At 42.3% G+C, this 144,179-nt stretch overlaps 3 protein-coding genes across 4 annotated transcripts; 2 read left to right on the top strand and 1 right to left on the bottom strand.

Moving 5' to 3' along the window:
- Positions 1-14,355: 14,355 nt before the first annotated feature.
- On the top strand, positions 14,356-15,426 carry neurod4 (neuronal differentiation 4). The gene has a single exon (XM_036534313.1). The coding sequence runs from the start codon at positions 14,356-14,358 to the stop codon at positions 15,424-15,426; it is 1,071 nt and encodes a 356-aa protein (XP_036390206.1).
- An 11,610-nt stretch (positions 15,427-27,036) lies between these two features.
- On the bottom strand, positions 27,037-28,913 carry birc5b (baculoviral IAP repeat containing 5b). Its single transcript, XM_036533565.1, has 4 exons — positions 28,788-28,913; positions 27,708-27,817; positions 27,290-27,407; positions 27,037-27,147 (listed from the first exon to the last, which is right to left on the bottom strand). Exons 1-4 carry the CDS (start codon positions 28,911-28,913, stop codon positions 27,037-27,039), a joined length of 465 nt encoding a protein of 154 aa, XP_036389458.1.
- A 21,502-nt stretch (positions 28,914-50,415) lies between these two features.
- On the top strand, positions 50,416-129,789 carry LOC118780991 (zinc finger protein 385A-like). 2 transcript variants are annotated; one of them, XM_036533812.1, is made up of 8 exons: positions 50,416-50,582; positions 81,861-82,006; positions 96,512-96,622; positions 105,574-105,745; positions 122,462-122,821; positions 127,889-128,073; positions 129,114-129,206; positions 129,500-129,789. In XM_036533812.1, the coding sequence occupies exons 1-8, from the start codon at positions 50,573-50,575 to the stop codon at positions 129,746-129,748; spliced, it is 1,326 nt and encodes a 441-aa protein (XP_036389705.1). In that variant the 5' UTR covers positions 50,416-50,572; the 3' UTR covers positions 129,749-129,789. The 2 variants fall into 2 exon arrangements, with proteins under 2 accessions (XP_036389705.1, XP_036389706.1); XM_036533813.1 differs by lacking the exons at positions 50,416-50,582; positions 81,861-82,006 and adding an exon at positions 88,380-88,502.
- The last annotated feature ends 14,390 nt before the right edge of the window (positions 129,790-144,179 follow it).

The raw sequence follows: 144,179 nt of genomic DNA, 5'->3' as shown, positions 1-144,179 counted from the left end.
CAGCCATGCACTCAGAACCCCCCGCCATGCACACACACACACACACACACACACACACACACACACACACACACACACACACACACAAAAATGCTGCAGGCTGTCTGTATGAGGGCGGCAGGTGGCACCTTGTGTTAATTGAAAATGTTACACTTTCAATTACATAGCAGCTTTATGATATAATGTGGGTTTGATTTACACACAGCAACTGGTTGACTGCTTGCCTTTCTATCTCTGCATGCGTTCAGCACTGCCCCCACTGTTTTTCCACATCCCTCTGGTCTTCTCTCACTCTTTGTCTTCCCTGTTTTTTCTTTTTGTATCTCCTTTCCTGCTCTCTCCTTCTGTCCTACTTCCTTCACCCTTGTTCATCCCCCCATTTCCCTGGATTCCTCTCAAAACTGCTAAGTCCTTTTAAGTGGAGGTACCAGTTAATTCAAAAAACATTCCCAGATGAGCCAAAGTAACCCTTTCCCTTTTTGGAATAAGTAGTGCATTCCATTAAGATGGCTGGGCGGTTTTTACTGAATACAGGGTATAATTGATAATAATGCTTTCAGTGTGTCCTCCCCAGTGCTGTCTTTCCAGTCGCTGTTTCTGCATAGCCTCAATCAATCCATTTCCACTTCCTGTCAACATGGCTGTCAAGTATACCATCATTTACATTTACATTTACATTTATTCATTTGGCAGATTTATCCAAGACAACTTACAAGTGAGGTACAATACAATTGCAAGCAAAAAACCGTATGGAGACAACAATATTAGAAGTACTGCATGACCAGGTTTCAATGGCTGGCCAGGCAAGGTACAAGCTAGCAGGTAAAGTTAACGAGTGTGTTAAACCATGAGACTACTTTTTTATAGTTTAGGAGGAGACTGTTTGAGACATGAGAAGGTTCCTTTAGGGGGTAGTTTCAGATGCTCAAGGGAGAGCAACAACATGCTCTACTCATCTGATTTACATGCTGTAAATGATCATTAATTCACTTCAATCAGTTATAGATTATCTGGCAAAATGTTTCACGAGAACCCATAAAAACTGTGATAAAACTTAATATGAAGTGTTTGTGTTTGTGTGTGTGTTGGTGGGGGTTTGGCTAGTGGAGTGAGAGACATCCTTTTATGTTTTCAGTAAGGCCACAGAAAAATAAATTAGGCCAGATGTCTGCCTCTGTTGAGATACCCTATGTTGTTAGTCCTCCTCCTCCATCTCATTTCTCTCTCTGGCTCCACAGTGCAGAGGCTCCTGCTGCCATAGGGTAGGGCTCAGTGCTGCTATGTTCAGCTCCACAGTACAGCACATAGGACAACCTGGGTCACCCCAACCCTGCAGGGACCCACCCTGCTGCCTCACGCTGATCAGGTGTACATTCTATTCTCCCTCTCTCAAAACACACACACACACACACACACACACACACATAGACACACACACACACACATTTCATCTGATGCATGCACCTGTGCACATACATTAGCATGTGAACACACTTGCACATCTGCACATAATTCAAAAAATACAGATATGCACACACATACACAAATAAACACACACAAACACAGACACATAATGCACACACATGCACACTCACATATTAACAAGCAAATACGTTTCAGACACTCAAACAAACTTTTGACAGCCCCCTACAAGTAAATAGTCTATATATCAATTGCTGGTGACTTGTCTGTGGACATCTCCACTGTCGCCAAAACAGCAGGGGTGATGGACATTTTTCCAAATGGAAGCATACTGGGATGGAATGGGCACATACTACTAGATTCAGTGAATGTTTGTGCTTAAGCTTCACTCACAATTGAATGCAAGTGTTTCTCTTTTCTCCACAAACATAGTTTTGTGGGTTCAGTGATCATCTGAATGAATGAGGAAAAACTGTATTTCTATTCAAAGAGAACATGCATTTACTCATGAGCCAAAGTCAAAGGGAATTGGGTAAAACTAAGAGTGTAGCATAATGTTAAGGAACAGGGCTTGTAACCGAAACATTACTGATTGGATTTCCCAACTGCTGCTATACCCTTGGGCAAGGTACATAACCTAGAATTGCTTCAGTAGATATCCTGTTGTATGAATGAATGTAGAAATTGTAACCCATCTAAGTTGCTTTGGATAAAAGTGACTGCTGAATGCCAAAAATGTAATGCATTTATAAACTAATTTTCCTTTTACCTTTTCATTTTATTTTGCAACAGTAGTAAAGATGTACTGAAGCACCTTTTTCTTTCTTTGTCACCAAAAAATAAATAAATAAATAAATAAATAATTTAAAAGAAAAACCAATTGGGCTATTTTTCAGACCATGTATTAGTTAAATAAATTTGCATAGGGATTTCTTGTTAATTGGTTAATAGACAGTGACTCATGTCATTGTCATTATGTTACTGTCAAATGTTAAATTTGATTGTAATTGATGGAGGGGCTAATTGAGGTAACTACTAAGGGATATGTTCCTTTAAAAAAAGTATGTCTGTTGTCTGAGTCAACTTCCTGAGGACAGTTGGGGGTGAAAAGTGCACAGACATGGCTTGTGTTTTTTTGGCTACAAAATGAAACTGAAAAAACATGTTGTAAGAAAGACAGGTGTGCATGCTTTTCTGTTTTGCCACCAGCCAATATGCTCCAGTGTACCAAAGTGTCTGTGAAGTCCTAAATGAAGAAAATACTTGGTGTCCTTCAGTGGTGTGAACGTTGATAACCACTGATAAAGAAATTAACAAAAAAAAAATGAAAAAAAAAGATCCCAGGCTCATATACTCACAAAGTATATGGGTCTTTATTTTCTTTGGGCTACTACTGGCAACTAACACACACATTGTGGTGTGATGAAATAGAGATGTTGTTTCAAAATAGAAAGATTAGGCTGAAACCCTATGATGTGAGACACATTGATTTATATAAGGGATAGAAAACTGTGCATGCTTACCTAAATGGACTAAAAAGGAACATATAATACAGGGCCTATGAAACTTAATAAAATTGTCAGTGAAGGTGGTTTCTAAATGGGGTTTCTAAATCTTGGAAAGTCCATCCACTTTTGCTGTACATTCTTATACATTCTTGTTGCTTACTGTTATCCTGTTGTATAACTGTTCTTGGCACTCAGAACATGGTGAACATGATGCCATGCTGTCTTTATTGTGATGATCTAATTCTTTCTGAGAGTGGGATTATGCTAAGAGAATGCACCACAGGGACTGATGTATAGATGACCTTCCACTGCAGACACTCAGGGCTGCCAGTATGATCACTGACAAAATACATCCCACAATATATAAAATCTCAAACTGTGCTACAAGGAACCCAGCCCTTGCAGAGGCATTAGCTGCTGTCCAGTGTATGGTCTGAATTTTAGCCTATAGTACTTGATAAGAAAAAGAGGAAAAAATTTTGATTGACAGACTCAAACATTTTGTAGCATTCGGTGTTAAGGGCTGATGGTGGTTTCAAGGCTTTTCCCATCAAACTTCAATGCACTTCAATGAAAACTTAAAATTTCAGAGCAAATGTCTGTGTGCTCTTTTCTGATGTGCTTTGTGATTAAATAGTGAGCTGTGCATTTGCACCAAAGTTGACCCAACCCCCCCACCCCCCACCGTCACTCCCATCCCCACTTAGACCCCCACCCCAAATACACGATTAGTTCATCCTTTTATAAATATTACGAGGGGGCTCAGCTTTCAGGGGGGACTGAGGGAGCATGTGTGCATGGGTTTAATTCCTATTGTATTCGGGCAGCCCCAGTGTGTGCTAGTTTGTGTGTATGTGTGTGTGTGTGTGTGTGTGTGTGTGTGTGTGTGTGTGTGTGTGTGTGTGTGTGTGTGCACGTTGGGAGAATGGAACAGAAAGACTAGGGCAAGGACCCATCTGTCAGAGTAATGTACATAACCCCCCTTCTCCTCCCTAACCCCATCCCAAGGGGGAATGACGGGATACATCTCACTTGTGGCAGTACTTTTTCAGGGGAGGGGGTCAGGTGGGGGGACAAGAGAGAAAACCCTCAACAACAAAAGCAAAAATCAAAAACTGAATCTAAGGCAGAAGAATGATGGGCACATCTCTCTTTGTCTTTGAATGTGTACATTTTTAAATGAATTATACATTTTTATACATTCACATGGGTGCTGATACCTATCCTAGTTTTCCAGTCTTTTGAAATAGTTATCTGAAATCCAGTTTTTGAATGACCAAAAACTGCACACAGATGCAAGTCATAGCCCCAATCATAAATGATAAAAAGGAAGACCTGTACCGTCTTATGGTGCTTTCACACCTACAGCCTTTGGTGCAGACATGAGTCTGCTTGAGCCGTTAGTTCAGTTCATTTTGTTGATGTGAAAGCTGTTCTGTTTTCCGAACTTGGGTGCGCACGCGGGACCGTACCCAAGTCCTCCAGAAAACAGGGGTCTGGGGTACGGTTCACTTGAACTCCAGTGCGGTTCGCATTTGGTGTGACAGCTATCCAATCTAAAACCAGGAAGTAAACACTATTTTGCCTCCCTTTTGCGTCATTGCCTAGAGACCTTGGTAAATAAAAGCTGCACGTTCCTTACGTGTTGATGACGTAAACAGACCAGGGTTTGCAACCAAAAAATGTAATGTGAAAGGAGACCAGTGGGGGCAGGGGGAGGGGGGAATAATTGCACTCGAGTTCAGATCAGCAAAACGGACCAAGTGTGAATACAGCCTTAGTTACTGTATTCAGACCCAAAATTTGGATTTTGAAACTTGATAATGATACTTCATTTGAATCATAAGGTTGTCAGTTCGTTTTCAAAGAAATTCCATGTCAATACTTTTAGACTAGTTCCTCCTTCCTCTCTTATTGACTGTCATGGCTTGGGGCTAAAACTCTGGGATAAACTGGCGTCCCACTCAGGAATGACATCATGGCCAGGAAATTAGACATGACGTACAGTGAAGAAGGAGGTAATGGGAGTTGTGTTCTGCTAGTAGAACATACATTTTGAAAGTGATAGTTATTGCTATTGGTCATTTTCCAAAACTGATTCTATAATTTGATGAGGGTTTAAAAGAAAGATCTGCAGTGTGTTGAACCACTGTTGCTGTCGTTACATTGTATAAGTACTTAGGTGCCTCACTCAACAGCGTCATTCAACAGCTCAGAAAATTCACTTCCAAATAACCTTACTCAAGGGTGTAAGAGCAAAGCAACTACTGGGATTCCAAACTGCAGCCTTGGGATTATAAAACCAATTACCTAACCACTGCACTGTGCCCACCACAGTGTTTCAGGTTTACCTCCATGATAAAATTCAGTTTATAGACTCAGTTCATTAATGAATCCTTAAGGAATGACATAGCACCATCCTTCATATTCTCTGAAACTTCATTGCCCCTTAATGTATCTCCTATACATCTGACTCGATGAGACATTCCTCTCTCAGGACTCTCCACATTAGCTACCTTTTCTGTCTTTGCAGCCCACTCAGGGCACGTTTAGAGCAGTTGAAACTTTGTGACTGGAAACATGTAATCCTGGAAATCACCCATAATGCACGTCTGTGTGCTCAGCAAAAGGCAATGCTAAAAAGCTATTACATTTGGGGACAACAGTAGAAAAATATGCAGACAGAATATTTTTACTACTGTCTGTAGAAGGTGTCTTTTTAAAGCACTGAATGCCATACAGTCAAATTAAAATGGTTTTTCGCTTGTGTTCTACTCTGCCTCACTTGTAAGTCACTTTCGATAAAAGCACCTGCCAAATGATCAAATGTAAAATTATAATTGGAAATTTCAACAATGTGTTTGGGCAAAAGGCAACACTGTCACCTCCTATCTCCAGTGCATGCGGTCCAATTATGACCTGAGTAGATTGCCCATTCTTATCTATGCATTTCATTTCGTTTCCTCCCACAATCCAGAAACATGCTTTCTTTATGAATGAACACAATCTCGGTTTTTTACCTCTTGAGCTTTCATCCATAAACAGCGCTATTATTGTCATCATCACATCATAAAAAATTCAGAGATTCAGTATGATCTCACAAATCAACCTAAAGGACAATGTGTGTGCATATGGGTCAAAGACGTGACAAGCCTTTTTTTGGGTCCGGATACATTAAATTCACAAAAAAGAGAAATAAATACATTTTAAACATATAAAGTTAAACTACATTGTCTACTTTATTATTTCACTTACATTTAGAAAAAAATCATTGCAAATGTATGTATAAAATAATCTCATGAATTCCAAAATTGTCATTCAGTGTAATGGTCCGAACCTTAACATCACTATCACATCTTTAAATAAATATATAAAATAACAAACAAAATTACTATTTCACTTTCTAGGCATATTTTTATAAGTGTTACTATTTGTATATTAAAAGGACTTTGCGTTATTGCTTTGTTTTGATTTTAAAATCATCAGGGGAACTTTGTCCCAAATATTCGGTTCATTAGAGGTCATTCAGCGTCATGAGATCAAGATGCCATTTTGAAATCATATCAAAAACTGATTGTCACATGACAATCTGTGATATCATTAAAAGGACCCCTGAAGACCCCTGAGGTGATAAAGCAAGGTGAGTTTATCTCTCTTAAATATTAGATATTTTCATCTTTTCATCCTTTGGTAACATGAAATAGAAATCCAGATGTCATTCAGTGAAATGCCAAAAAACACTTTTAAAGTTAGATTTTCATCTAAACAAACATATTTTGTAAATAACTGTAATAAACTTTGTAGTTCAAGGTCATTGTTTGATATAGTTGGCTTATTGTTTGCCTGTATAATATGTTTAAGTATAAAAATGTCATTCAGTGTAATCGCATTGTCATTCAGTGTCAGGGCCATGTAATTCAGTGTAAGGGCCATGTCATTCAGTGTAATCAGTTCAGCACTTTTATAATTACATAAAAATACTAAAACAATTATTATTAATAATACTATTAATAATAATAGTGATTATGATGTTATAATAATAATCATTATTATCATTATTATCGGGAGTCTAGCAGCGAAGCTGCCAAACAGGAAGTAATGTCATATCTCAGGAACGGTTTGACATTCCAAGTTAAAACTTGGTACATGGACTTGTGACCCCATCCTGAGGGCACTCAGCAAATATGGTGACCTTTGACCTCTGAAGGGGCGCTATAATTTCTGAAAATGGCTTATAGCTCAGTAATGCACTTGGGCACGTTGATTTCCGCCATATTGGATTTTATTGAAAGTGAAGCAAAATTTTGAGGGAGTGATACAACTTCTGATATCTTTGACCTCTGGGGGGGGGTTAGGGTTAGATGAGTGAGGTACCCCGCATTTGACGCTACATTTGCTGCTAGACCCCCACATTGCTGGTATATACAATATCCATCAGTATAACTAGTATTATACGAATGACAGTAATAATTTAATTAATGTTATTATTATTATTATTATTATTATTATTAGTAGTAGTAGTAGTAGTAGTAGTAGTAGTAGTAGGCCTAGTGGTTGTAGTATTGTTATCATTAAACTTTATTCACATTGGCTGTAACTAATCACATTTTACTTACACTTGTACATACTTAGTAAAATGTATCTTACTGAAAACTGACAAACCAATTTACCCCAAAAAGAAAAAAAAAAAGTTGTAGAATACTTTTATTTTTTTGAAACTTGAAAACCCAGTTTCGTCTTTGACCCATATGCATATGTGCACGTGTGTGTGTGAAAGAGTGTATGTGTATGTGCCCAATGACAAACTTTCAACCTGTGCAGGATGTCAGCCTGCCAATTTGATATTATGTCACTGAAACCCTCTAAAAGGACAGTGGAGTTACAGAAAATCGGTGAATGGTTTCTTTAGTAATTCAATGTAGTGAGAAAATTGCACACTACATTGCTCCATTTACCTATTTGGATTCCAACATTTCAACAGAGACTGTGCACCCTAAAAAATATGCCTTTTATGCCAAACATGCTGGTTTATTTGGACTTACTAAATCCAAACAAGCAAATGGATAAATGTAGTGTGCAATTTTCTAATTTTCTTGATCAGTCGAGTGCCACTAATGTGCTGCTTCTTAAGAATGGAAGTGAGTTCTATAGCTACTGCCTGTTTTGGACAGTATCAGATACATTAACTTATGAGCTGAACAACAGAGAGAATGAAGTGAATTGAGGAGAAGAGAACATGTGATCAATATTTCAGTCCACAGAAAGTCTGAATTAAAAAGCTCACTGCCCTTTTGTGATCTTTGTTTTAATTTATACAATTTACTTTGACTTTAGCTTGAATTGTGCTGGAAATTGTAAGATGGCTGCAGTCTCTGTGGTATTATCAGAAGTGAGTGGGAGGCTTGTCTGGGTTATTCCCACTGTAGGCTGCAGGTGTGGCTTACAATTTGCACAAACTCAAGGGACAGACAGCTGAGGGGGAAAGGAATCACCGGGGAACTTCCACCATGACACACACACGTTAGGAACTGTGTGTGTTTGGTGTGTGTATCTGGGTGTGTGAGGTTAAGAATGACTTTCCCTGCTGAAAGTAGCAGAACTGTTGTTTTTTTTTAAATCAGGTGAGCTGACACTATGCTGATAAAAAGAAATATTGAAAAAAACAATATTCAAAAACAATGAAATTGTTGAATTTTCTTTTTAACATGTTATAGATGTGCATCAGCATTGCCTTCACTAAATCAAGGAGAGGGGCATAGGTGTGAACGGAAAGAATAAGACTTCCTGCTTCATGAAACGCATTAATGAGTTTTAAATTTCTCTAAAATCTCAAAAGGAGCCTCAAAAGTGGTTAGCTCCGAAATTAAACAGGTAATGAAATTCTACCTTTAGAGATATTGCGATTTTTGTGGAGAGGTTAAAATAGCTGTGTGTAATAGGAATTGTCCTAAAATCGTTTGATGAATCTGGTGGTGTTTTAAAAATCTATCAGTTCAAACGACAATCACCGCGCGAGATGCCGCATAAGAGACGGGAGACCGATGCCCCCCATGCGACAGATGCACCGCTTCTCTTTTCCGCGGCCAGCCATCTGTTCCCCGACTGAGAGCGTAAAAGCTGGGTGGGAAAATATATGATTGGTCCAGTCAGCGATCGACGGTCTAAAGAGATAGTTTCTTTCCTCTACCGTACTAATGGAAGCAGTTATTCCAATATGACTCTAATATTGATGATACTCAAGTGTTAAGCAACAAATGGTTAATAATAGCGAACTATATTAGTAGTCGATGAGATATAAAAAGTGACAATATTTGGTATGACTCTTCGCAAGTATCTCCAACCTGAATATGTGGACAGATGTCAGAAAGTGAGTCAACACAGCTAAAATAAACTGTACAAGTAATAATTAGGACATGTGAACACACAGGATGATAATAGTAAACCGAAAATCTATAAAACTGCAAACTAATTAATAAAAATGAAACTAAATGTTATGTGTCTGAATGTTTGAAATGGTATGAACACAACCAGAGTTCATTTTAACTCTATGTTTGTTGCACTTCAACACACATAGGTCCCCTTAAGAAGCTTACAATTCTCCCTATATTTGACGAGTTAGCTTTAGTGAATATCTGGGCATCTTGTTGTGAAAGTGGATAAGAGAGTGTCTGGGCAAGCGCGCGCGCAGACAGATGCGAGTCTCGTGCAGACAATGGGATCAATCCATGTGCACGTGCGACCCACAAGCCTCGTCTGTCAATAGCACACGATTACTGGTATAATGGAGCCCCTGCTGCGACACGACCCCGCCACGCACAGATAAATCACATATGTTGCATTTGTTATGCCTCGGCATTTGGTCAAAATTCGAAAAGGGAAGAGTTTTGGTAAAAACACTCTGGCTAAATAAATTAGGGGTGAATAGGCGAACACAGCGTTTTGCAGATGGCTACTATAACTCTATACTACTATAAATTGAGCAAAATAATCCAGTCTTGACATTTTATGTGCATCAAGTGAACCCTGCTTATAAATAATATATAATATAAGTATAATATTATAATATAAGTATAATAATATAAGTAATACATAAATGGTAGCTATAGGCTACGGACATGGAATAATAGCATTCAATCAAATTTATCCTAAAAGTCCGAAGAGTGAAATGATTTTTGAAGTTAAAAAATCCTATTTCCACCAATTCAGGTGTTATTGTTTAATTCCTCTGAAAAACCACTTTTTTTTAGATTTTATTTACAACAAGTAAAAAAACGAAACTGTTAATTTGCCTTATTTTATATTCTTTCTTGTGTTTGCTTCATACGGTATCGTTTCTTTCACGGAAACAGCTCGAAGAAATAATGATTGTGTATTTGTAATGATTATGATACCGAGCAGCAGCTGGCTGAATAGCTTGGATTTAGCCTCTTTTTTTCAAGCGTACATTAGGAGCGTGGAGATGCGAGGGCCATTGGGCACTAACAAGTGGAGAAAATATATGAATGGACTGGTGAACCGCACGCACACACCTGCTCTTACTGCACAAAGCTGTCAAAATCACTTACACACTGCAAGGCGGACGCGCGTCTCTTCCTCAGATTAGGAGCTGTACATTCTGCAGAAGACGCGCCTCATTTACTCCTAATGAAACGGAACATGTAACGCTGAGAACTCATTTTCCCTCTTCAGTTTACATCAATTTCATTATATATCGGATATTGCTGACTAATACTTGGGGAGATATTACTACTCTTAGCATAGTGATGCACTTATTTGGAGGTCGCTCTGGGTAAGAGCGTCAGCTAAATGAAGGAATGTAATGTAATGAGATAGCCTATTACATGTGCATTCGGTTAAAGATCAAGGCTGCAGATCACATAATGCTTTCATTAAACATGCAGATGAAGTTTTTAAGATGCAATTATAGTTTTCATGACATTCCCAGGTATGTTGTATATCGTGTATCTCAAACAAAATGTAACAACTGCTATATTCATATTAAAATATTACACGACTAGAGAATTACAATGACAGGAAAACTGTGCTTTTGCGCACCAAAATGTCGCAAAAGCAGGCCGATGTAGGCCAATTTTTGGGCTGGTGACACTAATGTATTTGTGCTCGCACACGTCTTAGACGTTTAAACCCTAATAATGTCTCGTGAGTCTAGCAGTCTGGGCCAAGAAAAGAGAAAAGCATTGCCCTGTATCAATAATACGTGGATCATTTATGGCTGACTGTTTGCTGCGCCCCTCGCAGAGGAAATGGAGTCACTGTGCTGGAGTTGAGTGACTGGACTGCGTTTTCCCTCGGAATTTCTATAGATATGTAAAAAAAATGCAAAAGCTGTGCCGGTGTAATGATGATGCATTTGCCAGTTTTATTTAAAAAAAAGTTATATAACATGCATACGCGCTCGAACGCTCGCGCGCCTGCACGCACACGACGAGGGTGTGTGCAAGAGGGGGAACGAAAGGGGGCGGGGGAGTGAAAGATAAATGTGTCAGTTTGGTCAATGAGACTTTTGGACACGGGCCCGCCACGCGCTTTTAAATTCAGCTAAACATGAGGCAACAGGGATGGGGGGGGGTTAGCCGAGGGAGGGGCCAGTCCACTTGCTAGAAAGGCAAAAATCAGCGCTATAGACCGGCAATTGGCAAAGAAAGCTCCACGCGCTCGGGTGGATCTCTAAAGCTTTTAAAAAACGAGCGTGCCAGTGAGATAAAGCAAGAAACACCGAACCAAGGAGGGGAGGCAAATATAGCTTCACTTTGGTGCTCTTCAGTCTGGCAAAAACTTTGGACGTTTTGGAATTCTGTGTGATAGAAGGGAAGTCAGGAAGACTGTACTGCTCACAGAAGAGGTATGACATTTTAACTGTATTTACATTTCCCAAATTTGATTGCTGTCTTGATTGCTCGTTTCGTCATTCAGCTGCTACGGGTATAGGACCACATATCTATCCATAATGTCTCCCTCTTTATGGAATTAATGGTATTTCTCCTCCATTGATGATTATTAGGATAAACTCCGATCAGGAGTTTTGCATGTTTTAAACAGTCTAATCTAATGGTGAACTATCGCATTAGATCTGATGAAAACGTCATTGGAAGACTTAACAGACCATAAGCGTTTGACGGATGACGGATTGTTTTAATCATTCAGTCACAAATGACGCACTACATCACAACTATACATGCAGTCACATTGTGCATTAGACCACAGCAGGAACGGGATGTATATCTTAATATAGTACGTTAAATACAAACTTTCATCAAGAACATTCAAAAAGTGAATTAAGGTTTTAGAGTGAACCTAGAGTGTACCAATTCATGTGAGCTACAACGGCAGTACCTCATCTGAGATTTGAACTTTCAGCTTCCTGGTCAAAAACCCAGCTTTCTAATTATTATGCCCTACAGCCATCCCAGTAGCATTTGCTTTTTAGTCACGAACAGTTAACAGCTATACCTTGTAATATATCTTATCCATATACAGGTTTAGGTCAGGACAGAAAATTTCACATTGATTGTATCTCGAGATGTCGTAGACGAGAAGGGAAGATGTATTAACTCAACGAACAAACCTAAGGGATGCTCCGCTTCGCTCTGAAGAACCAAGTCAGACTGTTTTGCCGGGATATCTGTGTTGCCCGGTCGCCTGTTTGTTGACTCAAACTCTATATAGGCTAAACTCAAATTAAATCCCCGGTCGGGCGCTTTATCCGTGGGGAAAAGCCGGCTGTGTCCCAGATTGACAGTGTCTCCAATACGGCAACCTAACAGCGGGAAGCACAGAGCTTAGACGGTCCCGTTGGACAGACAGCCTCCCCGCTTTTGAGGTTGCTCATTAGCACTTGTTGGGGAGGAAGGGGATAGGGTCATGTACAGTTCCTAGCTACAGTTTATCAAGTATTTTTCTTCCCTCTCTTTTTGTTTTCGGTGAGTCGCGTACTGGCGAAACAGTAGCGCTAAAACTTTTTTAAGTAGACAAAAATAAAATTAATTAAGTGCAACGAGGACAGACTTGTCCTCCAAATAGAACTGCTGCTGTCACTTTTTGCAAATCCGTGGTTTGTCAGGGGTCAAAAGCATAGTTATAGGCGCTGTTCAAACCATGGTGCTGAACTAAGTGAGGAATTGTCTTAAACGCCTCTACTACTCATTATTTCCTTAATATCTCTCTTTCTCCCCCACCACCCCCCTCTCCCACCCCAATAAAAATACATTTCTATCATGAATAATATTAACAGAAAATCAACTCGGGGCATATTGAAACAGAGCTAACAGCAGATGAATTGCTTCCTGTAATTTTAACAAAGGTCAGATAGGTCTCACCAGGGTGGAGGCTAAGCACTCAAGTGGTTATGAACCCTTGTCAGTAATATATTTGACTGGGCAGTACGGCTGACCCAAATCCTCACACTGACAGCAATTACACACACCACTCAGATTCATTAAGGGACGAGGCCACTACATACAATATAAGAATACCCCCAAACTCCCCAACACACACCCCTACCCTGCCCCATTAAACACAAAATCAGGACCAGTGAGGCCCTTGAAATCCCTCTTACTGTACCCAATAGTTCCTCATGGAGTGCCCTCTAGTAAACAAAGCTGTTTAGCAGTAATAATCTCATGACGGGTGTGGTGATCATTGTTTCCTCCAGCACTGTTTTAAATCTCTTATCTTTAAGGATTAATGGGGATGGGACAGAGAATAAAGACGGTGTGTATTGGATTCTATTAGACAGAAGTCTGTGTGAGACTCGGGTGGATGTTCAACTTTGGTAGATGTGATGATATTCAAAAGGAAATTCAGCAGCAGTCATTCTGTGCACATGATCGGGATCAGCTCTAGAAGTGAAAATGAGATGCACAGTGTTTAACTGCGGTAGAATAGCCAGCCAACCAGTTATCCTAATGCACCGTTCCTTCTTGGTTCAACACAGGATTAATGGCAGCTCATACTGTTAGTGTATCAATTTACTATAGTGTATTACTATTAGTGTACCTCTCATTTTAATCCAAGCAGAACACTACCATAACTTGAACCACCACTACCATCTTCAGCAAGCGGCTAATCTGGTGTCCTCCAGAAACCTATATAAATAAACAAAATTAAATATAAACAAAAATGTTAATAGAATAAAATATAAAAATAACATAATATAATGTTTTCCAGAGGTCAACCAAAAACGGAGGATGAATATGTTAAATGGGATGTTCTTTATTTATCATACATGTATAATGTAATATGTTGCATCTGTAGCTTCTTGTGATTGAATCAGGAACAATTATGTATCAAATCACATGAGTGTCATGGAGATGCCATTGAAATTTGAAATTAAAATATGAAACTTGAATATTTGAATATTTGAAACATCTTCGTTGAACGCTTATTTTCTCTGTCTGCAGACACAATGATGACCAAGCCTTACGGGAAGACAGGAGATGTGACGGAGCTGGTGAGCTCTCTGGGCTGGATCGATGAGGACGCTAGCTCCCAGGACAGGGAAGGTGCAACTCAGATGGGCTGCTATGGGATCAGTGGCAGCGGGCAAAGGGGCGGGGAGCTGGGCAGTGAGGAAGTGGAAGAGGAGGAGGAGGAGGAGGAGGAAGAGGAGGACTGCGGGGAGGATGGAGAGAAGTTTCCCAAGAGGAGAGGACCCAAGAAGAAGAAGATGACCAAAGCCCGGCAGGAGAGGTTCCGTGCTCGGCGGGTAAAAGCCAATGCCCGTGAGCGCTCACGCATGCATGGCCTCAACGACGCCCTAGACAATCTGAGGCGTGTGATGCCCTGCTATTCCAAAACTCAGAAGCTATCCAAGATAGAGACGCTGCGACTGGCACGTAACTACATCTGGGCCTTGTCTGAGGTTCTGGAGAGTGGCCAGTCCCTGGAGAACCCAGGCTTTGTGGAAATGCTATGCAAGGGTCTCTCTCAGCCCACCAGTAACCTGGTTGCTGGGTGTCTGCAGCTGGGAGCTGCTCCTATGCTGCTTGACAAGCTGGACGAGAAGTGCTCCGGGCCAGGAGTTGTAGGGGTCGTGGGAGGAGGACAACAAAGACACCCCTTCAGCTACCCCTCCCCAGGCTTGCCCAGCCCTCCTTACGCCTCGTTAGAGGCCTCCCACCTCATGCACTTAAAGGGCTTTAAGGGGACGGCCTACGAGAACCCCTCTCCTAACGAGTGCAGTAGCGGCACTCCCCCCTATGACGGGCCCCTCACACCCCCCCTTAGCATCAGCGGCAACTTCACCCTCAAGCAGGAGCTCTCCCCCCACGAGACGGAGAGGAGTTACCCACCACACCCCACCCACTTTCTCTCCTTGCACCAATACCCGCCCTCCTCCATGGGGGGCCTGCAGGGCCCTCAGGGCCATGCCCTCTTCCAGGCGTCCCGTTATGAACTGCCCCTGGACATGGCCTTTGAAACTTTCACCCCTCCCCACATGGTGGCAGCACAGATGGGCACAATTTACAATGACTGACCTATGAACTTCTCACTCTTACCTCCTGACTCCCTCTCGCCTCAGTCTGTGTGAAATTATTTACATTATTTATTTTTATTTAGCTGATGCCCTCACCCAGAGTAACTTATGTAGCTCACTTCTTACATACTGTCCATTTATACAGCTGGAAGTTGACTGAGGGAATTCAAGATAGGCTCCCTGCTCAATGGTACATCAGCAGCATCCCAACATGGTAACTGAACCTGCAGGATTTTGGCACAACTTGTTATTCCTTTACTACAAACCAGCAGTATACTGAGAGAAGACTGTTGTAAGGACAAATATGTGTTGTTAACAAAAAAGCTCTGAAATGTCATAACTATATGACAAAAAAAGATTTTCTGGTATATTTTTTACCTGTGTGAAAACTTTTTTGTTTGCTGCAATTATTTGTCTCGATGGCATCTCAGTGCTGCGAAGCCACCTGCCCCAGCTCACCCAAACTAAGTGTTAAGGCTGACCCAACCAGAAGAGACCTCATGCTCAAGTGAAACATTTTATTTATTTATAATTGCTGTTGCTCTAATGATTATTGTCATTTTTTTATTATTGATAATTCTGGATGTTGTACTGAGCACAGACCTGCTCCCACAAATGGACTGAGAAAGATATCCACAGGTGTAGTAAATACTCTGCAAGCTCTGTGCTCTATGTCATCTGCATCCATCATGTTGGAAGGGTCTCAGGTCTGACTGAAGAGGGGAGGTGGATGTATCTGTGCTTGCAGATCAGCACACAGATTTCTGTGAAGGGCCCTTGTACTGATGGCTGCTTCCTATGATTCGAGAGACTAAGAGACCTACAGTCTAACAGAGCACCCATGGTGATCGATAACCAAGCAGCTACAGTGCCTCTCAAAACACCAGAGATTCATGAAAACAACAGGATGTCAAGTGCTGGGAGGTCTGTAAATACTTGAAGTCAGAGAAGCTCTAAATGAAAATCAGTATTTCTTCCCTTTTTTATTAGAGTAGTTTTTATTAAAAGAAATAGTTTGGTCAAGTTAAACTTATGCCTTTCCAGTCCAGACTCTGGTAAAACTAAAAACTTGTGAACTTCTCATAAGAAAGCCCTTGAACAACACCTTCCTCAATGCAAAGTGAAATAGATCTTTCTTGAAAAATGACTCCTGCTGAACATTAAACATGGCCATTAGCTCAAATGCATTTATTTATATCTGTATTTAATATTTATTTGGATTTCTGTTGTTTATGTCATTGTTACCTTATGCATTTTGTTGTTTTTTATTTCCAGTTGTCTGTATGTTATTTGAACATTGTCAACAATTGGCAGCTTTAACGCTGAAGTATTTATATTATTTATTTGAAACTCAGCTCATTGTCACTTTTTTGTGTCTGCCACCCTCGCTCTTCGTCATCTAGGTTGATTTGTTAAATTTTCTTATAAATATTTTCCCATTTCGCACTTAATAAAATAAATGTAGCAATATGATATATAATGCCATGGGTAACACATCCCATTAGAGGAAGTTTTTCTGCCATGCTTTGCTGTGTTGTATGAAGTACTGTACTAATGTTGTATAATACTGTAAACAGGACCTGATTCTTCCATGAATGGGGCTTAGGTGCTTGCGAAGAAGAAATCTTGCTTTTGACTCACTTGAGTGTTAGAACATATTCCCTCTGCTGGAATTTCCCGTTTAGTGACAGGCACTTACAGTCCAACTCTGATAGATGCCTGATTCTTGTACAGCCTTTTCCCCTGTTGTCTGAACAGGTTAAACCTTGGACAAGCATATAGGAGTTAAGCAGTGACTTTAATATTGAGGCCTGAATATTGATGATGCAAAGATGAGCACTGCACATATCAAACACAATATCTTGGTGTTCAGTTTCACCCCACTCACCTTTTACTGGCTGACACTACTAATAATTTAGTATCTGTACTGTTGTCTTTTGAATACAGCAGCTTAAAAATCTATTTTGTGTTTTATGAGAAACTAAAGGAAACTCATGGAAAGTCTTTTGGTTGGACATGCTAAACATGCCTAGGCTGCTCTGGAAGGACTTTGGTGTGGAAGGACTTTTGTCTGTTTGATACACCCAACTAAACTCTTTCTCTCAGGCTAATTTTCAAATATGTATTTATAATTATTTTTCCAAAACACTGTAAACACCCATTTAAATATCCTATTTAAATATCCAATCAAAAAGTCAAATTCTGAAGTCTTTCAGAGACTAGCCCGTAGTTGCCCTCAAACAGAAATATTTCTTTGGAGACTGTGTGAGGAGAAAAACTATTAAATTGAATAGAAACTGAAATCCATGATCTACAAAGGTTTATGAGGAAGAAAGGTTTATATGGCCTACATAATACCAAGAAGAATAGCACCAAGAAGTCAGTAAAATGGACTCACATAGAAACAGAATTGTTCCACATTAAGAAAGAATGCTAATTTTAAAGATTAGAAAGCAGATATCCAGATATTCAGTTTTATTGTGTCTATATGCATTCTAGCTCAGTTAATCATATCACCCAGTGCCATTTGTAGCCTATGATCAAAGCAATAAGCCAGTGATCTATGCAATTTCACTTTTTATACATAGATAATGACAGAAACCAATTCTATTTTTGTCAATAAATAACAGAAAAATCATTTAGGTCCTCACTCTGCTTCCCCCATCACCCTATTAAAATGTGAGATATGTCTATGAAAACTGACATTGATAGAAACCTAGTTATGAATTTCTGGCTTTTTTGTACAAAAGTTGTTACATTTCACTTTTTTAAGGAAAATACAGATTGAGATTAAAATATGTTGTTAACTGAAATAAAGTTTTTTGTAAAAAAAGATGTGTCTTTGTTTTACTTCATCATTTGAAAACACATTATACCAATATATTTTACTTTATTAAATATACTGTATTTATTTATATCATTTGGCACTCATCTTGCAAGGCTATTGAAGACAAGGTACATGCAGTGCTGTCATACCAGCTGCAAGAGGAGGGCTGTAGATACAGATAAGATAAATCATTAAGTTAAAAACTATACTATTGCTAAAATGTCTGAGCACATTATCAACAAGATGAAATTATATTATTAAGAAACAAAACCAAAGACAAATTCAGCCCTGGATGTAATGATAGGCCAAACCTTTTCTGAGTCAGTGTGTCCCTGTATGGAATGAGCAGGTGATACATCCTGGCATGGTGCTGTTGGGCCACAATGAGTCTTGGGAATGGCCAGCCTTAGAACAGGTGACTGTAACTTTGGGGACACTTTCTCTTTTCTATCTTCTTTCACTACCCTGCCTCTTTCCACCAGAGCAGAAAAAAGAGAAAAAAGTCTGTAAAAATGTGTAAAAAGATGAAATAAACATAAATGAAAACTATAAACAGATTACTGGACTGCAAGGAACACATCAAGGATAAGTGAAACTTGTTGAAGGAAGATCAACTGCTTATTTTTCTGTGTAAGAAAGCACACGTGCAGGAATATCAGATAATTTTATCTTCACCTAACATTTTTTTTACAATGTTAGAAATACCCCTTCATGAAAATCTGGAAAGTTACAACAGATTTTTCCACCCAGCAAATACTACTTGTTGTATCCCTGTCCTTGTTGCCCTGTGTAAAGAGTGTGTTTGTCTCAGGACCATTAAAGGAAGTCAGTGATTGACTTCTCCAGTGTTGATTTGTTTGATGGGAAGACTGATATCTGAGAGTATGAGGGGGTTTTGAGCTAGACAAAGAGTCGGGTGAAAAGGAGCGGATATGGAGTGGGAGAGAGAGTGTGTGTGCGTTTGTCATGTCAGTTCTTTTGGCAGTGAAAATTGCATGTGTGTGCGTGTGTGTGTGTCTGTGAGAGTGGGGGTTGGCAATTGCGGGGCTGTCGTCTTAATTCACCCCCCATTCTCACAACCTTAGGTTTGTCTTTTCCAGTCCTGGGAGTGAGAGAAAAAGGGGCGATTGTTTTTGTGGGTGCCGCTAGTCCATTGTAAGTGCAGCCTGTTCTTTCTCTCGACCTCCGACCTCCATTGTTGTGGGGCTCCTCGTTCAGGGAGGAGAGACAGCTGGAAGACCAGCAGGGGGCTGATGGACAGCTGGGGCCAAACTGGGGGAAAGAGAGTGGGAGAGAGGTGGGGGGGAGAGAGAGAGAGAGAGAGAGAGAGAGAGAGAGGAGCATAGTTCTTTCTTCTTCCTTTCAAGACCTCTTCCCACCACAGTCTCTTCTCAGCACTGGAATGATGCAACTTCACACAGATACACAAGCATAAACACAGAGACACGGAAGTGGACAGGTGGAGACAGGCAGCAGACTGCAAGTCCTTAAGTCCTGCTATTTTTGGTTGTTGTTTTTCTCATTTTGTTTACTAATAAGGGGGTGATGCTGTAGAGGGCTGCATTGCTGGGTTCAGTGTATATATATATATATATATATAATAGACCCACTATGGTAAAAGAACTAAAAGAATCTGTATTCTAAAGTAATGCTAATGCATTTGTGGAAGTAAAAAAATGTATGCCTAACATCCCAGAAAAAGTGAACATTAGATGTGGTTATAGAATATGTATGAAGATGCAATATGCAGCATCTTGAGACATAGCAGAAATTCCATATAGGTGGTCTTTTGTGTCTAGTTCATGGTTTCTGGAAAAATGTTGTGGAATTATTATGGTTCATAAAAAGGCATCTGTCTACTTTTTTCTGGGCAGAACTGCAACTGCCACAATGGTAATAGCAGTTTAAGACTCTTCCAGAACACTGCTCCTCCTACCACTGATGATGTAATGATGACATTACATCATCAATGGTAGAATAAGCTTCCAGAACTATCATACTGAAGTGCTTATGAAACAGAAGTCATAATTAAATATGCCACACCAATCCTTGCATTTACATTTACGTTTTGTCTTTTAGCAGATGCTTTTGTCCAGAACAGCTTCTGAAGTGCCTTTAACAAAAGAGCATGAACTGCACAAAACAAGGGACACACTAGTCATATTCTAACATGAGTCAGTGTGGACCACAGTAATGAGATGAAAAAAAATCAATCTATCTAGCCTTGATGTGGATAAATCACAGGGAGGCTAAATGCCATTTTTATGTGTTGATATGGTCTTAGGTCTGCTGCCCAGGGCAGTCAGGGTTGAGGCTGTCCGAAACTGATAGGTTGGGACCTGCTGCTGAGTCCCAGGAGAAAGGGACTGCCATTGGGGCATCCTGGTTTATGGATAACTGAGCTGATGCCTCACAGCTGAACACACCCACACCCCAACAGGAAGACCAACAGTTTTCTGTCACACAGGGGTGGGGTGGGGGGGGGGGGGGGGGGGGGGGTTAAGCTTCTCTGCTTGAATGCCAAAAACAGCTAGCACTGTTAGTCCTGTCAACACTGATGAGTGACCATGTTACCGCTACCGTTAAGTAGAAAGTGACAACAGACTGCGGGCAACATATCTATTTCTTCTTGTTCATTTGTGCATTTTTCAAATGTGAACTGGCCACATAAAAGTGTCAGGATCTCAGGACTCTTCATTCTTTCCTCACATGACCAAGACTGCATGAGAACAGAGCGTAGGGAGTAGTATTCTGATTAAAAAAGTGAGAGATGGGGGGGGGGGGGGGGGTGGAGGCTGGATGATGGCGCATTAAAGTGCTGTCTGAACCTCTCTCCTCTTTTTTTTCCTTTCAGTGGCACTAATCCAGTGACCAAACAGCTCTGACTGACACTAAATGAAAGGTTCTGAGCCATAGGGACGAGATTCAGGGATAAAGCATTGTGATTAAGATTGTATTAATGGGGCCATAGAACAGGCTGGAAGGCTTTAATCAGTGTCTGCACTGCAATAATCCCCTGCTTTTAAGCTGGGACTAACACTGTTATCCTCCTTCTCCTCTTCAACAAAACTCACACACAAGACCAAAGGAAGGAGTACCACATGGGGGTGTGGGGGTGGGGTGGGGTATGGAGGTGAAAGGTTATGAAGAGTAGCAAAGGGGTGGACAGGGAAGAGAAGAAGGACATTGGATAGGACAGGAGAGGAGAGACAAGGAGAGAGGGAGGCACACAGCAAAATGAGAGAAGGGAAAGAGAAATTAGCAGCACTGGAGGTTTCATAATTTCAAGGTTCATGGTGGACCAGCATTTACTGACAAACGTACAGGAGGGGAGGGAGGGCTGAAAACTATGATGCTATGATGACAAACAGGTGTTCAACAACAGGGTCCAAGACCTATTAAGCAACAGCTAATAAACAATGGCACAATAGCACATTGAGCTAACACTTTTAATCTTCCATTATTAACCCCATGCATCTACTATAACGTACAATGTTCACTAATGTACAATGAGCATCAAAAGGATAATTTCAACACACATGGAGTAATCAAGAACCATTTCATTTAATAATCTTTGTTCTTTAAGAATGTGTTAGATATTGATTGTTTCTGAGGAACAGTGAGGAGAGAAAGATTGTGGACTGAAATAGGGACAGAGAAAAATAAAAAAGAGGTAAGCAAAAAAGGAAAGGGAAAAGGGTCTGAGAATGACAGAGAAAAGTTAAAAAGCCACTAAGTTGTGAAAAGGAGTGCAGAGCGAGAGATGCTGTCATAGGGGTAGCAGGGTAAGGGTTATATATGGTCTGTCTGAATGCTGTATTAGCAAGAGGGAGTCAGAGTTAAAGAGCTTCTAATAGGATCTGGATGCTGTCATGTTTACTCTTACCCCCTCCTCACGCCCACCTCTTTGTGAAAGTCGTCCGGCTTTGAGATGCAACAATGGGTAGAGAGGAAGGACAGATGGGGCCCTTTTGGAAGGAGACACAAAAAGAAAGAGTGGTAGGATGGTCCATCCATCTGAGGGAGTATGCACACAAGAAAGAGGGGAGAGAGTGTGAGAGAGATGGAGAGAAACTGACAGACAGCAAAACAGAGAGAGAAAAGATCAAGAAAGCTTGGTTCTGTTATAGCAGTACTGTCAGACCTGATCTCTGACAGTAAAAATGAATGAGACCAGACCTCAGTTAAATGAGTATCACAGAGCATACCCCCAGAAAAGCATACCTGGATTCAAATCCTAAGGGAGTTTAAACCTGGTATTGAAGGATTTAGTAAGATTCAGCCAGCGCTTTCAGGCCATAAGAGGAGGCAAGATTTAACAACACAAACCATCCTCACAATATGGGGGAGTAAAGCCTATTTGTAGAAGGCCTCAAGAACCTTGCTCCTTTCATATGCGCATGGACTAACCTTGTTCCTGTTTTGCTTCTGGGAACCATCTAGACCACCTAGTCTGAGGAAAGGTGATGGGGTCAAAAGGTCATTTGGGGTCAAGGTCAGTAAATGAAAGAGTCCTTTTTGCTGTCCCACTACTGTATATCTGTGTGTGTGTGCATACATAATGTAAAATGTCTGCATTTTCATGATATCATCTCAGCTCTTGTACCTGCAGTGCTGCAAGGTATCCACATAAATTTGTTTCATTGTGAACTAGCCCCTTCCCTGAGATTCAGAAAAATAAAACATTCCACATGTGAAAACATGTTAACATTTTACTCACTGGTTGATGCCATTTAATTAATGAAACAAAGGGCCCAGAAAGATAACAACAAACAAAGCAAAAGACAAGGAAGATATATTACCCAACGAGAATGAGAGAGGGCTAGGGAACAGGAGGTTATAGGCTATAGGGGAGCAAGGGAGGGGCTTGGGAAGCTTAAAGACAGATGGGGGCGTATTCTATGTCCCTGGTTGTAAAATTTCAGTTAGTAACATCTGTGTGTCTGTTTGTCCATCTGTCATGCTCGGATGCTGCTGACATGCCAAACCTCTGTTATATTGCATCAGAGAGCTCTATCAATAAGGAAAAATCACTTGAAAAGCAAGTGGGAAAGCAACATGAACCACCTAGTGGATGCACTGATATTGTGCTGATTTGATGGAAATCTGAAATATGTTCTGAAATAGGGATATAATCTCTTCCCAGCTGTTAAAACAACTTATCTTTATTTTACCTTACAGACATCCATCAACGTGTTTACCAGGAGCTTGGAATTAATGTGCAGTTTGTTTTCAGTAAAGACAAAGCTGATGGAAAATATTTAGCTGGACATAGCACCATGTGAATGCATGGAGTCATACTCAGTGCAGTAGTTTCTAATAAGTGAACACCTGAAGTTTCAGGACAGGTGTGTCAAAGACAAAGTATGTGTAATAAGAAGAAATCCACTTCCTGTTGTCTTGCAGGTTTCTTTACTGCCATTGTTACAAAACATACACACCAGGATTTATTTACCAGAGGAACTAGTGACAGAGTGAAGCTTCATGAACTCCATAATGGGTATAGCTATCATGTGTGGTAAACGATTGTATAAGCCAAAGAATTTGCTCATGCAGATTTATGACTGATACAAATTATTAATGCTACATGGTAGATGGCATCATGCAGGTTAGAGTTCATGCAGCCTCTCTCTCCCACCACTAGACAGAAGAGGTACTTGCTGCCAGTGCTGAGTAACCCTATTGTCTCTCCCATTCTCTTCCTCTTCTTTTTCTTCTGGAGTCACTGATCACGGTGAAAATCACTGAACCAAGAGCTTAACCTCTGTGTGATGTGAGAGGTCTTGAGGAGTGATTTTGAAAAAGCTGAGGATTTCTCTGCTAGTAGTCCTTCCGAGGAAAAAAGCTAAACTGTTAGAAACATGAAGGGTTAAAAAGCACCATACAAGAGGATAACACAGGTGAAAGCATGGCCCCTGGAACTCTCTAGAAACTGGCTTAGCACTCCAGCCACCAACAGCACCCCCCCTATTATTACTGTGCATTTAGTAGTGTGTGAATCAATCAAGCACAATCAAATGACCCCTCCCATTATTTTATCTAAAGTATTTATTCTTCTTTTCACTTGAATCAATTTGTGACTTGATTTGTGTGGATCTACATTTTACATTCTTTCAGGACCAAACTGCAGGTTCATGTCCAAGTATAAGCAATGTTTCAGAGGTTAGAAACATTATCTACTTAATCTGAGGCACCTGTGAACTGCCAAGCCTAGTGAAAACAAAACTGATGTAATCTTATCAATGTATGGTTGTATTATCACCACAGATAAGTGGATTGATGCTGGTGTTTGAAAATCTGCATAAACAACTCAGAAAAATGGAAAATGAGCTTGTCATTGCCCTTGAGAAAAAAAGCTGTCTGTATGGAAACAATTCCATATGGGGAAATGCTGCATAATGAAATGTCCAGCACCTGGTGCTGGTGCACACACAAGGTGCTGGCGCACCTGGTGAACCCAGGACAGACTCCAAACAGCACACCAGGGAAATAACCATGATTACTGTCAAACAGAAATAATAATAAAAAAATCAAGTTTCCAACTATGGGCCAGCAAGGGTCTAAGGAAAGTTCAAGACATATAAAGAAGGTAGTTTTATGTCATTTGAAGAACTTATAGCAAAATATGATATTCCCAGAAATCTTTTTTTTTTTTAATATTTACAGCTAAGGAACTTCCTCACGGCTGCCCAGAAACAAAAACTAACAGAACAGAACAGAACATTGCAATGCTAAGGGTAGAATTTCAGCTCTATACAATATGCTAGAGTCTGGCTCAACCGAATCCTGTGTGTACAAACTGAACTCTTGGAAGGAAGACATTCAGGAGGACATATCTTTGGACGAATGGAGTAGTATCTGTTGTAATGCTCGGACACAAACTGTGAATACTTGGCTCAAACTTTTGCAATACAATTGGTTGATGTGAACATGTGTAACCCCTGCTAAGTTAAATATGTTTAATAGTACAAATTCAGATTTATGCTACAAGTGCAATCAGGCTAAAGGGACTCTTTCATTGCCTGTGGGACTGTGAAAAAATGAAAGATTTTTGGAAGGAGGTTACACAGATGATATCCCAAATTGTATCAGTAAATTTGCCTCTCCATCCCAAAGTGTTTATCCTAGGGTTGTACCCAATTAATCCTTATCTAAAGAACATAGTACAAACACTTATAGAGCTTGTTGCAAGCAAAACGCTTGATAGCCCTTTCCTGGAAAAGTGTGAACAGACCTAGTATTACCCAATGGCTAAGGGAAATGTCACTTTGCCTAACAATGGAAAAAAATAACATATGGTTAAGGGTAAACAAGACACTTTTGAAAAGGTTTGGGGTCCATTTTTGGATTTTGTTGAGCAGAGTGATGTGGGTGAAATATCGGCTAATGACAAGAACTCTGGCTAGTGTTCTACGCCTTGTGAGCACATGGGGTGGTGGGGAGTGATACTTGAATGGCTTAGGATGCTGCGTTTTATCTGAACTATGTCCCAAATTTGTGCTATCATACTGGATCAATCCATTGTAAAATGTAATTTTGTCTGTTCTACGCTTTTATAATACTCCTGTTTTGTCTTACATTTTTTTTTTTTTTACTTTTGATGTGGTTATTGTTGTTGGACTTATGCTTGCTCTGTTGCTGTCATTTCATGTCTTTCATGTAATATTTCTGCTTATGTCTTGTTAAAGAAAAACCAAAACATTAAAAAAAACCTGGTTTAAAACTGAAATGCTAGTGAATGAAATGAAAATGAAGTAACTGACAATCAACTTTGAGTCTTTTAGTATTTAATGCAACAACACAGTTAACTGCCTTCCAATGTATTTGAAGTGGTGAAGGGATGAAATAGAACTGATCAGTTCAGTGTCAAAGCCTTGCTCTAGAGCAGTGTTTCTCAATCCTACTCCTGGAGGCCCACTGTCCTGCATATCTTCTATCCTTGCTCTACCTACCTGACTGAACTCAGTGGCACTTTTGATTAGCTGAGCACACCTGATTTAATCAAGCTGCAAGGATAGATAGATATGCAGGACAGTGGTCCTCCAAGAGTAGGACTGAGAAACACTGCTCTAAAGCAGTGGGTCTCAACCCTTCTCCAGGAAGCACACTGTCCTACATCCTTCCTTTCTATCTATCCCTACAAACCATCCATTCCCAAAAATATACAGTTCTTCCTTTCTGGCACCATCACTCTGGACCCTTTAACCTCCCCCCCCCCCCCCCCTCCTCAACTGGACCCCATTCTCTCCTCCTGACAATCCATTTCTCTACTCCTCAGAGTGGTGCTCATGTGTGACAGATGTTTCTTGGGCAACAGTTGGTACTGGAAAAGGGAGGGGCTTAAGAGCCATCTGTCCAGGGTAAAAGGTCAGCTAGAGGGGGGGGGGGGGGGGGGGGGGGGGGGGGCGCGCTCACAAGTTCCCCCCCCCCCTCCCAAGTTCAGCTAAAAGACTACCGCACACATATTGATGCAATTGTTAAACACCACGGCAAGCTGATAGCCCTTTCTTAAAAGTACCCATCACTTTGTCAGTGTGGAAAAGTGCTGTGATCTTGGTGCTACAGTGCCACCCTGTGGTTACCATTGGGTACAACAAAGTAGGGAAAATGGATTTATTATGTACATTTATTACAAATGAGGAAAGACTTCTGAAGGGTACAAATGTCAAATAGTGTAGAAACACAGGGAAAGTAAAACCAGGGGAAAAGTCATCTCACTGGTCATGTTCGACCTTGAGCAATACACATTTACATACAATGGATTTGTGCAACTCCTAGGCGGGCTACTCCTGGCTGGGGTTGGGGTGTCTAGAAATAAACAGCATCTCCAGATTTTTGCGGGTAAGATCCACTTTGTCACGGAAGCAAGCAATCTTCAGATGTGCAGCCTTTCTCTGAAAGATCACAATTTTAAGTATTCACCCCAACAGGTGAAGAAAAAAAAAAAAGTCACATGGATAACAGAAAAGTTACAGATTAACTGATAAAAATGGAACAAACAGATGTTCCCCCATTTTACAGGGAAACCTCACTTACAAGGTATTTGCATAGCCTCTGCTGCTCCAGTTTGACATACTCTTTGACCGTCAGGTCACCAAAATCCGTCTTCAAGGACAGGAAGCCACAGTCTGGGCAGCGCTTTTCATGCTCACACCTGAAAAGAGAAACAGAAGTTCAAGGATGTAAATTACAGACAAAGTGCAAAGCATGGAGGTGGGACACAATAGTCCACTCATCTCCAAAATTTCCCCAGCAGCTGGCTTTGCAAACAAGTTTGACCACTGATGTGCTGTGTGCTGAATAAACTACTAAAACTGGAGTTGAGGAAGAACTGGCAGAGAAGTGTGGCTGATAAACCGGCAGCCTAGGTAACCCTTGGGTTGACTCAAATTAAACCTATGCAAATTGTTCTGGACAAGAGCTTCAGCTAAAAAGCAAAGTAAAATGGAAGTACCAAGGATTATCCATGGGTTCCCACCCCTCCAGCTCTTTCAGACAGAAGAAGCAGCAGGCCACATCTGGCTCATTGTCACTGGGGCAGTGGACAAATCCTGCTTTCGCCATCTGAAACAGGAGAGACCCTAGTATACAGTGTCTTTAGGATTGTGAAATAATGGCAGTAGTCTAGGTACCAAAATGAGCCACACCACCAGTGTTGCTGCTGCAGCGCTGCTACTGCCAGCCCTATCTTTCTACATTGAGTTTGCTGTTGATAATGGCCATCAATAACAGAATGTTTGATTCAATTTATATTTAGTTTAGCGTGTGCTAAATACATACATATATATACACACACACACAGAAATCCCTCTTCACTTGGCCAGGCCAAATCTAAAACCGTGTAAGCAGATGTTCTGGGTTCAGTCTCTTGAAACAGAAGTGCTGTACGTTTGTCTTGCCACTATATCTTAAAGTTCGACCCCCCCCCCCCCCCCCCCCCTTACAAATGGGGAAAGTAGGCGCCTCTTATTTAATTGAAGAATATTTTGTAAAACGGCATACTGATCACGAAGAAAATAGACTGCCTAGGACTACTTATCTATTCATTTTCTTTTTTTAATGTAATGTTAGATAGCCTTAAAAAAAAAAAAAACCTGTTTATTCGCATTTCCTAAACATTACCGTGGTTAATTCATTTTTCCGTTGGTGTTTAGTGCGAGTTATAGACAGAAGGGAAAGCCATCACGCTCTCTTTTGCTCCGAAGGAGAAACCGGCTAAGAATGTGGGTTAAGAGACAACTTGGAGCTCTTCACCATCTTGCTGCTGAACTGCGTCTTGATAAGGACAAACACCTTAAGTATTTCATAATGAGCGCTGAGCAAATGGATCATTTTCCCTTGACTATATAGTACACACGTAGCCTCCACTTTCCCCTTTAACACCATACAATACTACAGTAAATTTACAAACAGATTCAACACCCTACTTACACGCGAAACTGGAACTTTATCGAAACTATTGGCTCCACCTTTTCTCATGGGGAGGGCAAGGCCACTTTCATAGTGGTGTGACAGAGAGACAAAGCGCCCTCACCTCTTCAGGCGTGCAGTTGCAGTTTTCCCGAAAAGGCCAGTCGGTGAAGGTTTGGAGTCGATTTTCGTAACTGTACAGTTGGCTATAGGCACGGAGTCTATCCGAGAGTTGCTCTAGGGTAGCCATTTCGCTAGTGCCTAAGGTCGATATGTGGCCATTGCAATGGCGTGATTGATATAGTTTTTACCTACCCTGTTTAACAAGAAACCAGCCCACACAGATTGAAGTTAATTGATTGGCTCTGGTGTAGTCTGATGACTTGAAACCCAGGACCAAAATTTAACCTCAGATGATTGGCAGTTTCACTCCTGGAGCAGGTTTCCGTGGTGGCTCTCAATGAGCTGTTAATTTACATCTACAAAACCTAAGGGGCGCTCAGTGTGGCTGACGGGGCGTGATATTCACAGCAAAGGGTCTCCTCTGTCTGTGTATATGTCTGTACCGTTGCAAAACATTCATCAGCGTTTGCCACGCACGCCTGCAGCTGACGTTTTTGAGATAATCAATTCAACAAAAGCATCTGCGTAACAAGAATGTGTTTAACAGTTCCATATAGAGTACCGAGGTGGGTACGTCATCACTGGCTCTTCGCTGGTGTCAGAACTAAATTACCTATGGAAAATTACAATGGGCTTCGCATACTATCCATCTTTACTCAAGTTCGGATTCATTTCAGGAGCTGGGAATTTCCTGAATTAAGCTGTTCGGTGTGATGATATATTTGGGCTCATGAAATGTTTCGATATTTTCCGAAAATGTTAAGATTTAAGACTTGTAGTTCGTTTTGCAGTCCACTTTTCGAGCGACATATCCAATAGAGCAATGCGGGGGGGGGGCGTCCTGACAAATCATCTCATCCGGGCATTCTGGGATCTTCGATTTAAAAAACCGTTGCCTCTGAGCCCAGCTAGGTTTGCTAGTGGAAGACAGTAGTTACTTAGCTAACATACAACCGTAATCGTTATAAAATGGTTCAGTGCTTTGTCCCGGACTGCAGCCACCGTAGATATGTGAACGACTGCAAATTTTTCAGGTTTCCGAAATGCCCCACGGCATAGTTTTACATTATGGAAACCGTGAAGGTTATCTTTGTAAGCACACCATCAGAGACGTCTATCAAATGTAGCTAACTGAATGTACATTTTCACGAGTGCCCAAACTTACACGTGTAAGCAGAATTATCTTTTTGCTTAAACATCAAGGCGTTATTGACTCTGTAGATATGTCTCAAAGGCTTCGGACGTCATCATTCAAATCGTGGGCTAACAATCAGTCCACTTAACAAGCTCGATGGGTGATGATGTGGTAACCTGACTTTGCTAGCTAGCTGGCTGGTTATCCGTCATGTTCGCCCTGACCAGACCGGTGATATGGCCCTCAAAACAACTGAATTCCTCCAAATGCCCTGATTTGTAATGGTTTTCGCCCCGCTGAAAACTTCGGGTCTCATCCTTAAAGAAGAGGAGAATATGGCTAAGCGACACCATTGCTGCTAATGATGAGCTTGCTATTGCTGATAGCGATGACTGCTAAAGACAAGTTTGCAAGTTAGCTGCTATAGCGATAGCTGATAAGCCAGAGCCACGTAGAGAGACTCTGGGTGTTTCTCAAAGTCAAGGAAGGATCCTTAACGGCTGCATTTCAAGGATGCTACGTCATCGAATCCTGCCGAAGGACTGTTCCGATGTCGAGGATCCTTCGAATTCTACCAAGAACCGAGTCCTTCGTTCAGAGAATTTTCAAGGATGCATGTATCCTCAGCGTCCTCGATAATCCACATCCACAATCCTATGCGCACGTACATGAGCAGTGTAGCATAGTGGTTAAGGAGCAAGACTCTTAACCGAAAGGTTGCCGGTTCGATCCCCGCTGGGACACTGCTGCTGTACCCTTGGGCAAGGTACTTAACCCATAGTTGCCTCAGTAAATATCCAGCTGTATAAATGGATAACATTGTAAAGAACTGTAACCTATGTACGTCGCTTTGGATAAAAGCGTCTGCCAAATGAATAAATGTAAATGTAAAAATGCCACTAAACGAGAGTGAAGTGACATCAGTGCAGTAGCCTATGCATTTAAGTATCTTCAGTGTCCTTGTAAATTTGTTGTCACCGTAAATTTATCACCTTAAATGTGTTCCATGAAAGTAAAGCAAAACGTATTAATGCAAGTATAGATTTTTAATTGCTATTAATAATTAGTTAGATACCTCGCAAGGTAGACTACCTGAAGCTGCCAATGCATAGGCTAAGTTGTTAGCTGGCCTGCTGTTACCGCCTTCAAACATAACATTTGTGTTTGAGATGGAAATATCCAGTGGCATTTTTATGTGTTTAATTAATAATAGTGTAAAATATATGCGTTGCAAATTGTGCTACGTTTGTGCCGTAAAATTTTTCGTTTATGCTGCTATGGTTTTTTAGATATAACAAATTATATTGTATGTGCTGTGACGTCACCCAGCACCCCAAGCTTCTCCGAATTGCTTCAAAATGGTCTCGTTCGTTTGTGCTACGTTTGTGCCGGTTTGTGCCGTAAAAATTTTGTTACAGAATTTTTGCGATGAAGTACAGTGTTTATCCTAAGCATGACCGCACGAACGAAAATTATCATGGCACAAACCAGCACAAACGTAGCAGAAACTAACGTGACCATTTTGGAGCAATTCGGAGAAGCTTGGGGTGCTGGGTGACGTCACAGCACATACAATATAATTTGTTATATCTAAAAAACCATAGCAGCACAAACGAACATTTTTACGGCACAAACGTAGCACAAACGAACAGTAATACCATTTCGAACTTTTTAAATACTTGGGGTGCCAACTTCACGCAGGTAAACAGACTCAGTCACTCAGCACCAGTGCCGGTTGCAGAATGGCAGAATGTAAACGGAGCCTCGTGGTGAGTTATTTTGATATGGTAAATAGCAATGATTCGAAATGTAGCATATGTGACAAAACGGTCAGATATTGTGGCAATACCACAAATCTCATGAAACGTTTAAAAAAATTGCCACCCAAAAGAGCATGACCAGTTACAGGAGAAACGACGAGAGGTGGAGAAAATGCAGGCAGATACCCCCACTTCATTGAGGCAAAGTTCTTTAGCAGAGGCGTTTCAGAAAGGCAGGAATTGTCCAGGTAACCGGTGATAATAGAATTGTTAACCATATAAAATGTAAGCAGGATATTGATGTGCAGGATATTTATTGTATGAAACCCTAGTCATGGTATTATTGTAAATTAACTTAGGCCTACATATAAGCCCAAGTTTTGCAGTCAGTAGGCTTTAGGCTACTGTTAGATGTAGGCTATGTGAAGTTATAGGCCTATATAGGACACATTTTCAAAAAGAAAAACGAATATGTTTTAAAGCCACATCTTGCTGATATCTGAAGAGAAAAGGCCATCTACAATGAATATTACTCTTTTATAAGTCATCATTAGCACACTTTTATCAATTTTATCTAATGGTGGATATTAAGAGATTTTGGAATGGCTGTAGTTTCATTAAAAATGTGTCATTAAGTAGGCCTATTCTAACTGTCTGTGGCTACTTGGTGAAACTAGGCCTAGGCCTATTTAAGCTTTTATGAAAGGTTTAGTGGCACATAAAGATTAAACTACATGTAGTGTAGCTAAAGAATTTTTCTTTTTTTATAGATGACTCTCTGAGAGCCATACTTATTACAAGACGCCTTGGAGAGATGATATGCAAGGACCTCCAGCCTATTTCAGTTGTAGAAGACAGGGGTTTCATTGCATTTGTGAAGACTCTCGACCCATGCTATAAAATCCCAAGCCGCAAATGGCTAATGGAAGGGATCACAGACATGTACAAAAACTGTTAAAATGAAGTAAAGGCACCTTTACAGCGTGCGAACAGCGTGGTTCTGACCACAGATATGTGGACATCGAGGTCCACAGAGGCCTATTTGGCCGTAACGTCATTTTGTTGACAACTGGCAAATGGAAGAATTTCTTTTAGAAACCTGTTGTTTCCATGAACAACACACAGCTGTCAACATTAGTTTAGAGCTAAAAAGAATCACAGATAAATGGGGCATAACTCAGGTGCTAGCAGTTGTCACAGACAATGGTCTCAATGTTGTCTCTGCGGTACACAACGCTGGGTGGACACACTACCCCTGTTTCACCCATACCTTGAAATTGGTAGTCAAAGATGCCATTAAAGCTGTCCCTGCAATTGTTCAGCTCTTGGAAAAATGCAGTAGCATTGTATCATTTTTCCACCGCAGCACGAAAGCCACGCAGAAAATCACAGACATACATAAGCAGCTGAACGTGGCAGAGCATAAACTGGTTCAGTCAGTAGAAACAAGGTGGAATTCTGCATTCTATATGTTGGACAGACTGCAGCAGCAGAGGGAAGCAGTCATCACCGCACTTTGTGTACTTGGAAAGAATGCCCTCTGCTTAAGCACTGAAGAGCTGGACTTGATCCAGCCAACCATTGAGGCCCTGAGACCGTTCGAAGAGGCAACATGAGAAACTTCTGCAGCAAAATATGTGTCCATGTCGAATGTGATCCCTCTTGTTTCTCTACTTTTGAGAGCAGCTGCAGCCACGGAGTGTTAAGGAAACACACTTTCCAGAGAACTGTTACAGCAGTGCCAACAGCGATTCTGTGGCATTGAGACGTTTCACAGTCTTGCTGCTTGCACATTCCTAGACATCCGTTTTAAAAACCTTGCATTTCGCAGCCAAGACAACGTGGAAAATGTAAAAAGACAAATTCTGACAGAAATGCAAGAAATTCATGAGCCTATGTCACAAGCACCATGCACTGCCCAAGTTCTGCCCCAGTGTCTTCTGCACTTACACCAAGCTCTACCACATCCACAGCAAAAGGAGGGTTATGGTCACATTTTGACACTCAAGCTCTGTCAGCCCAACAGTACCGCTCAGCTGGCACTGATGCGCTCAGTGAGATGCGTCGCTACTTAGAGGAAAGGGTAATTCTCCGGGACCAAGACCCGTTACACTGGTGAAAAGAGCATGAACAAACTTTCCCATCCCTAAGTAGACTTGCCGCGAAATACTTGGGCATCGTTGCTTCCTCTGTCCCCGCAGAGAGAGTTTTTTCCAAGACGGGAGAACTGATAAGCCAACGGGGAAACCGACTGAACGAGAAAAATGTAAATATGCTGCTGTTTATAAACAAAAACCTAAAAATGTAGAAAAATGAATCAGAAGACCTGGATGTTTTTCAGATGTAAAAGAAGTCTTTGTTTTATTCTAAATTTTTTTTTGAACCTATGTGACGAATTTCACTGCTTGTGAAAATGGCAATCCTCTCGCCTGGTTCTCATTCATTCTTTCCCTCTTTTTTGTCTTTATCTTTTTCTGTCTCTTTTCTTTTCTCACTTTCTCTATGTCACTGTTGGTCTCTCTCACTCATTAAGGAATAGGTGAGGCCTTAAGAGAAAAAAATGCGAAGTTTGAATAGGGAGGGGAAGAATTAGAGCAAATCTGAATGGCTCTGTATGTATTGTTCCTGTGAGTCACTTGCCCGTCACCAGTTCTCTCTCTCTCTCTCTGTCTCTCTCTCTCTCTCTTGCTGCAAAGAAAGTCTTTGTTTTATTCAAAGTTTTTGTTTGACTGTTGAAGAATATACTGTTTTATCACTGTTTTTGTTAAATAAATGAAAAACAAAATAGAGAAGTTTGATTTTGTTTTATCATAGAACAAGTAATGTCTTAAAAGTAAGCTTTTGAATGCATTTTCTGATGCAATTTCATCATAGAAATTACAAGTATTTCTTGGATTTGTGTACACAACAAGACTTTAAAAAATATCGGTATCGAGATACTAGCGCTAGCATTACTTGGTATCAGATCGAAACAAAAATCACTGGTATCACCCATCCCTAACAAACAGCAATACCGCGTCCATTATTGTTTTTGAAAATGTGGCGTGGCACTGAAGGCGGGACCTCTTCAATGACGCATACCTGCACACTCACTAGACCAGTGTTTCTCAACCCTCTCCTGGAGGGCCCCCTGCCCTGCGTGTTTTAGATCTCTCCCTGCTCCAACACAGCTGATTCAAATGATCAACTCGTTATGAACTCCTGAAGCTGCTTAATAACAAACTGATCATTTGAATCAGCTGTGCTGGAGCAGGGAGAGATCTAAAACATGCAGGGCAGGGGGCCCTCCAGGAGAGGTTTGAGAAACAGTTGCCTCTAGGTTACTCGCACGACGGGCTAACTATTGATCTGGTACTAACTACTACTAAGATTCCAACTGTTTTGCCCCGACCTATGCATGAATTTTGATGTACAAATATTTTTATTGTACAATATTTGTGTTTGTGATTGCTCGAAGCCTCTAGCTCCGGACCAGACCGGATTATCAAAGTGGTGGCAGCGGTTAAACTGGCTAGCTAACATTTATTACGATATAAAATTGAGCGTGCCGAGTAATCTTTCTCACCCAGTTCGGGTACAGCCTTTGAACGTCATTATTAGCCTAGTTCAGACCGGGAAAAATGTAAATGAGAGTGAATGCATCATCAAACGCTGCAAAAGTTGCGTTCGTCTTGTGTCTTGTCATGTATACGAGCATCACACAACACAGGCAGCTGAAGTGTAAATAAAACGATTTTAGGGGACGAGTTTGGTTCTTATTTAGTGGTTCGTATCCATCACTTTCCTACTGCAAATTTCTGGCGATCCAAAATCGCAAATACATCGAGGTTTGTTGCAAATGGACTGAAAGCTGTGCGTCTTTGGTGGTCTGGGTTCCATTGCTTTGATTGTCACCCTAGTGCGAACCCCACCAGTGTTCCAATTGAAGTTCGCACTGATATAGGTGTGGAAATACTCCAGTCTCTTCAGTCCCCTAACTGAGACTATAATCCCATAAACGCCCTGAATACACTTTAAACATTAGTAAAGAAACACGAAACGCAGTACACGTTTCTTGTTGTGAATGTCTGGAGAACTATAGAAGTAATGTCTTATGTGATGTTCAGCGTTGAGGTGTCGGTACCCTCCAATCGGTGCTTCGCCTCACACGAAAAAGACTTATACCTCAGTGCTCTACGTGCTAGAAGAAGTGATGAACGTACTGCACTACATTGCTGCATGTATTCTATATCAAAATGTTGGTAATATATCATTTCATGTGAACACAACATCGCCACCACATGGCGTGATGCGGTACTGACTTAGGCACCGTATCATTTGTCACTGAAGTTGAGGTCTTACAAGTTGAATTTAAAGCTGATTTTTTTTTCAAAGCAATGCAGCTTTTTCTCTTCCCTGTGATGGTCTTTCCTTTGTGTGTGTTCAGCGTGAAAACAATGGGGGAGTGGAAAGTGATTTTATCAAGAAAGTTTCAGATATTAAACAATGTTAGTGTTCATTATTGTCATTTAGCAGACGCTATATCCAGAGCGACTTACATTTATTCATTTGGCAGACGTTTTTATCCAAAGCAAATTACAAGGGAAGCAGAGACTTGCATAGGTTAGGTTTTTGACATGTTATCCATTTATACAGGTGTATACTTACTGAAGCAATTGTGGGTTAAGTACCTTGCCCAAGGGTATAACGCCAGTGCCCCACCAGGGAATCAAACCAGTAATCTTTCGCTTATGAGCGCTGCTCCCTACCCACTTTGCTACACTACCACCCTAATGTAATATTAACTGGTAGATATTTCAATTAGGTATATCTGAAAATTGGGCAAAATACAAACAGCAGTATATGAAATCCTTAGGATATTTAGGTAATTTTATTTATAAATTTGTTAATATGTCAGATCACATTAACATCAGACAAACGTCTATAATAATTGTATTTAGTAATGTATTAACAGTATTTATTTTATTTTCTGTGTGCATGTGCTATGCCTATTTTAATTGGTTAATGAGCCAACAAACAGTAGGGCTGCATGCTAAGAAATTTTATAAAGCAGTGGTAAACCATCATGGAATGAGTAATTTCTTAAGTCAATGCCTAATTGCAACCTAGATAAAAATTGTAACCTATGTACGTCACTCTGGATAAGAACGTCTGCTGCATGACGGTAATGTACTGTAACTGGCCTTTAAGATGTGTGTGTGTCCATTTATATGTATATATAAAAGTGTGTGAGCGTGTGTACACAGTACATTAGTGTATACACACAGTCCCTGTAAGATGTTATAAACACGTTTGCTCCTTGGAGGGCCATAGAGTTGCTGTCCGACAGAGAGGATGACTTTAATGGTAACATTTGTTTATTAGAGAGACCAAAAGAGATAGTCTCCCTGTAACTTTATCCTAAGGCCTTGGGCTGGTGAAATGTGCTTACTGCTCCAAACTACTGACCCTCCTCCCCCTCTACCCCTCTCTGTTCAGCAAGGAGGAAATGTGTGTGTGTGTGTTTTCCAAAAACTGGAAGGGATAAAAAGGGGGTGGTGCTATCACTGATTGCAGAAAACAGCTGGAAATAGAAAGACAGTAATAACAAGTTTGCTTTTTCTAGAAAACTACAGCCCTCAATGGCAGATGAAGTCCAAGCTGTCATCTTGATCAGGTGAAAAGCCAGCATTCTGTGTGAACTGTTACAGCTCTGGTTACTGCCAGTGCAGTGGAAAGCAATCATACTGTAGCAGGTCAGCCAGCTTTGGCTCCAGCTGATGCTAGCCTGATCCCAGCTCACAAGTGGAAAAGGGGCATAATGAGCCACTCTGGTTTCAGCTCTACAGTGGAAAAATGATGTATTTGGCAGCTGTGAGGCACTGTGGTTAGTGAGTGATGTAAGATTTTGGTCTAGATCCCTAAACCAGCTCACTCAGTGCAACATAAGATAGCACAGATCCTCTCACTTAAGGTATGCTAATACCTGTATTCATTTGTCTAAGATGGCCTTATTGTAACCACAGTCCTGCTCATAGACTTCAACTATCACTTTGGCGGCAGCTAGCTGCTGCGACAATTGACACTTCTAAAGGAACCAGCGATGGGTGATTGAGAAGTGTTCTTGCTAGGGAAGACAATCTAATTACCAGACCTCCGGTATTTCACCACCGGTACTCTATTGTCTATCCTGATCAAAGACGAAATAATCTCATTACCAAACCCCCGGTATTTCACCACATGTATTCCCACCCTTATTGATAGTTATTTGATTATTGTCTATCAGTATAAAGAATGCTTTCACTAAGTGCTCGGGGTCAGATTGACTCCGCTGAACCCAGAGTGCGTTTTCACATATTTCTGACAACTGCCGTTCCTGTAAATAAAGAAGTCTTTTCTGCGAAGATCGGAATTGCGCCTTGTTTTTCCTTACAGTGACCTTGGCTTGTTGACAGAATTTTGCAGGTTCTCCCAGACGGGGGCACTGCTGTTGTATCAGCTTTGCAAGGTACCTTACTTGAATGCAATGAATGACCATCTGTGTGATTTGGTATTGTGTCAAATGTACACTGTACAGGATTCCCTAGATGAGAGCATGTGAACATGTGAACATGTGAATAACAGTGAAGTGTTTGCATATCTCCACATCATTTCTTTGTCCTGTAGGTGCCTCAAGCATGTGGTTACCTGCATTCATTCAGCCTTATAACTAATCCAATTATGTCATTAAGAACTTGGTCAGAACAAAAATGAGAAACATTTCTGGCACTCCAGGATCAGGGTTTACCCCTAGATCTGGACTTTTCCCTTCTTTCTAGGATCACTTCCTTGTCAGCTCAACTTAAATTGTTCCACTTGCCATTCTGTCTTTCCTTGTCTTACATTCCCTTCCCACCTTTTTCTGATTTAACCCCCCCCCCCCCCCCCCCCCATTATGCATAGCATTTATGATTGGCTGTAGGTCCAGTCTTGTGGTGGCTGTTCTTGCAGAGCGCCTGCAGGGTTTTTAGGGCACTTTATTCCAGCTGAGGTTTGTCATACATTGATTCTCTTGAGTGAAGTCTCACCCTGCTGATTTTAGTTTTATCTTGAAAATATCTTCAGGCCACTTCTGTGTTGGATTTGAACCAAAGCACTTGTGCACATGGCAAAACCCTTAAGGGAAATGGCTTTGTTTATGCTGTACTGTGAAAGATGTTGGTTGTTTGGTTAGAAAGCTGTTGTAGTGTTTATGCCTGTGAGTGTTAAGCCGGTGACTGGGACACACACGTGGACCACAGGATATTCCGGTTCCAGGTGTTTATTGAAATCGGCAGGCAGTTTGTAAGACCAGAAACAGGCAGAGTTCGAAACACAAAGAAGCAGTCCAGGGGCAAATCCAGGATCGGGAGTCAGGGCAGACAGGGTCGGGAACCAGGCAGGTGAGTAGAAAGCGATCAGGTCCAAGCAGCAGGCTGAAATCATAGTCCAGAAACAGGCAGGATCGGTAATGCAGCGAAGAAGCAGGAAAACTACGGCGGGGACGAGACAGGTAAAAAAAAAAAAAAAAACACCGAAACGAACTAGCAACGAGACAGAGACACGCAGACAGAATGTTAAAAAAGCATTTTTTTGAGCATTGGCGCACTGTCACCAAAACAACCACCACGTCCTGCATTGATGACGTATTTTCCTGTTATGTCCTTGTCGGGGACTCATCAGGTCGCATTAGAGTTTACACTACAAAAGATATGTGGTCAAATGCGTCTTGGTGGTCGTTTACACTTGTATTTAGCGCTGTCCACTTGTGATCCAATCGCCCAAGATGCGCCCAAGAACCATGTGTAAACAGGGCCTAAGAGTATCTGTTAAACACAATGCAATGCATAATGTGATATAAGTGTTCCAGGTAAGCAACCAGCTATATAAGTGTACAGCATGTAAAATACCTGCTATGCAAGTCCTTGCAGCAGGGGTGGTCACCCCGCTAGCTGCTGATTGGACGAGGACACAACTTCCAGTACATGGTTTCTGGCTAGTGTCCATTTATTTCCCTCACTCTGAGATTAAGGCAAATAGCAGAGCAAACAAAGTTTAGCTACCATACAAACAAAATTAAAACAAAACAACTTCAGTGAGGTGAATAAACACTTTACCCTGAAGGGGTTCCTGTTGCACAGTATACAGGTGGTATCCATGGCGTTTATCCTCCCATTAGGACAATTGGCTGTTTTATACTGTAGCTGGCCTAACAAGGACAACTAGCAACACCGGGCCTGATTAGCAATCATGTCAGGGCCTGCACGCAGTGTCTCTGCGGGTCCCAAGGGTATGGGAGTCAACAGAAATGGCTGAAAACAGCCTAAAAATTTAGTATCAGGCATCAGTATTCCAAAGTACTGTCCCCAGCCTCATGATTTCTCATAAAGGTCTACCCAGCAGTGAGACATCTGAAAAAAGTAGTTGGTGGTGGATGTGAGGGTTGTGTTCAAATCAAAGACAGGTTGGGATAAAGTTACATGTAAAAGTAACTAAAGGGACAAAGATTCCAGTTTCTCTGTATTTGAACCCTTTTCCCCTCCTCTCTCCCCGGCACTGTAAGTCTGCCCCCTGCCCTCGTTCTCACTGACACTCAACCCTCTTCTTTTCCTCTCTCTCTTGCTCTCCCCTTCCCCAATGGTTGTCCACACTCTCTCTGGTCCTGACACGATTGGCTGCAGGAATCTCTTGCACTTGTTGCAGTTTCTCACGGGACTGAGAGCTTAAGAGAAGAGAGAGAAGGGAGGTGTTGTGTTTGCTCTCTCTCTCTTCTCTCTCTCCCTCTCTCACCCCCCTTTCCTGTCTCCACAGGCTCATGTCCCTGCCCTCTGTACGTGTGCTCTTGGGTGCCATCGTGTGTGGGCGCTTTTGTTGACCCTGGGGAGAAGAGCTATTCAGTGTTCTCTTTGCTTTCCATATTGGGTGCAGATCTGTTCACAAATTCATTCATCCACGCTGAGGAGTGTCTCCCCTTGAGAAAAAAATTACAGGACTAAATTGCTGCATACAGTTTGGAGAAGAGAGGAGAAAAGAGAGAACACGAGGAGAAGGAGGAAGAGTTGTTAATGTGGGGCTCAGGTAAGGCAGCTGCTTTAACTCCTGCATGCTTGGGGGTTTTTTGGGGGGGAGTATAGTGTTGGGCTGGTGACCAGTAACGCTTATAAATACCTAATAACATCAATTCAGCAGCCATGGTAACGTGGGAAGACAACACTTTTTGTGATGAAGAAACTGAATGTTGTCCTTGACAATATTGTCATTGTTAATAATATTCTTTATAAAGTCTTCCTAGCTGTAGCTTTTGACAGAGGGGTTAAAAATAAATGCTTCTTCATTAATATTAAGAAAAAGGATTATATGAAAAATAGGATGCAGCCCTCTGAGATTCTGGGACACTTCCTCCATTTTTCTGTCAAAAGGTAGGTCAAACTGTAATTGTTGAAGAAATTAGTAGATTAATCAACAAAACATTTGTACATTTGTATAAAGTAAGTTTGTTGCAATATAATCTGACTTGGAAAACTACATATGGGACATTGTTATGTGATTATAATAATAAGCTATTAATTCTTATTTTATGTGGATGATGTGAGGGTGGCTGTTTGGACTGACTATAGCAACCTTAACATCACTCAGAAGGTTTCTGTAGTGGTTAGGGAACAGTGCTTATTCTCACAACATTCCATGTTCCGTGAGGTAATTGCCAATCTGTGCACAATGGAAATTATGTATAAATCTGAGCTGCTATTTACTGTGGATATAGGCCTACCATGTGCATTAATAATAATATGCCAGGTGCTTATGGTACGAAAAAGAACCATACAGTTAGTTGGCTAAAAACTGTAATTAATGGTTAGCTATAATTAAAAAAAAATCAAAACAACAACAACAGCAGAAACAGTCAAGAGATGGACAAGGGACATCCTCTTCAGCACAGGCTGTGATATCAGAGCCCAACTGACTGAATCAGTCATGAAGAATGATCTTATTGCTCGATCCACGACTTAGCAGTTTGACAACTTTGATTGTGACCAGAAGGTTGTAGGTTCTAATGTAAGCTGAAGTTGTGCTTTGCCCTGTGTAAAGGCTGAGGTAATGCTGTTGTCATTTATAGAGGTGGATGGAGTTGTGGCTGTGATCCACGTAACTGTGTCGTGTCTCAGCTGTGGCCACTTAGGCCAGGCTGTTCGCATCTGTGGTGTGAGTTCAGGGAATGCTTGGACGGGTGGGGCATGACGATCGAGGTGCCGGGGCAGGGATTGGAAGGCAGGGTGGGCACTGAATGCAGAGGGACAGGGTTAGAGGGAGTACAGAGGTGGCTGTGGTGGGCTGGGGGAGGGGCGGTTTGACTACGGGTGTGAAATTGTCAGTGGCGTGTGAGGGAGTAACAGTCAACATCAACATTCCTTTCATGAGCACACTAGGGAAGGTACACAGGAGGCACACACACTCACGCATGCCCAGATACACAGAGGCATAGTCACCCACACTCACACATATGTGCATGCACACACTCACACCCACACATGCATGCACACATGCAGGTATATGCACATATTTGCACATATGAGTGCACGCACACGCACACACATTAACACTCACACACTCACATAGACACCTGCGCACACATATGAACTCACACAAACACACCTACTCACAAACATACACACTTACATGCACACTTGCACCCATACACACTTATACTGACTTCTGTATTTACGCATACATCTGACTGGCTCCCAATGACCTTTATTTCTTTCTTGTGCTGACTTTTTAACATGTGGTGCCTGGCAGTAAAACGTGGCTCTCTATTGAGCCAAGTACAGAGGAAGAAACATCTTCAGGGAAACCGTCAACCCACTCGACCTTTAACCTTTCTCAGCAGCCTCTAAATTCATCGGCTGGGTGTCGGGAGGAGCACAAGTCTTGATGAATGGTGCGTGCCCTGGTGAAGACACTCAGGCTTTTTTTATCAGACAAAACGAGGAGAGGAGCAGATGAGATGAAGTGTGGGAGAGGGACTGGAAGAGAGTGAAAGGAGATTAGTAGAAGGAGAGAGGGCTGGTGGAATAAGCTGAGCTTGTGTTTGCGGTGGTGGGTTTAATTTCCACCATTGGATTTAATTACAGGGATGTGCAATGATGACTTTCTGCAATGATGAAATGTCATTTGCCTGTCTTTGCACAGGGGTTTGAAGGATGGTCCATGTTCCCCAAGCCATGGCTAAAGGGTTGTGGAACCAAATCCACCAAAGACAATTTGCCACTTCATTCAGTGTTCCAACTTTTGTAAAATCTTGGCATTAATGACAATTAATGACAGCTTCTGAAATTGAGAATTGTGTCATATACATTCAGTATAGGCCTAATATCCCTTTTTTGTGACTCTACTATTTTTGTTCTCAATCACTTTGAGTACACCCAGTGAAAGCAACACAGCAGTAAAAGGTTTGAATATCTGTTACTGTCAGAAGTTGAAGCACTCCGATACAACAGTCTTTTAAGGTAAAGTGACATTCTCTTCTTCTAGCACAGTAAGGATAATTTACACTTTGTGACATGATTTTCTGATTCAAGAACATTCTGATTCGAATGAGGACAAAACAGACTAAAACCGTCAATGGCTGTCCAAGCTTTGGGTTCTCTGGTGTTTAAGGGGATTTAGAATTATTTTTGGAACATCGGCTGAGGGTATAATCCTCATCGTTCACAAAAAATTTCATTGAATTTTTTGTGTGTATGTGAGTGTGTGTGTGTGTGTGTGTGTGTGTGTGTGTGTGTGTGTGTGTGTGTGTATGAGAGTTTATGTGATGTGCATTCTATACTGGTTCTTAGGAATACTGGATTCACAATATGAAACCTGAGTTGGCATTACTGATTGCACAGGTGTTTTTAAGGGGTATCTGAGTCTTGAATTCTTACATGTATTCAGTGGGTTTGGCAGGTTCCAGACTTAGAACCACACCAAGGGTGGGACTGAGTCTGTTGACCTGACTCAAAATACACAAACAAAGGAGTTTGCACTCAAAAACAGAAAATGTTCTCACAAACAAAAGTCATGTCATTTTCCTATAAAAACAATACATCAAGTCAGCTGAAGCCTGACAGTACTGCCAACACTGAGCAGTGAAAAGAAATGCACATAAAGAAGAGAACTGTTTACTGAACATTCATATTTTGATCTGTGTGAGGCCACAAGGTTTGATGACATCACAACAGTATGTTTCCTCCTACAATGTACAGTCATTATTCATGACAGAGTCATCCTTTACATGCTCTGTGATTGCCTGACAAGCAGTATTCATTCATTCATTCATTCATTCAGCTTAATTATGAGGTTGATTCTTGCTGACCTTTCATCTCTGCATGGAGAAAAACCTTTCTTTTGGGTTCAGGAATGAGGGGTATGGTTAACAAGGTTAAGAAGGATGTTGCGCAAAGCACTTCCCAAGAAATGCTAGAAGCTCACAGTGTCCTATATCATACCAAAGGCCCCACCATAAAAATCATTCAATTCACTGGTGACCTTTTTGAGATTAGATTAAAGACTGATTGGTGATAGAACAAATGAGCAGTTTAGAATTTTTATGTGTGAGATGTAGATTAACTCTAATTGGAATGATTGTTTTTTGCTGCAAACAGATGCTTTGATTTTAATATGATGATGATAATATCTGATTCAGTGTTGTAGTGGCTGTTGCTATGCCAATAGGGGGCGACAAAAGCCAATAAAATAGAACTAAAGATAGTGGCTGGAGGCACCCAAGAAATAAAATTCTGTCTAATGGTATCATTATACTGGAGTTTCAGACACACAAGGCAAAAGGGGTCCATGCATATCTACCACAGTCTACATTTAGTTGATGTTTGTGTACACGTAGTGATGGCAGACTGAGGATTCTGAAAGTGCACCACTCCTATGGGTTTTCAGTGCCTTTCTGATTTGAACCAATCAATGTTTTGTCTGAGCATTGTAAATGTTGTATGGACAGGGGCTCCAGAATGGACCAGCGAGTGAAGCTGCTATCAGCTGAAGTAATTTTCTATCATATGGGGTCCACAGTGTCTTGATGAATGTGGTGTTATACCACCAGCATGGGGTGGGCTTGTATTGGCATCCTCGTTGCATTGTCCATGAGGTCTTCTGAGAGGATTCTCAGGTCATTGTCAGAAGAGATATGTCCATCAACCAGTTGACATTGTTTCTCCTGCGGTGCACCATGGTACTTGGTACTTGTGCACACAAAAGCTTGCACACAAAGGTTTGCTTCAGCAGTCCCTGTGTCAGAGCAGGATGTACACGGTGAGGTGAGCTTAATGCTCGGGGGGAAAGTCAGGGGAAAAGGGGGTGGGGTAGTCTTGAATGGCTCAGCTGAGCAAGTGAGGCAGATGACAGGAATGTAGGGCTGGCACACTGCACACACCTGCACAAAGGCCCGGTTTGTAATGCTTGGTGCTGTACATGTCTGACCAGATGCTTTTCCCTGTGTATTTTTTCCTCCTGAAACAATGGCATGGTTTTAAAAGTGGCCGCTGCTGAGGGTAGCCATGCTCCTTGGTCAGTGACTAAGATAGACAGAGTTGGATTACTGGGCTGACCTCACAGCGCCCGCCTGGCCTCCTCACACCCTGTGGCCCTGCCTCCAGATTAACCCCCATCCCGTTTTCCACCTCACTGCGGTAAGAGTCATGCTCTAGCGCAACAAAACACTGCTGGCCCTGGGCGGCACTGTGGTCAGGCGTTTCAGGAGCTCTGCTTGTCACCCCGACAATGGAAAGCTCGATTCCTGAACAGGGTGCTGCAATTGTGAGAAAAGTGCTTCTCCTGAACTCACCTAAATAGTCAAAACTGCACAGTGTTTTGGTAAGGAGCAGGGCACATAACTGAAAGTTTCCTGTTTTGATTCCCCACTGGGGCACTGCTGTTGCACCCTTGTGCAAAAGTACTCAACTTAACAATTGCCTCAGTAAATATCCAGCTGTATAAATATATAGAATTGTAACCTTTGTAAGTCACTCTGAATAAGAGTGTCTGCTAAATGACAGTAGTGTAATGTGTCAAATGTAAAAAAGGAAGCCTGTTGAGCAAATAGCTTCTAGGGCTGCGTTGTACCCCTATACCTTTTCTCTCCTTGTGTGGCACCGCTGCTATAAATTGCTGCATTCCTCCCCAGGACCTCCCCACCCCCTTCCTGTCACTCACAACCCATTGTCCCCCTTTAACTCTCATCCCGGGGTGTTGTGTTGATCCCTGTTACTTTACAGATTTGATAAGGGATCTGGAATAATTGTTCTGGGTGTATTTCACTAAAGTCATTTCAGAATAGAGTAACAAAAAATAAAAAAGAACAGCTTCATGTCCCTTACTGTCGCCTCTGGATGGAGTTTATAAAGTTTCCAGTCCTTTAAGTCTCGATGACCAGTGTAACCTGGGAGCAGGGCAATGCTGGGTACTAGTACTTGTCCTTGGTTGCAAACTAGACATCTATTCATACAAAACAGCTGTGTGCTTTCAGTAAGTGTTCTGTTTTTCTATTCTTAGATTTTAACCTGTGGTAAACTCATACTGTTGTGTAAGGATTGAAGTAACAACAATACTTGCATCAGTTACTTATTCATCTGTATGGACAAAAGCACATTGCAGTTAGATTGAACTGAGATCAGAGTATTTAATGTGGAGCTTGGAGCTGGATTATTCTAAATGATTTCTGACCTCTGTGTTGTCCTGTTTTCCTTGGTCATGGCTGTCATACTGTGTGAGTGCTGTGTGAATACGCTTTCTGTACTGAGGGCAGCAGAAAAAGTGAATCCCAGTCAGCTAGTAGTCACTCGTCTGAGAGTGCTCAGTGAATCTGCAGCCTCTTTCCCAGTGGCTGTCCCTCCCTTCAGTGCTTCATCAGTGGCCCCTTCTTCCAGTGCCGCCTTTGCCGTCACTAACGTCTGGCCCACACCCAGAGCCCTGTAAGTGCCGTCTCTCTCACATCTGCTGCTGCCGAGTGGCCTGCTTTAAATGTTGTCCACGTGCCCACTGCGGTGCTGATGGGGTTCAGCCCAGTGCATCACATAAAATGAACATAAGCGAGGAGTGGTGTCTTCTCTCTCCTTGTGTGTGTGTGTGTGTGTGCGTCAGAGTTTCCATTATCCGCTAATTACCAGTTTTTGCCGGTGAAAATGTCCAGTAATAATGCTCATACAAAATGTAGCTATAACAAAGGCTATTTATTTATTTAGCTATAACGATTGCTTATTTATGAGTTCAGCGAGCTGTACCCCAACTGGGCTACACTGGCTAAAATTGCCTATGTTCTACCAATGCCAAGCGTGCCAGTAGAGAGGGGCTTCTGTCTGCAGAATCGAATTAAGACAGCGCTGCGAAGTCGTCTGGAGGAGGAGAAAGTGACGCGGCTTATGCACATTGCAAGCTGCAAAGACACATTGGACACGTTTGATTTCAAGTCGGCAATAGAAGACTCTGCCGCAATGAAAAAAGGAGAAAATAAATGTTACCCGGTAGCCTATAGGCTACATTTGATGCCATGTAGGCCTAGCCTTTTTTTAAAACAGGCTACAGATGTTACAGGTTACAGATGTTTCATAATAGCCTACATTTTAGGTTATATGAGGTTTTGCTCAATCGTTACTGTTCATTTTGCTTAATCGTTACTGTTCATTAATTAGTCAAACTGATTTGAGGTCGTTGTTATTCTTCTGTCAAGCTAGATGTACATTATATTTGCGTTTGTAACATAGACTGTTATTGAAACATGACTGGTAAGTTTCAAATTTGTCCGGTAAAATAAATTCTTTCCGCACACCTGACCGGCAAGAAAAAATCCTGGTGAAAACCCTGGTGTGTGTGCGCACATACTGTATATATGTCTCTGTGTCTGTATTTGTTTGTGATGCCTGCCCTCTCCCTGACCCTGTTGCACAACTACTGTCTTTCTAAGGACTGAGGGATAGCAGAATGCTCTGACCAGTCAAACAGCTGGGGGTTGATACTGAAATTGGTTCAGCCTTCCTTTACCATTCCAACCCCCCCTCCCTCTTGGCTTGGGCTCTGTTTGGGCCCTTGTCCCCCCCTTTGGGTGACATTGGATCCCCACTGCTCCTATTTCACCCTCTCATCGTGACATCTATTAAAGTCCTGCTAGGCTCCGGGCCGTGCCCAATGGGACAGCCCATTAGCACTTGGGCCATTGAGCGTGACACGACCCTGCCCTGAATTATTGATACCGACGTAACTAATGAGGAAACCTGACCTCCCCCTTCAGCACCAGCACACAAGGGCTCTGTGCTGAGAACGGCAGGAGAGCTGCAGAGCCAGGCCAAAGGCTACTGTGTCTTACCAGAACCTCTTCATCTGGACCAGACACCAAACTCTGCTGTATCTCAGCAGAGGTTCTTCCACTGGGTTGGACCTGACTCTACTGGCCTGAACACCATTCTCTGAAAGCAGAACACTACACTTTCATGTGGACTGGAGACCAAATTTTAATGAATCTTACCATAGTTTTTTCAAAAAGACTGGACCCCAAACCACTTGTCTTACTAGAATCTTTTTGGCTTGACTGGACCCCAAGCTCTCCTGTGTCTTACCAGGACATTTTCATTTGCTCTGGATTCTAAACTCTATAATAGGGATGACTAGAGTTCCTTAGCACCCCCCTGCCCCCAACTTCATTCATGGTGTCAGATCCACTGACACAGGGTGTGTGTACTATAGAACATGAACCACAGTATGGATGTGTGTGTGTGTGTGTGTAAATGCAGAGAGTGTACCATACAGAATGTATGTACTATATGGCTGTGTGTGATCTGTGGGTGTGAATGTATATGAATGTATGAGTGTAGGTGCAAAGTTAATACAAATGTGTGTGTGTGTGTTTGTGTATGTGTATGTTTGGGTGGGGGGTTGGAGAGTATGTGTGCATGTGTAACTAATACATGAGGATGGGTGTGTGTGTCTCTGCTGTGCATTAGGGTAGTGTGTGTGTGTATCTGCTGTGCAGTGGGGTTCGGCGTGTTGTCTTCTTTATTATTCCCTGCACTGCTGTCTGACTCACTGCACAAGCCTGAGTCGCGCCGGCAAGAGAGCGAGGGAGGGAGAGGGAGAATGTGTGCGTGTGTCTGTATTTACGCATGCACGTGTATCTGTGTGTAAATGTCTATATCTGCCTGTATGAAGGTGGGGGTGTGTGTACGAGTATGCATGTGTATACATGTAGTTGCCTGCACGCATGCATGTGTTTGTGCATGTGTGCGTGTATGCATGGGTGTGTGTGTGTCTGTGTGTGAATGCATGTTTTTACACCCCGTTTGCCAAAAGGGGCTCGTTCCTTGACAGCTCTTGTGGCCTTTGAGGTTTTCTCCACAGCGTTCTGCCTCTCTGCCTTTCAAAAGATCTTTTTCCAGCTGCAGTTTTCTGCCTGAAAACAGTTGTTGAGTGAATGAGGCCTGGAGGTACCCACAAACTCCTGCTGTGTAATCAGACACGTGCTTTTTTATGTGTTGTTTTCCTGTTTGTTTTATTAGTTCAATTTTTTCTGTAGAGTTTATTTATTTATGTCCATAGCTAAGCCCTGTAAAAGCTCTGCAGAACAGCACAGAACAGCACTCCATCTCTCTCTCTCTCTCTCTCATTCTGTCTATCCCCTGTCTTTCTGTCTGTCTATTTCTTTCTTTCTCCATCTCTCTCCTTGTCACTCCATACCTCTTCATCTCTCTGTCAGTGTTTAGTTTAACCCCCCGCCCTTCTCTCATTTCCCCTCACTCTCCCACTTTCCATTCAATCTGTCCTGCTCCCCTCCCTCTCTTTCTCTTACTCTCTCCCCAAACAGACGTTTTGAAAGACACAGCAAAGGTTAACAGAACCTGGCACCAACAGTTGAGAGGCTTGAGAGAGGGACAGAGTGAGGGAGAGAGGACGCAAACAGATTAAACGCTAGTTTAATTAGTTCAGAGTCACATGGAGAACAAGGGAGTGAGAGAGGTATGAGCAACAAAAGCATGAAATGGAGGATAAAACATGTGAACAGGCAACCGCATCGACAAGCCGAGATAAGAGAGGGGGGGGGCCGAGGGAGGGCGAGAGAGAGAGAGAGAGAGCGAGAGAGAGAGGGACAGGGAGAGGGACAGTGGCATTATTAGTCCCGCACTGTCTGCTTTCATGACTTAAACTCTGCAGGATGACAAGCGGCTGCTGGCTTTCCGATTGGTTGGGACTGCCACCAATCAGAGCACAGGCATGTAAGGTGCCTTTAGGTTATACCCAGCCCTAAAAGAAAGAATCAGCGAGAGAGAGAGAGAGAGAGAGAACGAGAGAGAACAAGAGAGACAACGAGGAACAGGCACCAGCTTGACAGTGTGTCTCAGGCATTTCTCCTGCACCTTTGAAATGCTCCTGCTGGGAACATTACGTCTGCCGTTTTTTAGCAAGGGCCGTTTTTTTGTCCTGGTCTTTCTAAAGTGGATTTAATTCATTTTTTTACAGTTTTTGTTTTTGGCTTAAATTAGTTTTTGGCCCACACAGAGGAGCTCTCTGCCCTCTGTTTTCGCAACACCCCCCCCCCCCCCACAACCCCCCCCCCCCCCAAAACGGCACGGCAGCAGAAATCCTTCATCCTCTACAAAAGATACATTTTTAACTGGGGAGGACAGAAACAAGGTGGAGGGTGGGGGGGGGGGTGTGTGGAAGAAGCGATCGACTTTTCCTCTCATTTTTTTGTTTTGATTTTTCTTTCTGAGTTCTCTCTTCTGTTGAAAGAGTCACGTTGAAGAGGATTTGGAGCCATTACCTTTGGGGTTGGGGGGGAGGAAGGGAGAAGTGAGTGAAGGAGAGCAAGGGAAGAGGGAGGCACGCTGACAAGGCCAGGCGGAGAAGAGAAGTTGCAGAATGATTTTGGGTAAGTTTTTATGTAAGGGATGACTAACTCATTAAAATGTATTTTTGTGGCAAGTTTTTGAGTTCAACTCGCGCCAACTTCCCTCCAAACTTGGGAAAAACAACTACACTTAAAGCATGGGTTTAAGTTAATGTACTCGGCTCATGTGTTTTCTTTCTAGATTAAATTCCTGATGCAGGCACAAGAACAAATTACTGCTCTCCAGTGCGACACACCTTATTTTACCTGGGAGGAGAATCTGACAGATTAGCTCTATTTGGCAGGGGTTACTGCTGGGACATTGGGCACGAGTGTTTCAGAAACATCTGCGCACAAACAACCCAGCTCTGTCAGTCTCCACTCTTGTTGTTGTGTTGTGGAGAACACAGAAGCATCTCTCATGTTTGCCATGCACTCTAGAGCATCTCCCTGATCCATGCTTTACTGCTGAAAACAGAGTCAACTGTATGTATATACAGGACTTTCCTGATGGCGAAAAGCACAATGGCTGGCCACAACCCTCTGCCGCTCGAAGGTTTCTGGTTTCCCTTTTTTTTGCATACTGTATGTGAGTGCTGGTCCTTATGTGAGGTCAGAAGGGCGAAAGACCCCCCCCCCCCCCCAGTTTCGCTCCACTACCACCCATCTCATATTATGACACTGTTAGGTAAATGCTGAGTCGTGTGTTGAACACTTATGTGCTGAGTAGTTGTTGAAGTTGGTTAGAGCACTGGCATTGTTTAATGCTTTCCTGGACTAATTGGGGCAGGAATGCAGGGAAGCGAAGTGGCTAAAGAACTGGGCTCGAAACATGTGGTTGCAGGTTCAATGTGCACAAGGGGCCCTGTCGTTATTCTGTGCCCTTGAGCACATAACCCGAACTGCAAGCCCCCTGCCCTGCCCTGCCCTACCAAGTAACTAATAATAACTCATAAATAATAACAATTTATTAGCGGGAACACCTTCACTTTGTCACCATTTACACAGAGAAAATTACAGGGGAGCACAGAACAGTGGTGAGTCTTTGGCTTCTCTGTTTGTGCTGTACCTAGTCTGTCCATGTACATAAGTCTGCCTGCAGAATATTCTTGCTATGCGTCTGCTGGTTTAGCCTCCTTCCTCTCTGCTCTAAATTTGCGTTCAATATTATGTCTCTTTTCTTTGTGCTTTGTCTCTTCGCTCTGTGCTTTGCTGTGTGTCTTTTCCCTGCAGCATAGAGTTGTCCTCTGTCTGTGATGTCTCTTGTCTCTGTGTTGTCTCTTCTCTAATATATGGTCCTATGCTGTAGCCTTTCTCTGTGCTGTGTCCTCTCTCTCTGTACGTGTCCTTTACCTGTGTTCTTTCTGGTAGCAGTGACTGTAGAGAGTGTTTGTGGGTTAGCTTTATGCCGACAGCCCTAAAGGCGGTCTAGTGATTCGCGGCCCTGTCCCTTTTAGCAGGCTGTGAATTCATTACACTCACAAGTAGGGAACAGATGGAAGGAGAAGGAGGTGAATAACTGGATACACTCAGTGGAGTGGTTGATTATGTATGTCCTTGCAGGTCTGCTGTGTTTTTTGGGGTGCGCACTTCTATGCTGTTTGTGTGTTTCTGCTTTGGCATTTGCTATTCCTGCCTTCTAAAGCCCATTGTGGTGTTGTTTAGCCAACCTTTCCTGTGCCATCTCTCTGTTTTGGTTCATTGTATCAGTCGGGTGTATACTGGAGTAGCTGTGTATGTAATAACATGGAGGATAGTATGATGTGAAGAACTGTGCTGTCATGGATATTCAAACAGAAACCTTCAGAACCGGCTTCTTTCCAGTGTACAATTGGTTTATGTTTTAACTATTGATTTTAATGATGTATGTATTTGTTTTCTTGATGATCTAATACTGTACATGATGTGTGTGCATGTGTATGTGTGTGTGTGTGTGTGTGTGTGTGTATGTGTGTCGATGTATGTGTGTGTGTATGTGCGTGCATGTGTGCAGGTGTATGTATGCGCTCACGTGCATGTGTGCGTATGCGTGTGTGTGTGTGTGCATGTGTTTGTGTGTCTGTATGTGTTTGTGCATATGCGTGTGTGCATGCATGTGCATGTGTGCATGTGTGTGTGAGTATGTGCACGTGTGTGAGGGTGTATTTGCGCATATGTATGCATGTGTGTGTGGACATGCATGCATGCACTGGTTTTCCCTGCTGGCCAATGGTTGGCACTGCATCCATCTGACCTCTAAGTGACATTGAGCATATCACCTGCTCCATCTGTGTTTGCTCAGCATGTGGCGCAGGGCCTCAGGTCTACGCCCTGAAGCGAAGCATTTCACACCCATTTCCCCTTTGGGAAAATCACGCCTGAAACTGTGATGACATTGGTCATGCTGATAATGGAAACAGGGCAGCCATCACACTGGGAGAGGACCATGGAACCATGTTGCTCCATGCCCTGCACCAAACTGGGAAGCCTGGGGAGATGTGTCTCCTTTCCCAGTGGTGCCAGTGTTATGAAAAAAGAGGAGAGGAACTGCAGGATACTGGGTTACTTAATCGCCCTGCATCTGACATAGGGTACAGCAGCAGTGTCCCAGCGGGGATTGAACCGGCAACCTTTCGGTTATGAGTCCTGCTCCTTAACCACTATGCTACACTGCCGCCGTACAATTACACTCACTCACAGTGTCCTCACAGCTCATAAGGACAGAAAGAAGCAGTAGGCCTTGAGAAACCGCCATTGCTGTGGCTGTTGCTGATGTGTTCTGTCACTGTGTGCATGTTGAAGAGTGTGAGGGCAATGGTGAACTCGCATCTGCTCACATATCTAGTTGGACACGCTGCCTTTCCTGTCAGCTTTGCATTGTGACCTCCTCGTTCAGTGTTATTTTTTGTGAGTTTGTATGCACCAACCCTTTGTGGAGGCTGTGTCTGTCTATCTGTCTGTCTCGTTCCTGGGATTTATGTATGTTATCTGTTCGTGTACATTTACATTTATTCATTTAGCAGACGCTTTTATCCAAAGCAACTTACAAAGGTTTCAGTTCTTTACAATGTTATCCATTTATACAGCTGGATATTTACTGAGGCAATTGTGGGTTAAGTACCTTGCCCAAGGAGCAGCAGTGTCCCAGCGGGGATCGAACTGGCAACCTTTCGGTTACGAGTCCTGCTCCTTAACCACAGACCTACACTGCCACTGTGTAGGTCTGGTCTGTCATTGTAGTTGTTTTTGACACTGTTTCTTTGTCTTCTGTCATTGTCTGTCTCTTTGTCAGCCTGTTGCTCTGTCTGTCTGCCTGCCTGCTTGACTGCCTGCCCACTTGCTTGTTTGTTCTATCATCTACCTGGCTATGTGTCTCTTTCCTGATTTTATGTCAGTCTGCCTGTCTGTTCTGTTGACTGCCAGTTTGTCTGTCTGTTACTCTGTCTCTCTCCTGAATGTTTGTCTGTCTGTATATTTGCATACCCGCTTGTCTGTTTCTCTGCTTGTGCTGCTTCTGCTCTGTCCATCTGTTTCAGTCATCCATCAGTGCCACAGGGTCTGTTTTACCATGCCCCTGGGCGTTGCCTCATTTCCCACCTGCATTTCCATTCCTGCACCAGCTTCGTCCCCTCTCATTCTCTCTCTCTAACCCCCCTCCTGTCAACCAGAATGCTCAGCCATCCGTGTATATCAGGTGAAAGAGAAACAAAAAGACGTTCTGGAGAACTGACTTTGTGCTTGTATCTTTCCCTATCCCCCTGTCCTCCATCACTCTGTCCCTTTCAAAGTGATACAGCACTTTCCAGCCCTCCTCCTGTGTCTTGCCTCCCCCTACACACTACACCACCTAAACCCTCCGTCTCTCTGAATTGGGTTTATTAATATCCTGCTATTTTTCACAATTGTCATGGTTTCAGGCCAAAACCAAAACCAAAAAAATCTGCCTCACCAAATCCATCATTGTGAAAGTGCATTGTATGTTCCCTGTGTTGTGTGCATGTTTGTGACCCAGGGTGCTCTGAAGGGGGTTGAAGTCAAGTTTGTCTCCATGCTTCTGCAAAGAAAAAACATTGTTTGTAAGCTTTGTTTCATTTTTCTCGCAATTTAGGATATGGTTCACCCATGCAGCTTATTATTCATTTAAGTTGTGGTCCCTTTACTCTCTGAACTCACCTGGACCAGGGTATTTGCTAAATTAGTAAATGCTTAACTTTCCCAAAGCCGTTCTAATCTGATGAGATTGCTTGATGCTGCATCAACTGATCAACTGCATTACAGTATAGGTGGCCAAACTTTAGGGGTATCACATTTAGGTCTTCCGGCAGAATACTTGCCATGGTGCTACCTGGCCATCCCCATCCCTGTAGATCTCCTGTGTATATTCCACTGCTGTGTAGTGTTGTGTCTGATAGACACCACATAAAGACGTTTCTCCTGTCTCTGTAACTGGGTGTCATTTCACATACGAATCTGCTTTAATGACGAAACCTTATCCCATCGTCATTTAAGCAGAACCCTGGTCCAATGCTCTGAGCTCAGGCAGGAGATCTCATTCAGCCCTCTGGGTATAAGCGGGGGGGGGGGGGGGGGGGGGGATCTTCACTGTACACTGCAAGTACTTTTATTACTCAACCCTCAGCCCCCTTCCTCATTCCATTTGCCATATGTTTATGTTAGAGTGAGTAGGTGTCAGGGGCTTGTCAATAGCACTGTATCACACTGTAATGAATTGCCTATAACTCCCTCACGGAGGCGAGGGGAAGAGCGGGGGGAAGGGAGCTGCGTTGTGTCTGAGGCCAGTAGTGCAGCAGAGCTAATCAGTGAAGGTGTACCAATTTCTCCTCTGCTCACCTGCTGATTTACGGGCATGTTCGACATTATCAATGGCCCTGTTCACACCTGTCATTAAAATGCGTCTCCACATGCTTCTTGAGTGACGACTTGTGATTGGATTTCACTTCCCCGCTCTATACGCAAATAAATACGTACATCATTTCCGTTTGCAAATGTAAGTTTACGCATCATTTAAAGGTCTGTTTAAATAAAAAAAAAATATATATGGTCATAAACATAGGCCAAATTGCAGCGGTAGTTCATGTCTTCAATGCATTGCAGAAAAGATGGCACCTGCACAGCAAGGAAAGGGACAGGGAAAAAGAGAAGAGTGAAGTGACAGGGGAATAAACAAAATGAATAAAGGAGAGCAGTGTACAGGTAGGAAGGGAAGAAGACTAAATCAATGGATGGAGGAAAGAATGAGAGGAGCTATACAGGAACATCAGGACCAAGTGGAGACAGGGCGGAGATTTTTAGCTAGGGCTTGGAACTAGATGATGAGTTTATTTACAGAGGGTGTGTACTGGGACTATAAGACTATACAACTACAAGAAATTTAGGTTATATTATTTAGGTGTTGTTATTAGGCTAAATTTTTTGATAAAGTTTTTACTGTTTTTCATGGAGTCATCACTGTTTGTAAGGAAATTTTTACAGTTTTTGTGGCCCTTGTTTTTAAGCAATCAAAATTCTCCCAATTTTAATTCAATGAATTTATTGCTTTTCATAGCTTAAAGTTGATTTCTTCCTAGTACATTTAGACTGTAGAATATAATGAATCAACTAACATAACAGTGATTTGATGTAATTTGGATGTATTTTTCTTGAATGGTATGAATAAACAAATCATAGTGTCCCAGTGTGTCTACAAAACTGTCCCACTCAACCTGAAAACTATACTTTTGTAAAAGAGGGTGTCAGATGGTGTTTAAAGAGATGTAGCATTTATTTAGAAACAAATTATAACTTCATTTCACCATAAGAATGTTGATATATATGCCCTATATAAATTAAAAATATATCATTCAAGTAGATTTTGATTCACTTTGATGGTCTAAAAAACGATTTACCAAAAAGTGTCCCACTTTAACAGAAAACACCCTATATAGTGAATAGGGATTTTGGACACAGCCTAAGAACAGCAGAACAAGCGCTCAACAATTGAGTATTGAATATTTTATTTTAAGATTTTATTGGACATCTTGAATGATATTTTCATTTAAGACCATGGGCAAAAGTTCCTTGCTTTAACTGTTCTTTAAGTAATAAATTGAAGGCAAAGTTATATTTGTCTCCTTTTTTCGCTGATCCGAAAAATGATCCGATCCGTGACTCAGAAACCATGAAACCGTGAGTTCTGTGATCCGCTGTACCCCTAATAATTAATAATTAATTATGTGTTCTGGTAGCACCATTTGGATGGCTATGTGTGATATTTTTTATAGGCTACCCAAAAGTACAATAGCTATGTTCGCCTTCTTCTCCTGTGTGCCACATTATGTGCCCGTACCACTGAAAGGTAAGACATTGAAATGAAAAAACCTGAAAATACTAAAACTCTGAAAAATAGCATGCAGTATACAATATACTTGTGTAGTATGGAGTACACTGTGTGCAGTAGGTGGTTTCGAACACAGCCAATGCGATTTCTGCAGCGTACTTTTTGCGTCATGTCCTGTCTCCTGAAAGTTCTACTCAGGCGCCGCCCCTCGCCTAAACCAACCGGAATATTTCCAATATGTGAGAACGCGTCTGTCACGGACAATCTCCTGTTGTGAGCTACATTTGTGAAAGGACAATTTCCGGACCCCAGACATTTGTCCGGAGTTCATGTGCAAAAATGGCTTATGTTTTCATTAGCGTTATTAAGCTTCTCATAGTTTTCAGTTAGCATTTGCTATATTTTTTAACGTTAAATTTTTTCCTCAAAGCTAAAATTATCTAGATTTTTTCCAATCTCGTGTTCTAATCGCACCAGTTTTACCATACGCGCTAATCACACCGGTGAAAAGTTGAACGCCGTTGGCGCGTGAATGAGTACGTACTTCCGCTTACGCAGAGGACGTCAGTTGAGTAGCCGGTCCTTCAATGTGGCCCCGGACATGTTCGCGTTCACACTGCGAAGAATGTGGCCATATGTGGCCCAGACCACCTCCGTATGTTGTCTGAGCGATCTGATCTCAATGCGTCCTCAATGCATCTTGTGTGCGTTCACACCTGTACTTAGCAATGTCCACTTGTGATCAGATCACCCAAGACGTATGTTAATGCCAGGTTTGAACAGGGCTAAGGATAGTAGGGGCTGGGGCTTTGTCTGCACTAGCTAGCAACAGCATGCATTTTCCCTGGGGTAGTAGAGTGATGTCATCAGAGATTTAGGGACATAAACACATGCACACATGTATGCACAAACATATACACTCAGTCATACAGTGAAGGCAACCAGTTTTGAGTCAAACAAATCCTCCATTTCACTGTATCATATGTTATAATTATGAAAACTGTCGTTATGCCTGTCTTGTTTTCCCTGCTGATTAATGTTTGCCATTAGTTGGATAATCTACCAATTGATCAGTTCTTATGTAATATAGCACAAATGTTATACAGACTGTTCTGTGCAGTGCCCTCAATGTAATGATGCTGTTTTCTATTTGTGTGTATGTGCATTTTATGCTGAAAAGGCATGACCTCTGACTAGCCCACAGCAGTGTGTTCTATTTCTTAACTTTGCTTGAGTATGAAATGAGACGGAAAGCCTCATTTGCTGGCCTGCTTTGTTAATAAGTCTCTCTGTCTGCTATTGATAAGCAAGTTACCTCAAAGATATCACTTTACTGTAGAATTTGCACAGCTGAAACCACCTACAGCCTGATGCATTCCTTGCTACTTGCTTCTTATTGAGTATGGGTCCATATCTATCCATATCCATAGCTATCTGTCCATTGTAGCTGTTCTATTTTCATAAAAATGTGCAGGGAGAGGATGGAGCTGCATGTGCATAAGGTTTCTCTGCACCCCACCCCCACCCCTGATGAGGAGTGGATATGGGAGTTTCAATTGCAAAGCAGGAGATTCACAAAATAGACACCCAGTGCTGTCACACATTCAGTCTCCTCTTTTCTGACTTCCTGTTTCCTCGATTCTATGCTGTATCACTAGTTTTATTTTACATTTTATGTGCAGCCCTTATTCAGGACACCTTGCATTGCTTACATTTCTTGTGTATAGAGAGTACCCAAACCTCCAATCAGTTGTCTTTCCTGTACACTATGTAAGGAGTTGTAGATGTTATGGGAATAAAAGTAGATGTTGAAGCCTTGCTGCAAGATGCTGATATTGATGTTACAGCCACTGATTTTGGTGTGAGCTGAATCATATGCGTTCACATGTAGAGCTGGAACCAGGCTGGCTCATGCTGCAGCCAGAGTGAAGCAATTGACTGTGCTTTTTTCTTCTATCTCCCTCTGGTTCTTTGCTGTGGGTCAGCAAGGCAAAAACATGGGAGACCACCTATCACCTTAACTCAGTGAGTTACCGTAGTTGTAGCTCTATGATGGAAAAGAAGTATAGTGAGACAGCAGTGGTTCCAGCTCTACAGTGGGAAAGAGGTATAATACATCAACCTGATTCCAAAAAAGGGGAAGGGGAAAAGGGGGTATTATTGTGTGCATAAGGAAACACTCAAAATCTGTTAAAAGGTTGAAATATCCTTCCTGGATAAAAACAGTCTAAACTGCAGCTTGTTCTCTTCATGTCTGTTCAGAGGAACAGAGAGCCAGACTCCCACTGTATAATGGGAGAAGATAGCTTTTGTCCTGGGGGATCGTCCTGTGGAGATTTGCAGAAGTGCATTCCGGTGGGCCCTGCTGTCGTTGAGCTAGGGTTTCACTTTTGAAAAATGGTATCGATTCTCCTTGAAACATGGCAAGGTCGGAGGGTGGGGGCTGGCACAGGAAGCTGCAAGGGTGGAGCAGTGATGCAAAAGCTGCCCTTAGGGAAGAGAGTTTCTACATGCTCAGAACGCACGGGTGCTATTCGAATGCTCTCACCCGATACTCACACATGCGTTCACAGAAACACGCATGGGCACACAACAGTGCATTAAAGTCATTTAAAAGATAACATCAAAGAACTTACTGATAAACTCAAACTGACAACTCATGGTCAGCTTATAAAATTTGGTAAAAAGTGCTTGCCATTGTTACATGTCTTGGCAAAGTTTGTGGGAATTGAAGGAGAGAGATTATGATTGTTTGCAGACTGAACTAATTGCTAGTCTTTGGTTTAAACTACTTGTGGTTATTTCAAATGAATATTTTGCGTTGGTGGTACTGTGGCATGGTGGTTAATGGATATGGGCCTCTAACTAAGAAATTGATTCACAGGGCAGTCAATGCATTTGCGTTCAGCTTGAATGGCTTCAGTAAAGATCCACCTGTATAATGGGTAATATGTAACATGTAAGGATGTATTAGGCATTCGGGAGAAAGGCGTCCCTCAAGCAAATAAAACATTCAGTAGTGGAATTAAGTTCAAAACAGTGAGGTCCCATAACACAAAATAGAATGTCTCCAGCGGCCTCTGTAATTGGAGCTGAATGGGCAGGGCAATAAAAGACACCTGAAAGCAGGGCTCAGACCTGCCCTGAAATGTGGGCCCTCGGTGTACGTGTTGACAGTGAGCTTCACCCTATGTGCATTTTGGAGGCAGGCCGGGAAATCTTGGCCAGCAGGTAGTCGTGGAGGACCCGTAAAGAGCGTCTGGTATGCACACCTGTCTCCTGTTGCTGTGAGCTGGTGTGTCAGGGAGGGGGTGGCGGCATTAGGAGGGAAATTAGCTGGGGCTGTGCTGTGACCTGCAGGGCTGTCTCTGCCTGGGGGGTAAGGAAGGTGGGGAGATGCGTGGGTACAGGGGGATAGAGAAGGTGGGGCTTTGGTGTATTAGGAAGGCTATCAGGGAGCCAGCGGTGCTCTGGTGTCTCACTTGTACGCCTGTGCCGCAAAGCATTCCCACTGCGGTTGCCATTACTCTTGTCTGTGTCATTGGCATCATCATCATCACCATTGTCGTTATCATCACAGTGGGCTTGTGAGCCACCTGTCTTGTTGCAAAGTGCCGAGTCACAGCTTTGTTACAGTGCAGGATCAGCCACTTTTTGAAACAGCTCGGTGTTTCTCCATCAGCAGGTAATGTGGCCAGTCATGTACGGGCCAGTCAGCACTCTCGTGGGGTAGACGTTATTGACGAAGGCCATATTTACAGTTTTACAGGGTCATGCATTGAAGAGAAGGAAGCTTGAACATGATGTAGGGGGATGCCTTTGAGAGGCTATAAATCAACCACAGGAAGAAAACCGTATCCACTCAGTCATTGAGCAAGAGTCAAGGAGGCAGAGCAGTAGTCCAACAAGACAAAAGCGATCAAGCCAACACAAGGGGGTTCTGATGTGCTGCAGTGTGATGAAAAACAGTCATTTGCAACTTAAGTGGGAATGAACCTCTGAACAAGTAGACCTAAACAAGTAGAATTGCACCATTGAATTATACAAACCTGTACTCAGGTTTGTATAATTCGAGGGCTTCATTAATGCAATTGTCATGTACACATGCGTAATCCACACATGGAACTCCCTCTCTGTGAAAGTGTTGCTGATTCTGCTCTTGTCAGTTTAATAATGTATTCTGTGTCTTTCACCAGAATTTCCATGTGCCCTCCTGCCCACCTCTCATTTACACAATTGTGTTTTCACTATACATAAGTTTGCCTGAACATGAACACTCCCCCCCAGATAAGTCACAAATATTTAAATTCAGGGAGTAGTGAGGTAGGTGACTGCTCCAATTTCTTTCTTTAATTATTTTGTTTTGTCTGTGTGACTCACTCTCCTTCTCTTCTTCTTGTCACTTCTGTTTAAAATCGACCTTCGCCAACTCTGAGTCCCCTTTGTCATATCGTAGCAAAACTCGTTGGTCATCCCCTCTGGGCCCATCAGTGGTGTTCTGGGCGCACAGACACCAGACAGAATGAATTAAGGTCAAAAGCAGACAGGGGTGGCAAGCAAAACAAGGTGGGTGCTGTGGCACAGGCCTCGTTCCAGCCCTCCCATGATCCAGCGGAATGGCGTGTTGTTTCCTCTTCTTGCGGACGCCACTCGCCATGGAATGTTTTTAAAATGTTGCTGTTCATTGAAGTGGCTGGGTATGTTTTAAAGGGTCAGTTCAGGGCTGAGTACTGTGCTCAAGGGTGAATGGTTGTCCCTCTTGGGATTTGAATCTGTAACCTAATAGTTATTGGCCCAGTCCCCTAGCCAATACACTGCTGAGGAAAAATGTTGTTTAGCCCAACTGTGGAGCACCGAACCTAAAGCAGCCCAAAGCAAAACTTGAACTCCAGAGAGGCAGATAAGGAGGATACGCAGGATGCTGTTTTCTGCATCTCTCTCTAGAGACTGGCCTCTTTGCCTCAGGAGTCTTTCAGCCCCTGGTCAGTAAGAAACAAAACTGCATAGAGCTTGAAACAAAGGAATGACTCCATGTTTGTCAAAACCCACTGTGGGAATGAGGTTTAGATTCCGCCATGGGCAACTGGGACTAAAATACCTCTGCGGCCCCTTTGCTGTGCAATGACTTGTGCTGAAAGATGAAGATGCTACAGTTTTTTCTCTCTCTGAGGAACCTCAGGGGACTGGTCATGGCTGAATGTAAGGGTTTGCTCTCTGGGCAGATAGCTGGAAGGTTCTTGGTTCCAGCACTGGGTGGGGAGACAAGTAGCTATTGGATTTTAAAATGAGGTGGTTGTATTAGTGCTTATTTTATATTCATTTGACAGACACTTATCCAGAGAAACCAACAGGGCTATCATGGTAAGATACATGAACTGCATATGTAAGAATGGCAAGATGGACAGCAAATAAAAAAAAATGATGCAGGTATCAGTGTAAATGTATGTAATGTATTACAGTGCAATTATATTACTGCATACTGTGTCAGTTTTAGAAAGGATTTCCAGCATATTTGCTACTGAAGCACTTATGTCTTTTCCACCTACAAATATAGGTTTAACCCTAGCCCATCCTCCTTTTGCCCTCCTCAGTTTGAGAGAGATGTCTCATTTCACACCCTCATCCCCCTTCAGAGTAGAGGACAGTTTCAGACAGTTCCCCTCTCAGATGTCACAAGGTCGGGTATCCGATTCTGCTGGTGTGAGCACACTTGGTCACTTGGTAATACATAACTGCAGAGAGGGTGACCTTCTCACTGGGCCACCTCAGCAGGTTCAGAACATGGAGTACTGTTCCACCTGGACACTGAGTTGTGCCCCCCACCCCTGCCCCCATTGCTCCCAGTACCTCACTCTTTTGTTGCTGCCAAACTGAACTGCAACAACGGTCAGGCATTAAGATTGAGTGGGAAAAGAAGCTTCTGTGGACCAGTAAGACCATCCCACCAGGCCAAACGCAGGTTGTCTCCAAACCTGAGATTTATGGATTTCTTATGGAACGATTTTGGGATGAGGTGCAGTGGGGTATTGCTGTGGACATCGGCACAGTTTCTGTAGGATGTGCTTGTTCATCTCCACCTGCAATGCGGCCCTCTGTCATCAGGAAGTGATTCCTCTCTCCACACAGCACTGACAGACAAGTGTTTTGCCTCATGCCTTGACCTTTGTTTTACAGAGCCAATGACCTCTAAAAATGCTGTCTATTTTGTCTGTCTCTCCCTCTCCATCCCCCTCGCTCCATCTCTCTTATCCTTCTCTCTCTCCTGTCTTCCTACTCTGCTCTTATCTAGTTCCCCCTGATTTCTCATCTCAGGCCATTCTCTTTCATACAGGCTGTATAGGCATGAGTGGACTGGCTCCATGTTGTCAGAGATTTTAAAACAATGCAGTACAGAGATGGAAAATAATACGATAATGCGGCACTGTATAATACAAGTCCTCGCTACCCAGCACCCCCACCCGATTGCTTCCCCTATACTGATTGCAAAAAAACAGCCTCCTCCTGTGTGAATAAATCGTCCGCCCCCCCAACCCCCCAACCCCCAGTGTTTTCCCTGTATATCGCAAACTCCCCAACCCCCCCCCCCTTCCCCTCTCCATCCATGTTTTCCTTTTCTTCTTTCTCTCTCTCTCTTTCTTTCTCTCCCCCTCTCTCTCTATTTTTGTCAGAAACAATCACTAGATTTTCCATCTGGCTGCCCAGCATTGCCGCAGTCAGAGACAAGGGGAGAGATGCAGAGGGAGGGGGAGAGAGGGCATTAGTAAGAAAGATTGAGAGGGGGAGAGAGGAAGAGAGACATAGCCGCTTAAGAACGGCCCCCATCCGAATAACGTCATATCTGTCTTCTCTGCTTCCCCTGGTAAAATCACAGACATGACATGCACTGCAAACCTAGCATTCCCTTACTGAACCAATGAGCAAGCTAGCGAACTCACCACTGTCTAGCATTCTGTCATTTTGATAGGGAACACACAACAATCCAGCAAGAACAGCACAGGAGAATGCTAAACAATATGCACTGAAATACGCATGTCACTTATTACAGTATGGCATCTTAAAATAACTGTGGCGTGTTGGGATAGATGGGGAGAGATTAGTCTTATTAACCTCCCCTCTGGCTATTTTTGCGCTGAAACACGGACAGATACACTTGCGCTCCAACACCCACATTACGCAAATCTAGCGATGGTGGCTAGGGCTGTACACTGATTATTATCGAATAAGAATGTAAGACTGCACCAATTTGTAATGTCCCGACTGGGAATAGTATCACTGAAACAGTAATTATAGGGAGAGTTTGGCCCTTAGGGACCATGGAAACAGTGTCTTTCAGGTTCAGTACAGCTAATCCCACAGAACAAAGGAACTAAGAAACAAAGGATGGCAAAATTACCTGGCAACACCTTATGGGCACAAACCCTTTTGAATGAAATGTCTGTATGCCAAATCATTATAATGAGCTGTTAGATTAGCATTTACAGAAGCAGTGTTTACATCACGCTTCTTCTAAAACCCATTCATCAGAGGCCCATCAAACTTCTGAGGATGGTGGAGTCAGCAGAACTCAAAATACGGCTTTGGTACCCTCATGCAATGTTCTTGACTTGGATTACGTCAGTGATTGGATGATGCATTACAACAACAGTGTCAAATATGTCATTGAAGGGTTGGACTTTGATGCAGAGGATACTTTGTTAGCTGAATAAACAAGCAAACAGCGTTCATGGTAGCTAGCTGCCGAGAAAGTAGCAGTGGTCATAACTAATGTTAAGGTGAAAAACCACCTCTCATTACCCCTCAATGAACCATTCAGGTTTTTAAAAATGCATAATGCATCATAGATTAAATTTGTAATACTTGAACTCTTTTGGCATGTTGACATGCCAGATGGACACATATTGTGAAATGTCTCTCTATCTGTTTGACAAAGCTCCTGACATACTCAGACAGCACATAAATACAGACTTTAGAGCTGCCTGAACATCCGTCATCAAACAAAGAACATGTGCTTTCATTCTCTCTTTCCCTTGCTCAGATTAAATGTGTGCTTTAGTGTGGTAGCAAACCCTGTGTTGGTTCAGGCCCAACATGAATCCAAGCCATAAGCACTGACACACAACATCATTATTTAATGAAACAATCCACTTGTTAAAGTGTGTGCTGCAGTGTATAACTTAACATGACCTCAAGTTCAGGTTTCTCAGGGAATGATCAGAACCACTGGGTGATAACAAACCACTCTAAGGTGGCAGAGTATGGTTCTTATAGTGTCTCTCAAGAAGTGCATTATGGGAAAATTTCTGAAGAAGAGCGAGAGAGAGTTGGGGGGAGGGATGAAGTGTGGGGTTTTGGCAGGGGTCCAGCACTCCTCAATTAGCACTTTTTAATCACTCATTAAAGAGGAAGGGATGGTTGTGGGACCCCTGGCCAAGTAGAAATAGAAGGGGAATGAAAGGAGATATCCTGCATTTCGAAATGCCTCTTATACCTCTTTTCTACTGTAAAAGCTATAACCAGGCTGGCTCATTATACCCCTTTTCCACTGTAGAGCTGTAACCAGGCTGGTTCATTACACCCATTTACTACTGTAGAAACCGAATCAGGCTCATCATACCAGTTTTCCAGTGAAGAGCTGGAACAATGTTACAATCAGCTAGTAGAGCAAGGTGGGCTTTCTATTGCATTGACCATAACCACAGCTGTAGGAACGTGATGTCACACTGTATGCTTGGCTTTGCCTTTGCAAGGGCTTTCAAATAGTGCCTCATAATGTTGTTGCTAAATGGGTAACCAGTTGAAATGTTTGTGTGTGAATATGTATATGTGTGCGTGTGTGTGTATGTGTGCATGTGTAACACGCTTTATGTAGTGTGACAAAGAAGCAGCAGGAGAGAGAGGCAGCCATGGCAGGAGGGAAGGAAGGAGAGAGGGAGGCAGGGAAGGAGAGAGAGAGGGACTGATTTCGGATGCAGGTCACGCAGAGTCGGGATAACTATCTTTTCTGCAGTCCTCCTCCAGTGCACTGTTTGCTCAATCATCCCTTACTGCAGCAAGCGAGTGGGGGGGGGGGGGGGGGGGGAATAGAGAGGGGGGTGAGAAGGAGAGAGAGGGGGGCGAGAGAGAGGGAGAGGCAGGCAGTGGGAGGGAGAGGAGAAGGGGTGAGCGGTGATGCAGGAAGGAGAAGATGAAGTGGGGGGAGCAAGCGAGGAAATGGCCTAAGAGCAAAGGACTGAATACCCACTAAGAGCCCTGCAGAGAAGCTTCGGGGTAAATGCAAAGCTGATGTGTGGAGCATGGGCCATGTCTGCTCTGAGCAGCCAGTACACTGCAGCTGGGCTGTGCAGATGACACAGCCGGTCTCCCAGGCTCACATGCAGAGCTGAGAATGTGCGTGCTGTGTGCATATGCAGTGGACTCAGTCGGTTTCCTCTCTGTGCTGTGTTGTACAGTATGTTGTGTACCAGAGCCATTACTCAAAAGACACATCTAGAATTACCAGTGCTGTCCTCATTTGAAGAAAAAACCTCCTAAAAATGGAGATTAAGGGCACAATACCTCTGGTCTCAAGCACTCCTCCAGCACCTCGGCAAAAATCCCCCCTCCACCCCACCCTCCCCACACACTTCTCCAACCTATGCATACCCCCCTCCCCAGTCTCTGGTGCAGGGTAATTACTCTGATTGGATCAGCCGTCAGTCATGCGGTGCTCAGGCAAGGCCTTGCCTCCTACGGTACACATGCTAACAGCACACCTGCTTCAATCAGGCCTTTGTGAAGTGGGTGAGGTGGGCTCATTAGGAAGTCAGTAAGTAATAATAACAATAATAATAATAATAATAATGGAGGCTGAATTCACTCACCCAAAGCATCCAGACTATTGTTGCATATCTGCCAACCCTTTGAGGGCCACACACGTGCACACATACACATGCATTTAGTTGTTTTGACATTCAGGCTCATGCCCCCCACCCCCACCCCCCATCCCCTCCACCCCATCCACCTCTTTTCTCTCATTTCATCAGCAAGGGAGAGGAAGGTCAACAGAGAGCGTTATGTAAGTGACTATGATTGGGAGCTCTGTTCAAGTTGCTTGTATTGTGTGTGTGTGTGTGTGTGCGCACATGCGCACACATGTGTGTATGGAGGTCAGATCTATCTATTTACTTATCTGTCTATCCTTGTGACTCTTAATATCTTTTTCACTTTCATATCATTTGTGAAATGTAGGCCATGTGTCAGTGTTTTTAAACAGGAAGCCTCCTTTGGGAAGTGCATTTCTGAAATCTCAAGTTTTAAGCAAGAGCCTTTCAAGCATGACTTTCATCTCTGGATGATTTGGGGTTCAATTCAAAATACGATCACAGGCAAGAGTGCAGCTAAAGGAAGCGCGTGTACAGGAGAGACTTTAAGGCAAGGGATTTCATAGCTGCCTCATTCTGAAATGGAGTTTCCCCACTGAACAGATGGAGTCAGTGAAGTCAATTGAGTGTCATTCTGTGGATAATTCAGTTGTCACACTTTCTGTCTCTGTGTTAGCCCGTTGATGTCTGCTTTGTTTGCTTGCAGAAAATATTTTCAAAGTGAGGTTGCAGTTTATGAATGAATATTACTGTGAGCTTCTCCAGGGGAATGTTATAATTCTGCAATAGCAGCAACAACAATAATGGTGATGACACATTTTGTTCAACCTCGTCTCATGAACCAAATGTCAGTGCATCCTATTTCTGTGTACCCTCTAAAATGTCTGTCTCCCAGTTCAGTGTCTGAATGTACCATCTGCTTTATATGTAAGCAGTGTTTTTTGGAATAGGTTGAATGTGGTAGCTAGCCAAATGTAATTGAACACATTTTATTTGTAAGAAATTATTCTCCATGTCAAGTAAACAATTATACACAGGATGAAACAAAAATGACAAAATGTAGCAGATATGTTTCCTATATGGGCGATTTTTAATGCAAATATTCAGTAGAGTTGCTGCAGATTTTGATTAGTAGTTAAAACAACATTAAAAGGTCAGTAAAAGTTCAACACATTTTGAAATGCTAATCTTTCTATATCTTTGAAGGATATGTTGTAAATGAGGCTGAACAGAGTGGAAAAATGTGTGAGGGAAAGCAGTCACTTGCTACAGGGGAAATCATTCCAAGTTTCAGCACTTTCACATTCCAGTTGATTTACTTCTTTGGGAAGCCATGGCTCAACAGAAGCATCATTATGAAAAGACAGCATTTGCAGATTTCCAGAAGGCACTCTTGTCTTTTCTGTCCTCTGTATGGTTTTGAGTCTGTTGCTTATACTGATATATTATACTGATATTTATATATTTCTGTAGTTAAGTAGGTGCCCTCTCATGTGTTGATTGAACAAATCCATCTCTTCGTAATGACAGAGCAACAATAAACCGAGCAACTTGAGTACATGCATACTCTGTAAGACAAATAATTATCATTTAACAATGTTATCACAAGTGGTATAATTTATTTGGTTGGCAGGTGGTTAGCATGTGGTCTAATTCTTGGCAATTTGCATAGCTTACAGTTTTACATATCATCCATACCTTGATGTTTTCTGAAGAAGTAAAGCTTAAGATGGGAGGTGTGGAGGGAACATAAACAAGCAATCCAATGATTACAAGCCCAGTTCCAATTACAGGCCCACCCCTACACAGATGCAGATTCACCCACATGCTTCCCATGTTTCTACTGGGGGGAAAACAATCATAGCCTAGGTGTCTGTTGAACTGAGTAGTACTGCCTCCCGTACATACAAGCACATACTGTGCAATACAGGTGCTGGTTGCTGGTGCTTGCCTGCTTACAAGCAGGGTGAGTGAGTGTGGGCCAAGTGAGCAAGCTGTGTGACTGCATGCCTCCATCAGCGCTAGCTCTAACAGCTGAGGTATTACAGAAGGGAGAATGGAACCCTTTGCCATTGCCTCTCATACCAAACAACCATAGGAGTATGACTGAGTTTAAGTTTGGAGAAGTAAGATTCAGACAGTCATGTTGATCTAAGCAGACACCAACTTCCACTGTGATATCAGGTGGTACAGCTCTGGTTGCAGGGTACGCATCAGAAAAATAATTTTGCTGTACTGGAGTGGGGTGTACTGAGCTAACCTGGTTCCAGCTCTACCATAGAAAAGGGGTTTATGGAAACAGCCTGGTTCCAGCTCTACAGAGGTTAAGGTGTATCAATATTTCGGCAGTGTTTGGTGCTCCTCAGGAATGAAATAAGAAAGCAAAAGGCAGTAAAACTAATCAAGGTTGATCATGTGACATCCCCCACAGCCTCATCCTCTCTTTATTCATATCCTCCAGGAGGCACTAGGAAGGCCTTTTTTCTGTGGGGCTGAAAAGGGTTAATCCACCTATTTTGTGCTGAGTGATAGAATTTCATACCTGAGGGGCAAATTGTTTCTCGGGGGGGAGGACGGAAAAGGGAGGGGCGGGGGGCTGGGGGTAGGGTGACAGAAAGGGACATTGTCATACAGGGGTGTGTTCCTGTCTCTGAACTTTAAACAGAGGAAAGGAGGAAGGGAAAAACAATAAAGGATAGAGGGAGGGATGAGGGATAGCTTGTAAAAGGCCCATGGGGGAAAGACAGGCAGGGAGGGAGAGAGGGAGGGTAGGAGATCATTTTCTGGGGTGATGGTCAAAGCTGGAATGTTTCTGTCTTTGGTGTGTGGAGCAGATGTTTGGTGACTTTCACACCTGCTCTGTGTTTTTGAGTTTCTCCAAAATGGTGTTCATGGTTGTGAAAAAAACTTCTTAAAAGTCCTGGGGTTAGAGTGCCTCCCAACTCTCTCCCCCCCCCAAAAACAAGCTTGCTTTATTGGCACGACATACATTTTGCAATTCTCACTACACCTTAGTATGAAGCATAAAAACATCAAATATCTTTCTGTCTCTCTATTCCTTCCTCACTCTTTCTCAGGGGATGCTCTGCGTGTCTCCCCTTGCCCCTTTGATTTTTTTCTCCCGTGGTGAATTGCGGGTTGCTCTCACACGCTAAAACAAAACAAGATGCTTCCCACCACCCCATGTCTGCTCGGATGTGCCCTGCAGCGGCTCGCCATTCAGACTGATTGCAAATGCACAGGGCTGTATCGCTTTACAAGCAGAGCCGGCCTGCGACCAGGTGGGCCTCATTTATTACTGAAGAATAAAGGGTGGCAAAGGTAGAAACCTGAGAATGAAGAAGGCTGAACAAAAGGAGAACAGTGGATGAAAGAAAGACAGAGAGATGGGAATCATAAAAGACAATAAAACAAAAATAAAAGCAGGTCCATTGGCCCACTGTGGATTCCCCATTGGATGGACAAAGTTCCTGTTGGTAGGGACTGCCACCACTATGCATCTGTGTATCATAACAGTTACGCTAACAGCAGCTTGCTAGTACATTGTCTGTATGTGTGTTTATATGTGCATTACAGCAGGAGTGGTGTTCATGTCTGCATTGTGACAGTGCCTCCCAGCGTACATTCCCTGGGTGTAATATGTCATGCCTTGGTCCTGTCCGACCAGTTTTTCTCTTCTTCATGGGTGTCTGCATGCCCTCTCTCATTTAATCCACTGTAATAACAGCACTGTCCTTTTCATAGCAGCTTCCAAACACCACCGCCCACAATCACGTCATTTTCAGCCACTGCTGTGACACCTAGAGTTCCCCAATAACTGTCTGCCTGTCTCTCACAGAGGAGTGTGCCATGTGTCTGACATGAACAGCTTGGCTGATGCAGGTGGCATTTGTTTGTGTGACGTTTGTAGTACATGGAAAGAAACAAGGCCTCACTACAGACCAGAGGCAAGACAGAACCCATTCATTGCCGTATATTACTCATGCTTCTCTCTGTATTCTGTTATTACGATAATAATCACATTCTCCCTTATGCTGTCATCACAATAAGCAATATTTGCATCATAATCACTATTATTATTGGATCACTTACATTTAGGGAATGGGGCAGCCGTGCTTGTGAACATCTGAGAGTAAATGGCTTCCTCTCTTTGATGGAGCCTGTTTGCCAAATACACAAGAGCAGAGTCATTTATGGAGACATAGTCCACACGACTTTCTGTTTACACCTCATCCATTTATACAATGAAACATTTACTAAACAATGGCCCCTGGTACAGAAAGGTCCAGAAATTAAACGTTCTGTTTACATGGCAAGGTCCCACAGCATTACTCGACAATACTAGTACAGCGCTACTGAAGAGCATGATAACTACACCACACCGTAGCTATAGTCTCTCCCATTAATAATAATATTCATGTGATTCAAAGGTTGCGTGTTTAATTCCTGAGGCTGGCACTGTTATAGTGTTATACTCTTATCTGAACTGTTTCAGGAAAATATCAAACTATTTGTCAAACTATTCGTAAATCAGAGGCTGTGTACATTACCCTGGGAAAGACAATCTGACATGGAAAATCAACATATACAGCAAATGAGAAATGACAAGTGAAAACATGAAAAGCGCTCTCTTTCTGTACTTCTAAAAACAGGAGTAAGTAAAGACAGTAGGTAGTGCTCAAAGAGGCTTTATGTGTGTACTTTACATTTTTTGAACAGTTGTTGCTTAAAAATCATTCTGAAAACATCCTCTTTATTTACTTGCAGAGGGCCTGAGTAGCTGTGTGTTAAATGAGCATGTGGTGCAAGTCGCTCCTCAGACAACAGGAGCTACACTTGAAAAGACACAACTTCTTGCTGAGTGGATTTGAGCTATAGGGATGTACGGTACAGGGGCCACTCCCAGGGTTCAGGCAGCCAAGCTTCTGCTACTGGCTTGTTGTTGATCTCTCTGCAGCTTGCGACATGCCCATGTTGAATCCTACCTTGGCATGGACAGGCAGCCAACGTGTCGGCCGCAAAAGCCCTTGAGGTCCTGGAAGACAGGACGCATTCCCCATGTCTACTCCCCCCCACCCCGTCCCACTCGGTGATGCTAACAAAAGCCCAGCATGCTCTGAGTTTTGCTGTTCAGCTCGGGTGCCAAGAGCAGATTTATCAGAGGATTAGTGTGTGCATCTGCCCCTGTACTTGGAACAAGTGCATGAGGCAGGGACAGGGCAGAGGCAGATGGGGGAGGAATGGAGAGGGCACTATTAACCTCTACCAAACTATACTATACTGTCATCCATACTATACACATACTACACTGTGAACCCGAAATCTACCTCAGTCTTCTTTATCTCCCTTTCTCCCCTCCCAGTAATACCCTTGTCTCCCTCAGGTGCTTAGAATCAGCATTGGTTAGGGAGAGGGGGTGGTAATTAGACTTTGACAGCCTCGATTCACCTACTTATAAGATCAAGGCCCAGGCTTTTTGGGGGCTGTTCAGCTTCCAAAGGATTATTATCCCAGAGGGAGGTAATTAGAACCACAAAGGCTATCATTACACTGCATAGCGCTTAGGTGTTTGAAAGGCTTTGGGACTGAACATAGGGTATCTGTGTCCCTCTATATATGTGTGTGTGAGTATGTGAAGTTTGGAAACTTACCTCTGCTTGAAATCAAATCCACCAGATGTAATGTGTGGTTGTCCTTCCCTGATCCAGTTTCAAACAGTCAAAATTCAATTGTCCTGGTCAGGGGTGGAGAGCATTGGAAGAGGTGTGTGTGTGTGGGGTTGGGATGGGTTTGATGTTCTGAACATCTGACCACCTGGAATTCACAAGAGTTAACAATTCTGTATAAAAATTAATATGAAATGAATGAAAAAAAAAAGCTGACTCAGAACATCATTTCCAGTATTTCCAGTATTTCCTCCAGTGACCCTACTTCATGACATGGTCATTTAATCTTTTATTTTATGTGCATGTGCCAGTGTAGATGCATATGGAGAAAGGAAAAGATGTTAACCCTTTCGTACGTGACTTACTTTATGCTATGTAGCGCGCATGTTAGGTTACATGGTTCATTATGTTTTCATTAGCGTTATTAATCTTCTCATTGTTTGCCCAGCTGCATTTGCTATACTTTGTAAGATTAAATCACTGTTTCCTCAAATCTAACGTTTGCAAATTTTTTCCAATCAAGTGTTCTAATAACACTGTTTGACCATATGCGCGAAAGGGCTAATCACACCGGTGTGACCGTACGTACGAAAGGGTTTTAATTCATAATTTGTAAGGAAAAGAGCATAGGAATGTATTTTAACAAGTCGTCCATCACTATTTTTCTTAGTACCACTGTTGATAGTACTATCAAATATAGCAAATGCTACTATTTACTAACTGATACTGTGTACTCTTTTTTTGTTATTCAAAAATGTATGTAAATTACATAAGATTCATTACAATGTCAACTATATAATAAGGCAAAGTTTACAAAAAAGTATTTAAGTGCATATTAAAATATACCCACAATAATTCATATTTAGAATTAGCAGTTAGAAGCAGTTAGAAAACAGTTCTCATTCTGAAAACAACCTAAAGATGCAGATTCCAAGCAAATGGAAGATATGAAATGCGGCATTAACATCAGAAATATTAAAGTGGAGGCATGCATTATGTATGATTTAAGAAGCTGATTAAATGTAATGAGAGACATTTGAGAAATCTAGTCAGAACACATTAGAACGAGGTGTGGAGACTGTGAGGAGGAATTCTATAAAGACTTTGTGAAGAGAAATGGTGGTCAGGTAAGTGTGTTTAGAGGAGGAGGTGCAGGGAAAGGGACAATATGAAATATGACCCAAAACGAGAAGTAATAATGCATTTTTCTATACATTTGATGTTTAATTTCCACTGGCCAGATTACGTCCCATGACAGTTTTCCCTGCGGACAATTAAACAAAATATCATATATGTGGTTAGAATTCCCCCTTTAATACTGCTAGAACGTTGATGTGCCAGTTTGCTGAAAGTGTTTTTTCATATGATCTTGGTCATTGTTTTCCCAACCCTACCTGCCAGTTCTCACTTTGATCAACAATCTATACTCCAATAGAAATGCCATTTTCTCTTTGCCTCTGGCACCTGTCTTTGAGAATGACACACAGACACAGGAACACACAGACATGCACAGCTTCCCTACAGCTTCTTCTCTTGTGCTCACAAATTGTTTTAGAAATCTCCCTGTGACAGCCAAACCACACACTAACAGCATTGTATGTATTTGGATTAAAGGCAGGCATGCTGTGACTGATTTGAGCAGCCAAGGAGCCTCAAACGACCAAGCTTTCAGAACCTTATCATTTTCAGAGATCAGCAGCAACTGGGAAGGTCAGGCAGAGGAACAAAACAGAGGGAAAGAAGACTGAAAGTGTGTGTGTGTGTGTATTTGTGTGTATCAAGGGTTTTAGGCATGACACACAATGCCTGTGAATTATTGTTTTTCATGTCTTTAGTCCAGACTCCCAGAGTATCTATTATGCAAGCTGGAATCACAGATGCATGCTTATCGTGACACTTGGGCTGATGGAGGTACTATCGGACACTTGGGCTGATGGAGGTACTTTGATCCCTTCTGCAATTTCATGCACAGTCCTAGTTACCTGTGTTTGTCTTCTCCTGCAAGGACGTTTGTCAGAAAATGGGAGGTCACAAACATCAGCAGCACCCCCTTGTGGTGATAGAATTGGAATTTCTATCCATTTGCTGCATATTCCCAGACAAAATAGTCATCTGTTTGGAGATCTGAATGCTAACATGGTAGTCAGATGAGTCTCACAAACACAAGACTCATGTATTCTCACATAAACACAAAGACTTATCTATTCTGAGGCCTGTAACCAAGCAGCATCTTAGTTGAGGAAATCCAGAATTCCATATATCACTGAAGGGCACAAACCGAATATGCAGGTATTGAGGCATCTAATGGTTTTATGTGTGCACTTCACATTTTTTCAACAGTTGCTGCATGTTTGGGCAACAGAAAAGAAGTTGTTTTCACTGGATATAAAGTTGTAGTAAGTAGTTGTAGTTGTAGTAGTAAGGCAATGTATTTTGACCACTGGGGTCCTCCATAGACAAGAAATCTGTGGTTGTGTGCAAGCGAGTGCATCAAAGTCTACCATTCATATGTAATTGACTTCCATTACTTTTCTTGGCTGTCTAGTTTCAGATTCACACAAGTTAACTTGTAGTACTGCTTGGATAGTGTGCTCACACTCGCCGGCCTGGGAGTGCGTTAGTCTGGTCTGGCATTGTTGCTCATGTAACTTGAATGCACACGCTCCTTCTTTTCTGCTGGAAGTCATTCTGGCTAAGATCGTCTGCTAAATGTGATTGTAATGTGATGTACTGTACCTGTCTAAGCCTGCTGATTTTTTGGCTGCGTTTGAGGTCTGTAGGCCACCCTGGCAGTCAGGTGAAAAATGTGGCCACACACCCTGCAACATGTTGCAGAACAGAGGGATCACAGACTTCCAGTGCTTGCTGGGATAGCTCTCCGGCGAAAAGACAGCTGCGGTTAGAGACATGAATTTGTCATATCTGCAGTCTTGGTCACTCACAGAGGTGAGTGTGAAAGAGGAGTCAAGCTGGTGACAGAGAGTGGAGAGAGGACATGATGAGTATGGTCAGTATGATCACATCATCTGCCAAGCTAGTTTATCAATCATTTTCTGTATCAGTCACTAACCGTACGTTCACACTGGGGGCGGCGAGAGCGTCAAAGCGACCGGAAGTCATTCATTTAAATAAATAACATTTAAATAACATTTGCAAGGCCAAGCATTCCGAACAAACTTGTAGCCGCCTATTTCATCTACATCAGAGCATACACTTCTTCGACAGCGTCGTTAGCAGGGCTGCCGGAGTGAATTTTGACGCTCTCGCCGCTCCTGGTGTGAACATACGCTAAGTATGAGTCAATAAGGATGCTAGTCACTGAATGTATCGGTCACAAAACATGCCAATCACTAAATGCATCAGTCACCAAGTATCGGTCAGTCAATAGATCAAACATTAAGTGCATGGGTACATTACATCATCATGTGATGGGTAGCCAGCTGTGTTTTGTGGTGTCCATCAGTCTTTATTTTCAGGTGTCAGTTGTGTTGAGTGTCAGCCAACCTGTGTAAGTGTTTCCATTTGTCTGTGACTGTGTCTGTCAGGAGGTACAGGCTCAAGCTTATAACCAGAAATACATTCTGAGTAAATATTATGCTTACAGACAGATTTAACTTTATTATTTCTCTCCCTTTTCTTTCTCTGCCTCTTTCTTTGTCATAACCCCGTCTATTTCAAACTGTTATATTCAATCTTTATTCTCTGCCTCAGGCTCGGACGCTGATATATGTGAGCGACAGAGAGGTCCATAAGGCTAACACACACACACACACACACACACACAAATACACATATATTGCTGCTTGTCCAGAGGCACAGCACTCCAGAATAGCGTCATTTTGTTTTGCATGGCTAAGGTGTAGATGCTCTGGATGCTTGCGTCTGAAGTTGTGGAGTGGCAGTGTTGGTTCCAAGGATATTACCAGGTGCACAGTACAGCTGAATGGAATTTTTAAATAAAGATTCAGTTGACAAGGGGCAATCATTCCTCAAATTTGTATAAAATCCTTTAGTGTCTGATGGCTCCTCTCTTACTGTATGACTGCAGGGCCATTTGGCCAACTGCCTGGGGACATCTACAGAAATCACCAGTTGCCCTCCCCCTCCCCCATCCTCAGTCTCCCGCTGTGCTGTAGGCTGTGAGGGTGCTCCCTGCAGTGCGCTTCCAGCATGGGGGTAGGCATACATGTGTCACTTTGGTGATGAAGTTCGACAGAATGGCCTCCTGAAGACACAGGCTCCTGATAAGCATTCCATATGGGACAAAATGTGTTAGGGATCAGAATGTGTGTGCAATGAATGTGTGCATGACTGTGTGGGTGTTTCTGTGTCTGTGTGTCTAAAGTGTGTGTGTCTGTATAAACTGATTGTCTCTGTGTGTGTCTGTATAGTGTGTGCTTGTGTGTGTGTGTGTGTGAGTGTGTAATGTGTGTGTGCTTGTGTGTGTGTGTGTGTGTTTGTGTGTGTGTATATGTCTGTGTAAAGTTTGTGTGCTTGGGTGTGTGTGTCTATGTATATGTGCTTGTGTGTGTGTGTGCACGTGTGTGTAATGTGTGTGTGCTTGTGTGTGTGTGTAATGTGTGTGTGTGTGTGTGTGTGTGTGTATGTCTGTGTAAAGTTTGTGTGCTTGGGTGTGTGTGTCTATGTATATGTGCTTGTGTGTGTGTGTGTGTAATGTGTGTGTGCTTGTGTGTGTGTGTGTGTGTGTATGTAATGTGTGTGTGCTTGTGTGTGTGTGTAATGTGTGTGTGTATGTCTGTGTAAAGTTTGTGTGCTTGGGTGTGTGTGTCTATGTATATGTGCTTGGGTGTGTGTGTGTGTGCGCGTGTGTGCATGTGTGTGTGACAGCATAGGGGAATTTACATCCTGCTTTTGGTGTGATGATAGAGGATTAATTCTCCCTTGGGTGGGTGGGGGGGGGGGTGGCAGTGAGGCATAGGGGAGGAGGAGCAGCAGTAGATTATAGTGAAGGTCAATAGCACCCTGTTTTCTCCCATACTCTCACTGCACAATCCAATAGACTATTCAGTCGCCATCGATCTCTCCCTTTCCAAACATTTGCATTAAAAGGAAAAGCCATGAAATAGGTGAGGAAAGAGTGTTGGGAAGAGAATAAAAGAGTGTGGGCGCCAGGATTTATGGAGGTTGTGCCACGGCTGTAGGCTTCCTGGTTGCATCTCCGCTGCTGGTGTGAATAAGGTGACAAGGAGATCATGTATATATGTGTCATGTAGCAACAGCTGTGTTAGGATCATATCAGGCCTATTTGGTCTGTGACTCATGCACTGTATCAAGGGAATACTGGAAATCTGCCCTTTTAATCAAAACTGTGTGCATGACATAATTGTTGTATTGTACAGTACAGGCTATAGAATTTGTGGTTATTAAAGGTGATAAAGGTGATAAAATGCACAGCAGTGATGAAGCATGAGAGGAGCATGAGAATTCTTTCCATCTCTAACTCTCCATCTTTAATGGCCATTCTGCTGTTTCTGTGGAAACCCACCCAATTTTCTCACTATGACAACCATCCCAGGATGGGAGGTGAGATTTTTGTTTTTTTAATCGCTTCTGCACAAACATGCAAACACACACCCACATGCACAGATATACACACTCACACACACTAATTCTTACATGCTTGTATGTAACCTTATGTGTTGTGCATCTGTAATGCAGGCACATTTGTAATGTGCTGGCATGGTGCAACTTTGGGGCTGCTTAGCATTAGCGAGGGAAATGGAGTAGCTGGTTGGCTTCTGGGATAGATCATCTCTTGGCATAACTGGTCCTTGTGCTGATTGGAGAATCTTTTTTAGGTGGAACCTAATTCAGATGCCCTCTTCTTGATTTTAATTATTAATGGATATCGGTTTATTTCTGCCCTGCACTTTTTCCTCTCCACTAGTTGTTTTCACACAACTCTGTATGCAGGGCTTCTATTAGGTGTCTATCCAGTGGACCCAACTCTTGCTGCCATAAACAGCAATTGGTTGAGTGAGAGATAAATATTTTCAACCATATGTTACATGTTTGACCTGGTTTGTTTGATTTGAAGTTTGATTTGTGAGTTCTGTTTTATGGTATAGGAACACCTGTACACTTTCTCTTTCAGTTCATTCACTGCTGAATTGAAACTATCTGTTGGACCTACACCCAGTCCCACATATGTGTGATTTAATGTTCCAATGTTTAATTTGCTGACATTGCAGGGGTAAGCAAACCTGTCAGTACCTCTTTGGTGACAAAGTTTGACAGAATGTCTCTGTAAAGTCACAGGTTCCAGATAAGGTACTTAAGAGCATCAGCCTGTACATCTGTCCCAAAAATGTCCCAAAGTGTGTTTGTTTGTTTGTGTGTGTGTGTGTGTAAAGCATGTATACAGTGTATGTTTATGTGGGTATGTGTGTTGGAGTTAGTGAAGTTGAATCTGGTTTCCTGAGATTTGGTTCTTTTAAAAATATATATTATTTCTTATATTTCTTTTTTTTCTTACAGTATATTTCTTTGTCAGGGTCCAGGTCCGACAGTATTACTCCAACAGAACCAGTCTGCTGCAGATCTAGTTCTATGGGTGAGAGCATAACTAGGTCCTCTGCAAAAAGTAATATTATGTTCCTTATCATAAAAGGTGTCAAAAATATGCCCAGTTCATTCATGTAGTTGTTGAACAGTGTTGGACAGATGATGCAACCTCATCTCCCTCCATGCCCCTGAGTAGAGAAGTTTGTTTTTTTGTGGTCCATTTTAATTCCACGTTTCTTATATAAATTGTTTTAATGACATCACAAAACTTACCTCCCAACACCACTATTGTGTAGTTTGCATAACAAACCATTATGTCAGGTTGAATAAAACCCTTAGTTTTTAGCAAATAGTTTTTCTTTTGTTTTTGGTTTTTCTATTAAGAAGTGTAGAACAAGTGTCAGCATAATCAGTTGTTTGGTATTTTGGAAGTTAAGTTCTAAGCATAAAATTGTGCTCTTTAAGGAAGCAGAGAAGTCTTACACAGTCTACAATACTACATGAACCCTTCCCTGTATTACTGCTGATTCCAATGCCTCAGTGTTGGGGTCTCTTGAGGGCTGGCTGCATGGTGTCTGTACTTTGTGGGCAGTTCAAGAGTCATGATTGCAGCCTCAAATTCCTGGCATGTTAAAGTCCTTAATGACATCTCAAACCTCAGCTCATCTCTCCAGCCTTCTCCATGTGTCACCCAAGCCTCCCCCCCAACACACGCATCAGATTTCTTGTGGAGTTGGGTAGAGGGATGAACAGACAGATAGATAAATCAACTTTGGCTGTCCTGTTCATATTCACACTGTTTTTCCCATCATTATCTGTTTAATTAAGCTGGGAACACTTTCATCATTCACTATTATTGTCCTTATCTGTTTCTGTGGTTAAGTAATTTGAATGGTAACAGTTTTTGTGGTGCTACATAAAGACTGTTAATTAAATAAATGCTGCCACTACCACTACTACTACAATTGTTAATCATAGCAATGAAAATAATTGTAATTACGTGAGGTTAGGTTGACTTTGTTTCAGTTTTTTATAACACAGCCTTTCTTTTCAGACATTCTTCTTTATGATATCATGAATCCAGGCAAAATCCCTGTGTGACTCTTTCTTTCACTGTGCCCTGTGCCCTAATGGTATATGCCTAGCCTCATCAAGACTAACACACACACACACACACACACACACACACACACACAGACGCTAGCATGCACAGACAGGCAAATTTATAGTGCAGGCTAGCCCCCAAAGTGTGCTTTAATTTAATGAGGTAATTATACACTGGGGGGCAGGAAGCAGGCACAGTCTGATTTACGTGCTCTGGCCACAGTGCACTCTCTCTCAGGTGGCCTGAGAGCTGGAGCCTGTGCCGCCACATCACCACCTCCACAGAGCCATCTTTGATTCTCTGGGCCTTTCATCCTCCTTTCCTGGTGCATGTTCTGAAACAAAACAAATCGCATGCATACTGGGCCCTTGCAAGACCAAACACATTTATGTATGGGGTTCAGTGTGCCTGGAGGGCTAGGAAAATTCCAGTGAAGGTAATGCACAACAGTGGCGGTAGCAGGCGTGTTGAGCAGTGATGGGCCAATCCATTCCCGTGCAGCCCTCAGGTTAAAGCTTTTATCTGCATTTGAAGGGGGGGGGTTGAAGGGGACCAGTAGGGTTAACCTGATTTTAGCTCTCGGTCAGGTGTTCCCTCAAAGGCATATCTTTAAGCAGTGGTGGCATGGTTGTCATGGGAGACATGGACGAAGCAGAGCACCGCCGCCATGCAGCCGTAAACCTGAGGAGAACTTGGGTGGCTGCCAGGGGGTGTCTATCATCTGGAACCGACCAGCAATCATATAACAGACTCTCTTCCTGTTTCTCTTTTTTACTCTCTCTGTCAAGGACTCAAAGATTTGCTGATCAAACTGGTTTTATTAACATGGCAGGAGTTATTCAGTGTTGCCAAAGCAGTTTAGAGACATGAGCATCCAAGAACAATCCTCCCTCCTCCTTGCTCTCTTCCCGCACACCCATCCCTCTCTCCCTCACTTATATTCCCCCCAAAGAAGGAGCCATGAATATTTAATGAGTGTTAATGATACAGAGAGGTGTCCAGGCCCCCCAGTTCACACATGCACCTTGCAGTAGTTGCACTTCAGATGTGAGGGAAAATTCAGGAATTTCAGCAAGCCTGATTTCTCGACGCCACCAAAGCAGCTGTTCCTAAGAGGCCTCCCAGAAATACACGACTAAACCACTATCAATATACTGTATGTGGATGCATATGTACATGTGTGCATGCAGGTGTATACTTCACACACATAGAAGCTTTTGTTTGAACAGAGAAATGTATAGAAATTGGCAGGGAGGAGCAGAAAGAGTGAACAAAGAGGATGAAAGCAGTACGGAAAAAGAGTCTGTGAAATAGGAAATGATGAGTCGAGAGGGAAGAAGGCAAAATCTCCAGAAACCCAGAAACTTAAGCAGCTTAAGTCTCACTGCTCAGCCCAGTGGAATTTAGAAGTGCAGGCTGCCCTCTCAAATTATTACCAGTGTCAGAACTTTAAAAATGTCAGAGTAGAAAAGAGAGTGAGAAACTGTGTGTGTGTGTGTGTGTGTGTGTGTTCAGTGTATCGAAGTTGGCTTCAGGAATATTTTTGCCATAGTTTGGTCTATGCTGTATTCATATTGTGCAACCAGCAAAACTGTATGTAAGAATTTATACTTGCTGCAGACCTTAGATTAAAGGTCAATTCATGTAATAATTTCTGTCTTTGTCCTGGACAACTTCTATGCAACATTTCAGCATATTTTATCAGGACGTTGCTTGCAGTAATTGACATGCAAAGTAATCTGGGATTTGACAATCACTGTTCATGCACAAGCACGATTCTGTGCTGTGAATCCCGTCCTCTCCTCATCATCTCCTTTCTTTTCTCTCTCCCTCGCTCCATGTCCACAGGTAGCATTAACCGGACGGGGGCCATCCCAGCGTTCCTGCGAACGCCCACCGTGATCCAGCCCCACCTGGACATGAAGCCCTTCCTGCAGTTCCCCATGGACACCCCACCTCCCCCAAGCATCAGCCTCTTCCACAATTTCAGCACAGTGAGTGGGGAACTCTTCAGTCCAAGATGGGGTGGGGGGTAGACTAAAGAGTGCTGGAGTGTAGGGGTTTAAGATCAGACAAGGTAGGCTAGACTACACAGAGTACTGAAATTTGTAGGTCAGCTCTCTTGTAGCTCAGTATGTCATGGCTAGGATGCAACCCCAACTGTCTCCCCAGCAATAAAAATCAACTCTATGGCAAGCAACATGCTGCCATTCTCATGAGGAAAAATGCAGCACCAAGTTCCACTGAGTGGTGCTTGAGAGACCGTAGCTCTCAGCATGAGTCTCTGAAACAGCTCAATGACATCCTCTTGCTACTGCCGACCTCTGAGTCTTTACCTCAGCCCATAAAAAACACACCCTGTTTTCTCGAGTACAGCACCATGAGTTATGGCAAATCATTTTGGTTGGGAGCTGATTTACCATATTGCACATTCAGCTTTTTCGTTGTGCATTTCTAAATTGCATTACACATGTGGTTCAGCAAAGTGGCCACCAGGGAAAGTCGCACACTCAAGTGTTTGCAAATGCAATTTGTCCCTTACAGATGAGGTCTGCTAACAAAGGCTTCAAGGGCTTCTGTAGGCTAGGGGCCCATAAATCATCACAGAGCAAGGAAAATCTGAGTTTAAATTTCCTCTGGTTCATTACTTTCAACCAAATTTATTATTTGAAGAAAATGTTACTAACTTAAGATGTGAAGGACAAGACGTATGTGAAAAACATTGTGTAAAAAGTGTGTATTTACAACTGTGGAGAAGCTGGTCAACACTTCTCACAAAAATTAAATAGAATTGAAAAAGAAAATTTCAAAAACCAATTACTTATTTTTGCTATAAAAAAGCAGCTACGGTTACATGTACACATTTTTTTCATTCGGAACGATTTCATTCCGATTGATAATTCATACAGATTACATGAAAGCGTACAATCGGAATAGATACTCTAGCTAGCCAACTAACGTTAGTTCTAGAGTGGACTGGTGACTACACTATACCTACTACTTTGGGTTGCTTTATAGGATATTGAATAGAAACAGCAACCTCTGACTTTAACCTGAAAAGTAGCCAGCAAATTGAACACAAAAATCTAGCCTACAACCGTAATCCAAATGTATGAGTTCTGTGTGTGAAGTGGGAGGGAGAGGTGACTTATGTTTTCCTCAGAGACAGAACTCTCCGGTATCTTAGGCGAGCTGAACCTAACATCAACATGGTGTTGGGCTGTGGTAGCCAGCGGCTGTCATCCCATAATTTCCTTCATTATGCCAAAAATGGAAAGTTGGTAGGGGCTGCACCACTTTTGTTTTTGTCAGATTTTGTCTTATAACAGAGAACGCGAAGTTGACATCACACCGTGTTGAATTTTGTTTACGCGCCATCTTGTGACGATCTTGTTGCTTTTCTGTTTGTGAGTTGGAGGCTGTGTTTTGATTTTCTGTTGTGATTCTGAAAAACATCACCATGGTAGGTCAGTGCTGCTGCATCAAGAACTGCCATAGAAGATCACACCATCGTTCTGGGAGAAAATGGAATACGTTTTTTCGCCTTGCCTACATGGGAAAACACAAAGGGAAGCGGGTTGAGGAGGTGACGAGAAGACGCCGGATGGCGTGGGTAGCTGCAGTAAGAAGGATGTCCAAGATTATAGCAAATCTTTTTTATTAATAATGCAACTGATCAAACCCACTGCCCATGACTCAATAAAACAATCAAATTGCTGAAAAGTTTTGAATTTTGTTTAGGTGAATAATTGGGCCAAAAAGAGGAGTGCCACCTTACCTTTGCGAGTACGACTGCTTTACAGTGTCTGGGTATGTGAATAGAGGTAGTGCATCTGGGTCTGTAATCCAGTCTGTTATTTATTGTTGTTAGTTTGTCCAAATTCCGTTGCTTGGCATTTCAATTTAATTTCTCCCGGTAGGGTCTGTTTTATTTCTCTTTCCCCTTCTCCATCAGATTTGAACGATTTAAGCAACTTTTTAGCCAAACAAAACAAAAGGTATGCAGGTAACCACTGTAGCAGACACAGCTAAACAGAGCACGTTCCTCACAAGATGGCGCCCCCGTCCAAAAATGCAACACGGCGTGACGTATCTTCACATTCCCTATACCCACTCCGATTGAATTCTCCATCAGATTGGGGTATTTCATTCTGATCGAGGTGTTTACATGAGGCATTTTCATTCTGATTGAGGTTGAATCCAATTATTGACGGAATATTAGGCTCCATGTAAACTCACCTAAGGAAACCTGAGTACACAAATAAGCCAATCACTCTGCTCGGCTGCAGCCACACACCTGTATTTAATAGGCCTGATGATGCGGGTTGTGGGGGGTGAGGAATGTGGAATGAGGAATGGAGATTGGGAACAGTAGGATGGAGCTGTTCACCAGGCACTGTGACATCACAGTGATACTGCTGCAATAATGGTTTGCACCATCCACCTGTTTTAACTCATCATCACTGCTTTTTCCAGCAGGTGTAACCTCTTATGGATCCAATGGAATGTTACAACGCACATTTGATTTGATTTGATGTCAGTGGAAATGAGTGGCAGTGAATGTCTGGGAATCAATGTATATGTTGTACAATGTACCTTTGTGAAAGGTAATGAGTAGTTATGACTGTGGTTATCTCGGCTTATGTAGAATTTATGAAGGCATGAGGTAAGTCTTCATAATCCCCTCTGTGTTGCCTGATACTACTGCAGCATTAGAGTGGTAGCTGTGTACTCATAGTTGTCACTGGAAGCTAACTGGTGTAATTACACAGCTGCCCAGCAGGTGGGGATATTAGAGCAGCTTTGAGGATGACATGGGGCTGCCTGAAGACAGGCAGGTCTGTCCAGAAAACCAATCACATCCCAAACCAGTTTCACTTAAAGTCATCCAAGGATTTGGCACTCATAACCACAGTCCTTACCTCCACCCCCTGACCCTGAAGTGAATCAGTAGAAACTAACAGTAGTAGGCTTGGTAGGACTAGAAGGATGTCATGTCTATCAAGAGGGCTGCCTGGGTTACTGGTTTGGACAAAGCTGCTGGACAGCAGCACCCACAGTTTCACACAACCTGCACTGTGCATGCTTGCACATAAAACCTTATGTAAAGATTCACTAGGATGTTATCACATGAGTCAACATCTGTCTGCTAACAGCAAATAATGTGGGAAGAGTGATAGCTTAGTTCCAGATGAAGTTAGAGATCTCTTAGTCACATCAGTATGTGCACTGACAGTAGGATTAGAGCAGATACTTTGTGGTTAGTAAAGGACTTAGAAATGCTGGCCTATTTCACCAGTGAATTTGGATGTACAAAGATGAAGTAGTAAATGCAGTTAAAAATATAAATCCAGAGCAAGACTGACACATGGTGGGTGCCCCACGACATACTTTGTGCTTTGTGTGTATCTGTGTGTGTGTATGAGTATGTGTGTGTGTGTGTGCGTACGTGTGTGTGTGGGAGTGATACATTAAAGAATGGTGTGTGTTCTAGAAAGGAGTGCGCTGTGTTCCTTGTTTCCTTGATAGTGATCTTGGAATAAGCCGTGCTCTGAGCTGATGATGGGAGCCTGATGGAGATGGTGATCCCAGCCTGATGGACGCCCAGTGGGGGCCCTTCAGCTGCAGCAGGCCCCTGTGCCAGTGGCTTAGTACTGTAAACAAACACAATCCCTGTCTCCAAAGATCCACGCAGCTATTCTTAGCCCCCACCGCGCTCTGTTCCCACACAAGACTTTTATGGGCCCTACCTTTTTTTTTTTCTGAAGGAACTCTGTAAACAAGCAAAGGGGTGGGGTGTTCATTGATTGGGTGTGTGGTTAATGGAGATCACCAGTAACCCAGAGGTACGGGGACTGATTTCCTTATGTTGTAATTCTGTCGCGGCTGCGAGGTGTCTTACTTGCTTGTTGAGAGGGAATGGCTTCGGCTGTATTAAAGTTTGGCATTTTTGGGTGCTGCTGTTGCAGAGGAGGGAAAAACACAGGCTCAGCCACAGCTCACGCACAGGCATCTAACCAGATCCTTCCTCCATGCTTACGGCTCTTTTAAAACAACAACATATTATGACGAGAACAGGCCATTCGGCCCAAATAAGCTCGCCATTTCAATTAAAGAGTATCCAAAACTGCATCAAGTCTGGACTTGAACACAGCAAGGGTCTCTGCGTCAACTACATGACCTGGCAACATATTCCACGTATTGATAACTCTTTGTGTAAAATAGTATTTCCTTATATCAGTGCAGAACTTGCTCTTAACTAGTTTCCATTTATGTCCTCTTGTTCTACAGACTGAACTCACCCTAAAAAATGTATTGTGGTTAACATTGAGTCCTTTTATAAATTTAAAAACCTCAATTAATATAGCCTCCTTAGATTTAAACTCTATACTTTTAGGGCTATATATCCCAGCATCCTGTCGGCCTTTTTTACTGCTACAGCACACTGCCTAGATCCTGTTAAGCTTGGGTCAACTATTACTCCCAAATATGAATGTCATTGGTTTTATTTCTGTTTGAATTGAGGTTATTACTCCAGGTGAAACACCAGAATGGTAGTGGTAGTGGAATGTGTGGAAAGGAATAAGTTTGGCAAATGAAACAGCCCCCAACACAGGCGGATACGCTGAGGCACAGTGATGCACGATTGACTTTAATGCCACTTATCCTTCGCCTGCTTGTGCATTACAATATGTACTACAAGACAATGACAGACCCTGAGTTCTTTGCACTTAATGCCTTAGGCTGACATAGGTTTGCATAGGAGTCAAATACAGCCATGCGCCGCTTAACGTCCATTTGGACAATGGTTATAATAAAGTTTAAAAATCCCAATTGCAGAACCGGGCATAGTGGACGTAACCGGACGTAGTGAAGGCAACACTCCCTGCGCGCAACACGTGTATCTCATGTCTCATGGAAATAAAGTGACTGGGCTGCCAGGCGTATAATGGTACAGTACATAGTATACCATATACTGTATATAGTATGGTGTTCGCACAACGTCCAAATCACATAATGTCCAATTTCACAGAACATATTGTGGACATTAAGCACCACATGACTGTACACATTTGCTAGAAGGGTCTGGACTGAGGCCATTTAAAAAGGACATTTCTCAAGAAATATCAAAAGGTGAATTAGAGAACCAGCCCTGGGGAAAGTGTTTAGTTGGATTTGATGCAGAGAGGTCAGTGTCTTTACATAAAGATGCTTGGTGATTTCAGCACCCTGTTTTAAAAAAATGTGGTTATTACATCCTGGCTCAGACAGTTTTGCAGCAATCACAGTATTATCATTCTATATAATAGAGTTTGGGCCAGTCCTAATCTACTAATTGAATCAACAAACAGAAGAATGTTGGACATTTTTTAGCTGTATTGATATCCAACAACCAGTGATGATCACTGGAGCACTTAATTAAACTTATTCTGGAATTAAACTTAGGCATCTGTGTTTTAATTGGCTAAGATGTAGCCTTTTATATAGTTGTATATAATAAGTTATATTTACTTTCAGTAGTTGCTCTTTGTATTCTGCAGTGTAACCTCTAATGCTCTACAAGTCATCCTGGGGGATGGTATATGTCACATAATTAAGAAGAATAATGATAAAATAGACAATTGTTTTGCTCCACTAATATCTTGTTTAGTGTACAATAATCCTAATGTGTGTACTGACACAGTAGATGCTGTCTCCTGTGTGCACCTGTGCATGTCTGTTGAAATGCACCTGCATGCACTGTAGACTTGCTCTATAATTAAGGCAGCAGAGAGGGAGGAGCTAGAAGGGTCTGGAGCTGGTGGAGCCGGTGGTGGATATGAAGGGGAGAATGGAGAGCAGTGAGGTAGTGCTGGCCGACAACCAAAAAATACTTTGATTAAGAGGGAATGAGGATAAGAAAAAGGAACAAGAGGGAGGGGGATTGGGGAAAAAACACACAGCATGCTTACAGCAGCTGGACAGTGTGCATATGTGTGTGTGTGTGTGTGTGCGTGTGTGTGTGTGTGTGTGTGTGTGTGTGTGTGTGTGTGTGTGTGCTTGTGTGTGTGTCTGAGGGAGAGAGGGAGGGTTGAAAAGGAATTGCAGTGGGAGTAAAACACTAGAGGAAGGCGTACATTTGTTAAGGCAAGAGAGAAAGGCAAAGTGAGGAAAACAGAGGGGGCTAAACAGGGAGAGAGAAGCCAAACAGATATTTAAATATAGAAAGATGAACAGCTACATAAAGCAACTGACTAAAGAAGAGTGAAGGTTCAAGTAGAAGAGAGAGAGAGAAGTAACAGAGCAAGACAAGGAGAAAGAGAAACAGAGGGGACACAGAGGCTTACAGAGAGAGAGGGAGGAGGGAAGTGTGTATGAGTGAGCAGAGAGTGTCAATCTCTCTCTCTCTTTCTCTCTCTCTCTGGCTTTGTCACACGCACACACTCGGACAAGCGCACACACAGGGGACCGATGCAGCTCAAAGCTCCCAGCGAGGCTGATGAAAAAGCAGTGAGTACCAACAACGAACTGGGGGCTGGGGGCGGGGGCGAGGAGATGGAGAGGCAGGAGGCAAAACAGATAGAAGTCAGGTTGTGTTTGGGTATTGCAGACTGAATGGCTTTCAGAGGTAAAATTCAGCTTCAAAAGGTGTTTTATCTATCTAGACATGGTTGTTGCCAGAATATTCCTGGGGGCTTGTAAGAGACCTGAGAATTCAGAGTTGGGGGGCTGAAATGCTGCATGTTCCATCAAAAATAAAAAATTGTACAGTGAAGACAGGAGGAAAAGCTTCTAGTTTTGTGCATAATGAGGGTAAGACAAAGAGGTATAGTTTCCCCTGTATTCCAAACACTGCTTCCCATGGGCTGTTCTCAGAAAAACTGTTTACAATAGAATTATAATTTAACGTGTAAATCTAACCAGAACTTAATGTTAATTGTAGGTTTTCTGAGAACCAGTGGGAACAAAAGCCAGTGGGCATGTGAGAATGAACCTCAGGAATAGTGTTGTACCAATGGATGTGCTGTACCAATTGCACAACAAGTCAATGCCTCTTGCCAGGCAGATTTGACTATAGCTCGGCTGCTTGGCGAACCAAATGCTTTCCCTAAGTTTCATGCCCTCATAGATCCTTTTTAAGATGTGGACTCCTGAGGGTTAAGCTGGAGCAGGTGTTGTGCTCGATCAGTGTCCCCTGACTAGTGGACTTACATTGGACAGTGTTGCTGGCTCACTGGACTGAGCAGATTTGGACTGTACTGAGTGTCCTTCTTTGCTGCAGGAGACAGTGTGGGCTTGTGAAATGAAGATAAGGGCAAAACAAACAGACACAGAGGACAATAGAAAGGTCTACAGGGAGAACATAAAAAAGAAAAATGAGAGCAGGACAGAAACAGAACAGAGCAGAGGTGTCAGTCCCAAGTCCTCCCAGCCAATTCTCCCAGCTTTATTGGTATAATCAGTTAATTATCCCAGTACATTTACACCAGTTCCAATTTGCTGCAGCAAAATATTTCATTAGTGTAATTGAGGGGACAAGTAATATCATAAAATATGATGAATAATTAAAGAAATATATAGAAAAGAAGCTGAGTAAATGAGTGGTCTAATTAAACATGTGAAGCTGAGCATCATACATACTGGGCCTTACAAGACTTGAGTGTCACAGTGAAGAGAGGCTTTCAGTTGCCTCACTGTGTGGAAAATTTTCTCACAGTCTGTTGAACTGCAGCTTTTAGAATGACCAGCGCAATGTTTGTGTTATCTGTGTACATTTGAACAATAATAAGTTTGTACATATGGTATAATTATCCAGCTGTATACATGGATAAAATTGTAGATTACTGTATGTAAGTCGCTGAGGATAAGACCATCTGCTAAATGACAATAGTGTAATGTAATGGTTTTCACACATTTTCTGTGACAGTATTTGAAAAATGCTACAATATCTGCCAAGTGTTTGGGCTTTTCAGGTTTCAAAGAAAATATGTGTTTTATTTTTTTTATGTAAAACCATTGCTTATCTTGACTCTGGAACTTATGATCCCAGTTGTGATTCTGTTTGGGAATGGAAACAGATATAGAATTGCTGATTACAGTTTAAGTCAGGTAATGAGAGGGAAAATTAAAACCCCTAACGATTAGTCCTATTTTTGTTATGTTGGCCAAGGCAGAGCACAGCAACACCCAGAACATTAGGCTGCAGGAATGCACTGATTCAACACTGGGCACGAGCCTTTCAGACATCAATTATCTGGGCTTTGCGGAGTCGAGTTAGGCTGTGAATGTGTTTGAAGTGCATTCCGATCACTAAGAGCAATGCCAAGTTTGGGATGCCTTCTTGAAAACAGTCAGAATCCTCCATGAAGGCCAGCCCCTTCTCTGCCTGCCTGAATTTGGTCCAGACACAGCAGTATGTCCTTTGCAATAAAGTGAGAGGAGTGTGGGGGGGAGCAAATGAGATAAGAATGGGAAATTTGGGAAAATTCACTATGTGGGCTGTTATTTCACAGATGGGGCCTGTCAGCTCTGACACAAGGCGCCCCCGTGTGTGCTGTCTAGGGTGTTTGTATATGAACTTTTTTTGTGGGTGGCGGTTGCTTGGTTACCCCCCCCCCCGCTCATTTCTGTTTTACTCTGGGAATACTTACAACAGTTCCTCCCGTTACCCGAGCCAACTTCCAAGAGTTCATTGTTCAGGACACTGGTAGTGCTAGTCATAAGCCGTTTTCACATGTGAACTTCGGACAATGTCCAGAGAATCAGGTCCGCACATTGTCCGGAGTTGCCCTTTCACACATGTAGCACACAACAGCAGCTTGTCTGTGTCAGACATGTTCTCACCTACTGGAAATACTCCATTTGGTTTAGGCGAGGGGAGGCAGCTGGGTACAGCGTGCAGGAGGCAGGACATGACACAAAAAGTACGCTACAGAAATCGCAGTGGCTGTGTGTGAAACCGCCTGCTGCATACTAGAGGTGTTCAAAACGATTCTATTTAATGATTTGGTTCCTTTAGTTCAGTTCAATAAAATGATTTGAATCTTTGACTCACTGACTCGTTCATTTCCATATCCGGTCGGGCGGCATACAAGAATCTGTAAATAGTTTTATTGCATTTTAAAAGTTACTCTACATTGTTCCAAACATCATGTCCATTATTAGCCTGCTCTGTGGCAAAACAGCACGTGTGAAACCAAATGTCAATGAAATTAATAATAATTAAATCATAATATTCATTACATGAAACTGCACCATGCTGTTCAATTAATCATGCAGCTGCAAAGTATACTTCATCTTTAGGGAGGAAATAGAACTCCACATTTTAACGCTTATAATAGCCTAAGTACATGTCATTTGCTAAAACTAAAAAAAGCACCGAGGAATAAAGAGCCACGCTTATATCCGAAGCGAAAAACTCCGTTTTACAAGTTTTGAACTAACCGAGCCCAAACATTTTAATATACTTGGAGGCCTAGTCAGTGATGTTGTAGGCCTATTTTTATTTGTTGTTAATGTAGACATAGTATGCTACAGGCTTATGCATCACATTTCTGTTTTGTTTTGTAGCCTAATAGGTTGATTTGTCAGTATTTATTAATAAGGACTTTATTCACGTTAAAAGGAAATGTGATGTCAACATTAAGTACATTGTAGCCTACGTAAAATTGCAGTTGTGATAAACAAGAACTGCGATACATTGTGCGCACCTAAAATATGCTACTGCTAAAAATATGGATATAAAATAATATTGTAGGTAGATGATTCCTATAATAATGTCACAGAAGTGCTCTGATTCCTTTTGCATCGTCACAGTCAATGGCGGATGTAGCCCAAGCCTGCTATACTGAGAAATAGCGATTCTGGCAACACACAGTCACCAGGTCTTCATAGTCAGTGAATCTTTGGAGTCCGAACGAACTGGTGAACTGAGGACTCACAGTTCCTTTGAGTCCGAATGAACTGGTGAACTGAGGACTCACAGTTTCTTTGAATCTGAACGAAATGAGGACTCACAGTTCCTTTGAGTCTGAACGAATTGAGGACTCACAGTTCCTTTGAGTCCGAATGAACTGGTGAACCGGGGAACTTGTCAACAGTTCATCAGGTCAGTAGGTGGAGTTTAGAGTCTTCGTAGTCACCGGATCTTTTGCATTGTCCCACATCGTCAGCTGTGCCGAGTAGCCTGTGGCAAGTGGGAGGTGTTTCGAGAGTTTAAGCATTTCAGCCATTCGCTAGTTGTTGTCATGAACGTACTGCTGATACAGTTTTGTGATAGGCTGCTTCGTGGACAGACCGCATATCTAATATCCACTGGAGGGAGAGTTATAGCTGCTATGCCAGCTAATCAACGCGCATGTTTGCAAGGAGGAAGGAACGAATCTTTTAGACTAGGGATTCAGTACACTCAGTTCACCTCAAAGATTCGTTCAAAAGGATTCGTTCATTCACGAACTGCACATCACTGCTGCATACTGTGTACTGTGTACTACACAAGTATATACTGTATACTGCATGCTATTTTTCAGTGTAGTACCCAGTATGCAACCATTAATGATTACATTTGAAGTATGTTACATTGTTGCGTGAAATCATGGCGAGTTTAGAAACGTCCAGATTTCTTCGTGGTATTGTCCAGTTAGACACCACTTGCATTCTCACGAGTGAAAAGTATTGACGAGTTCACGAAAAGTATTCGCGAGTTTAAGTATTTTCAGGTTTTTTCTTTTCAATGTCTTGCCTTTCGGTGGTACGGGCACATAATGTGGCATGGAGGAGGAGAAGGCGAACATAGCTATTGTACTTTTAGGTAGCCTATAAAAAAATATCACACATAGCCATCCAAATGGTGCTACCAGTACACATAATTTATGTCACATAATTTACATAATTTCATCTCACTATACCTATCACTATTTCTTGGCTACAGCTTAGCTAGCTACTAACCAGATAATAAACTACTAACCAACATTATTAATCATCATAAGAGACAAGTTTTGTCAGTATAGCTATAGCTAACTATCTCTTTAACGATCACTGGACTCAAAATAGCATGCATTTGGACGTATCCCCAATGTCAACAAAAGAGTGGAAAGTACAGGCATGCAGAAAAGAGTACGAAGCAGATGTTTGTATTCTTCTGGTTTCGCGCCAGTCGTATTTATTTAACCTTTATTTATTCAGGTGAATCCCGTTGAGATAGAGATCCCATTTTCAAGAGACCTGATGTACATAAAATAAAAATAAAAACAAAATAAAATAATAAAAATAATCTCAAAAGAATTTACAGTATGAATTAATTAACAAATGACAATAGAAAAATGCAATATTGTGATGAAGTGACACATAAAGGAAATTTAAAACATAAAATACCAAATTCAAAGCACCAGCATCAATTTTATATGTATAGCACTTTTTACAACACAAGTTGTCACAAAGCAGCTTTACATTGTTCCCAGGCCTGAGACCCCCTGTAAGCAAGCCTAAGGCAACAGCGGCAAGGAAAAACTCCCTAAGTTAACAGGAAGAAACCTTGAGCAGAACCCAACTCAGAAGTGGAGCCCATCTGCTTCTGGCCTGCACTGGGCAGATAGAATTAGAGAGAGACTTAAGTTGTACAATCTACTTTAAGACATTTGTGTTTGATAGGGAGCAGTAATAAACAACAGAGTATTATAAAATCTATCATATAATCTCCAGTTCTTATCTTCTTTATCTAATGAAAATAAGGACATAAACCTCATCAATTAAAACAATTTAAAACAGTTTAAAACAACTGCATTCTGGTTTAAAGAAGGTTTAAAATCTTGCTTCTAAATTGTTGATAACTTATGAGACTATCCATTTTTAAAGTGCTCTGTAGCTTATTCCATGTGTATGGAGTGTAAAATCTAAATGCGGTCTTTCCAAGTTCTGAATTCAGAGGTTTGAGGATAGAAGAAGCTGCATGCTCATAAATCACATCCCCATAAGCTAAACCTGACATGAACATCAATAATCTTTTTTCTACAAAACAGAGGGAGGTTGGCTCTATTTCTATACAGGAACCCAATCTTCTGTCGTAGTTAACTCAAAAGATTGTCTAGATGATATTTAAATGTAAGCTTTTCATCTAGCCAGATGCCAAGATATTTATATTCTGTGAACCATCTACAGTGGAAATACATAGGTTACCATTGTCTACATTGCTGGCTCTAGAAAATAACATTTGTTTTATGTGTATTCAAAACTAATTAACTAATACTAATAACTAATACTAATTAACTAAGGAAATTTCATAACAGCTGCTTGAACAGAGTCTGCAAGACAATACACAATAGTATCATCTGCATAAAAGTGGACATGACAGCCAGTTAAGGATGAGGTAATATCATAAATATAGATAGAAAATAAAATTGGACCCAATATGGAGCCTTGTGGCACAACTGTCATTATTGGCAAAAACTCAGAATGGACATTCTGAAACCATCCACAAGTTTTAGCTTCAAAACCAATACTATGTAATCTTTGTAATAATAGTGAGTGATCGACTGTATCAAATGCCTTCGACAGATCAACGAAAAGAGCAGCACAGTGTTTTCTCCTGTCTATGCCAGACACAATATCATTCACAACCAAATCAGGAGCTGTGATGGTGCTATGCTCCACCCTGAAGCCAGATTGGTATGGATTTAGAGCTGCGTACCTAGAAAGAAATTCCTTTAATTGGTTATTTACCAAAGATTGTAGGACTTTGGCCAGACAACTCAGTTTGGAGATAGGTCAATAATTGTTGACAATACTTCTGTATACAATGGGATATACAACATGAGCAGATTTCCATACACTAGGAATTATACCAGAAAAAAACAGAAAGGTTAAATATACATGTTATTTGCTCTGTGATTAATGGAAAGGACAGTCGAAGAAAGAAAGGATCTAATTTATCCTCTCCAGTTGATTTCCTAGGATCAATTGTTTGGAATGCATCAGAAACTACACCACCAGAAAAGGGATGTAGGTTAAACTGAGGAGCATGAAACTCAGAATGCATATCGTTATCATTAATATGAGTGGGCCCTTTATGCTCACTCTCAAAAAGGTGGCCAGCTGCAGCAAAATGTTAGTTGAAAACTGAGCAAATCTCCTTATTTTCAGATAGCAAACAGTCGTCTAATTTAATATGCATAGGTAGGGAAGTAGTATTTTTGTTTGTAGCAATATTCACTGCCTTCCAAAATTTAGCTGGGTTTGTGTAAGAACTAGAAATTAAACTTAAATAATAATCAGATTTAGCTTTCCTCACACAGGATGTCCACTTATTTCTAAGTTGCTTATAATTAAGCCAGTGAGATGGGTCCCTAGTATGTCTAGCAAGAGCCCAGGCTTTCTTCTTTGATTTAAAAATATGTGATAGTTCAGATGTAAACCACAGACTGGAGCTATCTTTTACTCTAAACTTCTTGAACAGTGCATGTTTATTGACAACTGAGAGGAATGAATTTGTAAAATGGTCCAATGCCAGTTCTACATCTCTACATCCAATATTTTAGATGTGTCATGAATATTACTATGATATAGATCATTTAAAAAAGCTTGTTCAATTAATTTTTCAGTGCATGTCTGAAAGGGGCTATAGGAAGAAAAGAAAGGCCCTCATCTTTTCTCCCAAAGTGAAAAAGATATTTCCCACAGTATTTTGGACCAAGTGAAGTAATCAAGCCTGTGCTCTTTGAGCTGTTTAATTTTTGCAATCAACAGTTGCAAAGAATGCCCTTGGCTGTGTGTAGCATGATGGTGATGATGACAATAACAAGTTCAAAAATGATTATTATTATATCATATATTGTAAATTACTTATATTATTTCTTTATTCCACCAACTGCGCAACCTTCGTTTAACATGCCGCACTTCTTTTTTGCTTTATCAACTTCAACTTGCCCTTGCTGATTGCCCTGCAGTATCTTAGCCAATGAGCTTCGCTTTTACTATTTTACCAATAATATGACACTATTCTTAAACCCAATACACCACAGAAACAAGAATATTAATAGCCTTGGTAATTAGTCAGATACGGTTGGAATTCCTGTTTGCTTATACAAGACATACTGCATACCCAAAATAAAACATACTGCAAATCTTTGGCCTGTTGAGTTTGGCCTGTTGAAGGACTCCTGCAAATAGATTCCCTGGCTCTTTGTTGAAGGGGTTTTTTGCCAATGGGGGGCTTAAATGCTGGTGCTAAAGCTAGCCAGTTAAAATTACACTGAAAGCCGTGTACCTGAGTGACAGCTCTGGCCAATTAGAGCGTCACTGACACAGAGTGTAGTCTTCAGCACAGTGTATTCCCAAAGATTTGAGCAGAGATTAATCGAGTGCACAGAATGTACTCCCAAAGCTTGGGCAGTGCTGATTTAATTGCAGAGAGCATATTCCCAAAGTGCTCAGACTCTACCCTGATTGATTTTCGTCATCAGTAAAATCCAAAACTTGACTGTAAATCTCACCTTCTCTTCCTCTCCTTCATTCTCTCAATGCAGATGGACCCAGTTCAGAAGGCCGTGATCAACCACACCTTCGGAGTCCCGCTGGTCAAGACCAAGCGTCCAATCATCTCCTGTAATGTATGCCAGATCCGCTTCAATTCCGAGGTGAGGGCCATCTCCACCAATGCGTGGCTTGGTGTCTTTCCTACCCTCCTCCCTCGTCTCACTGATGTCTCTATTCCCTGTGAAAGAAATGTTATGAGGCATATGCGTATCTCTGTGTTTCCCTTGTGAGACTCATCTTATGGGGCCATTATTGTGTCTTTGTATTTCCCTTTGAGAGAAATTTTGCATTACATTACATTTTTATCATACAGGAAAAAAGACTAAAATGTACCAAATGTACAGATCTTAAAATACATATGGAATTTAAAATCTTTGGGCCCCTCTCAGTAGCGCTGCTGGTTTACAGAGGGTTCCCAGGCCTGCAGAAAGTAAAGAGAGAGAGAGAGATGAGGATATATATTAGAGGAAGGAGTAACGGGAATGGCGATCAGAACATGTATTAAATGTTTAGGGCTCAGAGGTGGAGAAAAGGAAAAGGAGTGTAAAAGCAAATGAAAAAATAAAGATAAGTGTGTGCATGTGCATGCATGCATTACTAAGCAATAAAATATACACTTATCAGTCTGTCTTATTGGCATGTATGTGTCTCTGCATTTCCTTGTGAGATAAAACTCTCATAGGACATATTTGTGGCTTTGTATTTCCCTGTTGGGGAAACCCTACTGGCATGTGTGAGCCTCTGTATTTCCATGTACAACAAATCTTACATGGCTTATGTGTGTTATTGTATTTCCCTGTGAGAGTAATCTTACGGGTCATATGCATGTCTTTGTATTTTACTGTAAGAGAGCTCTTATAGGGCATGTGTGTTTGTGCCAGAACCCATGTCGTCCAAGTGGGGATGAACCCCTGGTTGTACAGCCCTTGTAAACTGCCCAGCAAGAGCCATAATTAACCTGCTGAGCTAAGGTCCCAGGTGTCAGCGCAGGGAACTAATCTTCTCTCCAAAGGGGTGAGGTCACTTTCTCTGACCAGCTGAGGCACACTTCTGACCTCTGTCACATCTAAATTAGCATTAGCTGCCTCATAAATCTTGTCAAAAGAGAGTACAAAGACATTCTGAGGGTGGAGGTAGCATTTTGACTGGTCTAAGTGTGTCAGTGTTGAAGAGGAAAGAAAAAAGGTTCTCTGGGATTACAGAGGTCTGATTGTTTCAGCACCGATTACAATCTTAAGTATTTGGAAACTTGTCTCAGATGGGCATGGCAGGGATGTACACATCACACTCCCTGACTGGAAATAATTAGGGTGACTGAACCGCGGCAGAACTACCCTTATTATTGAGCTATTCAGATAATATCCTGTTCAGTACATTTACCTTGAAGATTTGTACTTCTCTTGTAACATGTTTATCTTTCCTTCCATAAACTTTGATTGCTGATGTTTGCTACAATATTTCATATTTTCATAAAATCAAACAAGAAATACATTTCTTAAGGGGCATGGTGGGCTCTGTTGGGGATGGGTTCTGACCCAATGGTGGTCCGCCTTTTGGCTGAACACAAACACATTGGGAATGTCCCACAGTGCAAAGCTATTTATAGTCCTGGATGACAATTGTACCTCAGATGTGGCCTCTCTGCTTCAGAACAAGAATGTCATTTTCTGGCCTAAGACCCATACAGTGCACTGATCCCCACATAAAAAAGCAGAGACAGAGAACAAGGAGATGAGAGAGAAAAATGCAGGGAGAGAGAGAGAGAGAAGGAGGTGAGTGTTAAGAGGTAGAGAAAGAAGGAAAGACAAAGTTGATTTCTCTTTTGAGAAAGATAGGGAGAAGTGGGGGAAAAGGGGATGGAAGAAAAAGAAAAGAAGTTCAAACAGCAAAAGGAAGAAAGAGGGGAAGGGACAGACAGTGTGAGTGAGGGTGAGGGGAGAGGGAAAGAGTATGCACATGGACATGTGTGTTGACAGTACTGATGGAGACTAGGAGGGAGAATGAATGAGGCAGAAAGGTGGTGCTTGAGGGAAATAGAGACAAGAGGATTAGAGGTCATAGAGAAGACAAGGGAAAATATTCCATTCCTGAGAGTGTAGAAGTAAGATATAGTTGAAAGAAGACAGAGAGAGCTATCCTGCTGTTCAGTTTTCTACTGAAGTTGGAGACATCTTTTGCTTAGCCATTGGAGCCATTCCAGATTTTCCCAGCCACACATTGGTTTTATTGTCATTGTTACCATTTTAACACTTCTTACATGGTTTATACTTCCTTCATAATAGCCCAAAGACACACTGTGTTAGACCGGTGATTGAGACACACACGCGGACCACAGGGTATTCCGGTTCCAGGCGTTTTATTGAAATCGGCAGGCGGTTCGTAATTCCAGAGACAGGCAGAGTTCAAAACACAAAGAAGCAGTCCGGGGGCAAATCCAGAATCGGGAGTCGGGGCAGACAGGGTCAGGAACCAGGCAGGTGAGTGGTAGCGATCGGGTCCGAACGGCAGGCAGAAATCGTAGTTGGGAAACAGGCAGGATCGGCAATGCAGCAAACAATCAGGAAAACTAAAGCGGGGACGAGACAGGTGAAAAACACTGAAACGAACTAGCAATGAGACAGAGACATGCAGGGATATATATATAGCTGGGTTAACGAGGAGATAGGATGCAGGTGTGCAGGCAGGCAGGTGACGGTAATGAGGAAATCAGGTGGGCGGGGACCAGGCTGGGAGCGGGGCGGGGGCTGGAATGCAAGGAAAACAAGAGCACATGGACAAGGAAAAACAAAAACACCATGGCTTAAGGGGGCGGAGCCCTGACACGCTGTCCTGCTGGCTTTAAATATTTGCTGAGCTAGCTACTGAAGCAAGTGGTTCTTTCACAGGAGAGTATATCCATAAATAAAAGAACACAACTTCCACAAAAACCTATGCACTGTTCACTGGTGTATAAAATGTATACTCAAAATATTTGTGGAACTACATCAAAACTAAGAGGAATGAGACACTTTTAAAATCTGATAAGCAAAATAGATCTGCAGACCAAACCCCCAAATAAATGGAACAGACATACAGTTTAAACACGCAGTATTTGCGCATAACATGTGCTGTTCTGCAGCAATTGGGGGTTTTATGGTCTGCTTCCGTCAGGGGGAAGCCCATGCCTGATAGCTCAGGTTGTCACTCCCAAGCCAAACAAGTTCGACACACAAGCATGCCTGTAATATTGACGCGTGCCGGCCAATAAAACCCTAAGTGCTTTTCCTCCTGGGGGGAAGGAGGGGAGTGGGGTTAGGGTCTGTCACTCTATACAGCTGCTCAGTCTTTATAGGCCCCCCAAATGATCTCAACACCCTTGTCCATTTCCACCCCTGGTGTCCCTGTGCCCACCCCCTTCCCCTTCCAATGTTTCTGCAATGTTCTGCTGTTGGACAGTGTCGGTGCGAGGTTTTGGGTTTCACCAAGCATGTGCAATGGGCAGGAACTTGTTGCAACTGCTGAAACTGGGCCCCAACCACCCCTCCACACCCCCACCCCCACTTCTAACCCCCTGTTTGCTACCTCAACCACTGCACAGTGGTTTCAGACCTTCTGGGGAACATTGACCATAGCCTAGCATACCACCTGTGTGCATACATGCTCTATACTGAGATAATCTATTCACAAAAGTTGCCGGGACAAACTAACTCAATTAGCACATGGTAGGCGTTTTTCATTACAATACAAGATTGGCTTAATTGTATAATGATTGATTGGCTAAAAGAAGGGGTACATGGGTAAAAAGTAAATGCTGTAGTTATCACGTCTAGGCATGTCGATGTTATCAGATGTGTATAAGGCTGGCTTAATGAGGCAGACTTTACACGCTGCTCATAAGCATTACCAGCTGTACAGCCCAGCTGTACCAACCTGTCCAATCAGATTATGAGGTTTCTGAGAATGAACCCCAGTGGGAGAAGACTTAGTTTGTGTGTGGAAAAGTGCACACAAGTGCAATGTGAAAACTTGATGAACATGCCAAACACTTTTCCTGGACCTTAGCCCCTCACAGACCCCCCTGGGGGCCTTTTTAAATAGTGCACTCCTGGACAATCTGGGGGTCCCTGCTCTGTAGCCTACTTTTGCTCAATGCATCACTGACACAGAGAATTATGTGGGCCTGGCTTAGACTAACCTGTGGGAATACTGCTTTCGATCTTTCTGTTTTTGAGGACTGCAGTAGCAGTAAGCTGAGGACAATATTGCTCTCTCATAGCTCAAGATCAAGTGGGTCATATACAATGCTCCCCTGAGTACAATGATGCTATTTAGTGAATCTAATGTTGTTCATTATTTTCTTCATTAAGTCCTGAAGCTTTAAACCTCAAAAGAATAGGAAGACAGGAGACAGTGAATGATAGATCTTCATTTGCAGTTGTTGCAGTGGGGGATCTCAGCTACCCCTTCTAGAAGGGCATTTTATGCTGTGCAGTTGGTAGAGATTCCGGTTGTTGTCTAATGACCAGTTACTTTCAGTGTAACTTAATGTTATGCGTGTTTGGCCTTATTCTGAGTGTCCTTCCCAGGAAGTTGTAGAGTCAGTTCCTTTGCCAAGTCAGATTTTAAAATGGCACCTTTAAAAGCCTCTCTGCTGAGCTTTCATCAACTAATGAATAAGGCAGGGGGGGGGGGGGGGGGGTTGGGGTTGTTACTAGATGTATATACATAATAGAAGATAGACATTCATATAGGAGAGGATAATTCATACTGAGATGGAGAGTGAGAGCATTCAGTGAATCATTCGATGGGTTAAAAGAAACAAGGTTCATTTAATCCTCACGCTGGTGTCTGGAAAGCAGTGGACAAGACAGTCCACACTGTGTCAGTGTTCATTTAGTGGTTCAATGACCTTGCTGTTCTGCAGGGGAGAAGTCACAGCTGCATTGCCTAACATCACTGCTGCAGCGTGTGTGCTCGATCTCGCTCCCTCCCTCTCTCCCTCTCTCTCCCTGCCTTCCTCTCTCTCTCTCTGTTTCTGCATTTCTCTCTCTTTCTGTTTCCTCCTTCTTGGTCTGTTTGAGTTTAATTTGAGGCTTTACTGGCATATTGTTTCTTGCTCATTTAATTTTTCTTTCTCTATTTCTCTTTCTCTCTCTTACAGAGGATTAAAAGGATGTAAACTGGCTTTATTAGCGTGAATGGAGTTGTCCAGTGCAACAAATGGATAATAATAGAGCAAAAAATAAATAAATAAATAAATAATAATATATTGATAGTAATAAAGATAGAGATATTAAAGCCAAATAGACCTGAGGAAAGTGTAACAAATGTAGCATTGTCAATGTTAGAATATATAAACACCAAACAATAGACTGTGTTAATGTAAAAGTTTTATGTTTAAAGAGGTGTGCAAACTGTCCCTTATGTTTTTCTAGAGAAAGACATATGTTGTGTTACTTCTTTCTAAGGAAGATCTGCAATCCCTCTTCATCTAGTGGGAATTGCGCTGAGTGATGTGAGACTTTGGGGAAATGTGTGTCCCTTATCTGGCCCAGTTTGGAGGAGAACAGCCGGAAATGTCCCTGTGTTCGAACTTCTCTCAGCTCACAATGGCTGCACAGGCTGTTCTTTAGTCAGCCAGCTCTTTAACATGGCGGCATGTTTCAGTGGCAACACTGTGGTCAATGAGTCTTTGCTTCATGAAGGTCTGTCACCTGGGGTCTTTGTGACAGGGCCTGATGACATTCTAATTTATTGTGTGTTGGATTTATTTATTTTATTCCCCTCTCTATTTCTCTCTGGCACTCAGTTAAAATGAAGTTTACTGCCATGACAGTATACTAGATTGTGTCACCAAAGAATATAACAGACACATAAAACTGAAAAGCAAATATCACTGCTGATTAATTGAGCTATTTAACTTCTTTTGTCAATGGAAATTTCTGTTGTCAATTGAAAAATACATAAACATTTCTTCATGTATACAGTAAATGTTATTGTTTAAAGGTAGAATATTATTGATGGAGTACACACATTTTCAGATGGAGAAATTGTTCTTGCTCCCTATTTCCTTCTCTCTTTGCTATGTTATCAGAAGCTGCAGCTATTATTTCTGTAGACCAGTTCTTTCTGGTTTCTGCTGTTTGGTGTGTGTGTGTGTGTGTGTGTGTGTGTCTTTCCCTTCCATCACACCTGTGTGTCTGTACATCCACTCAATCTATTTCCTGTAGTTCTCCATTCTCTTGTGTCCCCTCTGTTTCCCTCTTGCTTTTCCCTCCCCCTCTCTCCCCAATTGTCTCTCATCTGTCTCCCCTTCACTCTCTGCTCAGTCTAATCCGTCTTTCAGCACCATGTGGTTTCAGTAAAAGTATAATCCTGTTTGCGATTCACTCTCAGAAACCATCCGCTTTCCCTGCACTGAGTAAAAATCAGAAGCAGTTTGTCAGTGTGACTGAGTACTCCCGTCACCAGCATCTAACTCTGTCTTTAAGTCTTTTGCCTTTTTTCTCTCCACCTCTGTGTCTTTCTCTCTCTGCATTGTTTTGCTCAACTCCCTGCTCCTGGTTCCCTCCTCAGCCTCCCTGTCCTCCGGCTCATCTCCGTGCCCTTGCCCTCTCTTGTCCCCCTGCCTTTTCCCTCTCCAACCCCACATGCCCTTCTCACAACCCCACCTGTCTGTCCAGGGACCGGCACCAACTTCTCAGATCTCTGTAGACGCAGGCCCCTAAAGGTTACGAAAGCCCCTGTGTACGTGGTGATTTGGATGAAAAATCCGCTCACCCATCGCTGCATCTCTTGCATTTGCGTTCCTGTCAAAGAGGTTCCCCTTTCAAGCTCCTCCCTGGCATCTCCTTAATCTGCAGGCTTTGGAGTGGCAGCCTCTTAAGGCCTCGGGTGGTTATCAGTACAAGAAAGAGAGGCTATATACGTCTCTGTCATCACAAATTACAGCCCCATCATGGCTTAAAGAAATGTCCTTCTTTGTCCTGCCAGGCATATCCCATCAGCTGGGTGCCAACGTGTATCTGCCTCGCTCCCACCCTTGGTGCCAGTGTAGTGTGGTGTTGGTCGCATTCTCCCCTTGTTTCTCTCGGCCTGCGGCAGCTGTCAGCGGTTCCCCTAGCCCATTTAAAGAACAGTCCCAGAGTCGATAATCCAGTCACTTAATTATCATCATTGTCCTAATGCAATAATTATTCAGCCAGCAGACAGACTCGTCCACGTTCCAGGACCCAGCGGGGGCTGTCGGGTGCTGTTCTCTGGCACTGCATTCATTCCATAGCCCTCCCCAAATCCACTCATCCCCACACCCCTTGCCCCCGTTTTGATTTTGGACCTGCAGCAGTATTTGTTCAAAGGGATAAACCAAAAAACACTTGAAAATGCTCTCTCTCTCATGTGAAGTGCTTGAAGAATCAAGTGCTTTACAGAATCAAATTCATGACCCCTTACTGTGTGTGTGTGAGTAGGCCCAGAGGGCAGGAGAAAAGAACACAGCTGTAATATGCAGTCATGTGGGTGATGGTGGTTTTGCCTGTGCCGAAATATATCTGTGGGCGAGGCAAGACGAAACTCTGTTTCACTGGAACTGGCCATGAAAAAACTGATGGAGTCAATCAAATGTATTATTCATAGAACAAAACTGATCGGGCAGGTATCGTTGTTTCAACTACAGGTTACTGGTACTTTGATCAGCTACTGTATCAGCACATTTTAGTTTGCTGAGCACTGAGACATTCTGCTCTGTTGAAAAAAAGTATCTGTGTCTTGCCAAAAGGGTGCCCCATTAGTATATATAGAGGAGGATCTTTTTTACGGTAAATTTCAGAGATACATGAAACCATGAATTATTAAGTCAGAGGCTTTTGTGTTGACGATCTGGCTCACTCACAGTGGCGGCTGTAAGGTAACCCATGTATTTCTGTTACACCACCCCACCCGCCCCAAATTGATAGCACATGACACAGCTAGGCTTGGTGTTGGGGGTCCAGGAGAGAGGGCTTAAAGCTAGGGACATCAACAGACATAATGACATTCCTATGGCCCAGGTTCAACTGCCCAGGCATTAGGGGTGTAGCCAAATCTGAATGGTATTCGGCAAAGGACAAGCTGAAACACTACCTTTAAATCTATCATTACTTTCAACCTGTTCCCCTTTATGCTCCTTGATTAACAATAAAACAAATAATTAACAGAATAATTGACACCAATCGCGCAAATAGAGCAAATGATCATGCTCGCAAAACAGCACAGATTGCGTTTGTGCGTTTGCGAAAGCTACAATGTGAGATGACATTTATCGATTTAAATTACGTTAAATCCTCATGACACATCACAGCTTTTGTGAGGTCTGTGTTACTAAACAGCATTATTCATTGCACTCAACCTAACCTAAAAGTGTATTCTCAGTAAATTGATCTAACTAAAATTAGCACCGTTATGTACTTTGAATTTCGTAACACAAGAAAGCTATAATGTGAAACATTTAAGAGAAAGCTTTGGGATTACTTGCCACGAATATGAATAATTCATAATTTGAATTATTCATATTGCCATCCTTGTTAATTAAACAATCTCACATTGTAGCTTTCGCAAGCACACAAACTACAGACAATCTGCGCTGTTCCGCGAGCATAATCATTTACTCTATTACTGCTGTTCTCAGATCAGAGTTGAGGCGGCTCTGGAGTTTGGTTCCACCACTGTGTTGTTATGACCACAGTGAGGTGAAAAAAGCAGTCTGTTTTTGTCCTGGTCTCAGTCAAGTCCATGCTGGCTACTGTCTGCAGTAAGACAATCCCTGACAGATATCGCATTCTAGACCCACTCTTTTATTTGGACAGGTGCTTTGCGCTCGTGTGTCTGTGTGTGTGTATGTGTGTGTATGTTAGCGCAGCTGCACAGGGACGGAGCTGGTGTAGTGTGTCAGTGTGTCAGTGTCGTGTGCGTCATGGTATTTGTGTCGTGTCTTGGTGTGCGTTTTCCGTGCTCTCCACTTCACCCCTGGCGTCGTATGTGAAACCCTGCCTTGATAGCTGACCATGGCGTCTGCCTCTCCCCTTCCCTCTGGCAGAGCCAGGCCGAGGCCCACTACAAGGGCAACCGACATGCCAGGAGGGTAAAGGGCATCGAGACCTCCAAGAGCCGCCCCCAGGAAATCGACAAGGCCCCGCCTGCCCCCACCGCCTCCCCCTCACCCATGGGGGCAACGCCGTCTGGCTCCGAGGCTGATCCCAGCAAGTCAGGTAAGCTTGACCAACATCCTTTGGCAACACTTCCACTCACACGAGTCATAAGCCCGGTTCAGGATACTCACCTCAGTCAAAAGCAGGGCCTCACCTGGGATATTGACAGCTATGCTACACTACCACCAGGGGGGCAGCCATTGTGCAATACCTTACAGGCTACTTTTAACACTGTAACATTTACATAACTTTTAATAAATGTTTTGTAATCAGCCCATCCAGGTTCGATATGTGTGGCTGCTTATATGGAATCGAGTTTCCGGGTGAATTTGGGGTGCAGCTGATTAAAGTTTGATCAGTGCACCCTTGGTCATAGCTAAAGAGATCATGGTGATGGGTTTGGAGGGTCGTGTGCTGTTCACACAGATCCTGTTACTTAGTGGCGGTCACGGAGCGGGGCAGGGTCCACAGGGGAAACTATGAGTGCATGGCTGTGATCCATGTCAGGGTTTATATGACAGCCCATTGGCTTCTGCGGAAGTGCAGTACCTGTAAGTCACCACTAAGGGTGCGGAATGTGACAGGGCTCCAATGTGAGGGCAGCACTGCTCAGTATCTACATCAGTGAATTGGACGGTGTAGTGAGACAGTTTGCACCCTAGCTGATGTAGCCCACCCTGCCCTGGCAGAGCAAAGTCAAGTATGTTCCAGTGCTGTGGAATCCTGCTTGTTGTCCACTAATGGCACATCACAGGCAAGAAACTGCAGCATCTTGCACTGTAGGGCTCACACTGCTCAGAATAAGTGAGTTTTGCAGAAACATTTTCAAATCCAAAAGAAACTCCAAACAATGAATGTAGGGCTGGATTAGGCCTTTATCCATTGATTATAAAATACAGATAAGACCATTAAAATTCTGGACTCACTTGAAACACAGTGATCCAGACCCACTCCATTGTAAAACCCTGCATTACTGAGAGCTGTGCAGAGAGTGTGCTCAGCCAGCTGGTCCTGAAGCGCACCGAGCAGAGCGGCATCAGTCAGCGACAGGACAACACTGCAAGCACAGTTTCAATTACAGTCAATCGTAAAACATCTTAAACACTCCCATTTGGAACGTTAGGATACAAATGATAAAACACTAAGCAAAACTGAGTGCAATCGGACCCTGAAAAAGTGTATAGGCTGACAGAATAAGTACATTTACATTTATTCATTTGGCAGACGCTTTTTATCCAAAGCAACTTACATAGGTTACAGTTGTTTTACAATGTTATCCATTTATACAGCTGGATATTTACTAAGGCAGCTGTGGGTTAAGTACCTTGCCCAAGGGTACAGCAGCAGTGTCCTGGCGGGGATTGAACCGGCAACCTTTCGGTTACAAGTCCTGCTCCTTAACCACTATGCTACACCGCACAAGTACTTGTGCACTATCAAAAGTGAAGAGCAGAGGGACATCCTGACCAAAAACCAATTTGGTGATCTCAGCCTGGCCAATGGAAGGGACTAGCACATGTAATCCTGACTTACCGAGGAAGACAGACTCAATGCAAAACAAATAATGTTGAGACAGAAATTCATTTTTATATGCTTATAATAAATACTCCCAGTCAAGGGAGATATTCTCAAAAAGGGTAAAAACTGCTGCCTTCCCCTATTTCTCAATCTTGAATGATGAAGAAGAAAATGTCAGTCATACCAGGAGAGGGTCGACAGCCCCACTAGCAGGTCAATAAGCACATATCACAGCGAGCACTCTGTGTTTAAGGAATGGGAGTTACTGAATAGTGCAATTGTATTACTGTTATGGCACCTTTCTGATTTGTTAATATAAAAAATGACAGAAAAGACATATATTTTTAAAAATATATGAGAAAAGGTTTCAGGAAGTACAGTCACAGATACAGATGAAGAGGAGAACCACTAACTACAATGTGTGTTGCATTATGAACAAACACATAATTAAACTGAGAGAGTTTTGGAACAATATGGTTGTTGCTAGTCTTAGTCCACACAGGAAAGGAATTAAATTCCTGCTCTGCACAGTTGACCTGGTTTGGTTTTTGCCCACAGAGAAGTATTTCCAGACCAGGGCCATGGCAGTTAATGTGAAAAAGATAAAGGCAATGACTTGACAAAAAAAGATCCATTACAGGGAAACAGATTCTATTTTACATTAGGAGCAAACACACAGACCATGACTGACACAAATAAACGTAATATTGAATGAAATGAAACGCACTCAGGGCAGTTTATACTTTAAAGAAATCCACCCCACCCCCTTCAAAAAAGGCTTTGAGTATTTCAATCCATCATTACCTTATATAGCACTGAAGTTTAGGGATCACTTATGATGTAAGATTTTGCATATGGCACAGACAACATGTAACCTGTTCAAAGTTTTGTGAAAAGCATGCATAGTTTTGTAAAAAATATCCTACAAGTTGACAGAACCCCCAAATAATACCTGCAGGGAAAAATTATGCCAGTATCCATTATTAATCAATATTCTGCTAATTCTACAAACCCTTTGGACCACACCAGGCTGATACAAACAGTCATTTTGTCAACCAAATTATGACACAACAAAAAGATTAAAGGGAAACACTCATAAAACCACAAAGAAAAATAACTGCTGAAGTCAGGCCCAAAAAAGAATACATTGTGGAGGAGCACTGAACCATGGTGAAAGATTTCAAACAGAAGAACAAATGACATAGTGCAGACCCAGTGAGTCCAGCCTGACTGTAGAGACCGGCCAACACTAGTGGACACGGCTGCTCAATAAAGGCTAGCTGTGCTCGCACTGCCAATTCCGGGTTGTTGAGACAGAGCTGCATTTCCTAACCGCATGTGAAAACTATACCAAGACATGACAAAATTATTTCCCAAAATAAACAAGATCTGCCTTCTAGGCACTTCCAGTCCTCCTAGGAGAACAGAGAAAATGTGCAACGCTGGTAGCACAACGTATCACTGCCTGTAGCAATTTAGGGGGCATAGGAGTGAGTGACACAGATGTAGCTTCTTTGTTTGATGTAATTTTATGCTGAAATATGCTTTGGCAATAAAAATGTACTGTTTGTCATGCTAATCAATTTGAATTGAATCCAGAGTGAGAGTTTTTGATTTATGACATCCCCTTTACTGTGACAAATTCCCTTTAGACATGTAAGAGAATAAGGATTACAAGTCCATTTGAACTATTTCATCACAACCAACAAGCATCCATCAGCACATTTGATGAAAACAATAATTAAGCATCTTGTCCTGAAATGATCACATTGGGTAGTGAAAAAGTAAAAGAACAAACACATTCCTCTACAGACTGCATAAAACATCAGGGAAAAATGTCTTCTATATTTACTATTTAGCCAAGAGAGAGAGAGAGATGGGGGTTGGAGGGTGGGAGGGAGTGAAAGAGAGAGGAAAAAGAGAGACATACAGGGAGAAGGGAAGCCAAACTGTAACAGTGCGGAAACAACACAGCTGGTCTTAATTCAATTAGAACTAATACTTGGCCAGTGGTGTTTGTGGGTTGGGCATATGGATAGAGTATTGTTGGGTTTTTGGGGAGTGGGGTAGCAGGGTGGATCAGTTTTTGCCACCATCTTCCAGTCAGTTCAATCAAGTTCAGTTCAAATCAACTTTATTGGTGTTACAGGGTTGTCTGCTGCTATCTCCCAGTCACTTCAGTTATATTCAGGTCAAATCATCTTTATTGGCATGACTAACACATGGTGAATACTGCCAAAGAAACCTGAATGGCATACTGAAGACTATCCCTAGGATGGTCAAAATCAAACAAGTTGTCGAAAAACACTACCAAAGTGCCATCAAAATAATAAACCAGACCTTCGCAGATGTATCACAAAAGTGAGTTTTTCCACTTGCAATGGCTTGGCTGAGTCCAAGCATACAAAGGGATACACCGGTTCTAACTTGGGTGTACTATTGCAGACCAGTGACTGGAATGATGGGGATATCAACCTGCCATTTTGTTGTGGTATGGAGTATGTTCTGCCCACATATGCAGTATCATGAACATGTAGCAATCTCTACCAGGGGCTTTGTCTGTTCTTGAAGGCCCAGCTGACTGCTGAAGCAAGAGAGTCTGAGAGAATTTCAACGGATAGAGCCAACAGTCAGCCTCTATTGCTTTAAATCTGAAACCAGATACATGAGAAGAAGAATGCTCTTTCCTGTCCAAATCTTTTTCTTGTGACACCACCCCCCAACCTTCACCCCCCCCCCCCCCCCCCCCCATCTTCCTCACTGTTTGTTTGTGTGCCGGAGCGAGCTTTATGTTTCAGTGTCATCCCAAAATACAGATTCAAAAACAAAGCCTCCACAGATATGTCTGGTCCCTGGCAGGAACAAGTTGTGGCTCCATCTGGAGTGAAGCTGTCTGGAGGGGAGACATGGGGGGGAGGGGGTGTGCAGGGGTTGGGAGGCAGGGACAGGAGTTCATACAGTGGTTTTAATGCAGTCCCCCACCCCCACTTACCCCATGCTGTGGTCAGGAGGTCACGTCACAGTGGAAGTAATGGAAAGCGTTCCCACCCTCTTATGTGAGACAGCACGTTACCCACTGCTTTGTTTGGCTTGATTGATGTTTGTTTTACACTGAACTTGTTTGTGGAGGATCTCTTTATGCACAGTTAACAGAACTCCAGTTCAGCCATGGCTCAAATCTGACGGATCAAGGTCAGCATGCCCTGAGGGATGTCAGTTTCAGACACACTTCCCTAACCCTTTTGCACATACCGTCACACTGGTAGCCCTTTCACTAGATTGGAAAAATTCTAGCTAACGTTAGCTCTGTAGAAACAGTGATTTAACATTACAATGTAATAGCAAATGCAGCGGTGAAAACTATGAGAAGCTTAATAACGCTAATGAAAACATAACGAACCATGTAACGTGCCACATAGCATAAAATAAGTGATGTACGAAAGGGTTAAAAACAAAATAAAACGTGTGTCTCCACCCAGAAACATCATCGGGTTAACAGTTACTGTGGACTGTCTGAGTTGAATAGGAATGAATAAGTATCCTGCCTCCAGCAGTGCTGTATTTGGAGTCCCCTGCTGGCGCTATTCCTATTGTTTAAGTTTGTTTAGTTTTGAGTTTCAATTGGCCATTTTGTTAAAGGTTTCATAGGGAATGCAGCAATTTTACATCCTCTTGCATCCACTTCCCTTTGTGCCTTTGAGGATCATAATCTGTAAGTGGTGTGTTTCTAAATTGTTGTTAGTCATATGTTGTTGCTATTTTAAAGAGGATTTATATATTTGAGGAAGATGTTTACCCATTTTAGCTACGCATTTGGTATGGTTGAGAATGCGATGTGAAGCTGCTGTTTACATAGAGCTAACCAAATTATGCTACATTATTTACAATATTTACAGTATTTTTATCAGCTGTAATAATTTCAATACTATCTGTTTATGTTTGGGCATTTTGATGGTAGCATCTAAGTTGAGCAATAATACTAGGTAGCATCCGCTTATTTTAAGTGCGTAGCATTTTGTACATTCAGTGGAAATCACATTAGCTGAAGACTCAGATGTCTGGTTTACTTGGTACTTTATTTGATAGGAAAAAAACTTTGTTATTACAAGAAATTGATTATACCTTTGTACTATTTTACAGTTTCACAAAAATAGTCACTACATTTAATACAGCTGAAGCAAACTCCTGTCTCAGCTACTTTTTGGAGGAATGTGTAGCTCGAAGCAATGTGCTATGTATGTAAACGCACAGTGAGGGCAGAAGAGTGAAAAGATTTCTTAACCTCAAGAGCATCCTCGTGGACTGCAAATGCACTACATCACTGTTGTGAGCAACAATGTCAAACACCCCAAGCCCCGACAATCCTCACGACTTGGAGGTCAGGTCAGGATGTGCTGCATCATCATCTTCACGACGCTCTAGCAAGTCTAGTGTAAGCGTGGCGGCAGCAGAGGCCCGCGCCAAAGTTGAAGCTGCACGTACAAGAGCTGCCTATGCAAAGCGTGAAATAGATATTATAGTGGAAAAAGCACGCATCAATGCAACATTAAATGCTCTTAAAGAGGAGGGCAAAGCTGCAGCAAAGGTGCTTGAAGCAGCTACAGATCTGGATGGTAAGGATAAAGTGAGTGAGGCCAGCCTCTTTTCATCACCACAGGGGCTGCTGCAGCACACTGGTGAGTATGTTAAAGCTCACTTCAGCCCCCAGCAAAATGATGTTCTCAGTCAACATACAGTGGATGAAGAAATAGAGATTGCTCACGTTCCACAGCCTGCACACCTTCAACAAACCTTCAGTCAGAGCTCACCACAACCAAACCCCTTAGTATCTCCTCTTAAAACTTAATGTCCTCAAGGCCCCCACACTATAAGCCCCTCTTGCACTAACATCAAAGCCTCTTACCTCTACCCACCATACGCTGTTAGCGCAGTAGACAGTCCATCTAGAGTCGAGGACAGGTCACATATGTCTGCCCCAAGGCCTTCGGATGTTTCTGACCTCGCTGTATACCTGGCTCGGCGAGATCTTGTAATGGCAGGGCTCAAAGTGTTTGACAATCGACCAGAAAATTATCTGTCCTGGAAATCCAGCTTCTGCAATGCAATAGAAGGGTTGAACCTCAAACCCAGTGAGGTAGCTAGACCTAATTATCAAGTGGCTTGGCAGGGAGTCCCTGCAGCATGCCAAGAGGCTCAGAGCAGTTCATGTTAATCAACCAGCCACTGGTTTAGACAAGGTGTGGCAGAGGACCCAGACCCAGTCCAATACATTAAAAAACCTCACTCTCTCAGGAAGTGCAGGCGCTTCAGAGAAAAACCGTTTGACGAACGGAAGAGATTCCTGAAAGAGCACTTTATATGCTTCAAATGTTGTGCTTCAACAGCTCATCAAGCTAAAGACTGTAAGACTGACATCTGCTGTTCAGAGTGTGATAGTGATCGTCATGTCTCAGCTCTTCATGCTGGTCCACCCCCCTGGACAACAAAGACGTCAACAACACCTGCTGCAGAGCATGGCAGGGAGTAATTCGAGCAGGCTCCAGCAGTAGTTACTTCCATTTGCACAGAAGTCTGTGGGAAGGGTCTCACAGGTAAATCCTGTTCCAAAATATGCCTGGTGAACATCTACCCTGAGGGCCACCCTGAAAGAAAGGCAAAGATCTACGTAACATAAGATGACCAGAGCAACCTTCCCCTACACCCTCAAAACATTCTCCGGCACAACAAATGCCACTGGGAAAAGAGCCTGTGGCTTCATAGTGGAGTCATCTGATGGTAAAGTACACCTGCCACTGCCTACTCTCATTGAGTGTTACTCAATCCCAAACAACAGAGAAGAAATTCCTACGCCAGAGGCTGCAAGCTGCCATCCTTGTCTCAAAGCGGTAGCTGCCAAACTTCCACCACTTGACCCCTCAGCTGAAATCCTCCTGCTACTTGGTAGACACATCATTCGCACTCACAAGGTTCGTAGTCAGTGCAGTGGGCCTCACAATGCACCCTTTGCCTAACGCCTTGACCTGGGACGGGTAATTGTGGGGAATGTCTGCCTCAAGGGAGCTCACAAACCAGTTGTAAATACTTTCAAGAAAACGGACACCCCAGCTATCTCAGACCTGGTGATAGTGGCATTTATGTGAAAGAGAACTTTGTAGGTGAGCAACACAAACCTTCCTTTGACACAAAAACACATGACACCTTAGGAAAACTGATCTTTAGTCATTCAGTTAATGACCACAAATTAGCGCCCTCTGTTGAAGATGAAGCTTTCCTCCACATCATGAACAGGGAGTTCTTCAAGGATGACGCAAACAGCTGGGTAGCTCCTTTACCGTTCTGTACTCCCAGACAGCATCTACCCAACAACAGGGAGCAAGCCCTCAGTCATCTCATGTCACTCCGCAGAACTCTGATAAAGAAGTCTGAGATTAAGGACCATTTCATGGACTTCATGGAGAAAATCTTCAGCAGTGGACATGCTGAACCTGTTCCCACATTGGAAAATGATTAAGAGTGCTGGTACTTACTCAGCTTTGGAGTCTATCATCCTCAGAATTTGGGACACATTAGGATTGTGTTTGATTTAAGCACACAGTACAATGGTGTATCTCTGAATGATGTGCTTCTTAGGGGTCCGGATCTGAACAATAGTCTGCTTGGTGTCCTCATCCGCTTCAGGGCTCAACCCATTGCAGTTATGGCTGACATCCAGCAGATGTTCCATAGCTTCTTAGTCAGAGAAGATCACCGTGACTACCTCCGCTTCTTGTGGTTTTGCAACCACCAGCTTGACAATGCGGTAGCAGAGTTTCACATGAAAGTCTGTGTGTTTGGTAATTGCCTCTCTCCAGATGTGGCTATCTACAGGCTGAAGAGGACTGCAATGGAGGAAGAAGGGGAGTTTGGCAGTGAAGCAAGACGCTTTGTTGAACGGCACTTCTACGTTGATGACGGATTGAAATCCTTATCCGACGTGACAGAGGCCATTGATATGTTGATAAAAACTCAAGACATATTGGCACAGTCCAACCTAAGGCTGCATAAGATTGTATTGAACAGCACTGACGTCATGAGTAGGGGTGTGCAAAAATATCGTTTTTTCGATTAATCCTTTTTTGAAATTCGTCCGATTCGATATCGATCTGTAAAATTTATGGATCGATCTTTTAGGCTAATATGCATTTTTTCAGGTTTTCTAGGTTCATTTCCGAAATGGTTAAACATAGCCAAAGAATTAAATAGACGGGCTCTGACACAGCCTAATTGTCGGATTAAAGGCAATTACTAGTCCCCCCCCCCCCCCCCCCCCCCCCATTAGATGTCGCTCTCTCGTTTAACTTTTAACATTTAACGACCTGCGAACGCATGGAGGAAAACCTGTTACATCATTTTTTTTACTATGATACAACCTCTCAGTGTTCACCATGGCTAACACTATGGTCACACGGACGACACAGGACAGGAGAGAGACAAAGTGAACGGCTGCAATTCATTTTCAATGAGAGTTGGCGATTTACAGCGACAAGAGACAAGTGGCCGTTGCAAAGCCAACTAGGTGGGGCTAAAACAGACTAGACTCGAGGTCTGGTTTATGCAAATAGTGAGCGATGCAACACGGCAAAGGCAGAGTGACACACATTGCTGAAACAAATGATCCAATGTTTTGGTTCCAGTCAAACATGGATCGTTATCGTGGCAGTGTCGGGTCTCCCCATACTCTACAATTTGTCTCTTGATACGTACAGAGATATACATAAAAAAAGATGCATGGAGAAGGGTGTCCGAAATCGTGGAGATGCCTGGTATACATATTCATATATATGTGCACTGCAGTCACAGCTTTTTAGCTTTAACTTTAATACAGTGCCCAACCACTACCTAGCTACCTAACTAGCTAGCTAGCTAAACTGAACCACAACACTTGCTCACGAATGCAATGCAATTTAGCGCAATTCAAGAAAAATGTAGTTGTTCATGTTTGTTTGCTAGATATCTAGCTAGCTAGTTGTTCATATTAGGCTAGCAAGAAAATGTTCACAATTGCAAAGTTTCTACTAGCAGTCAGCTACGTTTTGTCAGTCATTGTAGCTACCTTGCAAACCATCTTTCCCTGAGCTAACTGATGCAAACACATTGCTTCTTTGTGTCATTAATAAGTAGGCAATGATACAGGTTGGTTTTGTTTTTAAGGAACTATACCCATGTGTTCCTCAAATAAAAAGATTTTGGTATACAGCCAAGCATCACTTAACGTCCACAATACGTTCTGTGAAATAGGACGTTACGTGATTTGGACGTTGTGCAAACACCATACTATGTACTTAGCAAACCTACTGTATATGGAACAGCCATGAGACTGGATGCTGCTGCTTACGAGTCAAAGCATACACTGTTACACGGTAGACTTTTTAATTGTAAGTAATTGTAAGTTCACATTAAAACAATGATAGAAAGTACAGTACAGTACACAGTCAACTATTATTTGACCCCTTAGGTTTTGCTGCACCTGTCAGCGTTCGGGGCCGCGCAATCCTGAGAGAACTCACCTCCAGTATTGTGACAGGCAAGACAACAGATCAAAAAGTTTGATCTTGGTGTCATGATAGCTGCTTGGCTTCAAATATTTATGGGGTGTTGGCAGTGTGCGAAATACCAGGTGGCAATCGGGGGTCCTCCTTACCTGCCAACATTTAGGTTTCAAAATACGGGAGGTTTTTTTTAAGTAAATAAATAATTGTATGTAGTGTGTGGATTATGTGAATGTGCTTTATTTTATGAAAACCTGCACACGTCTTTTGTCCACAACTTTTGAATCATTGCAATGAAAAGCAAATACATTATTTTGTGTTTATTTTTCATAAAAAGTGGGATGTAATGCGGTGTGAAATGGGTGAAGAAATTAGTAAAGATATTACTTTGCAGAAGTTTTATCTGTCTTCATAACGTGATTACTTCGGTATGTACAAATATGTGACTAGCATCATTACAAAGCCCCGGTTCTGCTCTTTCTTGTGATATCTATGCAATGACGAGTTCATGAGTAATTCAAACAAGAGTAATGGGTGTGGAGATGGACGCAGAGCTGTATGCAGATTGTAATTATGATTAAATTTGATGTAAAAATCATTTTTCTAGCCAACACTCCGTCACATAGACAAGCAACTAGCATTGTTAGCGATGAATACTTTGTGAGCAATTCAACCAAAAAGAAGGGACGTGAATTTGGACGCAGGCTGCGTCTGTCGGGCTTTAAGGGTTAACAGACATTTTTAGTGACAAATAATTTTTTTAAAGATTTTTCCAGAAACTCCCCTAAATTTTGCTGTTGAGGCTTTCAGGGGGTCTCAAGTGTCAGTCAAGGTATTTCACACCCTGGGTGTGGGGGATTGTAGGGGTTTATAAGATATGCTAAAGATTTTTTCTAAAGTTCAAGGCAAGGGAGAATGCTGCAGTAAATGTGAAATTCATAAAAATTTGACCCAAAATACAGAGGACACCATGGATCAGCATTAGGGCTACAGCAGACTTCTAGTGGTAGTAGCATGTGTTGCTTTTCATTTCTAGTACAGTGAGTGAAACAACATCTGGAGACTTTTTGTTGTACTGTAATATACCTCAGAAATTGTAGCATAGAGCTGTCATGAGGCATATTGCAGCATTTCAGATTTGTTTATTTACATAAACATATTTTATTTACATATTACAATATGTACTGTAAATTTTACTTGTTTTGCAATGCAGCACTAATCTATGCAAAAACAGAGAATACAGCAACACATAAAAGGGGGACACTAGTTAGTAGACACTAAAATGTTACTCGCTGCTGGGAGGCTCTCGTTCCTCCGACTATCCAGATGTGACAGAAACACGGTCACTTATCACTGAGGAATAAATTCTTAATTGGCTGAAATAAGTCTTATTTGGCGTATGGATACGACCATACTGCCTACAGAGAATTCGCTCAGATTTGTCAAAACGATGTCAAAACACTTTTATTCACAAAATAAAATCATGTACATTCACACACACATATAATGCAAAACGTCAGCCTGAGTGGGAAAAAATTACCGAGGTCCAGACCTCGGCGACCTCATAGCTGGCTACTGGGGTGCTTGCATCAAAATGCGGTTAACGTCCATTACAGTGCGCATGCGCACAAACGTAACACCAGCTCTGACAGAGACAGCGGGAATTGATTAAACCAGTAGTATTAGCTAGCCAGCCCGTTAACATAATTACATTACGTTTTAGTATGATTACCATTGACATAATATAATATGTAACAAACAAAAAAAAACCTTTCAAGCTCTCTTGTGGGATATTTCAAGCGCTATTGGGGGCCCTCTAGTGGCCACAGGGGCCCTAAGCAGGCGCTTAGCTCGCTTATGCGTTGGGCCGGCCCTGATTCAGTCTCAGGTTTACTTACTTACTTGGGAATTTCAACATATGCACTCAGTGTGAATGAAAGACAACTGCAGATTCAGACAAAATTCATGGTACAGTATTTGATTGCAACCTCCAAGTTCATACATAAAATCTCATCAATCCTGCAATTCACAGGTCACCCAAATATATGAGGTTGCCAGTATAAAATTGAGAAGATGGGAAACACAAGAAATGAAATGAAATGAAATTCTGTCATAGACCAGTGTGAAATGTGAGGCTTTCATGAATCCTATAATGGGTGGAGCTACCATGTGTTTTCAGTGACTCAGTGATTAGAACAACTCATATTGCACTTTTCACTGGTTCATACCAGTTAGTAATTAACAGCATATGGGGTAGCTCCACCCATTATTATGTGGAAGCATCATTCTCCCATCACTACATATTCCTCCATGCAAAGCGCTGGAATTAGCCTGACATGTCTTAATCTGGAGACACTGAGAAGCAGTTGGCGGTCGTGGGAAAGGGTTGAAGAAGGGGCCACGATGGGGAGGCCAGTAGGGAAGGGCAGGGATTGCAATATAGCCAGAAATCTTCAGAGCTGGGGCCCTTAGCGCCTGTGGGTTTGTCAGGGAATGGTGGACATTCAGGGCGAGACTGAGGGCAGCAGGGCAAGCGGTATTCAGGAAGAGGTATCCCACCTCACCCCTCACTCTCCCTGTAATAAAGCGTGCCACAGAAACCATGACTGCAACTCTGCAGAACTCCACGTGTCCCTTATATATGAAGTACATGCAAGATGTGTTTCTTTTATATCCATGGTATTTGGTTTGTATCATTATATGAGGAACCCTAACCCTAACCCTAACCCTACAGCAGAGCTTCCAGGCTTTAGTTCCTGAAGACTACAGTCCAGCAGTTTAAAAATCAGCAATACTATAAGAAGTTGGGAGGTAAATTAACTCAGTAGAGAGGTTGAATGAGGTGGCTGAGTGCCTGGATTGAACTGAAGCTGTCTGGCTCGGCAGCCCTCCAGCACCAGGGTGGAGCAGTAATGACATAAAGTATGAGGTAAGCTTGCATTCTGTAGCACTGTATGTTGGATTTGTTTTCAACATCTACACAGGATTCAGTCTGTTTAATGAATAACAACCAACTCTGAATGATCCAGATTGGACATGTTCAGATGTCAACAGTAAGATGTAAAGCATGATGGGAAAGCAATGTTTTGCTCATGTCTTCTCCTATTAGCAGAGCTGCAGGGTTGGCCTGCACCTCTCTTTCTTTGGGTGCTTCTGTGTTGTTTTGTCTGAACACAAGTGTTTGAGACATTCCACGCTGTTTGCCGTGTGCAAATGCACCGCGTGTCTCCCCGTCCATGGTGGTGTGAGTCAGGGCAAGGATGCAGTCTAGGGGAGAGAGAAGGCCTCCTGCTACATAATTAATCAGCTGCCTGTCAGAATCACAGCAGTGGCGTAGGGTTTCACAGCTCGTTAATCATTAATGATGCACAGGGCTGTGCAGAGGGCGTGCTTAGGGATGGCCACACGGTCAACACCCTAGTGTTGCTGCAGCGTTTCTTAGCCTGAGCTCATCCCAGGCACCTCACACATCTACAGCTCCAGCGCTTGTGTTGTTTCCTGCTGTTGTCTTTCATTATTTGCACAGCAAATGCCCTTATACAGGGTGACATCTGTATAGTTGTGAGAAAAAGTTTGTGAACACTTTGGAATTATCTGCATTCCTGCATTAATTACTCCTAAAATGAGGTCTGGTCTTCATCTAAGTAATAATAATAGCTTAAAACAGTCTGATTAAACAAATAACACACTAACAAGTGCAATTTTTCATGAGCTTATTGAACACATTGTTTAAATATTCAGTGTAGGTTGGGGAAAAAGTATATGAACCTCTAGGATGATGACTTTTTCTCACAGCTCTAACCTAATTCTTTTTAATATTTAAATACATCTTACCCATTTATTTTCCTGGGGTAAACTGGGTTAAGTGCCTTGCTCCAGGGCACAACAACATGTCCCTACCTGGGAACTGAATCTGCAACCTTTGGGTTACAAGCGCTGCTCCTTACCACTATGTCACACTCCTGCCTGATCAGTCATTCCATACCAGTCTGAAGCATCTCATTCATCTGTTTAATTTGGTCCATATCAGCCATGGAGATCCTGCCATCTGTGGGTTACTATTAACCCACACTGTTACTATCACTGTTAAATTTTTATTCCAAATTATAAGACTTGTGCTGGGAGTGTTTATTGGAATTTTGTTTTGAAAGGACTTTGATCATAATTGGTTATTTATTTGCTTATTTATTTATCTACTCATCTGCCAGATGCACTTGCCATGGGGAACTGAGCAGTATAAAATGTACTACACAATCAGTAGCAGCTCAGCGACAGCCTTGCAGTCGGAGAAATACATTCAGGCACAACACCCACCTGGAAAGCCTTCACAGAGTGACAGATGCAGTTACTGGGATGTTAAAATCATGAAGTGAAGCATTCCCTCAGAATTTTCACACGTGTGATTTAGCTGCCAGAAAAGTTTAGTTGTATTGTACTTAAGAGTCTTCAGCTCTGACCCAAGAAAGTTGTGAGCTCAATCCCCATGAGAAAGGCTTCAAAGAATTCTGCCTGCTGACTTTCTGTCAGTGTTAAAAGAAGTAACAGTAATATAAGACCTGAACCTGTGAAGCACACAACTCAGACATGACCTCTATATAGTTCTCACTTGACCCTACTGGGAAACTTACATGTGCTGCTGGATTGTTCTATACAGTGATCATTGGATCATTTAATTTAATAAAATTTATTTTTGTTTCCTTTGTGATGGGGACTTAAAGTACCCAGGCCAAAGTTGTATGTAAACACAGTATTATGCTAAATCATTGTCTGAATGTTGATTGCTAATAATTATGTTGTTGCACTGCAAAAAGAGTTCTATGCTTTGTATGCACATTACCATTGGTTCGTGAGTGACATATGTTTCCAATCCAACCCCCGCCCACACACACACACACACATACACATACATACACCCTCCATTTTCTCCCCATTGGTCCCCACCCCCTTCTCTGTAATTTAATACACACCACATGGCCAGTCTGGGATGGGTGTGACTCCAGCAGACAGTGGGGCAAGGGCCTTGTTCTTTGACAGGCCACAGTGCTGTTTTTTTTTTTTTTTTGCAGTCACCCTCAAAACCATTCAAACCATTCAAAACTTATTGTAAAAACATTCCAGATCCTACATTCAAATGGTGTTTTCTTATTCAAGAATTATTTGACTTGCATTCTTTTTATGGTTTTTGTATGGTTCTTTATTTTTTCTGGCAAAATGAATAATCCTAGGCATGGGATTGACATGTTGGGCTGGACCCTCTAAATACTCCTGTTAAGAGTGGGCCCCGGTACCCAGCACTTTGCTCCAGCAGTGTTGTGGACCTCTGAACAGACTGAGCATGAAATATGAAATATGGATCTGGTGCACATCTGCTGCGCTAACACACTAGCTGGGAACGAAAGCGTCTGGAGGTGTCTGTCATGGCATGGCTTTTGAAACCCCAAGTCAGCGGCCTTCGCAAAAGGCACCTAATTCACTGATCAGGCCTGAGGCACTGGAACGCAGTAAAGCAGAAACCAAAAAGCAGTCGGGCTGATTGACTCTATGAATGATAACAGTGTATGTAATCCTAAAAAGGAAATTGAATTGAGTTAAAGTCAATATTTATCTTCTTCCCAGAAATACTCCTCTATATCCCTTTAAGACCTTTAATCCGGCCAGGATATATCCCCCCCGCCCCCAGCCGTCACCCATAACAGTGCAGGAAGCCTTGCTGAATCCATTGAAGGTGATAGGCAGAACCCTGTAATGCTCTCCGCCCAAATTTAGGGGGTCTTTAGTGTTCACCACCCTAGGGCTGGTGAATGCCACAGGCATTGCGTGCGAGAGGCATGTTTGATGGCCTCATGTTGCTGGGCTACAGGCAGGCAGGGTGGGCTGTGAGTGCTTTCTCTAGGTTGAAAGGTCCGCTATTAAAAACCTCTTTCCTCTATTTCTCTCTCTCTCTATGTCTCTCTCGCTCTCTGTCTGTCTCTCTGTGGGTTAAAAATATCCTCAGATTTAAAAAACACAGATTCCCTGGTTGAATGACACAGAGTGTTGGGAGGGGTTGGAATTGGAGGCAAGAAAGGTCTATTGGTTGTGTGTCATGTCAGAAGTGAGGGTTTGGGTAAAGCTGGGTGGGCTGTGGGATAGAGTTTGGGGTGCATGGTGAAGGGTGCATAATGTGAGTCATAGAATGTGGGGGTACAGAGTGTGAGATATGAGATGTGGGAGACGTGACGTATTGTCCATGTCTAGCCTCAAAAACGTCCTAGCAAGCTCAAACCACATCACTCAGTTACAGCCTGCCTTTGGCTAAGACAAGCATGTCCCCTGACAACTTCAGTCCTGGCTCAGTGGGAAGTCGCCCTCATTTTTATACGTTTTTCTGCTGACATTAAAAAGATGCATGTTACAATTTGAGGTTATGCTGTACGAAATACCACAACTAATAAAACTCAACTGAAATCTTTATTTCTGAGAGCTGAATTGCTTTTGTGAAAGCCATAAACTCAGTGATGGGGAGACTGTTTTGGGCCTCTGATGGTTAGATTGTGGTGAAAAAAGCAGGTGGAGCCATGGCTGCTTTACAGGCTGAGGCACTTCAAACAGAGACTCCTTCCTCTGTTTTCAATCACAGACTGCAACTGTAAAGTGTAAAAATGGGTTTCAGAAGAGAACTTTGTCAGATATGTAACAAGCAGAAATGACAATACTCTCCTATTTTTAACACTTTTTTTTTGTCTTACAGATGAAATGCCCCAGCTACTCCCACAGCTAAATGGGCCCCAACTGGCCACTGGCTCCCTCCTCCACTCTGCCCATCCCACCCCAGACTCCACCCTCCTCCCTGTTTGCCCTCCCCTGGCACCTCCCACTGTCCCTGTGTTGCCCTCCTCCTCCTCCGCTCCAGGCTGTGGCACCCCTCATCCTGATCAGGGAAGCCCCTCCCCAGGGGTCCCTGGAGGCCCTGCTCTAGGATCCGTTGGGGGACCTGCCCCAGCCTCTGCCCTTCCGGAGTCTGAAGAGGACAAAGCCAAGAAGCTGCTGTACTGTTCACTGTGCAAAGTGGCCGTCAACTCACTCTCACAGCTGGAGGCCCACAACAAAGGTAATCTCCCACACATAACCATGTGAGCGCATACTGTAAACACAAGTGCATTCCACTACTCAAAATCAACAATGTACATATCTGTACTGTACTGCTCAACATCAGCAGGAACCATGACACACAAACACACACACACAAGCACAAAGGACATGGGGCTTCACTGAGGCCAAAAGTCCATAGTAGATATCAGACATGTCCTGCTGAGAGCCTGCAGTTGAGGGACTACTGCATCAGGGTGAGCGCCAGGCTGAGGGACATCAATATATTGGCCCACTGTGAGCATCAAGCTAATGTTAATATTAGTTGGTACAGCACATTCTGCTAGAATGCTGGGAATTTTTCATGCACTGCTCTCTTATAGGTTGCTGGCTAAACTAGGGAACTGAGAGAGAAATGGCAAGCAAATTATTTCATCAATTATTTATATGTGCACAATATATGAATGAATAAAATAACTTTAAATCTAGTTGGCTAACTGTGTTTTACATATTGTGTGCCAATGACCACCACATACTATTGAAAGCAGAGAGGCATTTTGGGTCCACAGTGTTTGCATATCCAGGTCACATTTCTGAATGGTAGCACAAACCATAGCCCCTTTCAGACATGCACTGGAACTTATCTAGCCATTAGCTGGAGGAGCTGTATGTGAGAACGCAAATATCCAAATCAGTCGGACTGGACATGAGATGGACTTCGTTCTGCCAGCTCCGTTGTACAAAGTCCGTCTCATGTCGGAGTGAGCCCATGTGTGAATAGAGCAGGTAATTTGCCGGAGAATTCACAGCGATCGAGTGGGTGTGTTGATGACGTTTCTATCATGCGACTGGCGCGAAACTGGAAGAATACAAACATCTGCTTCGTACTCATTTCTGCTTGCCTGTATATTTCTTTCCACTCTTTCGTTGATATTGCGGATACGTACAAATACATGTTATTTTGAGTCCAACTATCGTTAAAGAGATAGTTAGCTATAGCTATACTGCCAAAACTTGTCTCTTACGATGATTAATAACGTTGGTTAGTAGTTTATTACCTGGTTAGTAGCGAGCTAAGCTGTAGCTAATAGTGATAGGTATAGTGAGATAGGTGAACTGGTGACCTAACATTACATAGCGAACAACAAAAACTTACCTTCCCGTTATAATACATGTATAATTAATAGTGGTGTAACGGACCGTAGTTGATCCGTGATCCGTTCGGAACCTCCCCACTACGGTTCGGCACGCATGTGAACAGCGGATTAATTGCAAAGTTTAACCATAATAGTATGAAATACAGTTTTACTGCCGCTGTTACTTTTTAAAGTAATATTTCCCTAAATATCGATGCAGAGTTACAGTGAAAAGGTACAAGCGCCATTTTGAAAACCAGCAACCTTACTTAACAGAAACATTGCGAAGATAAAGGCTGCTTCCGAAATCGCTCACTTGTTCACTCACTCACAGTCTTAGAATAAATTAATAATTTTCTGAATGTAGTTTTATGTTTGCAAGTTTTTTGGACCTTTGTGTGAACATCTTTGTGTCTAACTGCCAGCTAGCTAGCTAAGTGACTAGCTAGTTGCAACTTACCTTAACCTGCTAGCTAGATAATACCGCTACGTATCTAGCTATCAGTAGCTAACATAAAGAACTAGCACCTAGCTTCATCTGTTGAAATTAGTTGAAACTAACGTTAGACAGCTACCCAAAAGTACAATAGCTATGTTCGCCTTCTCCTCTTGTGTGCCACATTACGTGCTCGTACCACCGAAAGGTAAGACATTGAAAAGAAAAAACCTGAAAATACTTCAACTCTAGAATACTTTTCGTGAACTCGTAAATACTTTCCAATCGTGAGAATGCAAGTCGCGTCTAACTGGAAAATACCACGAGGAAATCTAAATCTGGACGTTTCTAAACTCAATGCAAGCAATGATTTCACGCGACAATGTAACATACTACGAATGTAATCATTAATGGTCGCATACTGGGTACTACACTGAAAAATAGCATGCAGTATATACTTGTGTAGTACGCAGTACACAGTATGCAGTAGGCGGTTTCGAACACAGCCACTGCGATTTCTGCAGCGTACTTTTTGCGTCATGTCCTGTCTCCTGCACGTTCTACCCAGGCGCCGCCCCGCGCCTAAACCAACCGGAATATTTCTATTATGTGAGAACTAGTGATGGGAATTCCGGCTCTTTTTAATGAGCCGAATCATTTGGTTTAGCTCAGCAATAAGAGCCGGCTCTTTCGGCTCCCAAAGGGCTCTTCATTTAGTACCACATCTGCCTTTTATAAAGCCAAATTTAGCAATGTTTTGACCTATGATTGGTGTGTGAACGTATATCACTTAAATTATTCAGTGTAATCATACTAAACCTTATAATTTCCAGAATATCATTATTTTACATTAATTTTGGTATGAAAACATTAATGTAAAAACATGAAACACTATTACACATGTGTATCGAACGTTTCATTTATATTGAACGTTGTAAATTAGCGTTTCGCTATGAACACTAAACACAGTGCATCTGGTCCTCGTGCATAAATGTTACAATTCTAGCATTCAGTCAGTAGGTGGAGTACCTGTGGCCGAGCAGTGTGACGAAAAGATCATCCTATTATTCTGTCTTGTATTAATTAACAAAAAAAAAGAAAGAAAAGAAAGAAATCGGCTCTCAGACGGGAGCCGGCTCCCATCGTTCACGTAAAGGAGCCGGCTCATAGAGCCGACTCGTTCGCGACCGACACATCACTAGTGAGAACGCGTCTGTCACGGACAATCTCCTGTTGTGTGCTACATGTGTGAAAGAGCAATTCCGGCCAATTTCCGGACCCAATTCTCCAGACATTTGTCCAGAGTTCATGTGCGAAAACGGCTCATATTGGCACAAACCATGCATACACTCACACACTCATTCTGTCCTGTGCATAAACATGCACAATGACTGATAGGCACTCTGCGTTCTTTCATGTGGTTGATTAATCCGTCAATATTGAAGCCATCACAGTGAACAGAGATGACTGCATAAGGAACCAGAGAACACACAGTCTGGAAGCAATTCCTTGACCCCAGTCCGCACCCACACATGCCCCATTCCTCATATTTGGAATATGATTAAATCAGGATCCAAAAATCAAAAGCATGTGTGCTACATACAATCAAGCTAGTCTGGGAATGGCAGAGAAACTATGTCTATTGAGTGAGTGCTGTTTGAGCTTTGGCAATATGTGCTAGTTGTAGGTCATGCGAATTTGGCAGTTTGAATTGAGCTATATTGAACTGAAAGACTGGGTAGGGGTGCAGAAAGAGAGACAGAGAGAACAAAACAAAAACAGAGAGGGAGGGGAGTCAGCTGTACCCTCGGAGGTCTCTCATGGTTGTCATCTAGACTCATGCTTAAGCTCATGTCTTTTGTTTGAGCTTGTAACATGAGGACTTGACAGATAAAGTCCAAATCCAGATGGAGAGCACAAGGTCATACTTTGTTCTTCCAAAATAGAACAAAAACAACAACAAAATGAAAACCGCAAGTGCATTTTTTACAACCACAACTGAAATCACTCCTTCTAGTGCCATGCTCAGCCCCCCTGTTCCGGACTTGGTCCATTGCTGCGGGATCCAATAGAACCAAACAAACAGTGAGGCAGTTGGCAGCGGGAGTGCAAGACGCCTGTTTTTGGTTTTTCCAGAGAAATTACAGGAATTTTTCAGCCAAGTACAAAACATGTAATTACTCGCAAAGGAAGCATTTGGTGGGGCCTCTGTGTTTTATGACTGCTACATAAACCTTCACTTTTTCATTTGAGTGAGGGAATGTCACTGGGGAGGTATTCACTGCACAGTCCAAACATTGCCCTTGTTTTATACTTTTGGAAATGCGAAAATCAATATGCCAGGATACCTACAACGATTCATTTGGTGCACAGAGCAATTAATGTGTCTCAGATGTCACTTAATCACTCCTTCTAGCCATTGTGTTTGGCCTATTACCAGGTCTGTTTCTATTTATCAGTGTAGAATTCAGCCCACCTTTTAACACAGAGCGCAGCTGTAAATTAGATATTGAAAATGACATTCATAAATGAACTCTAAACTAGGTATGATGAGCATGGTATTTATAGACACAGGAGCAGGTGTGAGTAAACTGCTGTTGATTATTGAACATTTAAATTCACCATGCACGTTCATTTTCCGTTCAATCTGCATACTCTCATTAGGTGAACATTCCAAATGTTGACATTAAATGATGCAATAATGCTCTGCAAAATGCTAATGTTATTTACCCCTGAAAAAGAGGAAGAGAAGAGAGAGGGTTTTGTCTTTTTTTAATGTAACCAATACCGTGTAATTGACATTATGCAGCACAGACAAGCTGAGAGTTAAGAATGTCACCGAGTCCCTCTAGTGGTAAACAATTAATACTGCACTAATTTAATAATCACCGACATAATCATTATCAAAATACATTTGGTTTTCCATTAGCCTTATTCTGAAGTTGAAACGTGCACTGTTGGTGCAATGTTGGAGAAGTTGCTCCACTGAAATATTGTGTCAATGACAGTACTCTGATCATACTCTAAAAAGTCCATAGTAGTGTAAAAGCTAAAGTCTGCAAGCTCATGTGTTTATGCAGGTAGAGGTGTGTTCAGATGAATGATTGTTTTACAGGGGTATTATTGATATGATTATGATTTATGCTTACCAGCAACTAAAATCTGTAATTAAAATCTGATTTGGAAAATGGGCTACAGATACTTTGCTGACCTGTTTACCAACTAGTAGTAAAGTAACGATACTCTCGTTACTCTAGCGGAGCCAGTCAGTTAATCAGTCAGTCACTTGGACAATTAGTGAGTAAGTATGTGAGAGAATGAGTGAGTGAGTGAAGGAGTCATATAAGTAAGGGAGCCACTCATTCAGTCATTCAGAGGGATGGCACCATATCTAAAGCTTCTCCCACTCAAAAATGCCTTGGGCTGCTAGTTTGTCCATCCTTCATGTTGAAGTTGCTGTGACCCCTGTCCTTCTGTCTCACTCCCTCTCTCTCTCTCTGCGTTTGTGTGGCCTCAGGTACCAAACACAAGACCATCCTAGAGGCCCGGAGCGGTCTTGGCCCCATCAAGGCATACCCCCGCCTGGGCCCCAAGTTTGGCGGGGAGCAAGCAGGAGGGGCAGCCGACCCCAACACTCAGGAACGCACCTTCCACTGTGAGATCTGCAATGTTAGGGTGAACTCTGAGCTGCAACTAAAACAGGTGAGCAGTGCCCCCTTGATGCAGATTAGATTAACTGCAGGTTCCTTGTACACCACTGCCCAGCAATCACTGCTCCTTAGGGCTGTAAACCTCCCCTCAACCAACAGTTTTACATTCACTTTTGCAATTGACTGGGGGTGTTATTTGTATGTGAAATGAAGCTCCTCAGAAATCAGAATATTTTTCTTTTATATACTATTTTTTCTCTGTATTGTTTTGTACTAACACTGCAACATTAATGCAATTTATGTATGTACGTGTGTCTCTCTTTTTTACTTATGTGTGTAATGGCATTGTTTCAACTGTAAAGCAAGTGCGATGGTTGAAGCATTTCACGTCTTTTATAAATCTTTAGAAAATACTGTCATGTAAATATTTTTCAGTGCAAAATTTGCAATTTCAGAAAGGGTTCCTACATGGTCAGAAAAGTGTTTTTTTTTTTTACAATAAAAAAACTAAATATAAGAATGTAGAGAGGATTGGTTTCATAAAGTGTCTCCTAATGACAGCATTTTCCTAAGTGACTTCCATTTCTTCCTGATCAGATTATTTTCCTAAGTAGATGTTTATCTTAAATGCTAAGAAAAAGACTATTTTCTATCAAGAAAACAGGAAAAGTAAAACGTATGCATCTTGTATAGCTCTAGGTGGTTCATTACTAGATGGCATTATTGGGGCTTGAAATATTGAATGTATACTGTATACATTAAATGAATCTAAGTACCATAGTATGCTGCAGCTATAGTGTACTATACTGCCACTGGAATCAATAACCTTAGAAACAGTGGTGTTCCCCACTTTGACCGACGGATTAAACAATTGTACAGCTCCTCAGAAGCAACCCTTTGGCACAAGAGGCACTGAAGAGCAAAAATAACAGAGAAGTAACAGCCAATAAGAACACAAGATGTTCAGGTCTTAGCTGTCTTCCGTTTCCCTATATGGATATGACCTGCTGTTTGTGAATGTGATCTGTAACACTGCTCTCTGTCTATCTGTCTGTTTTTCTTTCTGTCTGTCTGTCTGTTCTCTGTCCACAGCACATATCGAGTCGGAGGCATCGGGACGGAGTGGCTGGGAAGCCAAACCCCCTGCTCAGTCGGCACAAGAAGCACAGGACCACGGATCTGACGGTACTATCACACTCCTCTGTCACCCTCCAAGAACTGAGCCTTTTTTCCAGTATTAATCTGGATCTAAATCACCTTGTATTTAAATTTCTTAGTGATTAAGTATGAGAATTCGTGGGATAGTCCAATTCATACTAGGTGAGATAAAATAAATATGAGTAGTAGTTATATTTGTTTAAAGTAATAATAATAATTTTCTTTCCCTCCCATGTCTCTTTCTCTCCATCTTTTGTTTCTCCTTGTCTGTACCTTTTTCTCTTCCACTCTGATCCCTTCCCTTCCAACTGTCCCCTCAGGCTACTCTGCCCTTCTCAAAGGACCTCTCCAAGGCCTTGGGTGCTGGTCTCTTGCCCAGTCCCTTGGCAGTTGCCGCGGCGATGGCAGCCGCTGCCTCCTCAAACCCATTGGCTCTCCGTGCAGCAGGCCCGGCACCACACCCACACCCACATCTATTGCAAGGCCCACCCCTCAGCCATGCCCTCTTGAGACCTGCTCCTGGGCCCATCCGCACCTCCCACGGGCCAATCCTCTTTTCCCCTTACTGACATCCCCTCCAGCTTCAGCCCTTCAGGGGCAGCACCTCCAAAAAAAGCACACTGTGAAGATAAAACATTATGAATTAGGTCAATCATCCATAAACCAATCAATAAAAATGACTGAGTGAGAGAAGAAAAAGGTGGAGGGAAAATCTAAAAGGAGGAGTTGCATCTCTTTTGCTCCCTTTACCCTGTTTTCCATACACTCTCAGAGACTGAATGGTGGCTGGAGTGTATCACGGGAGGGAAAGGCGCATTTCGACTGAACTCCCCTGTAAATCTCAATGCCACCTTCCACCCTGCTTCCTCTTGCACTGTGAGACTATTGCAGTAGCATAAATTATAAAACTACTATAAAACAATGTAGTTTTTTTTTTTTTTATCAATGTCACATCTTTGATGAAAACTACCTTCATGGACACAGTACATACACACATACATACATACATACACACACACACACACACACACACAGACTCCAGTCCGCAGTACACATTGTTCTGGTTCTCTGTGTGTGTACACACCCTATGCACTTCAATTCCAAGACACAATGTTACTTCAGTAGGGTAGCCGCTTCAAGTGATCATTGCTGTCATAAAATGTAGCTGTGTAGCTTTGGCCTTCAAAAACACTAAGTATTTAAAATGTAAAGTGAGTTCCTGATTCTGGGTTCAGATAGACAAGCAATAAGTCCATAGTAAGTCCAAGAGGGCAAAGAAAAACACTTACATCTGCCCCACAGCTAGGATGGTGGGAAAGAAGGATGTAAGGATAACATGTTTTAAATTAGGAGTCCCCAGAGGGTGAGAAGAGAGAGAAAAAGGGAGAGAGCTGAAATATTTTTTAATAGTTCTGAGTGAAAGAAATGAAATTCTCCCATCAATTAAAAAAAAAAGTTAGAACACAAATTTTAAGAAATAAACAGAAACACGGAGGGCTTGCTCAAATGGGTCTGTGCACTCCCCGCATTGCTTCAACATGGTCACTAGAGGGCATTATAAGCAAGGTCTGTGATCTAAGGAGATAAACAATCAAAGCATCAAATGCTGTTCTAAAACTGAGTTGAGGAATGGAGAGTAGATTTTTATTGTATCGCAGGCTAGCCCAAGGTTTTACAAATTGGTGGATTTCAATAACTGCTACAATTATTATTTGCCTGGAAGATGCGCTTACCCAAGGGCATCTTGTAAAGCTGACATTTTCTACATCTATATATACAGGTGAATATATTTATCAGAGCAATTCAGGTTAGGAAACTCAATTGTTCAACAGCAGCGACTCCACCTGGTATTCAAACCTGTAACTTCCAAACTGTGCCACACTGCAGTTCATGATCTGCATGAGATAGATGGACAATGACTTTTGCAAGAGAACACCAGAGCTGGTGAAACCTGGAGAATTTCTCACAGCGCTTTGCAACAGGAGTTACTCCACTCAGTTTATCACACTGTGGGGGCCACACTCAAGGTGTCCATTTGGCTCCCTCTGCGTCTGATGCGCATCCACATATGCAGTTAAGAAAAACAGTGACATGAAGCACAGTTAGCATTCCTGACCTCAGCAGCCTTGTTTTGTCATCCTCCACTCAGCTAGCGGGTGAGGCAATTATGCAACACATGCAGTGCTGACCCGCTCCAGCTTTGCTTCTGACCAGCAATACAACACCAAGCACTCTCTCGACCAGCAATGGGAAACAGAGGCGTCGCGAAGCCCAGACTGGGCGGAACAATCAATGGCTCATTGCCAATGGATCATTGATTTGACTCAACCATAGTGTTTTGCTGTGAAAAGCAAAGTCATCTGACCAGTTCCACATTAATGCTGATTCAATGATTGACAGTGTACCATAGCTCTGTCCATTATGGGTTTTGCGAATCCTCCCTCTACCACTACTACTCTGAACCTGTGTTCTCCGTGCCCCCCAACACACACACACACACACACACACACACACCTCATGGTGATGAAGGTATCCCTTCAGATGTCAACGAGAACTGGGGAGATGGCAGGGGGTGGGATCTACCACACTGTGAACCATTACTGACAATCTCTTTGACAGTATTGGGAAAAGACAGAAAGGGACAGTAGTGAGACCGGGGAAGAGTGGGGGATTGGTGTGTAACAGTGTGAATTCTGACAAGATCACAGAGGGTGGAGACAGAAGAGTGAGGCTTCATGAACCACAGAATGACATCATTTAAGCTTCATTTTACCAATCATTGTGTTTTGCTAGGGAGAGCACAATCTTGTGGTGGATGGCACATACTGGTATTGCTTCACTCAGTATTTTGGTTCATACAGCCTTACTCTCTTACCAGTAGAGGGCAGCCCTCTGAATCTTCCCTAAGATTTCCTCTGGATTCCTTCTCCTGTATAAAGCCATGCAGTACATTTGTTTTCTGTTGTTTAATTTTCCTTTTTATGATCCCTTTACAAAGATCACCAGTCATGCTGTTACCACCATGGTCCTGTTTTGTTTCTGTTCTGGTAGAATGCTAGACTTCTAAAGAGCTAGTGATGTGAAAATCATAAAAACAAATATCAAAAAAATTATATTTTTCTATGTTTTTTTTTTTTTTGGGGGGGGGGGGGGGGGGGCAGATACTGCACTCCTGGAAGGAGGTGTGGAACTAAATGTCTTACTTCTTCTTGGATATTTACAAGGATGTGTGCTATCATAAGTCATGTATTGACTGTTATGGGTTGAGTACAAGCGTGCTGTACAGGGCTGTGTGAATGAAATTAAATATGGAGTGTGTGTAATTAAGGCCTGTATGTTGTTCTGTGGAGCAGTCTGCCTGTTTGGGGAGGGTGACAGGGTCAAATGGACTGCTGGAGTTGATACAAGCAGTGCTGAATAGAGTGATCCAAATCAACAAAATGAAGGCCTTACCCATTTTTTGTTACGCACACAAACAATCATATGTTAAAAAGTAAAGAAAAAGGTTGTGTGAGCCATGACAGAATTTGAATTTAGTATTGATTATCTGGGCTGGCCTCTGCTAAGGTGATTTGATTGGTTTGACCCCACAGATGGAGTAAATGTTCATTTCTGTTACTATCAGGAAAATATTGTAAATAATAAAAAAAAATTACCAGTCTGGCAAATACTGGGCCAATCAGAACACATATCTAAAGAGTAAGTTGCCTGGTGGCAGCTGATGTCACACCCCGCTGTTAGACAGGGGGCAGTAAGCTGGTGGAAGCAAGGGAGGGAGTGGGAAAAACCAAAGCAACCAAATGCAGCAGGGAAGGAGGGCTCAGGTAACATATTAACCCCACCCCTAAACAGCAATTGGATGATTAACAGCCAGTCAGCAGGACTAACTATGGATTCAAGACACCACAGGGAGCTTATGGTGGCGATGTTCAGCATTGGTGTGTAACTTGTAGCTCATATTGTGTGTAACTGTGGTGGAAGTCTGCATTCTTCCTTTTTCAGAGCTAACGGAGCAGGAGGCAAATATTGTTTTCCTCACAGTGTAGGGACAAGAGGTCCAAATCCTGAAAAGGGACCCAATTCTGTCCACTGACCATAAACCAGGTCAGAGCAGAATGTCTGTTTCAGAACCCCTCCAGGTCCAGATTTTGCTGGGTAGTGTGGCTGTTTCAATCTCCAAAAAACCCTCAGCACTGTGTCCTCAGTTTTCAGATGTATTGACTACAAACCCAAAAAGGGACAGTTCATGTTGTGCTGTGCGGCATTTACATATTGTTGTTTCAATCAGTACAGTCAAAACAACTGCACTGATAAAATAACTTTTGGCCTCATCCAAAGAGGCTTCGTCTGTTTTGAATAATGTTTAACGAATACAAAAACAACACACTCCCAGGACAGGTGTAACATTGGTCCTGATGTGTGTTAGCCTTAGCTGTCGTTTGTCAGGTTCATATTCCACCCCCACACTCTCCTGGAACTGAGAGAGAGTGCTTTGGCAAAACCGTCATGCCAATAATGTAGTTTTTGTTGTTTTTTATTATTTATTTTGGAGAAAGAGAAAGTATACATATGCTGAATTGTAGCAATACTTACCCCTACTGGCTACTGTTGTTTATTGCAATAACTAATTCAACCAATAAATACATACATGAATAAAGTATAATAAATGTAATTTAAATCTAAAAAAATTAAGGAATTAATGTTGGTACCAAGAGCACCTTGACACCATGATGGAAATAAAAAAAATCTGTAAATGTCTATAAAACTATGAGCAAGAAAGTGGAAACCTCTAGAGCTTTGTTCTTGATGAATTAAAAAGAGAAAATAAACCATTTTAAAACTGACAGACTGGTTTAATTGGGAATTGGAGTTGTGTGTCCTTTTTGTACTGCTTTTGTTCAATGTGTAAGTAACTGATTGATATCTATTTGCACATTATGGAGGTTGACAGCACAGTAGCAGATCACATCAAATCATTTCCATACACCTATTGTGTTGGAGAATCCCTCAGCATTTTTTATTAGAATATTCAATCTTCTTTTTCACACACACACACACACACACACACACACACACGCACACACACACGCACACGCACACACACACACACACATACACACACACACACAAACTAAACAAAAACCTGACAAGCAATTATATTATAATGTGCATTGTATATAGCTTTTGAAAAATAAAAATATGATCTGCTAAAATGGCATCAAGGCATCATATGTTTATGGAGGGAACACTGGTACTGCACTGGTGCACTTGTTCAAATCAATCTATCAATCTACTGTCCTTCTGTTTGTTTCTCTGTCTGGCTTATATTCAAATACACATAAAGCCTACAGCATACACAGTGTTCTCCACCATTTTCCATACTCTTTTATCTGAACACAAAACAAGCCCCGTAATGGTTATTAAGATACGGTTTAACACATTTTTGTGGATTCCTTTTGTGTTATGCCCTGCCCTAGGTTTGATTTCCCACACAATTTTCCTTACAGAGTTCATTTTGTTATGCAACATACCCTTACAGTAGCCTAGGACTAGGACTTCCCATTACCTAGCCTAGGTAATGGGAACTTTGATGGAAACTGACAGTTTAAATTTCAGTCAGATATTTTAAAGCGATTATCTAACCTGTGGAGGTCAAAAAAACCTGACAAAATGCCCCGTTCAGACTCTTTTTTAACCACAATGATGAAAGTTATTAATGTGTTATGTTTTTTGAAAGCTACACCATATTGTACTTTTCATTGCAGCCAGTCTTGCAGGGGTATGAATAAATATAGAAGTTACCATATGCATTAATGTGTGTATATTCAGTGTCCTCCATATTTAGTCAATTATATACATAAATAGGAAGAAAAAACATGGTATAACAGAAAATAAATACTTCTTTGTGCTTAGAGATATGCTTTGATGTTATATATTCACCATAATAGTATTGCACAGAGGGATACAATGGATACAATTTCAAAAGAAAAAAAGGCTGCACAAAAGCATTAAGACAGGTCATGAACAGGAAGTCTGGAGGGTTGCAAATTTATGCAAATATCATGACTAATTACTTTGCCACTTGGTGTCCTTTAAGAGTTTGTCCAACATCAGAAAAAAGTGTTAAAGATCTGTCCCAAAATATCCCAATTCTGCATAAATTGTTTATACTTAAGATGTGTCCATAGTAAAGACAAATATTTAAATTGTGACACCAAGGATAGTATGGTAAACGTTGCTGTGCCCTGAATGATATATTCTAGGTGGGAAAACCAATGAACTTGTCAATCGTAAGCTTCAAATAAGTGCAAATTCTATTAAAATAATATATTCAATATTTCTCACTTGGTGTTCATAAAAAAGTGTCCAAATTCTTATTCTGATTACCAGCATTTATTAATTGAGCCGTTATCCACTCCACCTCAAAAGTAATTTCACTCAGCAGAGTTTAGTGTAACTCGGAGTTACACTAAAACATCACCCAAAATAGTCACAGGGATGGGCAAAGGAAACTGGAAACAGCAGGTTGCTGCTTTCACAAAGCTGTTTGGTCGGCGTTTACCGCGCCTTTGTGCGCAGAAATAGCAGGCTTTTTCATCCCACAGAGTCTCTCTACCTTTATGTCTGAGAGATTGATAGGGCCCAAATAACCACCATGCGCAGAATGGAAAAGATGAATGGATGAATGTCATTTTGGTGAGACGAGTGAGTAATTGTGCGAACGGTCAGTGTGAATGAATCCTTCAATAAAATTGCAATGCTTCACAGGGAAGCACAAAAGAGGGCGCTGTTTAACCTTTAATTTCCACAGGGTTTGATTGCGCTGCATCTTACGTCGGCTTCGTCAACTAATTTCGATTGAGGCAAAAAAGACTTTTCAAAGTCTGATATTTCTGTACCAGTCTCCACATACAAATTTTCTAATGTGCCGCATATCCGACTCTATGTATTCATATTGCGATCACATTCTTCATAAATAGAAATTAGTTGTTAACCGCAGATGATCACCAGTTAAGAGGTCTGGAATTGGCGAAATGGCGCGATAGAGCAGTGTTGAATATTTTTCACTGGCAACCCAACGATTGGGGTCAGGTTTTCCAGCGTGTAATGTGCTACAAAGTTTTGATTATTACATGTAGACATTTTAACATTTTGTGTACCTTTGGCGATAGTTTTGCTTTTTCGTGGAAACGTTCATTCAGATCGCAAATCCATTGTTTCCTATTTTGCCCTGTCTATTTCAAGGCCGTCCATTAAGTAGCAATGCTTTTTATTGCTTCACTAAGAAATGTATCACAGTTTTGTACTTCTCACTGTTTAGAACTTAAATATTCCTTATCTCTCCATTACATTTTATTTGTTAGATATTTATAAATATCTTTATTTAAAAAAATAACAATTCTTCATCCCTCACAGCTAGTTTCACACAATTTTCAGTTAAAGCTATTTAACAGGGTTGCTTTGATACCAAATACTAACATCCCCCTGGCAGGAAGAGCCAGGTTTGTCATGTGTAGAATTTCAACAAAGTCATACATTTCAGCAAATTGTCTTAAATTGTCTTAGCCAGCTCTTTTATTGTTATTACAACTGTTTCTCTGTTATTACATCATGTATTTTGAGAACAGACTAAGGAAAAAGTAACCAAAACAGTCCCTCATGAGCATAGCCTCAACTGGATAATTGGTAGCTTTTTGACTATTGACTATTTGTTAGCCTTTACAAAGCAACAGGAGCATGATAGGGCTAAGCCTGGGGAGGACGAAGACTGATGTTCTATTTTTTTTTTTTTTTTTACAACATGCTATTGTGTCTGCTTTTCCCACAATCTGTTCTTCTAATACAGCACAGCTCAATGAGCTCTTTGTTTCCTTTCTCCTGAACCACGCATGGGAGCATTCATGAGTGACCTCCTCTTCTTCTGCATTTATATCATGTATTTTTCATGGACACAGATGATTTCAGTACACAAAGAGCTAGTGCACATGTAATCATTTCTGAATATCGCTAGCGAGGGTACTACAAGTTAATCTGACAAACATTATTAATTGGCTACTGCAGAGTCCAGGGCTATGATACCACACAAGTGCAGAAATTGGGGAATTGTACTGTGTGTCAGCACAGGACAGAACTCAGGACTCAGCTGAAATTTCAAAGCCGTGCAAGCGAGATCTGTAGCCTGTGGCCACCAGCAGCGGGCAATGCTGAGCCTACCATACAGAGGTGGCCCAGTGCCAGCTTACTAAGTAGCCTGAACTTCATTTGTGTGGCTGGTACTTACTGTAGGTACAGTGCCATCTACAGATAGATTCATTCATTTTAGTTGTTCAACTTTTACGGACAGTAATGCATAAATTGCTTTTAAAGTGATGTTGCAGTTTCACGACCTCTCACCTAGAGCCATGTAGAGATCTCTCATGGCTCTGCTCTCACCCAACCAAGGACAGCTACAGTAAACAGAAAATGCGCCCCCCGCAGCGATGCTAGTTAAAACCGGGTGCATTCCTTTACTATCTCTCTTGCCTCTTGCTCCGTACGTCCGAAGAAAGTCAAAGACAAGTCAAAGTGTACTTTATTGTCATTCCAACCATACAAAAAGTAGTGTACAGCAGAACGAAATTGTGTTTCTCTGAGCCCAATGTTCAATGTGCAAGATAAGTACAGGCACAAGTAGACAACAACATAAAGCTGGTACGAGCAGGACAACAGGTGGATGTAATATACACCATAGACAGACAAGATAACATATCGGCATGTAAGACAATCTAAGCTAAATATATACAAAAACTATACAAGAACTATACAAAAAAATTGCACATAGTTTTCACAATTGCACTAAGTTTCTACAGTGGGTGTATTGCACATAGTGGATGTATTGCACATAATTTACACTGTGAGTGTATTGCTCAATGTAACATTGATGTAAACAGGCACCAGTGGATGGTGAAAAAGTGCTCAGTGGTGAGGGCACTGAATTATTGCTCAAAAATAGCAGCATAGAGAATAAGGTCATATGCGATTCAGTCAGTCTGTGCGCATGTATCAGCAGTCCAACAGCCAGCATGCCTGTATATTGTTAATGTGAGTTGAGTATTCTGATGGCCTGCGGGAAGAAGCTATTTCCGAGTCTGGCAGTCTTGCACCGCATGCTACGGTAGTATTTACCAGAGGACAGAATGGTGAACACTCCAATGCGCGGGGTGGGTGGAGTCTCTGATTATTTTGGTGGCTCTGCTAAGGCAGTGTGACAGATGTAGTTCCTGTATAGATGGGAGGGAGGTCCTGATGATTTTCTCTGCTGTCCTCACCACTCTCTGGAGGAACTTCTGGTCTGCAGCCGTGCAGCTGCTATACCAGACTGAGAGGGTGCTGGTCAGAATGCTCTCTATTGTGCCTCTGTAGAAAGTTGTGAGGACAGGAGGGGGAAGGTTTGCTCTTCTCATCCGCCTTAGGAAGTGCAGGTGCTGCTGAGCCCTCTTGACCAGGGAGGTGGTATTAGTGGTCCATGACAAGTCCTCAGTGATGTGCACCCCCAGGAACTTGGTGCTTCTCACTGACTCCACTGTGCTGCCATTGATTGTGAGTGGGTTATGAACCGTATGCTTTCTCCTGAAGTCAACAGTGATCTCTTTAGTCTTGTTGACATTCAGTGACAGGTTGTTGTTGTCACACCAGACGACGAGCTGGTTAACTTCCTCTCTGTAGGCCGATTTGTCATCGTTGCTGATGAGGCCCACCACTGTTGTGTCATCTGCAAACTTAATGATGTAGTTCGAGTTGTATCTGGCAGAACAGTTGTGTGTCATCAGGGTGAACAACAGCGGGCTCAAGACACAGCCTTGGGGGACCCCGGTGTTCAGGACAATGGTCTCAGAGGTTTTGTTCCCGACTCATGCTGTCTGGGGTCTGTCAGTGAGGAAGTCCAATATCCAGTTGCACAGTGGGGTGTTGATGCCTAGTGGGCCAAGTTTTCTCACCAAGGGCTGGGGGATGACTGTGTTAAAGGCAGAGCTGAAGTCAATGAAGAGCATCCACACATAACTGTTCTTGTTCTCCAAATGCGCCAGGCTCAGGTGAAGTGCTGCTGCTATGGCGTCATCGGTGGAGCAGTTAGGGCGGTATGCAAACTGGACTGGGTCGAGTGCTGCCGGGAGTCTGGATGTGATGTGGTCCTTGACCAGCCTTTCAAAGCACTTCATCATGATGGGAGTGAGTGCTATCAGGCAGTAGTCATTGAGTGTTGATGCTGGGGACTTCTTTGGCAATGGTATGATAGTAGTGGCCTTAAAGCACGGGGGTACGATGGCTTGGCTCTGGGAGATGTTATAGATGTCCGTGAGGATGTCTGTCAGTTAGTCCGCACATTCCCTGAGTACACACCCTGGTATGTTGTCAGGACCTGCAGCTTTCCGTGGGTTGACCCTATGTAGAGTCCTCCGAACGTCAGCTGGGTCAAGGCAGAGTACTGCATCATCCGGGCTGGGGGGGGTTCATTGTTGTTGTGTTGTTCTTTTCCTCAAACCGGCTGAAGTAGGTGATAAGTGTATTTGAGGAAGTCGGTGTTGTCATCCCAGGGTGGTTGGGAGGATGTGTAGTCTGTGATGGACTTGATGCCTTGCCACAAGTGACATTCACTCAAATGTATATGTGTACATATACAGGCTTCATTTATTGTACGTAAATGTATTGCTTCGTGCATTACTACCTTTATGTTATACTTGAATAAATGCATTATTTTTCCAAGGTTGTCTGTTGTAATGTTACATGTGGAATGAATATCACCAACCTCTGCTGATCAGAATTCTAAATGTCTTCACCTCTTAGTTGAATCATCAGTGTTATTTGTTTAGTTAGCTAAATAGATAATATTGTGATTCGATTAAGATTAACTATTGATGTGGTAATTTCGATTATCATTATTCATTTAATTATTAATTGTAGTTCCAAATTAATAGTTTAGTATATTTTATGAGACTGATATATGAAATGAAATTGAGACTGATATTTTATTTTAACCACTATGGTAGACGCCATATTCTGTATGGCGTCTCCATGTGTTTAACTTAATTATCACCAATATAATGGCTATCTCATGTAAGGATATTCCTTACGCGTAAGTGGTAACCCCCCCCCCCCCCCCCCCCCAATCGTAGGCATTGTCCCTACATTACCTTGAGCTGTACTGCACACATCAAGCAATTCACAACGTGAGCAAGAAGGTTCAGTCCCCAACCATTTCTATTTCATAACTTACAGGTGTGGCGCTTGACTGTTTTTTGATATGTTGCAGTAGCCAGTTATCCATATTTTACATTGCTTGCTAGTGCTAATTTGAGCAAAAATATATTATTTCCCTCCACTACTGAAGGATTGCAACCCCTCACAGTTACCACTGAGGTCAATAAAACTCCTTGTAATTACTATTACACCACTTGATATTGCTGTCTATGTACATGGCATAATAAAACAAATGAAAATGGAAACAAGAATAGGGAACAGGCTGATAATGATTGCAGTTATAAGTGATTTTACAACCCTGCCTGCATCAAAACTGGCACTCATTTTGTTACCTTTGTGGCCACCTTCAATGAGAACACCCCCTAAAATATTGCAGTGTGGCATATTTTAATGTTTAGACTTGAATCCAATGCCCATGGAATCACAACAAGTGGCCAGGATTTGATTTTGACAAAATGGTGTACAGGTGTTTTGTTGTGTCCAGACCAGTCAGATAAAGTGAATCGTCAATTATATTTGTCAAAAATTGATACACTGGGATTCCCGAGTAACTCAGTCAGAAAGTGTAGACTGAGCCCTACAGTCCAGGTTCAAAACTAGCCATGTCAAAACCTGCCAGCTATCACTGCAAAGCCACAGCAGTGGAAAACACCAGCTTTGCTCCACCTGGGATGGGCGTAGGTGGGTCAGCCAGGGTTTCCTCATTTTTCACTGTGTGCTTGTGAGTCATTTGGACAATGGCAGTGGAGTAAGGTCTGGCCTCCAATGAGAGCCCACTTCACTATGGTGCACTATGGGACTTGTAGTTGAAAAAATTGCTGTTAAAAGTATGTCAATGTGTTGAAGGGCTTTATTCACTTCACTTAAGTGTTCCTGCATGAGTGCAACAGTTATCACAGTGAGACAAGCCATACAACTGATACAAGTGGTTCCAAAACAAGGTGGTATAAAGGGAAAAGCATTAAAAGCATGGGAAAACTTATACATTTTGCATCTGAAGACAGGTATTAAACAAGTCATTTTTATACAACTCAGCCACTAGCAAAGCTGGAGCAGTTGGCTAAGAGGAGAAACACAGAAAGGCTTCACAGAGTTTTCCATTTGTTCCAAAGATGTGCTCCATTGAAAAAAAAAAAGATTTAAGTATTTTAAAGGAACAGGAGACCATTATTATTCATAGGTTACTATTAACTTCACTGAAGCAATGCAGGTTAGGCACAACAGCAGTGTCAGCAATGTTATATGTGTTAGTGACAATCATATACACCTAACTAGTTAATTGTTTCATGGTTACTTGTCAGTTTGTGTTTATCTAAACATTCCATTAGTTAACAAGCCTCGCCTGTCGAATCAAGCTTGTTAAATACAGGTGTGAGGCTACAGTACCAGGAGACTAAGTTGATTTGGCTGCATGTTCAGGCCAGTTCCTTTTTGTTTGTGGAGTTGACCACCAAAACTGCACCTACCTACCTGAACTCAATGCTGCAAGCCTATCACTATCCAGAACTTTCTCCGGTGTTGTCCCTTGATGGTGGAACGAACTTCTACACTTCATGCGTTCTGCCCAAGTCCCTCTCTGTGTTCAAGAAACATCTGAAGACACAGCTCTTCTGCTCTCATCTGAGCACCTGAAACACTGCCACTTACAGGAATTTCTCATGTCTCAAAATTGTTTCCTACTAAACTATAAAAAATGTAGTCTAATGATTTAACACACTCCTTATCTCTACCAGCTAGCTTGTACCTTGTCTGACCAACCATTTAAACCTGGTCATGCAGCGCTTCTAATATTGTTGACTCCTTATGGTTTTTTGCTTGTGTTGTACTCTACCTCACTTGTGAGCACGGCTGGCCCAAGCCTTCATGGGGCCCTAAGCAAATTTGATTTGGGGGCCCCCCACCACCTCGGCACCGCCAATACTATTACTATGGTCAATGCTTGGTCATTCGCATGGATTGTAACCTAACATTAGTCTGACTGACTGTGCTTGCATGATGGGCCATAGCCAGGGCAAAATTTTAACTGAGGTCCAGAAGCATAAGTAAAGCGGTTTTATTTTATAGCTGTACATTTGTACTTTTTTTTACTTTTTTTCCCAGGAACATTTGTAATTCTAATAGGCTATTGTGTACCAAAATGTAGGCTAAACAAACATCCCCTCTTTCTTACCACCAACTCACTTTTAAGGCATTTTGAACCATTCCTGTAAAATCAGTAGGCTAGTCCCTTGTTGTGAGGAAAGATGTTTCTGTTATGGGCATCAATGGGTTAAAAAAATACAGTGGCCCGAGGTGACTGACGTTAGATATCCAATCTTAGCTAGCTAACCTTGAGTACTGTAAGTTAGTTGATGTAGCAACATATAGTAACTCTGTTGGACCACATTGCACAGGTAACGTTACAGTTTTTTACAATCATTTTCAGTCTCAATACCATGTCCACTCTTTCAAAACACTTAACACACTCACCATATCAGTAAACTATGTGAACTAAACTGTGTATACTTTTGCATTGCTTTGATACAAAATGCATCCAATCACCACTTCTTCCAAAATTCATGAATACCTCTCTCAGTCAATGTTCACCACCAGTAAAATTCTGTACAACTACAGCAAATTTTGCAGACATTTAGATACTCTGTTCAAAACAGTTAACTTTCAGTTCAAAACCTAACAAAATTTAGATCACTGTAGATGGAAATATGCTGCATTTTGACAGACAAATGAAACTATATGCTTGAAATAAGACAGGTTATTCTGTTATTACCAGAAGGTTTATTCAGTTTTTTATTTGCAGCCCTGTTACTTGTCACTTTTGTCAGTGGTCATATTTGCATTGAAATTTGCATTTATATAGGCAAAATATGTAAGTCGTGGGCTATCAGTGAGAGAAAGTAACCCAAGAATGCAACGACAGTAAATTTACCACACTCAATAGAGGTATCTACAGTATTGTGACAGACAAAACAACAGATCAAAAGTTTGATCTTGGTGTCATGATAGCTGCTTGGCTTCAAATATTTATGGGGTGTCAGCAGTGTGCGAAATACCTACCTGCCAACATTTAGGTTTCAAAATACGGGAGGTTTTTTTAAGTAATTAAATAATTGTATGTAGTGTGTGGATTATGTGAATGTGCTTTATTTTATGAAAACCTGCACATGTCTTTTGACCACAACTTTTGAATCATTGCAATGAAAAGCAAATACATTATTTTGTGTTTATTTTTCATAAAAAGTGGGATGTAATGTGGTGTGAAATGGGTGAAGAAATTAGTAAAGATATTACTTTGCAGAAGTTTGATCTGTCTTCATAACGTGATTACTTTGGTATGTACAAATATGTGACTAGCATCATTACAAAGCCCCGGTTCCGCTCTTTATTGTGATATCTATGCAATGACGAGTTCATGAGTAATTCAAACAAGAGTAATGGGTGTGGAAATGGATGCAGAGCTGTATGCAGATTGTAATTATGATTAAATTTGATGTAAATTCAAAATTATTTTTCTTGCCAACACTTCGTCGCATAGACCAGCGTTTATCAAACCTCTCCTGGTGGCCCACTGTGCTGCATATCTTCTATCTATCCTTGCTGCTTGATTAAATCAGGTGTGCTCAGCTAATCAAAAGTGCCACTGTTGAGTTCAGTCAGGTAGGTAGAGCAAGGATAGACAGAAGATATGCAGGACAGTGGGCCGCCAGGAGTAGGATTGAGAAACACTGGCATAGACAAGCAACTAGCATTGTTAGCGATGATTAC

Source organism: Megalops cyprinoides, chromosome 7 (assembly GCF_013368585.1).
Source record: "Megalops cyprinoides isolate fMegCyp1 chromosome 7, fMegCyp1.pri, whole genome shotgun sequence".
In the NCBI taxonomy this organism is placed as follows: domain Eukaryota; kingdom Metazoa; phylum Chordata; class Actinopteri; order Elopiformes; family Megalopidae; genus Megalops; species Megalops cyprinoides.
The sequence above is the reverse complement of the archived record's forward strand: the minus strand, read 5'-3'. Positions and strand labels throughout refer to the sequence as shown.

Coding starts and splice junctions, on each gene's coding strand:
- LOC118780991 (XM_036533812.1), top strand. Junction 82,007..96,511: donor TCTTCCACAATTTCAGCACA/GTGAGTGGGGAA, acceptor CTCTCAATGCAG/ATGGACCCAGTTCAGAAGGC. Junction 96,623..105,573: donor AGATCCGCTTCAATTCCGAG/GTGAGGGCCATC, acceptor TCCCTCTGGCAG/AGCCAGGCCGAGGCCCACTA.
- neurod4 (XM_036534313.1), top strand. CDS start 14,356: ATGATGACCAAGCCTTACGGGAAGACAGGAGATGTGACGGAGCTGGTG.
- birc5b (XM_036533565.1), bottom strand. CDS start 28,913: ATGGCTACCCTAGAGCAACTCTCGGATAGACTCCGTGCCTATAGCCAA. Junction 27,818..28,787: donor GCAACTGCACGCCTGAAGAG/GTGAGGGCGCTT, acceptor CTCCTGTTTCAG/ATGGCGAAAGCAGGATTTGT. Junction 27,408..27,707: donor GAACCCATGGATAATCCTTG/GTACTTCCATTT, acceptor TTCTCTTTTCAG/GTGTGAGCATGAAAAGCGCT.